This window comes from Oncorhynchus clarkii, chromosome 23 (assembly GCF_045791955.1).
Source record: "Oncorhynchus clarkii lewisi isolate Uvic-CL-2024 chromosome 23, UVic_Ocla_1.0, whole genome shotgun sequence".
NCBI lineage: Eukaryota > Metazoa > Chordata > Actinopteri > Salmoniformes > Salmonidae > Oncorhynchus > Oncorhynchus clarkii.
Window position 1 is genome coordinate 7,025,511 of NC_092169.1, and position 144,179 is coordinate 7,169,689.

At 42.9% G+C, this 144,179-nt stretch overlaps 5 protein-coding genes across 16 annotated transcripts in view; 2 read left to right on the top strand and 3 right to left on the bottom strand.

Moving 5' to 3' along the window:
• Positions 1-28,264: 28,264 nt before the first annotated feature.
• LOC139381796 (zinc finger protein 883-like) lies at positions 28,265-34,245 on the bottom strand. Of its 3 annotated transcripts, XM_071125563.1 has the most exons (3): positions 33,330-33,400; positions 32,295-32,378; positions 28,459-32,175 (listed from the first exon to the last, which is right to left on the bottom strand). In XM_071125563.1, exon 3 carries the CDS (start codon positions 32,088-32,090, stop codon positions 30,690-30,692), a length of 1,401 nt encoding a protein of 466 aa, XP_070981664.1. In that variant the 5' UTR covers positions 32,091-32,175; positions 32,295-32,378; positions 33,330-33,400; the 3' UTR covers positions 28,459-30,689. The 3 variants fall into 3 exon arrangements, with proteins under 3 accessions (XP_070981663.1, XP_070981664.1, XP_070981666.1); XM_071125562.1 differs by lacking the exon at positions 32,295-32,378 and having other exon boundaries at positions 28,265-32,175; positions 33,330-33,459; XM_071125565.1 differs by lacking the exons at positions 32,295-32,378; positions 33,330-33,400 and adding an exon at positions 34,093-34,245.
• Positions 34,246-53,189: 18,944 nt separating this feature from the next.
• Positions 53,190-62,048, bottom strand: LOC139381583 (nuclear receptor coactivator 4-like). Of its 3 annotated transcripts, none has more exons than XM_071125228.1 (10): positions 61,784-62,048; positions 58,888-59,014; positions 57,883-58,023; positions 57,617-57,705; positions 57,282-57,390; positions 56,802-56,903; positions 56,565-56,672; positions 55,256-56,323; positions 55,023-55,115; positions 53,190-54,738 (listed from the first exon to the last, which is right to left on the bottom strand). In XM_071125228.1, exons 1-10 carry the CDS (start codon positions 61,834-61,836, stop codon positions 54,733-54,735), a joined length of 1,896 nt encoding a protein of 631 aa, XP_070981329.1. In that variant the 5' UTR covers positions 61,837-62,048; the 3' UTR covers positions 53,190-54,732. The 3 variants fall into 3 exon arrangements, with proteins under 3 accessions (XP_070981329.1, XP_070981330.1, XP_070981331.1); XM_071125229.1 differs by lacking the exon at positions 61,784-62,048 and adding an exon at positions 61,114-61,327; XM_071125230.1 differs by lacking the exon at positions 61,784-62,048 and adding an exon at positions 60,044-60,806.
• Positions 62,049-63,586: 1,538 nt separating this feature from the next.
• LOC139381951 (protein YIPF3-like) lies at positions 63,587-88,642 on the top strand. 5 transcript variants are annotated; one of them, XM_071125835.1, is made up of 10 exons: positions 63,587-64,223; positions 70,018-70,208; positions 77,356-77,565; positions 77,721-77,827; positions 77,936-77,981; positions 78,116-78,208; positions 80,625-80,756; positions 80,864-80,989; positions 85,208-85,331; positions 87,609-88,642. In XM_071125835.1, exons 3-10 carry the CDS (start codon positions 77,380-77,382, stop codon positions 87,746-87,748), a joined length of 954 nt encoding a protein of 317 aa, XP_070981936.1. In that variant the 5' UTR covers positions 63,587-64,223; positions 70,018-70,208; positions 77,356-77,379; the 3' UTR covers positions 87,749-88,642. The 5 variants fall into 5 exon arrangements, with proteins under 5 accessions (XP_070981936.1, XP_070981937.1, XP_070981938.1 ...); XM_071125836.1 differs by lacking the exon at positions 63,587-64,223 and having other exon boundaries at positions 69,903-70,208; XM_071125837.1 differs by lacking the exon at positions 63,587-64,223 and having other exon boundaries at positions 69,903-70,208; positions 80,864-80,977.
• Positions 88,643-94,707: 6,065 nt separating this feature from the next.
• LOC139381767 (leucine-rich repeat-containing protein 73-like) lies at positions 94,708-110,357 on the top strand. 2 transcript variants are annotated; one of them, XM_071125517.1, is made up of 6 exons: positions 94,708-95,705; positions 96,040-96,200; positions 96,648-96,782; positions 101,627-101,727; positions 109,365-109,563; positions 109,946-110,357. In XM_071125517.1, the coding sequence occupies exons 1-6, from the start codon at positions 95,401-95,403 to the stop codon at positions 110,014-110,016; spliced, it is 972 nt and encodes a 323-aa protein (XP_070981618.1). In that variant the 5' UTR covers positions 94,708-95,400; the 3' UTR covers positions 110,017-110,357. The 2 variants fall into 2 exon arrangements, with proteins under 2 accessions (XP_070981618.1, XP_070981619.1); XM_071125518.1 differs by having other exon boundaries at positions 96,660-96,782.
• Positions 110,358-115,722: 5,365 nt separating this feature from the next.
• The window catches only part of LOC139381397 (tight junction-associated protein 1-like), a 127,284-nt gene continuing 98,827 nt past the window's right edge, over positions 115,723-144,179 (bottom strand). For 2 of the 3 annotated variants that reach the window (XM_071124896.1, XM_071124897.1), the window contains 5 exons: positions 141,623-141,689; positions 135,936-135,965; positions 133,820-133,927; positions 133,558-133,641; positions 118,756-121,329 (listed from right to left, as the gene is read on the bottom strand). In XM_071124896.1, coding sequence (XP_070980997.1) covers positions 119,839-121,329; positions 133,558-133,641; positions 133,820-133,927; positions 135,936-135,965; positions 141,623-141,689 — 1,780 coding nt within the window. In that variant the 3' untranslated portion in view covers positions 118,756-119,838. Of the gene's footprint in view, positions 121,330-133,557; positions 133,642-133,819; positions 133,928-135,935; positions 135,966-141,622; positions 141,690-144,179 lie in introns of all 3 variants that reach the window. The other variant, XM_071124898.1, reaches the window with a different exon arrangement.

The window sequence follows — 144,179 nt, forward strand, 5'->3', positions numbered from 1 at the left end:
GGCAGACAGACATAGACACAGACAGGCAGACAGACAGAGACAGATGGGCAGACAGGCAGGCAGACAGGCAGACAGACAGACAGACGGACAGAGACAGGCAGACAGACAGGCAGGCAGGCAGGCAGGCAGGCAGACAGACAGATGGGCAGACAGGCAGGCAGACAGACAGACAGACAGACAGACAGGCAGGCAGACAGACAGACAGGCAGACAGACAGACAGGCAGACAGACAGACAGGCAGACAGGCAGGCAGGCAGACAGACAGACAGGCAGACAGACAGACAGGCAGACAGACGGGCAGACAGGCAGGCAGGCAGGCAGACAGACAGACAGACAGACAGACAGACAGACTGGCAGGCTCCCTCACTACTGATGTTTACACCGGCCAAACCTCCCCGAAGAGGCACGGACGGGCCTTAACGCCATGCATTATGTGTGAGTGTGTATGTGCATCCTGCACACACATTCATAGAAGTATATTTTCGCAGACCTACGGTATGCGACTGTTCCACTGACTGCTATGTCTGGGATTGAACATCTATACAATACTGTCACGCTTAACTAATCACTTAATTCATTGCCTTTTTTTCTACCTATTCTTTTTATTTTTTATTTTATAAGAGATGTTCATTTTTTTTACTACTGCAAATGTGCCTAAAAGCTTTCATCTCTGGGCTTTAACCAGAGAGTGAGTGATCAGTATTATATTTAAAACGAATAACTGAAGAGATGCACTTCCTGATGCTCAACCTGAGATTATGTGACTAGTAAAGCTCCCCTCTCTCTGTGTGTGTGTGTGTGTGTGTGTGTGTGTGTGTGTATGCATAAATGCCTAATTTCTGCAAATTTGTAACAAGGACTCAAGAAAACAATGGTTCCTTACAGTCAAGGTTACTCCATAGTCACAAATGCTACTATGTCCAAGATTTCTCCTTGTTACGATGAAGTATATGAGTATAATTTGTGCCTTAACATGTATTTCTAAAGATTTTTTCCTAATTGTGTTACGTGTTTGGTCGTATAAACCTTGATGATATGACGAATTGACTTAATGGAAACGGCGAAGGAAGAAATGACCTAATCCTTGTTTTGGTCATGTTGTTGCAATCCGAGCAGGTGCAGTGACTACTAAGGTTCGAAGGCACGAACTGCGGGTCCATCCTTACCAAAGGATAGTGACCGCAGACCGAGGTTAGTTTAGCTCTTATGCATTTGTGTTTCATTGCCAATGCCTGCTCACTGTTGGTCCCGATCTGTTTTGCAACATGTACAAATTGTTCAGCTAGTCGTTCCGGTTTGGGATGTGATGCAACATACTGCGCACCCTTCCTCGTCGTGGCCTCTGAGAAACATTTATTTGGAATACATTTGTTCTCAGAGTGCGTACGTGGAGGGCTGTACAAGGTGATTCTGAGAACTAGTGACCACAACACAGTAGCCAAATGATGCTTTTGCTATCTAGGTAGAGACACAAACATACACACCTGCATTTAAAACACACAAAAAAAAGCACTCCACTCTATTATTCCGATGACTTTATGACTCTGACATGATGTCGATGACAAATAATGGACGATACCCCTTTATTAAAAAAAGAAGATCAAACGACCTGTATTTTAGTTTCCCCCCCTCCGTTCAATGAGGAGGCTCGTAATTTTATTTCAAATGCACTTAAGTCTTCAGCTTCTTACGTGGATAATGTAGCGTTTTAATCGATAAATGATGTCCATTTGTATTTATTTGTTTTGGGAATCTGACCCGTTGTCAAGGACAGCACAGAAGTGTAAACCTGTCATGTCATATATATTTTTTTCCATCTCCCCATTTTTACTACAGTATTTTTTTAAAGTCTCAACAACGCCGTTATAAGAAAAGAGGGATGGACACATTGTAGGCTATAGACTGGAAATGGTTTTATTCTGCAGATAAGGTCAACAAACACAACAGTCAGAGCTTTCGCTCTCTAAAGTCCACACGGGTCACACCTTCTTCTCGAAGTCCATACAGACCTTGTAATTCTCCCACTGAATACTGAGAATAACCGAGGTAGGAAACCAGAGAACAAACCATTTGTCAAATTACGCAACAAGGATCTGTTCTCTATCGGTGCCTTTTCTCTGTTTTATCCTTATACCCCTGGTGCTTAATACACCAAGTGTGCCTTGTACATACACCCACACTGTGTATCATCACATTTCACTACAGATCATTCCTTGTACCCAATCAAGTGAGTGTTTGCAATGTGCCAGAAAATAGGATGCAAATGCCAACTGAAAAACTGCCTACATGCAGACATTTTTGGATAAATCAACCTACATTTTAGTACATACGTTGAAGTTGAAAACCCAGTGAAATTGATTCAATTGTAATACTGTTTAAATAAGTCCAATTCACAAATCACCTTTTCTTTTGCTGCTAGATGATGTGGAACAATTAACATATATAATTAACAGTATATGCAAACTGGGTCTAAGGATATTCAGGTTTCGGCACTGTAGCGCTGTCTGTGAATTGCCTCTGAAAACTTGATAGCTCAAATCTGCCCTAAAACAAATAAATTAATATAAAAATAACTGTAATATGGAGTTACTTAAGAAGTGCATATTATGCAAAGGGTATTATTACTAAAAGGTCAAACCTTAATCCATAATGATAATGCATGATAATAATGGTAACGGATAGGTTACTGACAAATTTAATGACAAACCAACATCCAATGAAATTGCACAAAGGCCTGTATTCAATCGACCTCTTCATAGGTTTGGCTCCCACACTCTGATGAACAGTTTTACACCACTAAAACTTTGGTTTATTCAAACATTACGGTAATACAACGTAATATGATTGACATATCAGTGCGGTTTGGGGGGTTGAACCATGAGGCAGGGGGGATTGAGTGCAGGCCAACCGGCCAAGCCTGTGTGTAAGAGGCAGGCTGACGGGTGGAAGCAGGGAGGAAGCTAAGATGGCGTCTGAGATGTGGGCCTTTTTATCAGCTCATATTGGCAAAGCTGTTGAACGGTCTCAAAATAGTAAATACACTATCAAATAAGTACGTCGATTGGGGTCTAGAGATTTACAGTGCCTTCAGAAAGCATTCACAAACTGAATTTAAAATGGATTAAGTTGTGTCAGTGATGTAGACAACGCCCCATAATGTCGAGGTGGGATTGTTTTTAGAAATGTTTACAAATTAAAAATGAAAAGCTTGAAGTCTTGAGTCAGTAAGTATTCAAGCCTTTTGCCTAGTAAGCCTAGTAATAATATGCTTAACAAGTCACATAACAAGTTGCATGGACTCTGTGTGCAATAGTAGTGTTTAACATGATTTTTACATGACTACCCCATCTCTCTACCCCACACATACAATTATCTTTAAGGTCCCTCAGTCGAGCAGTGAATTTCAAGCACAGATTCAACCACAAAGACCATGGAGGTTTCCCTATGTTTCGCTTAGGGCACCTATTGGTAGATGGGTAAAAAAAACAGACATTGAATATCACTTTGAGCATGGTGCAGTAATTAATTGTACACATTTGATGGTGTATCAATACACCCAGTCACTACAAAGATACAGGCCCCCTTCTTAAATCAGTTCCGGAGAAGAAGGAAACCGCTCAGTGATTTCACCATGAGGCTAATGGTGATTTTACAACAGTTAGAGTTTAATGGCTGTGATAGGAAATAACTGACGATGGATCAACAACATTGTATTACTAACATAAATGACAGAGTGGAAAGAAGGAAGCCTGTAGGAAAAACATATTCCAAAACATACATCCTGTTTGCAATAAGGCAGGCGCTAAAGTAATAGTGCAAAACATGTGGCAAAGAAATACACGTTTTTTTCCTGAATACAAAGCATTATGTTTGAGGCAAATCTAACCTAACACATCACTGTGTACCACTCTTCATATTTTGAAGAATGATGTTGGCTGCATCATGTTATGGGTATGCTTGTCATCGGCAAGAACGAGGGAGTTTTGTAGGATAAAAATAAATGGAATACAGCTAAGCATAGACAAAATCCTAGAGGAAAACCTGGTTCAGCCTGCTTTCCACCAGACACTGGGAGACAAATTCACCTTTCAGCAGGACAATAACCTAAAACACTAAGGCCAAATATACACTGTTGTTTACCAAGATGACATTGAATGTTCCTGACTGGCCTAGTTCAATTTTTGACTTAAATTGGCTTGAACATCTATGGCAAGACTTGAAAATGGCTGTCTAACAATGATCAACGACCATCTTTTTATTTATTTATTTAAACCCGGTAAGATGGCTGAAAAAACGTTCTCATTTACAGCAATGACCTGGGGAATAGGTTTAGGGGAGAGAAGGGGGATGAATGACAGCACACTACACAGGGCAATGTCCCCAATCACTGCCTTGTGTTATTGGGATATTTTTTTGGGGGAGGGGGGGGGGGGCCGACACAAGGGGGGGGGGACACACAAGAGGACAGAGTCCTACACCACTTCCAGCAGAATCTGGGGTCCTATCTAGGGACTGACCCGGACCAACCTTTCTTAGCTTTTGAGGCAAGCCAGCGGTGGGATGCAGGGTGGTATGCTGCTGGTTAAAGCCAGCGGTGGGATGCAGGGTGGTATGCTGCTGGTTAAAGCCAGCGGTGGGATGCTGCTGGTTAAAGCCAGCGGTGGGATGCTGCTGGTTAAAGCCAGCGGTGGGATGCAGGGTGGCATGCTGCTGGCAAAATGCTCTGGTGGTATCTTGACAGAGCTTGACACATTATTTAAGAATAATGGGAAAATATTGTACAATCCAGGTGTCCAAAACTCTTAGAGAAAAAAACTCTTACCCAGGAACTCTAAGCTGTAATCGCTGACTTGTATTGCACCGGGGGGGGGGGGGGGGGGGTTGAATACTTATCTAATCAAGATATATTACTCTTTTATTTCCCATCAATAAATAAAAAATCTTCCACTTTGACATTACAGAGTATTTTGTGTAGATCATTGACAATCTTTTTTTTAATTCAATCCATTTAATCCCACTTTATAACACAACAAAATCTGGGAAAAGGGTTTGAATACGTTCTGAAGGCACTGTCTACAGTATATCCTATTTAGATTTTCCTCTGGACACTTTACAGTGCATTAGAAAGCATTTCACAACAGCTCTCAACGATACAGTTCTTAAGCTCTTAATACAGTAAGATTTACAGTATTTAGTCCATCTGGTAAAGAAGTCTTCTTCTCTTTACATCTGTTTGGTTGTTGCTTCATTTGAAAAGAGAGACTACAGCACAAATCATATTTTGCACTGAATGATTTTTATTTTTTGAAAGTCAAAAGCATTCTTCATCTCCTCTGCTGCAGTCAGAATGGCAGAACCTCAGACGATGAAATGAAACATATGACCTAAGCTGCATACGTCTTAAACGGACCACTGTGGAGTGGACAGAGAATTCTAGGGTCCATTTTGGATGAGAAATTGCCAGAGTGTGAATGCGTTTACCAGAAATGTTCCACTTGAGAATTAAAAAGAAAAAAAAAATGTTTTACTGTAAAGCTTCTTTAAATGTTTTGTTGTTGCAAAGAAAATAGTATTTACTTGTGGCTTCTTGAAATATATATATAAATATATATATAAAATATAAAGCAGGAATGTATATGAAATGTCAGAAATAGCAAGGATTATTCTATAGAGCTATTTGTAGGAAAGACAAATATCCATCATAGCAGCTTTATAGCACCACTTTAGAAAATGTCCTCTTATTTTTGAATATATTTTAGGGCTTTAAACAAAAGACAGGACCTTTTCAGTGTTTATATGCAAGTGCATTTTATATTATGTGTCCTGTGAATTGTATATTGTCTCCTAAGCTGAGGGCACTGGCTGAAGTGACGGCTTTGGCTCACAGCTTAACGTTTCATGGATAGTGTGCTATTTTAGAAAATACCATGTAGTGTTGCTTTGTATCATTAAAGCAAAGATTTTCATGCTTGTTGTAAATAGAAAACATACTTTGAAAAGGCAATAAAAAAATTATATTGAGTTTTTTTTGTTTTTTTAAATGACAAACACCGTTTTGGCCTAAAATGATTTTTTCCACAGCGGTGTGGACTTCTTGAATTTCTCACTGTAACCTCTCTAAATGAATTCATTCCCAAACAATGAGACTTGTTAATATTCACTTCCACCACTACTAGCTGCTTGACTCTTGAACCTCTGAAGTGCTCTAATACTTATTAGTAGTCAGGTAACAATAACTTTACTGACTGTTGTCCACGACTATACCTTCCTCCGTCTCGTTTGGATCTTTCCCTCTGCCTAGATTTACTGTCCATTTACTTGACTGCTACTAACCATTTAGAACGACTGTAATTGTCTTTTTTAATTCCCTCCTTTTTAACACGTGAGCTTAAGGGACGGGACTGTCTTTCACGTTATGTAAAATCATGCTTTCATGACTTTACGACATTGTAAGGATATAGATGAGTAGCTCTTGCTGAACTCTTGGATTCAATCAACCCATCATATGAATTGTCCTTTTATCTAAACAAACAGAAGGATGCATGAATTGTTTTCATTGCTGACACAGCGTTTTGCGTCCAGCGCTCTGGCTTCGGTCAAAGCGAAGGTGTTGTGGAAGCATATGGAAACATATGGTGTCACGTGTAGATTGGTCGGTCGCAGTTGTGGCGAAATTGCATGGTGGATTGAATGGATGCATGGTATAGCTCTGATTAGTTAAGCCATGTTGTCATCCTGCTATCGCTAGCTGAGACTAATCTCCTCTATCTTTTTTCTTTCCTTTCATTTTTGTTTCTCTCCTTTATAATTTGTCTCTCTTTTCTGTATGTTTGTTTCTTAACACCCCCCCCCCCCTCCCCCCTCCCAGCCGCCACTGGCAACTAACCCCTGACCTTCTGACCTTCTGAAATCTTCAACCAATGACGACCTGGCCATTCCCCGCACATCAGTTCTTCGGTAGAAGGTGGGAAAAGCAGCCTTGGCTTGTTACAGTCAGTCAAGGCACAGCTTCTCATCACCTGACTAATGGACACACTACAATGGCCTGGCAGCCCCCTCCTGCCTGCCCAGTCTGCTTATTAGGGGGACAGATACTGGCTCTAGACCTGCACTGAATCATTGTTAAGCAATAAGGTCTGATATGCCCCCTCTTATCCTCCCTGACCGAGTCCCCGCCAAGCAACCCCCAAACACACCACACTCTAAAACACCCTGGTAACGCCCCGTTGGTCGCCTCCTGAAGATCAAGAAGGATGCAAACCTCCACTCCCTGACCGCCCAAAATCACCGTACCCCCTGGACCTGCCACATCGCCCAGGTGACCTTCCCACTGTCATGGTAACTGAGCTGACTATGAATGTATAGCAGCGTGGTGAGTCCTGCCACCTCTCTCTCTCTCTCTATATATATATATATATCTATCTCTATCTCTCTCTCCCTAACTCTTTCTATCTACCCCTGCCAACTGATGACCCATCTCTCTTCACTGACTATGAAGTCCTGGGTCTTTTATGACATGAAGACTGAGGGGGTTTCATTTAAGCAGGACTTGAAGAGAGAATAGGGGCTCTATTCAATCAGACAATCTGCATAGTGGTTGTTTTGGCTGTGTGTCAGAGGTGAAACTGCATTAGAGCTGTAAAATCCACAAGTGGTTCCTGGCATTATACCTAAAGCGGACATTGCCATTGGCTGCACGGAGTCACATTAAGAGAAATTCCATGCAGCCTTGATCACAAGTTCAATCACTGGAATATGAGATGTAATCTACACCTAGAAATCCTCATTATTTCATTTAATGATTTGGCGTCATTATTTCTATATGGCCTACACTTTCTTCTTCGGCACTTCCTAACGCGAGTGGGATGGGTGTGGCTTTGTGACAGTGATCAAGAGCAGCTGCTCACCAATTTGACAGCTGCAATGCAGTTACACCTCCGACACCGCCAAAACACCCGCTGTGTCGGGTGTCGGCTATCGCCAGTTAACACGTCATCTGATTTCATCTAGGCCCTGGGGTCCAACAGAGAGTTTCAAGACTATAGAAGGGAGAGTACCTGCCCCGTTACCTGGCATTGTCGTTGTTGTTTTTCTGCCATAAAGACATTTCTTTCAGTCAACTGTTTCTTTGAGGATGTAAAAGCCATTCTTGCCTATCTGCTGTACAAATGTATTGAAATTGTAGATACATGTGTAAAAATGGGGGAGAGCACCAATGTGAAGAAAATAGACACTTTTATTACACACGGGTGCTCATGGGAAAGAAAAAAAAAATCTATTTTTCAAAAACATAGTCTTTTATACCTTCGACTATTGTAAAGAGAAATTTGTAATGAAACCCTTTATGTCATGAAAACTATCCTGTTTTCTTTCTGTGGATGGAGAGTGAAGACCAAAACAACCTTTCATTGTAATTTGGGGTTGAGGATTTAACTGAAGTGTAAAAAAAACGACAAAGTGCCTTATTTTACTCATATGGTTTCTGATATCTGAATGTGTCATCAGCCTTTAAGCTGCAGGACAAGTCAGTACACACAGTCTGTTAGCCACTGAGAGATGCCCTGAGACGGAGTCAGTCACCTCAGCCTTGTTGTTACACTAGACAGACACAGTAGGTCCCTTTCCGTAGGTACACAAGAGTACTTTTTGGTGGCTCCATAGCACAGAAGGTATCGAACACATCAAACACATGGTTTCAATCACAGGAGACTGTTGAGGGGAGAACGGCTCATAATAATGTCTGGAATGGAGTAAATGGAATGGCATCAAACACCTGGAAACCGTGTGTTTGGTGTATTTGATCCCATTCCACGTATTCCGCTCCAGTCATTACCACAAGCCCGCTCTCCCCAATTAAGGTGCCGCCAACCTCCTGTGGTTTCCATGTGTTTGATGCCATTCCATTTACTCCATTCCAGACATTATTATGAGTCGTCCTCCCCTCAGCAGCCTCCTGTGCTCCATCGAGTAGTAATATCAGTAGTATACCCAGGGCCGGCTCCAGGCATAAGCAACATAAGAAGTCCAACTCGTGCCAGCGTCGCCGTGGGACTCATTGGATTATGATGAGCTTTAAAACTGCAACAATTTCTCTCTACAACATGGTAAAATTGGTATAATTGCAGGAAATTAGCTTTAAAACTGTAAAAATACAAATAAATAACTCTGCCCCAATGGCATAATGAGTAGAGTTGCCTGAAATGTGTTATGAAATTGAAAATAAATTCTCTCCGCCCCATAGCAAAATCTGTAGAACTGCAGAAAACTTGCTTTAAAACTGCAGCATTTTCTCTACACCCAATGGCAAAATGTGTAGAATTGCAGGACATTTACTTTAGAACGTACATTTGTCTCTCCGTCATCAAGAGGGGGGCCACAAACAAAATGTGCCCGCTTGGTGGGGGGGGGGCCTCCCCAACCAAATCTCTCTTAGGGCCCTCAAAATGATAGAGCCGGCACTGAGTATACCAATACTGTCCGAGTCAGTGTCTACACAGTCCTATCAATGTCCTAAATGGACAAATAGTATTATGTCTTTGTCTGTTGATGAGGGCCTCAGCTCAGTGTCGCCCAATTATTATATCCAGTAGTAGTAGCTGCTCATGCCAGGACAGTCCCAAGGTTTTTTCTTGACATTCTCCAGATAGTTGAGCATGTCTTTACCTTTCCTTGAGTGGAGGGTCTGTGGTTCTTTATAAATAGACTGTGTTTCACTGTTTTACGTGCTGTTCTGGACTGGCCTTATGTAGGAGTTGTCATTGGCATAGACATCCCACTACCCGTAGAGCTGAGCTCTCAACCATGATGTAGTTCTCTATCACCCATCACATGAGATGAGGACTTGTCTTTTTTTTCCCTCCTGATTTACTTTCTATAGGGGAGTATTGGGTCGGTAGTCTCAGTGACCAGACATCTGCTGACTCGGCATCTGTGGTAGTTCTAGGTGAAGGGTTTATGTGATTGTGGTAACTAGGTGGTTGACTGTAAAGCCTGTGTGTACTTCCCAGTCTACACCAAAACATTGCTCCACATCCCCTTCTTTATTTACTATGCAACAGAATGGCCTCTAGTGGTTTATGGAGAGTCTCTGTGCCTCAGATTGTGTCTTAATGTGTGTGCCGTTTAGTTTCAGTCTCAGTATTATGTTTCAAACATTGTTCTGTAGTGCAATTGCATATTATTATTATCCGTTATAAATGATGAATTAGTATGTATTCTCAATAATTATTATGATTATTGTCATACTTATTATTACCATTGTTATTAGTAATCTTATTATTATTTACAATAATGGATTGACTTTGAATTAAGACTAATATTTTACAATAAATTGATATTGGTGATAAAAGAATGGTGGCAAACGAATGGTTTTATTGGTTGTGAGTGAAAACATATCATAGCCAATAAAGCATGGCAATCCCATCCCTTAATAACCTGCATGTTATGCTATTATCAGAGGTTTTTATATGCTATTTTGACAGCATTATTCTTGATCTGGTGTTTTTTTTCTGAGTGTGCAAATCAAGCGTGTTTCAGGACTCCATGCTGTCAAACTCAACTGATTCTGTTAGCATTTACTCCATGAATTGTGTGTAACCATATCCAAATTATTGCCTACGAGAAAACAGTATGTCTATTTGCAGCCATTGTTCTAAGTTTGTAATGTATTTTTATATCTTATTTTCTATGTGTGTAAGACAAAATATTAAATGACTTCTTTACAGATTTGAATTACATAAACGACAAAATCAGCTACATTATTTGTTTCATTTGAGATTCTTTGTAGTTTATTAAATCAGTGTTTCATAATCCTGGTCCTGCTAATTAGAGTTTTTGCCCTAGTACTACACACCTGATTCCACTAATCAACTCATCATCAAACCTTTGATTGGTGGAATCAGTTGTCTGGTGCTAGGGAAAAAACTCAAATGTGCACCCTTTGGGCACCCAGGACCATGATTAAGAAACACTGCATTAAATTAACTCCTTGACAAAGCCTTATCTCTATTACTGATTCCTCACATTTAAGTTTTTCCTTTCCTCACATTTAGGGATGTTTGGTTGTGGCATGTTTCATTTAGCCAGTATTATTTTAATAAATGTTTCCAAACAGACATCTTAACAAAGAACACTTGTTTTATTACCATCCTGAGGGCACTACTTAACTTTAGAGAGTCTGCCTCAAAAGGCTATAGAAAGTTATTACCGTATAATGCAGTGGTAATTTTCAGCTATGAAACACTATATGACACATACATCTAGCTATGAAGTCCTAACCCTCTTACATCATTGGGCCATTTGACTCAATCAAACATTGCAGATGCTTATTTTATGAGCATGTTGTTCTCTCAATAGTTACTGATAAAAATGACCTTACATTTCAGAGTACTTGAAATAGATTTGAACGATCATGTTTAAAAAAAAAAAAAATGGTTTCAAACTCTTTGATAAACTTCTCATTATCTTCATTTGCCAAAGTATTAATCTGTGTTTTATTTCAAACCCCCGTAAAATACCCAAGTTTGAAGTAAATTTGAGATGCGTCTACGGTCCATGTTTTTCAGCGTGGCTGTATTGACTCGAGTTTTGTACAGTAACCATGGCTACTCCCCTCTGCATCTAGGGTAAAAGATAAATAGATTGACCATCGTTTGTTATGGAAATGCTGTAGCTTGATGAAGGTTTCATATAGAATCTAGACAATTGGGACATCCCAGAGGAAGAACGTTTTCATTGGCCTAGAAATCTGCACTCTTCTGAAGAGTTTATGGAAAAGTATGGGCGGGAAATACAAGCGGTGGGTGGCACAATTTTGGTAGGTACAAACCCTAAGGTTCTTAAACAAGTTAAACTTGACAATATCTTACTTGAAGAGCTACCTCGTGGCGCAACGAGAAACATTATATTCCACAACACAGGCTGAAACTTGAAGAGCTACGTCGTAGCGTACTGAGAAACACTATATTCCACAACACAGGCTGAAACTTGAAGAGCTACGTCGTAGCGTAATGAGAAACATTATATTCCACAACACAGGCTGAAACTTGAAGAGCTACGTCGTAGCGTACTGAGAAACACTATATTCCACAACACAGGCTGAAACGTGAAGAACAGTGAGAAAGGAGCCTGGTGATTTGACAACGTTGTGTTTGAGTTGTTTACTTATGCAGTGTAGTTTATACAGTGAAGGACACCACAAACTAGGCTTGCGAATGGGTTGAAAAATGACCCCTGATCACTGATACAGAAGCAGAGAAGGAACACAGTGTGGCACAGAGGTGGGGTGGATGGCCAATCAATACCCCCTTTCACACTTTCTGACATTGGGAGGCATGAGTGGACATGTAATTGGGAATTGAGGGATTACTATCTGCGGTTATCTCCACAGCATGAAGCTAAAGTCAGTGGAGCATTCCTCAGATGCACAAATGGCCACCGGGCCATCTCTACTCTCATTCACACAACAACAACAACACCACCTCTGGTCTAGCAACCTGCTGTTATGAGACACACGAGAGCTGTTAACATTTTCCAATTTACAACCAATTCTCAACATGGCAACTAGGCTACAAGACTCTCTCCATCACAAGCACACAAATACTTTGGCCAAATCCATACTTGCACGTCCCACCCCTCACCCTTTCTGGGCTATCATTCCTTGTTTCACTCCTCATTCACTTTTTCCCCTCTCCTCGTCCTCCATTCCGGAGCTTTCTAGGGGAATTGCTATGTTTATCACAGGGCTTAAATTGCCTGGGCTGCAGCGGCCCGCTGCTATGCGCTGATAAGATGTGCTGGGGGCCCCGGCGGCTGTTTGGGGGAAGAAATCACATCTTGTGTCGCCACCAGGTGTTGAGCCACGTAAGTGTTTGTTTTTGTAGAGGAAGAAAAAAAGCTCTGCTCCCAGATCTCTGATTGGGTTGTGGGATTCTGAGTCTCTCTCTCTCTCTCTCTGGGGACAGAGGGGGAGTCAATTATGAGAGTGTTAAAGTAGATGTGATTCTCTCTGGGCGTCACATTTTAACTCCTGGGGAGGAGAAATGAGAAGTGAAATGTTCAAGTTCACCCTGCCATAGATCAACAGCAGCCATAGCAGCAACACTGCCATGCCATGGGGTAGAGGACGAGGAGGAGGAGAGGGTTGGAGCAGAATACTGGAGTCTCCGCTGTGCGGATTGATCTGTAAATTGCTTCTGCCAGACTGCCATGCCCTGCAGAAACCCACATGTTATGGAGAAACCATGCTGTGATCATAGCAAAGCTGTGTTCTGTTGTTATCAGGGTCAATGGTACTTTTTCATTGTGTACTTTGTTCTTCTCTGCCATCTATTCCATTCAGCAGAACAGTACCAGACTCTGGCTGTGATACATCCAATATTCTGCCCCAGAGTGGGGATCAATCAGAGAGAAGTACTCATCCCTCTCTTGCTCCGAATCTGCATGAGAGAGAGAGAGAGTGGTTGAATAATGTTCCCCCTGAATCGTAATCTGCAGACCACCCCCCCTCCCACCCTTCGACTCCCATCCCCAACTTGGAGTATGCCCCCCACCCCCACCCTCCCAGTCCTACTCCTAATGTAACATAATGCAGTGGGGGGGGGGGGCTAATGAGTATGTAAATGTCCTTAAGGGAGGGTAGGGAGGGGTGGGGAGTCCAGTACAGGCAGTGAGGATGAAAGCAGAGCTTTCAGGGACTGGGTAGAGAGTCCTGGGAGGGCGTTCAGCCGCCACACAGGGATCACCTTAGGAAGGCGCAGAGCACTTGTGACCTTCATGTCGACGCTGGCTGGGATCTTGGTCAGCTTTCTGGTGGCGGCTGGGAAAACTGAAAAGTGATGCATTGCGGCAATACCGTAGTACCTTTACCAATCCTTACCTCTGTTATCTTATGTTATGGATATACAGTGTCTTTGAAATGTGTCCCCTGGGTGCTCTTTTAAATAAAGTTGAACGTTATGGCAGGGATACTGTTATTTTAACGCAGCAGTCTTTTCAATATTCTCTGTATTCAGTTCGCTTCAGTATTTTATAATGATTTCATCTCCGTCTGTTGTTGCCCTTCTCACTGCCTTTGTGTTCTCCAACCAAAACAAATTAAACACATCTGAGTGAAGAGGAAAATAATGCCATGAAACACTGTTACCTAGAGTCGTGGCCAAAAGTTTTGAGAATGACACAAATATTAATTTCCACAAAGTCTGCTGCTTCAGTGTCTTTGGATATTTCTGTCAGGTGTTACTATGGAATACAAAATTACAAAAATGTCATAAGTGTCAAAGGCTTTTATTGACAATGACATGAAGTTGATGCAAAAGAGTCAATATTTGCAGTGTTGACCCTTCTTTTTCAAGACCTCTGCAATCCGCCCTGACATGCTGTCAATTAACTTCTGGGCCAAAACCTGACTGATGGCAGCCCATTCTTGCATAATTTGTGGGTTTTTGTTTGTCCACCCGCCTCTTGAGGATTGACCACAAGTTCTCATTGGGATTAAGGTCTGGGGAGTTTCCTGACCATGGACCCAAAATATCGATGTTTTGTTCCCCGGGCCACTTAGTTATCTCTTTTGCCTGATGACAAGGTGCTCCATCATGCTGGAAAAGGCATTGTTCATCACCAAACTGTTCCTGGATGATTGGGAGAAGTTGCTCTCGGAGGGTGTGTTGGTACCATTCTTTATTCATGGCTGTGTTCTTAGGCAAAATTGTGAGTGAGCCCACTCCCTTGGCTGAGAAGCAACCTCACACATGCATGGTCTCGGGATGCTTTACTGTTGGCATGACACAGGACTGATGGTAGCGCTCACCTTGTCTTCTCCGGACAAGCTTTTTTCCGGATGCCCCAAACAATCGGAAAGGGAAAGGGATCATCAGAGAAAATGACTTTACCCCAGTCCTCAGCAGTCCAATCCCTGTACCTTTTGCAGAATATCAGTCTGTCCCTGTTGTTTTTCCTGGAGAGAAGTGGCTTCTTTGCTGCCCTTCTTGACACCAGGCCATCCTCCAAAAGTCTTTGCCTCACTGTGCGTGCAGATGCACTCACACCTGCCTGCTGCCATTCCTGTACTGGTGGTGCCCCGATCCCGCAGCTGAATCAACTTTAGGAGACGGTCCTGGCGCTTGCTGGACTTTCTTGGGCGCCCTGAAGCCTTCTTCACAACAATTGAACCACTCTCCTTGAAGTTCTACTACTTCCGGCGCCGACAGAGATGGCCGCCTCGCTTCGCGTTCCTAGGAAACTATGCAATTTTTTGTTTTTTTACGTGTTATTTCTTACATTAGTACCCCAGGTCATCTTAGGTTTCATTACATACAGTCGAGAAGAACTACTGAATATAAGATCAGCGTCAACTCACCATCAGTACGACCAAGAATATGTTTTTCGCGACGCGGATCCTGTGTTCTGCCTTACAAACAGGACAACGGAGCGGATCCCATGCAGCGACCCAAAAAACGACTCCGAAAAAGAGGGAAACGAGGCGGTCTTCTGGTCAGACTCCGGAGACGGGCACACCGTGCACCACTCCCTAGCATTCTTCTTGCCAATGTCCAGTCTCTTGACAACAAGGTTGATAAAATCCGAGCAAGGGTAGCATTCCAGATTGACATCAGAGACTGTAACGTTCTTTGCTTCACAGAAACGTGGCTCACTGGAGAGACGCTATCCGAGGCGGTGCAGCCAACAGGTTTCTCCACGCATCGCGCAGACAGAAACAAACATCTTTCTGGTAAGAAGAAGGGCGGGGGCGTATGCCTTATGGCTGACGTGACATGGTGTGATGAAAGAAACATACAGGAACTCAAATCCTTCTGTTCACCTGATTTAGAATTCCTCACAATCAAATGTAGACCGCATTATCTACCAAGAGAATTCTCTTCGAATATAATCACAGCCGTATATATCCCCCCCCCAAGCAGACACATCGATGGCTCTGAACAAACTTTATTTGACTCTTTGCAAACTGGAAACCATTTATCCGGAGGCTGCATTCATTGTAGCTGGGGATTTTAACAAGGCTAATCTGAAAACAAGACTCCCTAAATTTTATCAGCATATCGATTGCGCAACCAGGGGTGGAAAGACTTTGGATCATTGTTACTCTAACTTCCGCGACGCATAGAAGGCCCTGCCCCGCCCCCCTTTCGGAAAAGCTGACCACGACTCCATTTTGTTGATCCCTGCCTACAGACAGAAACTAAAACAAGAGGCTCCCACGCTGAGGTCTGTCCAACGCTGGGCCGACCAAGCTGACTCCACACTCCAAGACTGCTTCCATCACGTGGACTGGGACATGTTTCGTATTGCGTCAGACAACAACATTGACGAATACGCTGATTCGGTGTGCGAGTTCATTAGAACGTGCGTTGAAGATGTCGTTCCCATAGCAACGATTAAAACATTCCCTAACCAGAAACCGTGGATTGATGGCAGCATTCGCGTGAAACTGAAAGCACGAACCACTGCTTTTAATCAGGGCAAGGTGTCTGGTAACATGACCGAATACAAACAGTGCAGCTATTCCCTCCGCAAGGCTATCAAACAAGCTAAGCGTCAGTACAGAGACAAAGTAGAATCTCAATTCAACGGCTCAGACACAAGAGGCATGTGGCAGGGTCTACAGTCAATCACGGACTACAGGAAGAAATCCAGCCCAGTCACGGACCAGGATGTCCTGCTCCCAGGCAGACTAAATAACTTTTTTGCCCGCTTTGAGGACAATACAGTGCCACTGACACGGCCTGCAACGAAAACATGCGGTCTCTCCTTCACTGCAGCCGAGGTGAGTAAGACATTTAAACGTGTTAACCCTCGCAAGGCTGCAAGCCCAGACGGCATCCCCAGCCGCGCCCTCAGAGCATGCGCAGACCAGCTGGCCGGTGTGTTTACGGACATATTCAATCAATCCCTATACCAGTCTGCTGTTCCCACATGCTTCAAGAGGGCCACCATTGTTCCTGTTCCCAAGAAAGCTAAGGTAACTGAGCTAAACGACTACCGCCCCGTAGCACTCACTTCCGTCATCATGAAGTGCTTTGAGAGACTAGTCAAGGACCATATCACCTCCACCCTACCTGACACCCTAGACCCACTCCAATTTGCTTACCGCCCAAATAGGTCCACAGACGATGCAATCTCAACCACACTGCACACTGCCCTAACCCATCTGGACAAGAGGAATACCTATGTGAGAATGCTGTTCATTGACTACAGCTCGGCATTCAACACCATAGTACCCTCCAAGCTCGTCATCAAGCTCGAGACCCTGGGTCTCGACCCCGCCCTGTGCAACTGGGTACTGGACTTCCTGACGGGCCGCCCCCAGGTGGTGAGGGTAGGCAACAACATCTCCTCCCCGCTGATCCTCAACACTGGGGCCCCACAAGGGTGCGTTCTGAGCCCTCTCCTGTACTCCCTGTTCACCCACGACTGCGTGGCCACGCACGCCTCCAACTCAATCATCAAGTTTGCGGACGACACAACAGTGGTAGGCTTGATTACCAACAACGACGAGGCGGCCTACAGGGAGGAGGTGAGGGCCCTCGGAGTGTGGTGTCAGGAAAATAACCTCACACTCAACGTCAACAAAACTAAGGAGATGATTGTGGACTTCAGGAAACAGCAGAGGGAACACCCCCCTATCCACATCGATGGAACAGTAGTGGAGAGGGTAGCAAGTTTTAAGTTCCTCGGCATACACATCACAGACAAACTGAATTGGTCCACTCACACAGACAGCATTGTGAAGAAGGCGCAGCAGCGCCTCTTCAACCTCAGGAGGCTGAAGAAATTCGGCTTGTCACCAAAAGCACTCACAAACTTCTACAGATGCACAATCGAGAGCATCCTGGCGGGCTGTATCACCGCCTGGTACGGCAACTGCTCCGCCCTCAACCGTAAGGCTCTCCAGAGGGTAGTGAGGTCTGCACAACGCATCACCGGGGGCAAACTACCTGCCCTCCAGGACACCTACACCACCCGATGTCACAGGAAGGCCATAAAGATCATCAAGGACATCAACCACCCGAGCCACTGCCTGTTCACCCCGCTATCATCCAGAAGGCGAGGTCAGTACAGGTGCATCAAAGCTGGGACCGAGAGACTGAAAAACAGCTTCTATCTCAAGGCCATCAGACTGTTAAACAGCCACCACTAACATTGAGTGGCTGCTGCCAACACACTGACACTGACTCAACTCCAGCCACTTTAATAATGGGAATTGATGGGAAATTATGTAAATATATCACTAGCCACTTTAAACAATGCTACCTTATATAATGTTACTTACCCTACATTATTCATCTCATATGCATACGTATATACTGTACTCTATACCATCGACTGTATTCTTATGTAATACATGTATCACTAGCCACTTTAACTATGCCACTTTGTTTACATACTCATCTCATATGTATATACTGTACTCGATACCATCTACTGTATCTTGCCTATGCTGCTCTGTACCATCACTCATTCATATATCCTTATGTACATATTCTTTATCCCCTCACACTGTGTACACGACAGTAGTTTTGGAATTGTTAGTTAGATTACTTGTTGGTTATTACTGCATTGTCGGAACTAGAAGCACAAGCATTTCGCTACACTCGCATTAACATCTGCTAACCATGTGTATGTGACAAATAAAATTTGATTTGATTTGATTTGATCCGATAAATTGTTGATTTAGGTGCAATCTTACTGGCAGCAATATCCTTGCCTGTGAAGCCCTTTTTGTGCAAAGCAGTGATGACGGCACGTTTTTCCTTGCAGGTAACCATGGTTGACAGAGGAAGAACAATGATTAAACCACCCTCCTTTTGAAGCTTCCAGTTTGTTATTCAAACTCAATCAGCATGACAGAGTGATCTCCAGCCTTGTCCTCGTCAACACTCACACCTGTGTTAACGAGAGAATCACTGACATGATGTCAGATAGTCCTTTTGTGGCAGGGCATAGTCCTTTTTTTGCATGGCAAAGAGAGACTTTGCAATTCATCTGATCACTCTTCATAACATTCTGGAGTATATGGAAATTGCCATCATACAAACTGAGGCAGCAGACTTTCTCATTCTCAAAACTTTTGGCCACGACTGTACATGTGTAGAGTGTGCTGAGCAGAGCTCCCCTTCTCCGTATTTAGCCAATATTTTGATTTGAATGTGGCTGCAGGGAGATGTTGTAGCCTTAACATCACCTAAATGAGAGGGAATGAGTTCCACTTGATTGTGAGAGTGAGTAATGTGCTATTTACATATCTAATAGTTTTTCCTTTTTGCACTTGCTAGTTTTCACCTCATCCGTATCGCAGAAGTTTCGCGTTACAGCGTGATTGAAATGTACAGTTAATGTTCCCGCGTTAGCGCAGACTGCATTCACGGTAATCGCTGCATATGTCAACCCGGGAATTACCTTGACATTTCCATCGTGCAATATGTAACGTTTCAACGATACAGACAGAATAGAGCCATAAATATCAGGGATTGGCACAATGCACCGCCACCTATATAAGTAAGCATATAAAACGGGGGGTAATGCAGTTGAAGTCGGAAGTTTACATACAATTTAGCCAAATAGCTCAGTTTTTCACAATTCCTGACATTTAATCATAATAAAAATTCCCTGTCTTAGGTCAGTTAGGATTACCACTTTATTTTAAGAATGTGAAATGTCAGAATTATAGTAGAGAGAATGATTTATTATTTATTTTCCTTAAGCCATTTTGCCACAACTTTGGAAGTATGCTTGGGATCATTGTCCATTTGGAAAACCCATTTGCGACCAAGCTTTAACTGATGTCTTGAGATGTTGCTTCAATATATGCACATAATTTCCTCATGATCTCATCTATTTTGTGAAGTGCACCAGTCCCTCCTGCAGCAAAGCACCCCCACAACATGATGCTGCCACCCTCGTGCCTCACTGTTGGGATGGTGTTCATCGGCTTGCAAGCCTCCCCCTTTTTCCTCCAAACATAACGATGAGTTTGAGTTTGAAGGTAGGCCTTGAAATACATCCACAGGTACACCTCCAATTGACTCAAATTATGTCAATTAGCCTATCAGAAGCTTCTAAAGCCATGTTGTCACAACTTCTACCGAAGTCGATGCCTCTCCTTGTTCGGGCGGTGCTCGGCGGTCTTCTAGCCATCATTGATCCATTTTTCATGTTCCATTGGTTTTGTCTTGTCTTCCTACACACCTGGTTTCAATCCCATTCATTACCTGTTGTGTATTTAACCCTCTGTTTCCCCTCATGTCCTTGTCAGAGATTGTTTGTTGTTCAGTATTTGTGTTGTTTGTATTGGTGCGTGACGGGTCCTCTTACCCACTTTGTTTTATTGTATTTCATGGTTATTTCATGTATTTCATGGTTTGTTTTCAAGTTTTTTAAACAACTCCATTCTGCTAAGTTTGATTCTCCTGCGCCTGACTTCCCTGCCACCTACTGTATACACACGACACTGTCATCATTTTCTGGAATTTTCCAAGCTGTTTAAAGGCACAGTCAACTTAGTGTATGTAAACTTCTGACCCACTGGAATTGTGATACAGTGAATTATAAGTGAAATAATCTGTCTGTAAACAATTGTTGGAAAAATGACTTAGTAGATGTCCTAACCGACATGCCAAAACTATAGTTTGTTAACAAGAAATTTGTGGAGTGGTTGAAAAACGAGTTTTAATGACTACAACCTAAGTGTATGTAAACTTACGACTTCAACTGTATGTTTTTTGTTTGTTCTTCCTGTCTGTAAGGGTATTGAGTTGAGAGTGGGGAATGAGCCAGGTTCATGGGGAGACAGGTTTTGCATTATTACTGCAATCACACCATGCAGACTTGTTGATGACACGAGGGAACAAAGAATGGATGACGATCAGAAGTATAGATAAATACAGGTCAATGGAAAAGATAAGGAAAATACTGCATGTCAGTCATTGCACACATCAAAATGAATGATTAAAGAACTGCTACAAGACAAACTCTTTCAGCTGAACGTGTCCAGCTCCATCTGTCAGTGGATCACTGACTTCCTGACCAAAAGGACACAACACCTGAAGCTGGGAAAATACCTTTCGGACTCTTTATCCCTCAGCACCGGAGCGCCGCAAGGATGCGTGCTCTCCCCTCTACTCTACTCACACTACACCAATGACTGCACCTCCAACAACGCATCTGTCAAACCTCTCAAGTTTTTAAGTGACCCCACTGTGGTCATTCTCATCACCAATGGCGATGAGTCCATGTGCCGTGGAGAGGTCGACCGGCTTATGGCCAGGTGCAGTCTCATTCATTTGGAACTCGTGGAAATGGTGGTTGACTACAGAAACCCCCCCCCACCATCTCTCCCCCTCGAGATTGAGGGCATGGCTGAATCATTCAAATTCCCGGGACCATCATCCCCCACAACCTCAAATGGGAGGACAACATCACAACGGTCACCAAGAAGGCACATCAGCAGATCCTGATCCGGTTTAATGCATCAATCATTTAGTCCATCCTCATCTCCTCCATCACCGTCTGGTTTGGGTCTGCATCTGCCCGCTGCAAGGACAAACTGCAACAGATTGTCCAGTCTGCAGAGAGGGTCATTGGCTGCAAACCTGCCCTCCATCGGGGTCCTGCACTACTCCAGGGCAAGGAAGCGTGCAGGAAAGGTCATCGCTGACCACTTCCATTCCAGTCACCCCCTCCTCCAAAAATGTACTTCTGACCAAAACTTCCCGCCAACTGGCCGTCTGGCCCATAGAGACTAAAGGACCATGCACTCTATGCTGGACACCACATCAAGCCATCTCTGAACTGTACACAAAATAACTGCAATATAGTGCATTGCACTCTGTATATCAACCCACTATAGAGTGTATATCTGCTCATTCTCTAATAGCTCTGTGCTCACTCTACCTAGTTGTATATAATGTTTGTAAACTTTGTTGAAACTACGCTGTCTGTATTCTGTCTGTAAATGTTGTCGATCACTAGCGGCACCATATCACCAAGTAAAATATGTGTATTAAATGTACTTGGTGATGTAAAGGGGATTCTGATTCAAAAACATGCATTTTTTGTTTCTCTACTGTCATGTGGTAACAAGTAGCATTCAGTATTAAATGAGGGAAGTGAATGAATAGGTCTGTATACCACTCCACACCGAGCCCTGAGTGAGCACATGCTGGATCTGACTTAAAACTCTTTTGTTTAAAGAAAAGGCCCATAAATGAGGGTTTACAAATTTGTCTTCAAGGTGTCCAAATTCTTGCTGATCCGACCCCCCCTCTCTCTCACACACACCATCTCCTCCTCATGTCCTCCACACTGGTCTCAAAGAGGAACTGACGACCTACAGCACTGTGTTCCCGTTTCCATAGAGACCAGTGCCTCACTGGGGTCCCAGGGACTGGGCTTTAACTTTTTTTTCTTCCATTGGTGGGCTCCCAATAATGACACAGGAAGGGAACAGTGGGTGGGGGGGGGGGGGGGGGGCAGAGAACCCGAGATGGGGCAGAGAGAAGAAGCAAGCAACAAAAACATTCAGAAATGCATTCATAATGACATCACTACCATTTCCCACAGCCGTTCCCATAGAGGGAGCCCTCTGCCTTCATTTATTGGCTCGGAGTTGGCTTTTCAGGAGCCCGGGAGGCCATCTCTCCCCTCATCTCAATGCCCTTTTTGTTTGCGGAACAGAGAGCTCGTTTCTAGGCCCACAGAAAAGCCTGGGTAATTTAGTTTGGGGTTGCCAGGAAGTCTGAGTCCTCTAGCCTGGCAACAATGGCAAATGTTATTGGCTCACTTTGAGGGCCCAGAAACTCCACAGCTGCAAATCCTGAATTCTAATAGAAACTATTTTTTTCCCCCTCCCACTCTCTCTCTCTTTCTCTGTCCTTACAAATTCCTTCACCCCTCCATCTCGAGTGATTGTAGAGTAGCCCGACAGAAAAAGAGGAGCACTTTTCTGGGCTGTGTGGGTCCCCTAGAGGTATAAGTGCGCAATAGTTGTTTGATTTAAATTGCTGTCTGCCTGCTAAATGTGACAGAGTTTGTTGTCTGATAAGCTGTGTCCATATATAAATAAATACACTTTTACTCAATATTTATGTAACAGACATAAATCTACAGTGCCTTCAGAGGGTATTCACATACCTTGACTTTTGTGTTGTGTTACAGCCTGAATTTAAAATGTAGATGTTTTGTCACTGGCCCACACACAATACCCCGTAATGTCAAAGTGGAATTATGTTTTTCAAATTTTGTACAAATTAATTAAAGGTGAAAAGTTTAAATGTCTTGAGAAATAAGTATTCAACAACTTTGTTATGGCAAGCCTAAATAAGTTCAGGAGTGAACATTTGCTTAACAAGTCACATAGGTTGCATGGACTCACTCTGTGTGCAATAGTGTTTAACATGATTTTTGAATGACTACCTCATCTCTGTACCCCACACATACAATTATCTGTAAGGTTCCTCAGTCGAGCAGTGAATTTCAAACACAGATTCAACCACAAAGCCTCGCAAAGAAGGGCACCTATTGGTATATGGGTAAATATAAGAACATATAAATAAGAATTTATTCTTAACTGACTTGCCTAGTTAAATAAAGGTTAAAAATGCAGACATTGAATATCCTGTTGAGCGTGGTGATGTTATTAATTACACTTTGGATGGTGTATAAATATACCCAGTCACTACAAAGATACAGGCGTCCTTCCTAACTCAGTTGCTGGAGAGGAAGGAAACCGTTTAGGAATTTCCAATGCAGACTTTAAAACAGTTACAGAGTTTAATGGCTGTGATAGGAGAAGAATAAAAATTTATCAACATTTAGTTACTCCGCAACACTAATAATTGACCTTGTAAAAATATTCCAAAACATGCATCCTGCTAGCAACAGGGCACTAAAGTAATACTGAAAAGAAACGTGGCAAAGCAATTAACTTTTTGTCCTGAATAGAAACTGTTATGTTTGGGGCAAATCCAATACAACACATTACAGTTTAACTTTTATTTGTATTTATTTTATTACATTTCAAAACATACAATCTTCCTGCAGTGAAGCCACTCAACATTTACATTGGGAAAGGGGGATACCTAGTCAGTTGTACAACTGAATTGTTTTATTTTTTTATTTCACCTTTATTTAACCAGGTAGGCAAGTTGAGAACAAGTTCTCATTTACAATTGCGACCTGGCCAAGATAAAGCAAAGCAGTTCGACACATACAACGACACAGAGTTACACATGGAGTAAAACAAACATACAGTCAATAATACAGTATAAACACGTCTATATACGATGTGAGCAAATGAGGTGAGATAAGGGAGGTAAAGGCAAAAAAAGGCCATGGTGGCTTATTTCTTGTCGATGGCGGTTAAGATATCGTTTAGGACCTTGAGCGTGGCTGAGGTGCACCCATGACCAGCTCTGAAACCAGATTGCATAGCAGAGAAGGTATGGTGAGATTCGAAATGGTCGGTAATCTGTTTGTTGACTTGGCTTTCGAAGACCTTACAAAGGCAGGGTAGGATAGATATAGGTCTGTAGCAGTTTGAGTCAAGAGCGTCCCCCCCTTTGAAGAGGGGGGGACGCTTTCCAATCTTTGGGAATCTCAGACGACACGAAAGAGAGGTTGAACAGGCTAGTAATAGGGGTTGCAACAATTTCGGCAGATAATTTTAGAAAGAAAGGGTCCAGATTGTCTAGTCCAGGTGATTTGTAGGGGTCCAGATTTTGCAGCTCTTTCAGAACATCAGCTGACTGGATTTGGGAGAAGGAGAAATGGGGAAGGCTTGGGCGAGTTGCTGTGGGGGGTGCAGTGCTGTTGACCGGGGTAGGAGTAGCCAGGTGGAAAGCATGGCCAGGCGTAGAAAAATGCTTATTGAAATTCTCAATTATGGTGGATTTATCAGTGGTGACAGTGTTTCCTATCTTCAGTGCAGTGGGCACCTGGGAGGAGGTGTTCTTATTCTCCATGGACTTTACAGTGTCACAGAACTTTTTTGAGTTAGTGTTGCAGGAAGCAAATTTCTGCTTGAAAAAGCTAGCCTTGGCTTTTCTAACTGCCTGTGTATAATGGTTTCTAGCTTCCCTGAACAGCTGCATATCATGGGGGCTGTTCGATGCTAATGCAGAACGCCATAGGATGTTTTGTGTTGGTTAAGGGCAGTCAGGTCTGGGGAGAACCAAGGGCTATATCTGTTCCTGGTTCTAAATTTCTACAATGGGGCATGCTTATTTAAGATGGTTAGGAAGTCATTAAAAAAAAATACCCAGGCATCCTCTACTGACGGGATGAGATCAATATCCTTCCAGGATACCCCGGCCAGGTCGATTAGAAAGGCCTGCTGAATGCCTTCAACTGAAATGTCTTCCGCATTTAACCCAACCCCTCTGAATCAAAGGTGTGGGGGGCTGCCTTAATCGACATCCACGTCTTCAGCGCCCATTACATTCAGTCATCTAGCAGACTCTCCCATCCAGTGCAACCCACAGGAGCAACCAGGGTCAAGCGCCCCACCCAAGGGCACAAGGACAGATTCCCCACCCAGTCGAATCGGGGACCCAAACCAGTGACTTCTCAGCCACCGGCCCAAGCTCCCAACCGTCAGGCCACCAACCATCCAAGATCCCCCCCCACAGTTCCCCTCGAGAGCTGCCCCTCAACCATCCAATACCAACCATCCAATACCCCCCCCCCCCCCCCCCCCGCACCCACCCATCTCAACCCATCCCACCCATCTCTGCTGGCCACCCTCTTTGGATTTCTACGCACCATATATCTTTCAACTATGCTGTGATGTGCACTACCGTTCAAAAGTTTGGGGTCACTTAGAAATGTCCTTGTTTTTGAAAGAAAAGCACATTTTTGGTCCATTAAAATAACATCAAATTGATCAGAAATACAGTGTAGACATTGTTAATGCTGTAAATGACTATTGTAGCTGGAAAAGGCAGATTTTTTATGGACTATCTACATAGGCATACAGAGGCCCATTATCAGCAACCATCACTCCTGTGTTCCAATGGCACATTGTGTTAGCTAATCCAAGTTTATCTTTTTAAATGGCTAATTGATCATTAGAAAAACATTTTAAAATTATGTTAGCACAGCTGAAAACTGTTGTTCTGATTAAAGAAGCAATAAAACTGTCCTTCTTTAGACTAGATGAGTATCTGGAGCATCAGCATTTGTGCGTTCGATTACAAGCTCAATAGGGATCTGTCTTGGGGTCTGTTCTTTTTCTCATCTTAATCTTTTATTTTTATTGGCCAGTCTGAGATATATCTATTTCTTTGCAACTCTGCATAGAAGGCCACTAAATAGTTGAATGAACATAACAAGATTCAACAACTGAGGCATAAACTGAACAAGTTCCACAGACATGTGACTAACAGAAATGGAATAATGTGTCCCTGAACAAAGGGGGGTTCAAAATCAAAAGTAACAGTCAGTATCTGGTGTGGCCACCAGCTGCATTAAGTTCTGCAGTGCATCTCCTCCTCATGGACTGTACCAGATTTTCCAATTCTTGCTGTGAGATATTATCCCACTCTTCCACCAAGGCACCTGAAAGTTCCCCGACATTTCTGGGGGGAAAACCCCTAGCCCTCACCCTCCGATCCAACAGGTCCCAGGCGTGCTCAATGAGATTGAGATCCGGGCTCTTCGCTGGCCATGGCAGAACACTGACATTCCTGTCTTGCAGGACATCACGCACAGAACGAGCAGTGTGGCTGGTGGCATTGGCATGCTGAAGGGTCATGTCAGGATGCTGTGACACACCGCCCCAGACCATGACGGACCCTCCACCTCCAAATCGATCCCGCTCCAGAGTACATGCCTATATGTAACGCTCATTCCTTCGACGATAAACGTGAACCTGACCATCACCCCTGGTGAGACAAAACCGCGACTCGTCAAATAGCACTTTTTGCCAGTCCTGTCTGGTCCAGCGACAGTGGGTTTGTGCCCGTAGGCGACGTTGTTGCCGATGATGTCTGGTGAGGACCTGCCTTACAACAGGCCTACAAGCCCTCAGTCCAGCCTCTCTCAGCCTATTGCGGACAGTCTGAGCACTGATGGAGGGATTGTGCGTTCCTGGTGTAACTCGGGCAGTTGTTGTTTCCATCCTGTACCTGTCCCGGAGGTGTGATGTTCGGATGTACCGATCCTGTGCAGGTGTTGTTACACGTGGTCTGCCACTGCGAGGACGATCGGCTGTCCGTCCTGTCTCCCTGTAGCGCTGTCTTAGGCGTCTCACTGTACGGACATAGCAATTCATTGCCCTGTCCACATCTGCAGTCCTCATGCCTATTGCAGCATACCTAAGGTACGTTCACGCAGATGAGCAGGGACCCTGGGCATCTTTCTTTTGTTTTTCAGTCGGTAGAAAGGCCTCTTTAGTGTCCTAAATTGTTATAACTGTGACCTTAATTGCCTACCGTCTGTAAGCTGTTAGTGTCTTAACAACCATTCCACAGGTGCATGTTCATTAATTGTTTATGGTTCATTGAACAAAGATGGGAAGCAGTGTTTAAACCCTTTACAATGAAGATCAGTGAAATTATTTGGATTTTTACGAATTATCTTTGAAAGACAGGGACCTGAAAAAGGGACGTTTCTTTTTTTTGCTGTGTTGAGCTTGTACCAGTCTGTTTAGCTATCATTCCACTCCTTGCCATGCTGAACATGTTTGGTAATGACACAGAGTACAAGGAGTGGAATATACACAAAACAGGTTCTAGATTTCAGGCAGTGTGACATACCTTGCATGCATCTTTTTTTATGGCCCTGTGAGATTCTGGGCAGCAGATAAAGAAAAGTGGAGTTAGGGCTCGATCCAATCTGTAAAGCTGAAGCGTTACAGATTCCAAGATAGAAATGTAAAGGGAATTCCCAATTGAGCCGACATATGCAGTGTTTGCCATGAATGCAGTCTCTCCTAAAGTGGAAACATTCCATTTAAATTTAAATCCCGCTGTAAAACTGAATTTACACAATGCGGATTGAATAGTGCTCTTAGTCAGTAGACCAATAACAATTTTTATGGATTGTCTTAAATGTGAATAGATGACCAGATAATTTAAATCTGTGCAAAAAACTATTATAACAATTTAATTCAATTTCTTAAAAAAGGAAGATAACTTCAAAACATTGACAAGTCTTCCGTTTCTGTAACAGGTCATGCTGTGAGTGGTGATTTGAAGTGTTTTGCTGCCATCTAGTGGGGGACTTTAAAACCACACGGTGAATTACCAACGGCAACTGGACAGTTGTACTTTATTAATAGTCTCGCTGAAGTCAAACTACAACTGAATAGTGGTAAAGCACAATTGAGTTGTGATTCCTTTACTGATTTAGCAGTTCCAATATTCTGAAATCCACCATAGGCCTACACGTTCTCAAACAGATCCAGGACATCACGTTCTCAAACAGATCCAGGACATCATGGACCATTTCTTTTCATGAAAGGTTTATTACCAAAACGCAAGACAAAACATGTCAACTGTATTCTAATGGCAAACACAATACAAAAAACATACACCTCTCTATAGGATGTAGGTCCGCTGCATCAAAAAATTAACTAATGACAGCGAAAAAGAAAACAATGAGTTTCAGAATTCAAAAAGCTGAGATTGCTGAAAAATAAGAGAGAAGAACGTTTGCCATTGGAGAAAAAGGCCAGAACCACAAACAAAAAAAATGCAAAACTATATTTAACCCGACTCAACTAAGGTTTAAGGGAAGCAGGGGAATCTAGCTCTTCAAAAACAAACAAACAAAAACATTTAGTAACATAAATACAGGGAAAGTACCAAGCCTTTATCATAATTGTTCCATCTTCAATTATCATTGTGGGTGCAATAGACTGGGTCTGTGCTTGATACATGCCACTACACTTTCCCTAGGTGTCATTTTCAAACACTCAAAGAAATAGAGGTTAGAAGTCACAAATAAAATACAAATTCAAACAGTAAATGGTATTCACAAAGTCAAGTGTTGATCATTGTTCAGAGTACCCTGGTTGTGCTTAAAGCAAATACAAAACATTGAACAGGAGACTAGTTAAGCACTTTGAACAGATAAATGAACAGTTTAGCTGGAAAAGGAAATCCACCTGGCTATGCATGTATACAAGCATTATGGAGATACACAGTAAGTAGTTGACAGCACTTGATAATATTTCTGTGAATGGTAATAGATTTTGAAAGGTACACCTGAAAAGGTGGAACTTTGGTGGCAAATGGGGAAGGTGTTGCCACCTAAAAAGGTGTTTTCAACAATGGCCATGGATGTGAATCACATTCACTACCATTTCAATTGCACCTTTGTTCCTAATTCATAAATAAGTTGTGCAGTTTCCCCTATAACCTCAATAAACAAATACTTGAACAAAATATTAAATCCCTAATCCCAGGAATATTTGAGTGTTTTTGTCAAAATGCACTGCACATATTATTAAATATCTCAATTATTCTCACTTTCACAAAAGCAATGCTTTACACACACAGGAACAGCAGATGTAAAAACGACATATATTGTAAACTATTCTCATGTTATATTCATCATGCATACGTATATATGGAGTCACAGTTGTATACGTTGTGGTAATTGCAGTATATGTTGACAAATATCAAATATAGCATATTCAAGTTCTAAGGATCTGACTGGACTTAATATTTGGACAAATCCTTTAAATCAACAATCTGAACATTCATCTGAACACTGTGTAGTAGAATAAAATTAATTGAGAACTTGGTTGATCACTCAACACTCGCAGTTTTCAAAAAAAGATACAAATCAATTATCCCAAACATGTAGAAATAAATATTGTCTTTTCATTTCACCACTGTGTGTCATTAAGATCATTAATAAAGTGATGTGGAGTAGGGGACAGGAAAATAACGCAGTTTTCTGATTGAAGGATTAATAATTAGCACATTTACTGGCGATGCCTGGAATTCAATCAACCTCCCTTTGTTTTTTCCTCAAAGTTCTTCATTGCTTTGGATTGTTGTTTTTTCAGCATCAGAGATTACTTGCATGAACAGATACAAATCAGAGGCTAAACCATAGAAGCTTGATTGAACCAGAGACTGTATGTGGCGTAGTGCAGAAATCAGATTAATCCACTGAGGTCAAATCCGGATTTAGTTTGATGGCAAGGTTTTCATTTTGACCCTTTGTCACATCAGAGATAAAAAAAATAAAAAAAGGGAAAAAAGATTACATACAGAAAAGGGTGTATACTCGATATCAGAAGCATTTTATAGCAGTTTTCTGATGTGTGTGTGGTAAGGGTGATATCTTGACATGGCCGATATACTACACAGCTGGCGAGACTCTAGGAACACTTTTACCCTAAACCTGTAACGAAACATGGCCAAAAGGGAATTTCAACAAAATAAATCAAAATATGTTTTGCATGAGCAGCAGAGGACAACATTGTCAGTGCAATTTAGGTAAAATGTGTATGAGGGGGAAGGGGGTGGGGAACCCAAATTCCTAACCCCATCCCAAGATCCAATTTGCTGATACCATACAAACATAAGTCATTACACACTTTATATACTCAAGAGTAAAGCCAATTCCAGTCCCAAACAAAATCCCCCCCAAACCTCCCAACCCCTGAAACCCAGAGTTTTGACAGCTGAGTGTGGGCAGTCAAGAGCAGACCACGACTGCGCTCACTCAGAGTCTGAATCAAGTGGCTCCATCTCATCTATGCCCTTCCGCTGGCGGGCCTCCTCCTCTGTGTGCTGCCGCTTGTGCCTGGAGTAGCTGGACGAGTGCACAAATGTCTTGCTGCAGGTTGTGCATTCATACTTCCCCCCTGTGGAGTGAGATCTCTCATGGTGGTGGAGGTTGGACAATCTGGTGAAGGTCTTTTTACAGTAAGAGCAGCTGAACTTGTTGTCTCCCTTGTGCATTTGCTGGTGCCTGGCGAGGCTCTGCACTTGGCTGAAGCGCTTGTCACACTGCTCGCATGCATATGGTCCTTCCTCTTCCTCAGAGACCGATGCTTGGCGCTGGCGCTTGGCAGCTCTTGATCGCTTGTTCTTCTTACAGAGGGTGTAGAAGTTGGGTTTGTCCCTCGAGCACAACTTGAGGCGTATTTTCAAGTCAGAGGACTTGGTAAGACCGTCTTTACCGTGGGCATAGTTATTAAGCAGGTCCTTGACATGAGAGACCTGGTGTTTTGAGAGGCCAATGGAGTTCTTGAAGGTCATATCACATTGTGTACACGCGTAGAATTTCTCTCCAGAGAGGTTCTTCCTGATAGGAAACTTCTTTTCGCCAGGGATCTTCTTCTCATCAGCCTGCTTCTTCTTTTTCCTGCTGCCAGGTGGGCGGCGGACATAACTGATTTCAGCAGGTATGACACCAGAGGGAATACCCTTCCCTTTTTTGTGGATGAGCCTATGACGCGACAAGCTGGAGCTGTGGTTAAAATCCTTCCCACAGATGTTGCATGGGTAAACTCTCATGCCCCGGTGTGTTCTCAGGTGAGTTCCGAGAGCTCTTCTGCTTTTGAATCGCATTGCACACTGCGTGCATTTGTATTTGTTCCCCTCACCTGACCCTGTATCTGTTTGCTTGTTTGGGGGTGGGGGTGCCTTTCCTGTGTGCAATTGTTGGTGTCTTGATAGGCTTGAGGAATGACTGTAGCATTTCCCACAGTAGTTGCAGCTGTAGTATCCCCCTGGTGAAATATATTCCCATTTCTCTGAGCCCGAATCAGAGCCATCTCCAACAGGAACCAGCTGGCTACTCCCTGGCTCAGTGTGGTCATCCTCATCCGAGTCGTCCGTCTTTACTACAACACTCTGTTCTGCTATCTCACAGCCAGGGAACTCCTCTTCATACTGGGCAAAGAAGGGCTCGTCTGGCTCTGCCTTCACATGCTCCAGATTTAGGCCAGACCCCTCGTCCGCCTCCTTTTTCACACAGGATATTGTGAACTTGGACCCGACCTCTGCCCACTTGACAACATATTCTATGGGTTGGGTATCCAGTTCCACTGTGATGAAGTCTGCCCCAAGTGCATCCGGTTCAGATGAAGTCAAGTCAGTCTCAGAGTCCTCCATTGGCGCAAACCCCAAATGTCAAAGTGTGTAACTTTTGGTCTTGTTGGAATTACAGGGTCAATGGTACAATAAGACTCCCCCACTCCTAAAAGAGAGAGAAAAAAAAAGTAAACTTTTTTTGACATAACAAATGAACACCACATCCAATAATATTACACATAAACAAAATACCTTTGAAAATCACAGATAAAAACATGGACATACTTGTACTTTCACTATCGAAACGTGGAGTTGAATTGTGTGGAAATGAACCGAGGAAGTGCTTTGCATTACGTTGACTGGAGAAAACTAAACAAAAAACGACGTTTGCTTCAGTAGGAGTGGTGCTACGTTAAACGGTTGCACGAGCTTGAGCAAAACACCAGAAATGATTAGCAATTAGAAAATGTTAGTAAATATACTACATTTGAGGACGAAAGAAAATGACCAGACAAAGCAGCAACAATAAACAGGAAATACAGTAGGGACTGGGATGAGCACAATGCATCATGGGAGGGGATTAAATGGGCTGTAGCTAAAAGGCCGCCTACAACAGACAGGAGACATGTATGTATTGTGTCGAAAACACTCACAAATCCCGAAATGACATCTCAAAACTACATCGACCAAAGATATTTACTAGTACAATGTATGTTTTATTCATTCTCTAGGATTATCTCAGAAGGCTCTCTGGCTAAAACGAATTCATTCTGCCCGCCATAAAAATAGCGCTGAGCATAAACCATGTTTTTTTCTTCCGTAATCGTGCATTATTCAACAGATTTTCTCAGACAAATATTTCTCTATCGACCAAACTGCATAGTACTGTTCATAGAAAGCATAATACATTAAACAATGTACATGTCTAGTCACTGATCATGTACATCTTGGCGGGTTGACAGAGTCAAATCGAGCATCATGCAGCTTGAGGAGGGCATAAAACGAGAGCCAACGCTCCAGGGCTGGCTTCGTACCATTGTCCACAGCAAATTATTTTATCAAAAGTCCCCTCGTTACGAGATGGAATTTTTTTTAAAACAGGAATACACACCAAACGGTGGCTGAGCACATCACCCGGCATAATATGCTCAATAGATAATGGCAAGCTGGCTATATTTGGCATAAATAACCCAAGACGTTATTGTATTGTCGTTGTTGTGATTATAAGGCAGGTTATGTAGCCAAATTTGACGTATGAACAATTAGCTATATCGTATTAAGCGATGGCGCAAGCTTAATGGTCTCGAGATTAGTATTTACCGGGCTTTTATCCTTTTAGATTCGTTGTCTTGACCCTCGACGAAATGAGTCGATTCTGCCGCACCTCTGTCAATTCACAACCAGCGTCCTCATGAATGTCAAGCCTTGGCAATGGCTGCGTATCATCACTGATTTTAAATACTGTGGATTGTCTTAAAGCGTTTGAAGGACAGTGTGTGGCTAGCTAGCCACATGCATTTTAAAACCATGCGCTCTACCGCTCCTGCGCAGCATTCACATCTCGAATTTCATTGGGCAATGCACCAGAGAGGAACAATCATTGGTCAGGACATAGCTACCAAGCACAGGGTGTCGTGAAAACTGTAGTGAACAGTGTATTTAAACTGTCGAATTATTTTGTATACTGTCCGTTACGTGCAAAGATACAATTTCAATGTTCGATTGTTAAATAAGAGTAATTGCCTTTAATTACCCTTTCCATTCTAACCATCTAATTTCAGATTTATTGTCGATCCAAATACAGGACGTCGTTCTTGTCTTTACGACTTTTTGAGTGATGATGTGTCATGTGGTTGTCAACAAGTATGCTACTAGCTAGCTGTCACTGTAACGACATGTAACTTATCTGACAGGGTCGGAGTTGAGAAACCAGTAGTGCACCCAATAATGTCAAAGCAGCTAACTATTCAGTGCTACTCAGATAGAAGCTAGCTAACTAACGTTCAGATAGCCAGAAACAAGACGAGGTAGTGCTAGCTAGTCAATATAGCTAGTTAACAAAGCCTGGGTTTTAAATGCTCACCAGAATCGCTGGTTTATAGGCTAGTCATCCATTGAAAGCCACCTAGCTACATTTTCCTAGCTACAGTAGTTGCGCTAATAATTCCTTAAAAGTACAGTTAAAGTAGCTAGCCAAGGAAGGAAGACAGTCTCACACAAGTTTAGAAAACATGGACTAAAGTCAGCTGATACTCATGGCCACAAGACGTAGCTCAGTTTGAATTGCATAATTTGTACATAGCAGGTTAACAAACGATTTACATGGGACGCCGGGGTCCTGCGAGTTCAGTGTTTGGAAATTTTAGGGAATCAGGTGGATCAAGGAAGACTAAAGGATGTTTTAGCTAAAAACCACCCTTACTGGATCCACTTGTTGATGTTCCTGGTCAAGGGTATCCAGTATAGGTGGTTTTAGCATATTTAGTGGAGCCTCGCCAGAATATTCAAACACTGAACTCGCCGGTGTCCCATGTAAAGTGTTTGTCAATCTGATATGGACAAATTATACAACTCAGTCTGAGCTGTTTGTTGTGGCCATGAATACCAGCTGACTGTCTTTTTTCCTCAGGCAGTAACTGGTACGTGGATCCAATATATTTTACACATGTGAGTTCCAGTTAGGATGAATTAATCTAGTTTTTTTCACCCTTGGAGGCTGTTGTATTACAGTGGAAATCTTGTTTTGTCTCTTACTCTCGCTATTGAGCCTGTATGAATGTGCTCTCTCGCCAGGATACTGTTGTTCAGAGAAACTAGCCAACAACACATCTAACGACTTCAAACTGAAGTTGGAAAGATTGCAAACTAGCTGCACTTCGTTTCGTCTGAATGTTTTTTCAATTAATTTCTTTATATATACATAAAAATTATGCCAACTGATTCATGATTTCGACTGGCGCTGCCTGCTTCTCTCTCGTCCCGACACGTTCATTACTATGGGACAGTTGGAGATTTTAACATTGAAACAATTCTGGAAATATCGGATAAGGTTTATACAAATCTCAGCTGCGAAACTAAATGTTAGTCTAAAAGAAATGTGAGATAAAGTCTATATGCTTTTTTTTTTATATATATATAGTGGAGATCAAGTTAATAATGTCCCTGTCTGGGTTGATGAGACAGTGGATTGCGTCGTCAAATGTAACAGAGTAAATGGGCATTTTAACGTCATAGATTTAGCGAGTAGTCATTTGTGGAATAGACACCGGCTGGGATGCTCTTTTAACCAATCAGCATTCAGGGTTGGACCCACCCGTTGTATAAAATACAACAATTACTACTATTGTTTCTTATGGACAGAAAAGAGCAGAGGCTCTGAGCTGTCCGATCAGGTCCATTGTCTGCTTGTCGAAATTCCCACAGGACCATGATGATTTCATTTGACCGATTTGTGCTAACTAAACCACAGGCCGATTTGAACTAGCTTGTTTTCACCCTTGGAGGCTGTTGCATTACAGGGGAAATCTCGTTTGTCGCTTACTCTCGCTCTTGAGCCTGTATGAAATGTCAAATAAAATTGTGTAAAACAAGTTCTTGTTTGTTTTGCTTCTCAAGTGCAGCGTTTGGAGCTCAACGGGCTCCGCATGGGACTATCAGAGACCAAAAACATGGCTTGGTCTAAACCACTCAATGTACACCGATTTATTGAATCAGGCTGTGATTAAATTGGATCTCCTTCATATATTATTTCTGGTTTTGAGACACAAAGCAGATTAATAGTTCTATTCAACTCAATCCCTTTTTCAGTATAATTGAATTACTCATTCAGGTATCAACCAGCAGAGGGCAGTCTCTACCAATTAGTTCAGTATGCTTCAAAGGATTTCAGATGGCTGGTTAAGTCTCCAATTTGTCATGCCCGCCATTGTGTTTGGGGTGGTGCAATGATTTCAAGGGTTCTATTTGAACTTTCTAAATATATTTAAATGTATCTATATGGGTAATGATGTTTAAGTAGTAGGATTTTGGCCCAACTCAATCTTCTTATGGGTTGCTTGAGCCATCTGCAATCTTTATTGATTTAGTAATAACTCCAAAAGGACAACCACCTGAAAGGTTAGTCTTCTCTTGCCCTTACAGATATGAGACCATGATTTGGGGCATAAAAGTATACTTAGCTTTTATTTTTTGTGTGGCGCAAAGTCATCTGCGTACATAATCTGACCACAGAAGGACGGCTCATAATAATGTCTGGAACGGCGCAAATGGAATGGCATCAAAAAGGTGGAAACCACTAATTCCGCTCCGGCCATTACCACGAGCCTCTCCTCCCCAATTAAGGTTCCACCAACCTCCTGTGAATCGGACTTGACATGGTATGACATGAATCAATGATTAAGTCATAGTGAAGAACTCAATGATCCAAAGGTAAACTACTGATAATATTAGACCAGTGTTAGAGGGGTGGGAGAAGCACTGAATTATACACTTTGAATTAGCTGAAATTGATTCTCACAAAACCTGTTGGCTGAATTTATAATGCTGATATGCAGCACCATTGTTTTCCCTAATCGGTATCAGTAATAACACAACATTGTTCCATGGAAAACTGGAAATAGTAGGCCAATATGATGGGGCTATGTTGTAAACCCCTACTACGCTGTTGCTTTCACTGAGATTTTGTTTTGTCATGCTCACACATTGCCATTGAATGACCCTGTGCTCAAACACACCTGTGTTGACACACCTGACTTCTCAGTGCTGTGACACAGCTGAGGATGTCAAGGCCCAAAAACCTAGCTGTCCCTGACAAGGGAGAAGGGCAAAGTCTGCCTTGGCCATGGGTACATTGTGTTCCCTGTGTAATGCTGGCTACAGTTGTAATATTGGTTTCAAGCAGACCACCATAGTCCCTGTGCCCAAGAACACAAAGGCAAGCTGCATAAATGACTACAGACCCGTAGCACTCACGTCCGTAGCCATGAAGTGCTTTGAAAGGCTGGTAATGACTCACATCAACACCATTATCCCAGAAACCCTAGACCCACTTCAATTTGCATACCGCCCCAAACAGATCCACAGATGATGCAGTCTCTATTGCACTCTACACCGCCCTTTCCCACCTGGACAAAAGGAACACTTATGTGAGAATTCTATTCACTGACTACAGCTCAGCGTTCAATACCATAGTACCCTCAAAACTCATCACGAAGCTAAGAATCCTGGGACTAAACACCTCCCTCTGCAACTGGATCCTGGACTTCCTGACGGGCCGCCCCCAGGTGGTGAGGGTTGGTGGCAACACATCTGCCACGCCAATCCTCAACACTGGAGCTTCCCAGGGGTGTGTGCTCAGTCAGGAAACTAAAAAGATTTGGCATGGGTCCTGAGATCCTCAAAAGGTTCTACAGCTGCAACATCGAGAGCATCCTGACTGGTTGCATCACTGCCTGCTACGGCAATTGCTCGGCCTCCGACCGCAAGGCACTACAGAGGGTAGCGCGTACTGCCCAGTACATCACTGGGGCTAAGCTGCCTGCCATCCAGGACTTCTACACCAGGCGGTGTCATAAAATTGTCAAAGACCCCAGCCACCCCTCTACTACTGCACGCCAAGCGGTAACGGAGTGCCAAGTCTAGGACAAAAAGGCTTCTCAACAGTTTTTACCCCCAAGCCAAAAGACTCCTGAAAAGGTTATGAAATGGCTACCCGGACTATCTGCATTGTGTACCCCCCCCAACCCCTCTTTTACACTGCTGCTACTCTCTGTTTATCATATATGCACAGTCACTTTAACTATACATTCATGTACATATGTACATTCTACCTCAATTGGCCTGACCAACCAGTGTTCCCGCACATTGGCTAACCGGACTATCTGCATTGTGTCCTGCCACCCACCACCTGCCAACACCTCTTTACGCTACTGCTACTCTCTGTTCATCATATATGCATAGTCACTTTAACCATATCTACATGTACAGTGGGGCAAAAAAGTATTTAGTCAGCCACCAATTGTGCAAGTTCTCCCACTTAAAAAAATGAGAGAGGCCTGTAATTTTCATCATAGGTACACTTCAACTATGACAGACAGGCAACACGGACTTTCAACTCCCTCCAAAGATTTTCTATGGGGTTGAGATCTGGAGACTGGCTAGGCCACTCCAGGACCTTGAAATGCTTCTTACGAAGCCACTCCTTCGTTGCCCGGGCGGTGTGTTTGGGATCATTGTCATGCTGAAAGACCCAGCCACGTTTCATCTTCAATGCCCTTGCTGATGGAAGGAGGATTTCACTCAAAATCTCACGATACATGGCCCCATTCATTCTTTCCTTTACACGGATCAGTCGTCCTGGTCCCTTTGCAGAAAAACAGCCCCAAAGCATGATGTTTCCACCCCCATGCTTCACAGTAGGTACGGTGTTCTTTGGATGCAACTCAGCATTCTTTGTCCTCCAAACACGACGAGTTGAGTTTTTACCAAAAAGTTATATTTTGGTTTCATCTGACCATATGACATTCTCCCAATCTTCTTCTGGATCATCCAAATGCTCTCTAGCAAACTTCAGACGGGCCTGGACATGTACTGACTTAAGCAGGGGGACACGTCTGGCACTACAGGATTTGAGTCCCTGGCGGCGTAGTGTGTTACTGATGGTAGGCTTTGTTACTTTGGTCCCAGCTCTCTGCAGGTCATTCATTCGTGTGGTTCTGGGATTTTTGCTCACCGTTCTTGTGATAATTTTTGACCCCACAGGGTGAGATCTTGCGTGGAGCCCTAGATCGAGGGAGATTATCAGTGGTCTTGTATGTCTTCCATTTCCTAATAATTGCTCCCACAGTTGATTTCTCCAAACCAAGCTGCTTACCTATTGCAGATTCAGTCTTCCCAGCCTGGTGCAGGTCTACAATTTTGTTTCTGGTGTCCTTTGACAGCTCTTTGGTCTTGGCCATGGTGGAGTTTGGAGTGTGACTGTTTGAGGTTGTGGACAGGTGTCTTTTATACTGACAACAAGTTCAAACAGGTGCCATTAATACAGGTAACGAGTGGAGGACAGAGGAGCCTCTTAAAGAAGAAGTTACAGGTCTGTGAGAGCCAGAAATCTTGCTTGTTTGTAGGTGACCAAATACTTATTTTCCACCATAATTTGCAAATAAATTCATAAAAAATCCTACAATGTGATTTTCTGGATTTTTTTTTCTCATTTTGTCTGTCATAGTTGAAGTGTACCTATGATGAAAATTACAGGGCTCTCTCATCTTTTTTAAGTGGGAGAACTTGCTCAATTGGTGGCTGACTAAATATTTTTTTGTCCCACTGTACATAGTACCTCAATCAGCCTGACTAACCGGTGTCTGTATGTAGCCTCGCTACTTTTATAGCCTCGCTACTTTTATAGCCTTGCTACAGTTTTTCACTGTCTTTTTACTGTTGTTTTTATTTCTTTACTTACCTATTGTTCACCTAATACCTTTTTTTGCACTATTGGTTAGTAAGCATAGTAAGCATAGTAAGCATTTCACTGTAAGGTTGTTGTATTCAGCGCACGTGACAAATAAACTTTGATTTGATTTGAAAGCAGGAACACTTTTCCTCACCCACACAAGGAAACAAAGACAACCCCATCATATTGTCTCTATGTTGTAAACCCCTACTATGCTGTTGCTTTCACTGAGAGTTTGTTTTGTCATGCTCACCCATTGCCATTGAATGACCCTGTGCTCAAACACACCTGTGTTGACACACCTGACTTCTCAGTGCTGTGACACAGCTGAGGATGTCAAGGCCTAAAAACCTAGCTGTCCCTGCCAAGGGAGAAGGGCAAAGTCTGCCTTGGCCACGGGTACATTGTGTTCACTGTGTAATGCTGGCTACAGTTGGAATATTGGTTTGACCAGGATAATTATTTTTCAGCTGATCACTGTTATAAGATAGCACTGCACAACGTGCCACTGTCCGTCTATCTTACTGTTAGTAAATGTCTAAAGCTGAATCAGATAAATTATGATACATTATGATCTGGCAGGCTGTTTACACTTGGCCTGATGATCTCATCCACTCAAGGATAGTAGTTTTGGATTTCCATATGAACTGAAGCAAGTCTTGTTTGGCGATGCAGCAGGCGTGTATCAGTTTTTCCAAATATGCAGCACTTTTACTAGAACCCCTAACTGTAAATCAACCCTTGTGTCCCATTGAAGTTGGCTGAGTCTTTGTGTCTGTGTTTTAATGGATATAATATCCTTCCTCACTTGCCCTCTGTTTTAGGATCCTGAATCTGGTGACCCGCCAAGGAGTGACATGGGCGAACACACTTGGGTCAGTGGGTGAGTGCCTGTCATTCCCCACCAGTGGATTGACACAGATGTCCTTTCAGCAGTGCCACGCATTGGTATACTGTTATTGTCTCAATAGAAACAAAAAACAATGTGACATTAATTCACCTGTATGCTTGTCCTCAGCTCTGTTGTAGAGTGTGTTTGGGGTGGCCATCGCGAAGACCTGAGGAGCAGAGGATGACATCAACACGGCTGTTGCCGGGACCATGACAGGCATGCTGTACAAGTCCACAGGTCAGTAGAGGATCTGAGATCATATGATGTTGAAAGCAAAACAGGATAACTTTTCCTCACCTCATGTCTCCTCACCTACACAAGGAAACAGAGATGGAGCCTAGGTAGCCTTTTCCACTCACCCAGTCATCCCGTATACAGGTTGAAAATGGCATATTTTGTCATTGATTAGCACCTAAATTGGAACGCAGTGGCTGTACAGTAACATTCTATACATGACGTCAGAGTTCAGGTTCCCCACTTAAGGCTGTATGGGTTTTGACTGATGTCCGTTATAAACTTGAGCACCACGCGCGACAAAAAGATGCCATCATCCCTCCCGCTAATGGGGCTACTTTTGCACATTTGTTGTCGTCTGAGTGAGGGAAATCCTGTACATCGAGAGGAGTCGTTGTGTTGTGAAAGATGAGACGTTGAGGATTATAATGAATACTGCTTTGATGTCATACAGTCAAACCACACACCCGTGAGTCCAAATGTGCACTTCACATTTCCGTATGTGAAAACTCATGTCAAATCAAATGTTCAATCACATTTTATTCATCGCATGCTTCGTAAATAACAGGTGTGGACTAACAGTGAAATGCTTACTTACAGGCCCTTCCCAACAATGCAGGGAAAGAAAATGGAGAAAGTAACAATAACTTGGCTATATATACTATACATACAAAATAATATGGACACCCCTTCAAATTAGTTGCTGACAGGTGTATAAAATCGTGCACACAGCCATGCAATCTCCAAAGACAAACATTGGCAGTAGACTGGCCTTACTGAAGAGCTCAGTGACATTGAACATGGCACCGTCATAGGATGCCACCTTTCCAACAAGTAAGTTCATAAAATTTCTGCCCTGCTAGAGCTACCCTGGTCAACTGTAAGTGCTGTTATTGTGAAGCAGAAACGTCTAGGACCATGTAGCGTGTAAAAATGTTCTGTCATCCGTTGCAACACTCACTACTCACTCCCTTTCCTGTTTCAGCATGACAATGCCCCCGTGCACAAAGCGAGGTCAATACAGAAATGGTTTGTCGAGATCGCTGTGGAAGAACTTGAATGGCTTGCATAGAGCCCTGACCTCAAACCCATCAAACACCTTTGGGATGAATTGGAACGCAGACTGCGAGTCAGGCCGATTAGACCAACATCAGTGCCCGACCTCACTAATGCTCATGTGGCTGAATGGAAGCAAGTCTTGTAGCAATGTTACAACATCTAGTGGCAAGCCTTCCCAGAACAGTGGAGGTTGTTATAGCAGCAAACTCCATATTAATGCCCATGATTTTGGAATGAGATGTTTGACAAGCAGTTGTCCACATACTTTTGGTAATGTAGTGTAACAGTTCCTTGTTGATATGCAGGGGTATGAGGTAGAAGCTGTTTAGGGTTCTGTTGGTTCCATACTCGACGCATCGGTACTGCTTGCCGAGCGGTAGCAGAGAGAACAGTCTACGACTTTGGTGGCTGGAGTCTCTGAAAAATTTTAGGACCTTCCTCTGACACCGCCTGGTATAGAAGTCCTAGATGGCAGGGAGCTCGGCCCCAGTGATGTTCTGGATTACCCACTGTAGCGCCTTGCAATCAAATGCCAAGCAATTGCCATACCAAGCGGTGATGCAGCCAGTCAAGATGCTCTCAATGGTGCAGCTGTAGAACTTTTTGAGGATCTGAGGGCCCATGCCAAATCTTTTCAGCCTCCTGAGGGGGAAGTAGCATTGTTGTGCCCTCTTCGTGTCTGTGTTGGTGTCTTTTCACCGTGATAGCTCCTTAGTGGTATAGAAACTTGAAGCTCTCGACCTGCTCCACTTCAGCCCTGTCGATGTGAATGGGGGTGTGCTCGGCCCTCCATTTCCTGTAGTCCACGATCAGCTCCTTTGTCTTGTTGACGTTGAGGGAGAGGTTGTTGTCCTGGCACCACTCTGCCAGGTCTCTGTCCTCCTCCCTATAGGCTGTCTCATCATCGTCAATGATCAAGCTTACCACCGCCGTGTCGTCGGTAAACTTAATATTTGTGTTATTATTTGTTTATTTGTCAGGGACCATGTATAACATGCCATTGCACCAGATTTCTCTACATAGCAAATTTCCATCTGCAGTCCTTGGGCAGAAAACAATCAACATTAATACATCAATACAATACTACAATATAACACACTATTAAAATCTATCTATCTACAGTATCTATCTATCAAAATATGAAAAATGGACAATATAAGGCATCAGAGTTTAAATGTCCCTTGGTCTTACATTATCTGACTTCTTAAGAGTCAGAATGTCTTAATGTTCACATGACTGGTTTGCCTTAAGCTACTTTTTCCCAGTTTGCCTTGAAGCTAGCAAAGGTACTGCACTCTCTGACACTGGTTGGGTTTTTCCATAGTCTTGACGCACCGACTGAAAAAGCTGTCTGGCCAAATTTGGTGGACCCTAAAACTGAAATGAGAAGGCTCCTCTAATTGAAACTCTTGTTGTCCTGGTATTGTCCATACAATATGTAACAAATTGAGGTGGTTGGGAAAGGTCATGAGTGATCTTAATCAGCAGAGAAGTGTCGGCAAGGCATAAGAACCTGTCAAAGCTCAGTAGGTTGTATTTCTTATTGATATTGCAGTGGTGAAAGGTGTTTGGTTTTTTGAACAGCACATTCAGAGTTTGTTTCTAGAGCTTTTGAAGTGGTTTGCTGTGATACTAGCTTGTGACCAGGTTGTGACACAGTACGAGAGATGGGACAAAATCATTGAATGCATATACAGTTTGTTACATCTGTTGACATTTGGTTTCTGATAAATAAAACATTTACCAGGTTGCGTTTTGCTGTTCCATATACTTTTTATATATTTTTTAAGTAAAGGTTAGAGTAAATAATTATCACTAAGTATTTAAAATTCCTATGTATTTAAAATGTGACACCACGTTGGAGTCATGCGTGGCCACACAGTCATGGGTGAACAGAGAGTACAGGAGAGGACTAGGCACGCACCCCTGAGGGGCCCCCGTGTTGAGGGTCAGTGTGGTGGATGTGTTGTTGCCTACCCTCAACATCTGGGGCATCCCATCAGGAGGTCCAGGATCGAGTTGCAGATGGAGGTGTTCAGTCCCAGGTTCCTTAGCTTAGTGATAAGCTTGGAGGGCACTATGGTGTTGAATGCTAAGTTATAGTCAATGAACAGCATTCTCACATACGGTGCATCCGGAAAGTATTCAGACCCCTTGACTTTTTCCACATTTTGTTACATTACAGCCTTAATCTAAAATGGATTTAATTGTTTTTTCCCTCATCAATCTACACACAATACCCCATGATGAAAAAGCAAAACAGGGTTTTATAAATATTTACGAATGTCTAATTAAAAAAAATCACATTTACATAAGTATTCAGACCCTTTACTCAGTACTTTGTTGAAGCACCTTTGGCAGCGATTACAGCCTCGAGTGTTCTTGGGTATGACGCTACAAGCTTGGCACACCTGTATTTGGGGAGTTTCTCCCATTCTTCTCTGCAGATCCTCTCAAGCTCTGTCAGGTTGGATGGGGAGCGTTGCTGCACAGCTATTTTCAGGTCTCTCCAGAGTTGTTCGATCAATTTCAAGTCCGGGCTCTGACTGGGCCACACAAGGACATTCAGAAACTCCTGCGTTGTCTTGGCTGTGTGCTTAGGGTCATTGTCCTGTTGAAAGGTGAACCTTCGCCCAGTCTGAGGCCCTGAGTGCTTTGGAGCAGGTTTTCATCAAGGATCTCTCTGTACTTTCCTCCGTTCATATTTCCCTCGATCCTGACTAGTCTCCCAGTCCCTGCAGCTGAAAAACATCCCCCACAGTATGATGCTGCCACCACCATGCTTCACCGTAGGGATGGTGCCAGGTTTCCTCCAGACGTGACGCTTGGCATTCAGGCCAAAGAGTTCAATCTTGGTTTCATCAGACCAGAGAATCTTGTTTCTCATGGACTGAGAGACCTTTAGGTGCCTTTTGGCAAACTCCAAGCGGGCTGTCCTGTGCCTTTTACTGAGGAGTGGCTTGCGTCTGGCCACTCTACCATAAAGGCCTGATTGGTGAGTGCTGCAGAGATGGTTGTCCTTCCGGAAGATTCTCCCATCTCCACAGAGGAACTCTAGAGCTCTGTCAGAGTGACCATCAGGTTTTTGGTCACCTCCCTGACCAAAGCGCTTTTCCCCCAATTGCTCAGTTTGTCTGGGCGGCCAGCTCTAGTCTTGGTGGTTCCAAACTACTTCCATTTAAGAATGATGGAGGCCACTGTGTTCTTGGGGACCTTCAATGTGGCATAGGGGGATTTCTTAGAAGCAGCTGGGTTAGTGTCCCGCTTCCTGAATGCGGCAGCTCTTGCCTTTAACTCAGTGTGGATGTTGCCTGTAATCCATGGCTTCTGGTTGGGATATGTATGTACGGTCACTGTGGGGACGACTTCATCAATGCACTTATTAATGAAGCTGGTGACTGATGTGGTGTACTCCTCAATGCCATCGGATGAGTCCCAAGTGAAATTCTTATGTTTCTAGCAGTATCAATGTTTATGATTGCTATGTTTGATCCACAGTTACCAGGATGACATGTACTATACCCCGGGATGTCCCTAAAAGAACGAGGCTATGTTTGTCGTATTATGAAGAAACATTTGCCGCCGAAACACGCACTTGAATGCACTCATGATTCCATTCTAAATTACAATCTGTTTATCTGAAGTTCTTTTTGAAAGCCTAAGGCCTTGATCACACCGACAGCATCCTTGCGCAAAATAGTATGCAGCATCATCTGGATATGTGTGCAACAAAAGTTCAACATTCACCTTCTGCTACTATTTATGTCAAGCCGTCTACGCGTACAGTTTGACGCATTCGTACAATAAATCCTTCGTACGTAAGACACAGAACACACTGCAACTGCCTCTGCAAAGAAAAGCTGCAAGGCAAACGCAGCGTTCCATTGGAAATGGATGTACTTCTGGTGTACCAAAATGCATTGGCGCTGGCGGTGTGATCGAGGCGTAAGAATGTGAGATCATATTTTATAACTCAGCTAGCCATGTTGGCAATAGAATACGCTTTCAAATGATGCCCACCTGACGCAGATTGCGATTATAATGGAACCTTTTTGGATTGAGCAAGTTGAAGGTTCTTTCCTTGAGTCATAAAAGTGCATTGAAATTGCTTAGGAACTGTGCACAGTTTGGAGAACTGTGTGGCCACTTGGAGACACCAGTTAGACCGCACTCAAACCCTTGTAATAGTTTTTTCCTTATATTGCACCTACTCAAAAATGTAAATGAATATGCATATGTTGTTACTGAATGTATCCAGAGTATTTTCAGTTATTGGCAAATGCTGTGAAAAGTACAGAAATGTAAAATGAACAAAAATCAACAGTGTAACGTTTGGATTCAGTCTTGTGTCAGGTAAACTGTTGTGTCCTCGTCTTTTGGTGTGATAATTTCCCCCATAATCTCCAAAGTGTTCTTATTAAATGTGCTACTATGGTCATGCATATGCTTTTTATAGTTATTCTGTTAGGAACATTTCAATTTGGCCCTATCCAAATAGGCCCATTTTTACACGTGTAAAGAGGTTAGCATGGCAACAAAATCATAATTATGGCTAAACCCCACCCATTTCTAAAATGTAACTAATTAAAATTGGATTTTAAACCTAACCTTAACCACACTGCTAAACGTATGCCTAACCCTAACCTTAAGTAGACCAAATAGCAAATATTTGACTTTGTGGCTTTGGAATCTGAATTTGTGGCTGTGTTATCTAGTGGAAATCCATAGCCCTGGCACTCATTTCACTTCCTTTTTACATTTCAGGTCAATTATGAAGAAAACAAATCCCTGTTCTCATACAGTAGAACTAGTGACTCACATTGGAAATGTGCAGAGGTCAGGGCTTTGTAAAACAAAAAAAACATTTACGTGCTGGTATTGAACATAATAGTCAGACAACCGTGTTAGTGTTTTGAGTATGGAAATACATTGTCAGCTGCAGTAAAAGTGATCTCTGGCACTTGTAATTAAACATAAACACTTCTATATTTTTCCCCTAGCATGCTCTATTTAGAGGAAGCTAAAGGAAAATACCCATCTAGGACTTTCTGGTGTGGTCGACCAGACAGCCTGATGCTTTATGTCATTTTTTTACCAGCTTCCCATTTTTCTTGATTAGATTCCACCTAAAATTCCACCGCTCATGTGATTGAGAGAGGTCGTTGCAGACACCACTTTCTGGTTAGACTGGTTCAGTTTGTCTGGAGGGACACTATGCCTTAATTACCAGCTGTTGTTAAATGGACAGTATCTACACAGGGCACCTCTGCTGCCAACATAAATGTTCTGAGCATGAACTGCTCCGGATTCAATAAGGGGAAGTTCTTAAAAATCTGGCACTGGCCTACACTCCTATATCACTGGGAGGGGGAGGGGGAGGGGGTACGATATCAGCCAAGGGGGTTAAGGACACTCAACTAAATACACAGACATCGGATCCACAACGGGATTCAGCTATAAAGAGGGTGGCAAGGTGGCCGATCATACAGTGCATTCGGAAAGTATTCAGAGTCCTTCCCTTTTTCCAAACATTTTTACGTTACAGCCTTATTCTAAAATGTATTAAATCAAATATTTTCCTCATCAATCTACCCACAATACCCCATAATGACAATGCGAAAACCGGTTAAGAAATGTTTGCAAATTCATTAAAAATAAAAAACAGACCTTTTGCTATGAGACTCGAAATTGAGCTCAGGTTCATCCTGTTTCCATTGATCATCCTTGAGATCCTTTCTTCAACTTGATTGAAGTCCACCTGTGGTAAATTCAATTGATTGGACATGGTTTGGAAAGGCACACACCTGTCTATATAAGGTCCCACAGTTGACAGTGCATATCAGACCAAAAACCAAGCCATGAGGTCGAAGGAATTGGCCGTAGAGCTCCAAGACAGGATTGTGTCGAGGCACAGATCTGGAGAAGGGTACCAAAACATCTCTGCAGCATTGAAGCTCCCCAAGAACACAATGGCCTCCATCATTCTTAAATGGAAGACATTTGGGACCACCAAGACTCTTCCTAGAGCTGGCCGCCAAGACAAACTGAGCAATCAAGGGAGAAGGGCCAGGGAGGTCACCAAGAACCCGATGGTCACTCTGACATAGCTCCAGAGTTCCTCTGGGGAGATGGGAGAACCTTCCAGAAGGACAACCATCTCTGCAGCACTCCCTCAATCAGACCTTTATGGTAGAGTGGCCAGACAGAAGAACACTCCTCAGTTTAAGGCACCTGACAGCCCGCTTTGAGTTTGCCAAAAGGCACCTACAGGACTCTCAGACCATTGATCTCTTTGGCCTGAATGCCAAGCGTCACGTCTGGAGGAAACCTGGCACCATCCCTACGGTGAAGCATGGTGGTGGCAGCATCACGCTTTGGGGATGTTTTTCTGTGGCAGGGACTGGGAGACTAGTCAGGCTTGAGGGAAAGATGCACGGAGCAAAGTGCAGAGAGGTCCTTGATGAAAACCTGCTCCAGAGCGCTCAGGACCTCAGAAGGTTCACCTTCCAACAGGACAACAACCCTAAGCAAACAGCCAAGACACCGCAGGAGTGGCTTCGGGACAAGTCTCTGAATGTCTTTTCGAGGCCCAGCCAGAACCCAGACTTGAACCCGAAAATAGCTGTGCAGCAACGTTCCTGATCCATCCTGACAGAGCTTGAGAGCATCTGCAGAGAAGAATGGGAGAAACTCCCCAAATACAAGTGTGCCAAGCTTGTAGCGTCATACGCAAGAAGACTCAAGGCTGTAATCGCTGCCAAAGGTGCTTCAACAAAGTGCTGAGTAAAGGATCTGAATACTTATGTAAATGTTATATTTCAGTTTAGGAATATTTGTATACATTTGCACGGGTCGTTCACTCTTGCTTATATTCTCTCCGTCTCTGTTAAAGCCTTGCTGATCACCCCTTAGAGTCAAATGTCAATCTAAGGCCATGTTCAGAATATCTTGCTCACTGAGGTTTTAAATGCCTATGATTGCACTCGTCCAATGTGTCCAGTGGACCTGAATCGAATGAAGAAGTGACTGTTGTTTTCAGTTCTGGTTTGTCTTGTCTGGACCAGAGTCATGTCTCTCTATCTATTGCTCTGATCTTGACCAGTGAGAACACTCAGATGGAATCTGATCGATATAATAAGAATTATGGAGTCGGAGAGATTACGACATATTTGGAATGAGAGCTGTGCATGTGTCTTGGTGAAGGTTTGTGTCTGTGGTTCCCTCACACATACCTAATGTGTGCATTTGCCTGACATGCTTATACAAACCTTTCATGTAAACGTGTGGTCATGCAGCTCATTTTTTTTCAGTGTCCCATTCATTAGGGAAGTAGGACAAACATAGCTAGGTGGACTTTTTGGCCCCTGTGTTATTTTGTTCTGTGGCAACTGACAACCAACCTGCGTAGTTGTAACGTTATCCTATTGTGCTGATGCATGAGTCTGCCTCACATTCAACTTGGTTTCAGACTAGTGGTTCATTGGGGAGTCTCTTAATAGTAGTGGTAGTGATTCACAGTGTCATATGTGGGATATGAATAACAATCCTGACACACAATGAAAAACAAGTAATAATTGTATGCCCAAATCAATTCCATAGCACTGTAACGAAAGGATTTGAATTCTTCAAGAAGCAAAATATATATTTCCCGGTGCTATGGAAATTGTCCAGAAGCAGTCGTTCAATCCACTGTGTGTTTTGACAATGACAGCATGTTTCGCATTGTCCTTGAATTGACATCCGTGCTCTGCTCCCATGGGCGTGGGCTGCGCTTGTATGGACCCTAATAGGGTTGGGTAAGTGGGGTGTTTAGTATTTCAAGCTGTCTCTCTCGCCCTCCCTGCCATGGTGACATAGCACCCATAATGCCACATAAACACTTATCTTGGGGCTGCTGGTAGTGGGTGTGGGCCCTGTGACTGCAGTACGAGAGAACTTTATCAGTGCTGCTGAATGGGGCCAGGGACAGGCAACCATGCTGCTACTCCAACTGCTACTCCCCTCTCACACTCTGACGACTGTTGGAGATGCTTGCCACTGTGTGCCCATAGCAATGGCTTCTCATTGACATGCTTTGCCATTCAAACCTGATTCCTGCACTAATCTGATCCGATGTACTTTCCTATGTATCTGTGTGAAATCATGCTTAGTGCTGATGAGCACCTCATGATAGCGACGGTTCCATTACTTAACCAGTACATATCCCACTGTTGTTGTTAGCTGTATGTACTTTCCAGTTTCCCAAGGTGTGTGTGTGTGACAATTCACACAAATAAACTGGCCTTTTACTATGCCTTTGTCAATAGTCCGTGTTGAATGTAGACTGTGGAAACATACCTCATGTCCTCATCCTATTGTGTTGGTCTGTTTTTCCCCTGGTGGTGTGAGAGGGATGGTCAGCTGTCAGGTGTCTCTGTGGTACTAGAATTCCCCTGACTGACTGCTGACATCTCTATTTTTGGTCACTGTTTGATATTGTTGGTTTGATATCGGTGTAGGCCGGTTAGGTCTGACTTATGTGTGATTGTGATATGACATACACACACTGTGTGTTTTATAGGTGATGTACGTGGGGCAGCGTGAGGGGGGCCTGGCCGGCAGGTCTCTGTGGTCTGTACAACAACTGGGACCAAACGTAAGGAAAACTGGAGGATCCCCAAAATGTATCTTTATGTCTTTGTAGACATACAGTGCCTTCAGAAAGTATTCATACCCCTTGACTTTTTCCACATTTTGTTACAGCCTGAATTCAAAATATATGAAATGTAGCGATTACAGATGTGAGTCTCTCTGGGTAAGTCTCTAAGTGCTTTCCACACCTGGATTGTGCAACATTTGTCAATGATTATTTTCAACATTCTTCAAGCTCTGTCAAATTGGCTTTTGCTCATTACTACAGAACCATTTTCAGGTCTTGCCATAGATTTAAGTCAAAACTAACTATGCCACTCAGGAACATTTTCTTCCACTAGCTTTGCTGCATTCTCCTGAAGTCATCAGAGTGTGCAGCTGAACACTGTATACTGGAAACACGGTGTAGTTTTAGTTAAAATAACAATCTTTGTTAAACATAAATACCTAACTTGTTTTTGCATGTATTCACGAGACGCAGTTAGCTTTTATTTTAATTTTTTAAATGGTATGGTTGAGAGGGATAAGTCAAAAGGAAAATAAGTCTGGCTGCACAACTGATTGGCAAATGTACTGCAAATTGAGATGTGACTAAACTGAATATAATTAGAAACTACACTACGAAACCAAGATAACTGACAAAGAATGATAGTTAACACCAAAGAAATTTGGGGAAAAAAGGCAAACTCAGCTCCCTCATTCAATGAATCAAATGGCTCATTCATTACAAAACTGACTGATATTGGCAACTACTTTAATGATTTTCTCATTGGCAAGATTAAGTATGGGATGCCAGCAACAAACGCTGACACTACACATCCAAGTATATCTGACCAAATTATGAAAGACAAGAATTGTCATTTCAAATTCCATTTGTTGTCTATCAACAATGACAAGCCACTGGAGTCTGACAACTTGGGAGGAGAATTACTGAGGATAATAGTGGACGATATTGCCACTCCTATTTGCAATATCTTAAATTTAAGCCTACTGGAAAGTGTGTGTCCTCAGGCCTGGAAGGAAGCAAGTCATTCCGCTACCTAAAAATAGTAAAGCCCCCTTTACTGGCTCGAATAGCCAACCAATTAGCATTTTACCAACCCTTAGTAAAGTTTTGAGATTTTTTTTTTTTACTTGATACAATGCTATTTGACTTTCAAACTTTCAGCACACTCATAGGTAAGGACATTCAACAAGCACAGCACTTACACAAATTACTGATGATTGGCTGATAGAAATAGATAATAGATTGTGGGGGCTGTTTTGTTAGACTTTGCAGCTTTTGACATTATCGATCATAGTTTGCTGCTGGAAAAACATCTATTATGGCTTTACACCCCCTACTGTGGATAAAGAGTTACCTATTATGGCTTTACACCCCCTACTGTGGATAAAGAGTTACCTATTATGGCTTTACACCCCCTACTGTGGATAAAGAGTTACCTATTATGGTGGAAATTTGCAAGATTGTTATAATACTATTATTGCATCAAATGGTTGTTTTATGCAACAGAATAGAGTATTATAACTATCGTGTGTGTGTGTTTTACTGAGGATGGGCCTCTGGGAGATAACACTGACAGGAGATTTACGATGTCTTTTGGGTGATAAAACCTAAAGAGCATTCAAGAGCATGGGTTGTTTCTGTTCTATATGGTACAAGGGAGAGATGACCCCAGGGCCAGACCAATTTAGCTAGTTAGCTTGCACTTGCTAGCTAAATAGGACAAATTAGCTTGCTTGCTGTTGCTCGCTAATTTGTCCTGGGATATAAACATTGAGTTGTTATTTTACCTGAAATGCACAAGGTCCTCTACTCCGCCAATTAACCCACACATAAAACGGTTAACCAAATTGTTTCTAGCCATCTCTCTTCCTTCCAAGCTTTTTCTTCTCTTGATTTTATATTGCAATTGGCAACTTTCATAAATTAGGTGCATTACTGCCACTGACCTCGTTCGTCTTTCAGTCACCCATGTGGATATAACCAATGAGGAGATGGCACGTGGGTACCTGCTTTTATAAACCAGTGTGGAGATGGGAGAGGCAGGACTTGCAGCGCGATCTGCATCACAAATAGAACTGATTTCTATTTTAGCCCTTTGCAACACAGACGCTCGTTGGTGCGCGTGAGCAGTGTGAGTGCAATAATTTAATAACATGCATGTCTACATTTATTTTGCGACGCGAGCGGTGGTCAGCCTGTTAGACAAGCTTTCATGGAAATGTGAAAAGGCGATGTTTCACTTTTTCTAAATGTTGGGGTCACTCTAGAATATGAAATTTGAAGTTGAAAAACCATAATTTAGGGGGTTCTTTGCTGTTAAACAGTGGTGGGTCATTTTTGACACAACACAAAAGGTTAAGTGCCTTGCTCAAGGGCACATCAGATTTATTTTTTACTCACCCACCGCTCTTAACTGCTAGACTACCTACCCAGTAATATCTTACCAAGCCATCTTGTGATTTCACCTGACATGCCAAAGATAAAGATGTAAACAAGAGGAAAAAGAGGCTATTAAGTCTGTTCTGCTCATCACTACTGTGATCATATCTCAGAAGCAATATGATTTATTACTTTGATTGCTGTTTCAAAGGAGAACAAATGTCTCCCATTTTCTAGCTCAAAAGTTGAAAGTTGTTAAGTAATCAAGCCAAGTCTATTTTTGGGTTGATCTTTGGCTAACGTCAGTCATCGGTAATCATGGGAAGACTGCTGCAACTGGTTTCATCTAATCCACAACTCGGTTGCAACAGCAGCAAATATTCTTGGCATCAGCACATTGGACAATGCTGCACTGTGCATTTCTCAAGACTAACAGCCTATGCTTGCAACTTGGTTTGGGCAATAAATGTTCAAATGCAACGAAAGGAGGAAGTCCAACCACAGCACTCAAGGTTTACTTGTTTTTATTAAGAGTTAATTATGGTACAGGTAGCACTCAAGAGAGCATAACACAAGTGATCATATGGATAGTTCTACTTTGTGGTACAAAGCATTTGCACAGGCACACCAGATGAACTGAAAAACCAAGTCCTAGTATCAAACACTAGAACCATTCATCGAGCACCATAGACGGATTGGCTGATGTGCGCATCGATGTGTCCGGAAGCCGCACATTATGACTGAATGGTCAGATAGCTAGCAACAATGACAAAGCTGTCGTGTGGGGAATCGTAGGTGGGTGGCTCGTATCTTATTTATACCATTTATTGTTTTCATGTGTTTTGACTGATTTCATGTCAAAGCAAATATGGCTCAAATTCACTAACTAACAAATGTAACTATGTGCTCATTGTGCAAATGCATTTGGTTTTCAATAAACATTGAGACTAACTATAGTTTACATGTTGTCAACAATCTAAACCAACCCTGTTTGTTTTGACCCATAGTTGCGCACCCGTCGGTTTTGTTGCTAAACAACCAACCCGTCTATGGTGTTCCTCCACTCCAACTCTCCTTCGCAAAGAGCCATGTACACATTTTGAAGAATCTTTGTTCTAAGCACTATGGTGAGACAGCTAAAGAGGTATTATGCAGAAAGACATACACATCAATGGTCATCAAGTACATGTTATTTTGGTGGGTACTAAAATTATTATGCGGTAGATGTTTTCTTCATTGGATTCAGCCAATCGAAAGTCGTATCAATGGAAACTCAATATTGGGCACAACGTTTTCAGCTGGCATCTTTTGTAACATGAAAACACTTGCACAGCAGTGAAAATCTCAACACACAGGTGATATATAGGAGGCAAGCCGACCCTGTTTTCACAATGTATCCGCTAAATACAATGAAGCAAACTTTAGAACTATAGAGTTATGTTAGTGCAATAAGGGTAGATGTATTGGCAATGCCTTTAGGTTTAGCTTGTAAGATCAGAAGAAGACATTTACAATGAAAAGAATGGCTTTGCGTACATTACTTGATACTCTTATTTGAGTATGGGGGTTAACCAAATACCCACAAGGCATAGTCACTACAAATATTAGTGACATACACTTTACCACATTCCACAAAAACAAGCGTTCCTAAATTATGGTTGATTCAAATCTCTTATTTCTGTCACACCCAAACCTCCTGCCTCACATCATCCTCAAACTAAAGGAAAATAATGTTACATATTCATGTGAGCTGGTCCTTTCGGGACTAGTGATTCTCAGTCACACTACAGATTCGCTTTAGAGCCCAAGGCTAATCTTGCTAGCATGACAAGGTATTGACAACTCCACAGTGATTATTGATGGCAAATTCACAGAATTTCATCAGACCTAAATGCACAGAACAATCAGATAATGGTAGTAGCTCCAGTAACTACTTCAGACTGGAGGTGGGAGGCATATCTCCATGACAACAAAGGAAAGGAAAAGAAAAAAAGCCCAGTCCCAGAAGAGAATTGGAGGAAAAGGCAAAGCAAGACATTGTGTGCGAGGATCAGCACACTACTGGATATACTTGTCACATCTGGAAAAGACAGGAAAAGAAAGTCCAATTAATCCAGGAACAAATAATGAACAAAATGGACCAAAATAATCCCATGTTGGTGTTCAGAGAAATACGACTGACTCTTTCAACATTTCTCAAACTTGGTCCTGGGGACCCTAAGGGGTGCAGCTTTTTTGGTTTTTGTCCTAGCACTACACAGCTGACTCAAATAATCATCAAGCGTTGATTATTTGAATCAGCTTTGTAGTGCTACGGCAAAAAAACAAAAAGGTGCACCCCTTGGGGACGATTAAGATTCTTACCTGTATAGGGACCCTGTGTAGCCACTTCTCTTTGTCTCCACCGATTTTCATACAGGAAAATAGATCACATACTGTGGAAGGGGCAAGTCGCTCCTGAAATCAGACCAAAGAACACAGTATGGTCAGTGACCCAGCTTTTGCTTGAGGCTTAAATAGATTCACTGGTTGACAGATTACACAAAAAAAAAGTATTACACGAGTTTGTCCTTTCAGTCCATGATCCATAACCTTACCTGAGCATTGGCCCTCTTGCGTAGAAGCCACTTGTCTTCCTCTGGTTCTGTGCTGGGTTGCTCCTTTGTCGTCTCCTGACTCGGTGTGGCAGCGGTGCTACTGTGTGTCTTCTCAGGTAAAACCCAGCACTCTGGCTGCAGTGGTTTGCTTAAAGGACTTTCTGACTTGGGGCCATTGAACTGGGAGCTGTGTTCCTCCATGCTGGCCTTTTCACCCTGGGAGGCTGGTGGAGACAACCAGGCTGAGAGGGATGACATGACTGGGGATGTGGAGCCCATGGTCTTACGAGGCTCGCTAGGGTAGAGCCAGGCCTCCAGGATGGCCTGAACCTTCTGTTCTTGCTCTTGATAGTCGAGGATGGACTGCTTGCTGGGGTTGTTCTTGTCCACAGAGACCCCGTTCTTGTCCCGACCCTCCTTCTTGAGGAGCCAGGCGCAGAGGGCTTCTTTGCCGCAGTTCTTGTCACACACACACTGAGAGTAGCTGGAGCAGGACTCGTTGGCTTTGCACGACTGCTGTACTGGAATAGCCTGCTGCAGCCAGATCTCCACAGAGCTGGGTGTGCTGGGGGTTTGGGGTGTGGTGGTGGCAGGGGTGATGGCTGCGGAGACTGGGAGGGTCTTCAGGCACAAGAGTTTGCCCAGGTTTTCAATCGCCACAGGCTTGGTGTGGGTCGCACAGCACGATCCGCAGTCGGATTTGAGCAGCCACTCGCTGGAGGAGAAGCCCTCCTGGAAAGGTTTGAAGATATGCTTCCATCTGTCAGGTTCAGATGCCTGGCAGCTCTTGCTGGTGGTTTCCTTGGCAACAGTTGCCGGGGTTATGAGCCAGTCGCTCAGTTCATCCGTCTTAGCCCGCTCTTCCTCCCCCTCCTCGTGGCCCACCTCTTCCCCCAGAGCCATGTCTAACTCAGACTCATCGATTTTCTCAATAGAGAAGGTTGAGCTGCTGCTGGTGCTACAGCTGGTTCTCTCTCTGACGGGAGTCTTCTTTTGTAGCCACATCTCCAGATCATTCAGCTGGCCCCAGGCCTTGAGGAAGTCAAAGGGGGCCATGGGACAAGATGACTGGAGGACAGAGGAAAAAGAAAACAGTCCAGATGCTAAAATTAATCTGGGTGTAATCAGCCATGCAACTCGAAATGTCAACACTATTTTGACTTATTAACTTCAAATGGAATCCAAGTGGGTTTTCATGTGAAATTTGTGGTGTGGTAAATGTAAATTAAAAGTTTGTCCTGTTTCTCAGCGCAGATTCGAGATAGACAAAAGGCCACAAAGAAGTTAATTTCCCATCATCTGCTCTCACCTGAACATTACTGCGGGTGATCAACCAATCCTGTAGGTTCTTACTCGACTGGTATCCAACTGGGGCGGTAGTCTCTGGACGGTTTCCAAGAGGTGCCGACTCCACCCTCTACAAACAAACAAAATGGCATGTCAGTACAGTGTATTTCTGTGTGGGTGGGGACCCCGTGCAAGCAATCCAGAGTCACCACCGCTTTAGATGGAAAAGTGTCATCTGTGACATCATCAAGGTACAAACCTGTTTCTTAGCTGCGATTGGACAACCCTGCTGAAGCCATTGTCGCTCACTGGCATTTGAGCTTTGAGAGGAGATATTCAGCACAGGGCCTCCTTCCACGTGCTGGGGAAGTGAAAGGAAAGTTATGAACAACAGTCTATCAATAGTGACAGCGGGAGATGTCAGGGTATTATGTAAGAAGCACTAACACATAACATGGATCGAGGAACTAGGCCACAAGGCAGTCATCTAGCACAGCATTACCAGTAGAATCACTATGTTACCTCAAAACTCCAATCCCCAAGATTCCCCCCAGCATGTTGATAACATGCAATTCTACACCTCCACAAAGAACATCAGAAAATGTTTTTCTAACCTCTTTCCTTGACTACAACTGATATTAAATATAAAAATGTACATGTTAAAAACCTAGGAAATATACCTTTAGTAAACCTAAGCTGTGTGTGCATTTCTGCTTGTAGCTCCCAGTGGGTCACGTACCTGGGTGGCAATGGTGCCAAAGGAGGTGATGGCCTGGCGCAGGGAACGAGTGTCAGCCTGGAAGCTCATCTCAGGGGTTTCCTCAGGAGTCATGTTCAGAGAAGATAACCTGAACACAGAGACATTTTAGTAGTCCACCCAAAATTCACCCCACACATCTCGTCATCCTCTACTAACGCATTCCAAGCTTCAGGTTCTAACCTGGGACTAAGTCTAACTGACAACGAGAGGTATTATGGAAGCAAATGCAGAAAGGCTGAAATGATCGCTCAAGTCTTAAGCGGACTCCCAATCCACATTCGATCCAAGACAGAGGCCATTGTGCCGTCTCGTACTTCTCCATGCAGCCGGTGAGCTGGTTGGCCAGGTCGTTGCTGTTGAAGTTTTCCAGCTGATGAATGAGAATGTCAAACTGGCCTCGGAGCTGTGGGCAAAAGAGAGAGGGAGAGAAAAGGAGGTCAGACCTGGCGCCATTAACACGAAGGGGTGGTCACTGAAGTAAGAAACAAAAATTAACTTGATCTTCAGAAGTTTCTGAGCAGACACTCTGCAGTGCAGAGACTCCTGCAATGAGTCTGCAGACACCTGGGTTAATGCTCACCAAGTGAAGCTGATGTAGCTGTGCCTGCAGAGCCTCTCCCTTTAGCTGCTGCACAAGGTCAATCTGCTCCAGCAGCCACACCTCACGGGAGCGCATAGACTCCAGGTGTCTGCTGATACAGGTCTGAAGCTGGGACTTCACCTGTAAACACGAGAAATGAGCAAAACAGTAAAAAAATATATAATAATCTGCATACGAGAATCCGTACACACACAAATACGAACACTGCTGTCAAGCCATTGCCCTGAGATCTGATACAGAACACTCAAGGGCTGAGTAGCTTCTTTAATCTCCTGCTGCTGACACTAAGCAAGGTCAGATGCACAGACAGGTCAGTGTGCTGTCCTATACACCCATCTGCAATCTGCTCCAAGCACAAGGGCAAAGAAGAAGGGCAATAACATCAGGTTCTACCTATTCCTCTGCTGGTTAGTCAGAAAAAGGTTGAATGATTCTCTTAAGACGCAGTGAGAAGTGAGCTGCTGCAGTAGAGGATGCTCTGCTGTCGGTGTACTCCAATGACCAGCCTCTCCCCCTACTGCTGCCTTATATTTAAAAAAAGGCAGGTCTGGGGAACTCTATCCCATAGTCATGTTTCAATTATTGGTCTCTCCGGTTCCCCTTCTCACCCTCATAACATGAGCCACATACTAATCATTAACTGTGGCCACGACAGGAGGACAAAGACCCATTTTAACAACACAGCTAACATATCAGGGGTTAGCCTGTCTGCCACAGTTATGACATACAATAAAGCCATGGTTCACTTTGTGGAATACTAATGATTACCGTGCCAAGGGTATCTGTCTTCCTGAGGCCCGGGGTGACTAACCATGGTGCTTGTCCTAAATCCTTGAAAACTACTTTGTTTAGAGCATAGAGCCCATTGTATGTCCTGACATAACCGGAGCACAAAGACTGACCCAGTGGGGGTTCCTCCTGAGCCACTAGAACTGTGTCATTCCTGGGTGGGGCCAAGGGTTGTAAGAGGGTCTTCTGACTCACCTCTCTGGAGTTATCCTTGAGCTGGACCTCAGCCCTCGTCACCCCGCTGATGGCCTCCTCCAGCTGACAGCGGGCCTGCACACACTGCCTGAGGGTGGCCTTCTCTCGCTCCTCCACAGTAAACATTCTGCAGCGGCACAGTTGTTACAGGGTTAGCCTTGGAGACATAGTATGTTACTTTGACAGAACAGCATTTCTTTGTGTTTTCTTTCCAGACTTAAATCTTCCCTTTGTTCAGTGAACCACTGTCTGTTTTCGGGAATCAACTGTGAGCCGAATAGGGGGTTGCGCTTGAACAATCCCCAAAATAATTGGCTATGCACTAGTAAAGTGAGTGCTTCCCCTAGTCTAAATTTTACGTGGAATGGAAATATGTTACTGTCAGCACTGAGGTTCAATTTCTGTTCCCTTTTGCTGTGAAACTGCCACATCAACTCTCGCTTTCCTGCTCTCTCTCCGCTTTCACTTCTGCTTTACATCTATCTCAACACAAACAGAGAGAATTTTGGGGAAAGTAAGTATCAGATTTAAGAAATTAAACAAGGTGCATACTACCATTACAGTAGACTAATTGTCACCGTGACCACCAACAGATTCATGATCCAGGCTCCACGGGGAGATCCTACTATACTGAGTGCTATATACTGTTAAATCACTAGCATGTGTGGAGACTACCGAAAATTGTTCATTTTAGCAAGGGCATTAAGTTGGAAGGCATGTTTAGGCTAGGCTATTAGTTCTGAATTGGTCTCATAGCTTCTTGTTGACTCAGCCCAACACCAGCTTTGAGATATCTCACATAATATCCCTCACTCTGTCATTATTGAGCCCACAAAACCGCATCCTAAAACGTTTGCTCAATCACTACCTGTCATAGCCATTGTGCTGGGTTTTTGACAGATTAGTTTAATTTAGGATATCGGTTCCCAAGTATTCCCACATCGTATCTTAATGTAAACAAGGCACGATGAATTTATTGTTATTTTCAAATACAATCTCTTTTTGGACATAATTATAATAATTTGTACACTACAATTGGACAACTATGTTTTAAATGGAGGCGCTTGTCTCGACGAGACTGGCCATGTGAGAACATAGCGTATTCTTGAAAAACAGCCGTACAACGTCAACCACGAACTCCTACGGTTATAGCTACCTTGTGTTGCTGGGTCTCTAGTGATATCTCTCCGTTTAAATCCTTTGATGTAGCTCCCTTGTTGTTGGCGTTCACATGCCATTTATTTATCAAGCCACGAACCAAGGCTGGTTGCTACGTCATAGGTTGTTTCCGTCAGATAGTGCGCAGAGCAAAACCCTTTTATTCTATTTCTATGGAGCAACCAGCATCAGTTTCGCATTCGTACACCACCACTAGTAGGAAGAGAAGGGCCCCTCAAAAGGGGGTTAAAGACAGACAAGCGAATCCTTTTCAGCTTTTGTCACACACACAACCCAAAAAAATGCACAAGCCCAAGGCGCGAAGAACACACGAATGATTTTCCATGTTGGAAATACACTTCAAGTTATCAGTGCCAGCCACCACCAGAAAGGCGAAGAGTTCCACACTCACTATTTCATATGATTGGAAAAAATGCACAAATATAACAGCTGCTTATTTTCCCCATAGTGATCACGATTCGGTGTTTTATAGTGATACAAATCAAATTTTATTGGTCACATGCAGATGTTATTGCGAGTGTAGCGAAATCCTGATCCTGGCGGTCTCGAAGGGGTACACATTTTTATTTTTGCCCTAGCACTACACATCTAATTCCACTAATCAACTCATTAAACATTTGATTGGTTCAATCTGGTGTTAGGGCAAAAATAATGGAATCAAATGGTATTTGTCACATAACGTTACGTGTGTAGCAGATGATATTGGGGTTGTTGCGAAATGTTCACCCTCAGGACTAGGCGAAACAATTCCTGGGTGGAGGTAGGGATCCCAGATAACGCCGAACACGATCGATTATTACCAGCATGTTATCTATAGATACCTAGTATACTTAAACAAATGCAATCTCTTGGCTGTTTCATATAGCTTGCCCGCTCAATGAAGTCGAAAGACGTTACGCTACTCGCTAGCATTATTGTAGCACTAACTTCACCTTAGCTAATTTGTGTGCTTAAAGGTCGTTAGCTAAAACAGCTAACAGAGTTAGACAGCTGCCGTTGTTTCAGACCTTAGTAGCTAAATGTTTACATGCCACCGGCAGCACCTACCTTTTCCCCTTGTACTGCACTTTTGACTTAGAAGACATCGATGTAACTAGCTCGGTGGTTTAAAAAAAATTAAATGAACCCCGGCAAAGTCAACTGCTCCTCTTTTCACCAGGAAAAACCCAATCAAGTATATAAACCCTGGATTGCAAATGTATTGGCTATAGTGGGGATTTGAAGCCACCGGTCGGCCATATTGGCACTTCCAAATAGGAGCATCCTCCATAGGAATTAATCGAATTCTACAGTATTTCAATGAAATGTTAAGGACAAAATTACAAATAAGTATTTTGTTGTAGTGAGGACAGTAACATTACAAAAAAATACAAATGAAAATGATTTTATGTTTAGCTCACAATATAATGTAAATGTAAGAATAAACGTGTCAAAAATGAATGTAGACATTAATAAATGCCTTTCTATTTGCTTCTAAAATGTTTTACAATGGAGGTGTGCCAAGATTCTGCCTGTTCTACCAGTCGCATTCTGTGAAAGGTCCCCAAAGCACACACATCCCTGGGTTGCTCGTCTTTTCAGTTCGCTGCAGCTAGCGACTGGAACGGGCTGCAAACACTCAAACTGGACCGTTTTATCTCAATCTCTTCATTCAAAGACTCAATCATGGACACTCTTACTGACAGTTTTGCGTGATGTATTGTCTCTACCTTCTTACCCTTTGTGCTGTTGTCTGTGCCCAATAATGTTTGTACCATGGTGTGTTGTCATGTGTTGCTGCCTTGCAATGTTGTTGTCTTAGGTCTCTCTTTATGTAGTTTTGTCCTATATTTATGTTTTAAAAATTTTGTCCCAGCCCCCTTCCCCGCAGAAGGTATTTTGCCTTTTGGTAGGCTGCCATTGTAAATAAAAATGTGTTCTTAACTGGCTTGCCTAGTTAAATAAATAAAAAAATATGGCTCCGCGGTGGATTCAATACAGTGTCGCCGTTAGTCATCTAGGGTTTATACATATCGTTGGTAAAACCAGACAGAAAGAGGCAAAGCGAGAGGATTTACTCCACCCACAATATTTTTGTATGTAGATCTAGGAGTTGTGCGTTCCCACAGACTATTAGACGCTGTATTGCTGCCTTTCTCAAATCGGAGTGCGAATTATACATAAATATTTTAATAGCTTCACACCTGTAGGTGCAGGCTGGTGGAATAAAGAAACAACAACCGCTTCCTTGCTAGTTCGCGCTGCCTGTCATTTGAGCCCAAAATTGTTACAAGCGAAATTGTGGTCACAAACAACTCAGCCAGCTCACAGAGAATTGCCCTCAGCATACCACCTGCAATATAAGAGGACATGCTTAAGTCTACCTCCCCACATTCCTTACGCTTCCTTTCTGGGTGTTTCCCCAGTAACAATAACCCACAATGACCCAACTTCAGCCTTCCTTTCCATCCCCAGATACCTATGGACCCTAAGAATTATGATGTGTCTTCCCCGCTCCGCCACTCCTGGGTCAACCCCTCTGCTACGATGCGCCTACGTTGGTTTGAGTTAGGACTATCATGGTGGTGTCTATTAAAACACAGATGGTGGTTTGCAGTTCAAAGGGCTGATGCCCAGTTTATTACTTAAGTTGAATTGAAGATAATGACAAGATTGAGGATGTAAGGATGGAGTGATTAAGTAGGAAACAAACAAACACATGGTAGTGATTTCATATAAACCATACGCAGATATACTAATACTCATGAATCTCTAACATTAAAATAATATTACAGTGAAGAAACTTAGGCAATAGGTTTAAACATGAGTAAAGGAAATGCATAAAGCAAACAAACAGTAAATGTTCTAAATCAAATGATAATCTAAATGAAGAAATAAGAACAAACTTTATTGGTCCTAAACACATTCAAAATACACAAAGGAAAGGATTACAAGCAAAAAGGTGTCATGTAACAAAACACTTGCAAATTGAAATGGTCAGGTCTACCACACTGACTAGTGACAGGTCTGGCTATTTAAAGGTGGTGAAGGAGCTGAGTCCTGTCTCTGTTGGAAGGGGGATTGGACAGGGGAGGGTGATATCGTGAGGGGACTGTCGGTCAGGGTAGGGGTAATTCGACCACAATAATAAAGTACCACAGTATGAGTGATAATGCATGGTTATCAAAACGTCACGCCAGGCCTTGTCATGACTGTCCTGTGAGGATCCAGATGGGTTGGATCAGCTCTGCAGTGGATGACTTCAACCAGACCCTCTCTCTGCCATAGGGGGCGGGGGGTTGACAGTCCACCCCCTGTTGTAAATCAAGGAGAGAACATCCCTCTCAAAATTCATACAGGAATGTGTCTTTGTTACAGACATTTTCCAGACGAAAATCTAACACGTTCTAAAGCGAATACTGGGACAATATTTCTAACATAGAAAGTGGGGAATGGTCGAAGGCTATCTATAGAATAATAATGTCATTTTGGTTGTTATTTGGTGATGTCATAAAATGTTAAAAAGGAAATACTGTAACTTGAAAGGTATATACACTACATTTACGAAGTTTCCATCCTCTACGTTGTGTATGAAATACGAAACATGAATGTTTTTGTTAAGAGAGGGATGTGATCTTAGAAACTATAAGAGAAAATTGTTTCTATAACTTTGTTCAAGTAGTCACCACCCCCCTGAGTGAGATCAGAGAGCATGTCAGCCTCACGAACCGCCCTCTTTTGAACAAACTATAAAACCATGGGTTAAGAATTTAAATTTCAGACCAGAGAGATGTGTAGCTGCAGCTCACGTCCAAAGTGGTTTGAATTCAATCTCAACACGAGGTAGAGATCTCCCAGACAATTTCCCAGACAATCACTGGTATGGATGATTAGCTTCTAAGTAAAGTATCTAGAAAAGCTAAATTAAGTGGGACCATTCTACTACTCTCTTCAAACCATCATATTTTACTACTCATCACCCCACTGGGAATCACAGGCTAGCCAGGTGTGTCAATCTTCAAAGAATCATCTTCCAGAGCGAATGGAAGAATAACAATAGAAGACGTGTGGGGAACCCTTTTGGACAATCAAAGCCTTACAAGCGTGCCGTGAAAAGGCCCAACACCCTTTCCAAGGTCTGGCTCCGACAGAAATATGAAGAACCAAGACATTTACAGGTAAATACATTCATGATTCCTTACTCCAAATGGGCGGTGAATTGTGTGTAAAGTATATATGATTACTGTGAGAGTAGTGTCTAAAATGTACCAACATTAAGTGTCTGTCTCTCTCTCCATCTCTTTTGTAACAAGCCGCCATATTGTGTCAATACAATAGAAACAGGTCCCTAGCGGACTAAGTGTGTATGTTTATCCCGTGTTACCATTTAGTTAGCAGGTAAACAAATAATTAAATGAATTTGTGTAGTACTGAATCATAAGTAAGGCTGTTTTTTTTGCAGATGCAGAAGGTTACGACTGTTCAGAATGATAAAATTTGAGGTTATGATTAATATGTTGACTGTTTATGGATGTGATAGGTGAAGACCTTTAGAGTTTATAATTCGTCCTAACCCGGACGACGCTGGGCCAATTGTGCACCGACCTATGAGACTCCCAATCACGGCCGGTTGTGATACAACCTGGAATCAAACCAGGGTCTGTAGTGACACCTCTAGCACCAAGATGCAGTGCCACTCAGGAGCAATGCATTCAGCAACAAGTGTTTGTGCCAGACAAGAGACTAACCTAGAGACAGCAGTCAGCATTTATTAAAGCATATCAGGAAAGGGTAACATAAAATACTGTGCTGTATGTAGTCAACATGTAATGCATTATTAGTTTATGATACAACCGTTTCAATCAAACAATCACTTTACTCACTGTTTTTGTGAGGGATCGTGTTCTTGTTGTTTCCTTTCGATAAACACTTGTCAAACAGATAGCCGCTTATGTAATTGTGCCATTTGAAGTATTTGGGTCAGGCAGGATCCTTCACAGCAGTGCTTGTCTTTTCCTGTCAGTGTTGGAAACTGTGGTAGACACAAAATGGACCATACTGTAGCTGCAGCCACCTCTTCCAGTTCAGCCTGGCCCAGCTCGTTCAGCTTGCCCTCCGCCTCTTCCATAATGCACTCCAGGAGTTGGTACAGGTGGAAGGGGGGGGGGGGGGGGGGGGCAGCAGGTCTATCTAGACCGTCTGCAGTGAAGCGTTTACGCTGTAGGGGGCTCAGCCTCTGCTTGGAGATTCCGGAGACAGCCACACAGGACAATACAACCAGTTAGCTACAAGGCATCCAATATTACAGTAATCATTATAACACGTTGATGCCTTGTGCAATCAACTGATTTCTAGTTGTCATCTTGGTCTGGAAATGATCAAATTTGGACCTATATTTACTGTTGGACTGACCTTTTTGTGATGATGGGTAGAGGTGTTGTGATGTTGGAGGGTACTCTGTCTGGCTCCACCATAGCCAGGGCTTGGAATGGAACTCTTGGAGCCTTTTTGGATTAGGTAAGATGTAAGGAGATATTACAAAAGTATATTTGGTATCAACTTAATGTCAATACAACTCCATCCAGACAAATAAATAAACATGTTTGTAGAAGTAGAGTAGTTGTATGTTAGAAATCCAGCGGTCCCTACCTGAGAGATGTCATGGGAGTGGGTGTGTGAGCCGAGATACTCTAGGTCTGGTGCGGGGACCGACAGTATGTTGTTGGGGTTGTTGACGAGGTAGGACACCATGGTGACTTGACCACCCTTTGCACCTCCTTCTCCTCTTCACTCCTTCCGTGTCCTTGTTGCTGCTGGACGATTCTAAGATCTCGCTCAGGCTTAGAGATGCTGCCCATCATAAAAAGATATGCCGATAATAAAACAGCCTTGTTTTAATCCTCTTGACAATGGAATACTTGAGAAGTAGCCAGGAAACTAAAAAGATTTGGCATGGGTCCTGAGATCCTCAAAAGGTTCTACAGCTGCAACATCGAGAGCATCCTGACTGCTTGCATCACTGCCTGGTACGGCAATTGCTCAGCCTCAATAATAATTCACAATAAAGTGTGAATTGTCACACACACTTCGTGGAAGTGGTTCTCTGTTCTGTATAGAGAACAGAAATAGAGTGCATGTATTACACAGTGCACAGTCTGTTATGGCTATGCATAACGGTAGCACTAGAATGAATAATAACTGTATAGTAAATAGTATTGTGATGTGGCATAAATAGCTACATATGTAAACAGGAAATAGCACATAGCCTACCGCTATTAGCTACCAATGTATAGCCTAACACAACACACAATAGAACCGTATATATACACACAGTATGGTCAGGGCCCACTAAGACTATAGTATACAGTATAGTATGAGCAATAGGTGTAATAGCTAGGGCTAGTGGGCTAACATGCTACATAGCAGTAATGGTAGCATATTACACAAGAGGGCTAGCATAGTATGCTAAGCTACTGTTGCTAGGCTAGCATGTAAAAAATTATTTGGCCATGAGGGCTGCCATCAGTCGGATCATTTTGTCCCCCCCACATTCTGAAATAGCATTTTTGCCACCCCAGTTTTATTGTTGGAATGTGATAAAAAACAAGGGAACAGTGTGCTTTAGAACCAGGCCTGTTTCACTGACCTCTGTCAGCTGACTTGATCAGCAGAGTTGCCCATAGCAACAGAATGTTCCAGGCAGGGGAGAACGACTGCCCCCTCTCATTGAAGCCACTGAAGTGAATGAAAAAATGGCAATCTTGGTCAATCTTCGTCTATACAAAAATAATGGTTTCAAAGACAATCATGGTACTAATAATTGTTTCTAATACACCAGATGTTCACTGAGTATACCAAACATTAGGAGCACCTTCCTAATATTGAGTTTGCACCCCTCACTTTTGCCCTCAGAACAGCCTCAATTGGTCGGGGCATGGACTCTTCAAAGTATTGAACGTGTTCCACAGGGATGCTGGTCCATGTACACTCCAATCCTTCCCACAATAGTGTCAAGTTGGCTGGATTTCCTTTGGGTGGTGGACCATTCTTGATACACACAGGGAACTGTTGAGCCGTTATTAACCCAGCGGTGTTGGAGTTCTTGAGACAAACCAGTGCACCTGACACCTACTATCATACCCAGTTGAAAGGCACTTACATCTTTTGTCTTGCCCGTTCACCCTCTGAAATACACAATCCATGTCTCAAGGCTTAAAATGCCTTCTTTAACCTGTATCCTCCCCTTCATCTACACTGATTGAAGTGGATTTTAAAAGTGACATCAATAAGGGATCATAGATGTCACCTGGATTCACCTGGTCAGTCTGTCATGGAAAGAACAGGTGTTCTTAATTTTTTGTATACTCATTGTATGTCCTTAAACCGATCTTTAAAAAAAATGGCCCACAGAAGTAGTTAAGGAGAATGTAGGTGCTAATGTCAGCCTGCAGTCTGCTTTTTACATTTCAGTCATTTAGCTGATGCTCTTATCCAGAGCGACTTACAGTTAGTGCATTCATCTTAAGATAGCTAGGTGGGACAACCACATATCACAGGAATGGAAAGTAGGGAGGGGGGGGGAATCAAGTGCAAGTGCTGGTTCAGGGATGGTCTCCAGAGATGGTCTGGAGAAGGGAGGGGATGGGGTAGAGCGGGCATGTTGTTAACCGACTTCATTGAGTCTTCACATAGGAATTAATCATGTCACGTGATCAATGGCTTTTTCCATTCATATATACGGTCATTGGTTCCAGGAGCAAAGGTGTGAAAGTTGGGGGTGCAGAGCTCTGTAAACAATGGAAAGTCCATCCTCCCAGTACCTCTGCTTGTGTAAAGTGTCTCAGAGCTTGTGTCTTTGAATGGAGGCTAAGAGAGGGGATTTTCTACAAAGCCACCCCAAAATGTATGAAGTACATTTTTAAATGCCTTGTGTCATCTTCGCCGCCAGTGATGTCTGGTGCTTGTAAGCCCTGCCACCCTGTGTCTCCACCCTTTCAGTGGCATGGATGGAGCGGGCAGTGATGGATGACCTGCTCACAGTATCTGATGCTGCTAGGTCCAGGGAAGACTTAAGGCTCAAGTGCCCGACTGGGACACTGGCTAGCGAGTCAGCTTGTGCATCAGGTCCAAGCCAAGCAGGTCTGCAAGGGCAGAAGGTAGTCAATCGACCAGCACTGGAGTTAAATCCAGTGATGGCTGATCTAGAAGAGACACTATCTGCAGTGTGGGTTGGGGTGCTGGCTCGAACACTAGTGGCTGCAGGTCTGGCTGGCAACAGAAGTGCTATGCTATTTGGCTAGCAGCCACACAAGTAAATGAGCTTACAATAAAAAAGCAAAGACATCTTTTCAAAAAATGATGCATGACCATCATATTTGTAATGATTATCATAGAAAGAATGCAGCCAGCTACATTTACTCATGTTTTTCTCTAAGTTAATCTTGCATTTTACCAGAGAAAAGTCCCGGAGAAATGTAGCTACACAGTCAGAGTGCTGTCTGCTGATTATAATGCAATTCTGGAATGAGTGGAGAAGTGCATCTGAAGCACAAAATTAGTCTGATGCAAAGCAGAAACTATAATAAGAAGCATTTTTGATCTGCCTTTACAAAGCGCAGCAAGATGCACTATATATACAAAAGTAAGTGGACACCTCTACAAATTAGTGGATTCAGCTATTTCAGACACCCATTGCTGACAGGTGTATAAAATCAGGCACACAGCCCTGCAATCTTCATAGACAAACATTGGCAGTAGAATGGCCTTACTGAAGAGCTCAGTGACTTTCAACGTGGTACCGTCAGTTGGTCAAATTTCTGCTATGCTAGAGCTGCCCAGGTCAACTGTAAGTGCTGTTTTTGTGAAGTGTGAACGTCTAGTAGCAACAACGGCTCAGCCGCAAAGTGGTAGGCCACACAAGCTCACAGAATGTGATTGCCGAGTGATGAAGCACGAAGCGCGTAAAAATAGAATGGAAACGCGCTTTCTGTAGGGATGAATCTCGCTTCATCATTTGGCAGTCCTACCTGCCCGAATACGTAGTGCCAACTGTAAAGTTTGGTGGAGGAGGAATAATGGTCTGGGGCTGTTTTTCATGGTTCAGGCTAGGCCCCTTAGTTTCAGTGAAGGGAAATCTTAATGCTACAGCATACAATGACATTCTAGACGATTCTGTGCTTCCGACTTTGCGGCAACAGTTTGGGGAAGGCCCTTTGCCGTTTCAGCATGACAATGCCCCTGTGCACAAAGCAAGGTCCATACAGAAATGGTTTGTCAGGGCCTCCTGAGTGGTGCAGTGGTCTAAGGCACTGTATCGCAGTGCTTGAGGCGTCACTACAGCCCCGGGTTCAATCCCAAGCTGTGTTACAGCTGGCCGTGACTGGGAGAGGGTTTGGCCGTCTGGGATTTGACTCAACCAACAGTCTGTCAATCCGGAAAATTAGAACTTTGAGAGTTTCTTCAAGTGCAGTTACAAAAACCATCATGATGAAACTGGCTCTCATGAGGACCGCCACAGGAAAATAAGAACCAGAGTTACCTCTCCTGCAGAGGACAAGTTCATTAGAATTAACTGCACACCAGATTGCAGCCCAAATAAATGTGTCATGACGTGGCCCTTTCTGGGTATAGATTGTGGCTCCCCCTCAGGTTATCTCAGGTCGTAAATTCCTGCCGGAGACTCTCTCCCCCTGGCCATGCAGTATGGAGAGCGTTTCACAGTAGAACAAAGGAACTTCTACTATATCACAGAATTTGAGAACTGAACAATATCCATATTTTGGAGAATGTGTAAACGGTCCAGGTCTGAGTCAGACCGAAACTAGATAGAGAAGTAACCACTGTCTGGTGTTGACATTTTGATCTTGTGTGACAGACAATGCTAATAAATTCAGAGAAGCTACTGCTATGTTCCTGTTGTCAACTTAAGTCTGCAATTGCATTAATAAAGGTTATTGAATGATTTCCATGAAGATATTGTCTGAATGCTAATTTCACCAATGAGCCAATGATTGACAAGGACCAAGGAACGAACCCCAACAGATGCCTGCCGTATCCATTACAACAGACACTATCAGGAGCGGCCACCATGAGTAGCCAAAGACTCTGATGAACTGACTCTCCAGCAGACGGACTGACGATTCCAGAGAAGACCGACATATTGGGTAAATATATTGATTGCAATTATTCCCAAATGAGCGAGCGTTCATGTGCAAAGGATTAGAATTTCAATGACTATAATTATCCACTGTGTGTAGTGATCAATTTTGTCTGTCCCGCTCTCAGTCCACACCCCCTTCCCTTTGTCCACCAAGCCGTCATATCGGCTTAGCCCACTAGGGAATCTTCCCTATCATTTGTTAGTAACCAACATCTACTGTTTGTTTAGGCATTTCTGTGATTATTTAGTTAGTAAATAAATGATTAGGTCAATTGGTGTATGGATGATTAACAGTAAATGCTGGTATCGTGCAGATAACCAACCATTTATTACGTTCGGAATGAGACTGACGTGAGGTAAAGAATAATTAATTAATAGAAGACTAATTTATCATTAAATATCTGAAGAGTTATATTCGGAAAATTATAACTTTTTTTGCAAATTTATTTGCAAATTATGGTGGAAAATAAGTATTTGGTCACCTACAAACAAGCAAGATTTCTGGCTTTCACAGACCTGTAACTTCTTCTTTAAGAGGCTCCTCTGTCCTCCACTCGTTACCTGTATTAATGGCACCTGTTTGAACTTGTTATCAGTATAAAAGACACCTGTTCACAACCTCAAACAGTCACACTCCAAACTCCACTATGGCCAAGACCAAAAAGCTGTCAAAGGACACCAGAAACAAAATTGTAGACCCGCACCAGGCTGGGAAGACTGAATCTGCAATAGGTAAGCAGCTTGGTTTGAAGAAATCAACTGTGGGAGCAATTATTAGGAAATGGAAGACATACAAGACCACTGATAATCTCCCTCGATCTGGGGCTCCACGCAAGATCTCACCCCGTGGGGTCAAAATGATCACAAGAACGGTGAGTAAAAATCCCAGAACCACACGGGGGGACCTAGTGAATGAGCTGCAGAGAGCTGGGACCAAAGTAACAAAGCCTACCATCAGTAACAGGGACTCAAATCCTGCAGTGCCAGACGTGTCCCCCTGCTTAAGCCAGTACATGTCCAGGCCCATCTGAAGTTTGCTAGAGAGCATTTGGAGGATCCAGAAGAAGATTGGGAGAATGTCATATGGTCAGATGAAACCAAAATATAACTTTTTGGTAAAAACTCAACTCGTCGTGTTTGGAGGACAAAGAATGCTGAGTTGCATCCAAAGGACACCATACCTACTGTGAAGCATGGGGATGGAAACATCATGCTTTGGGGCTGTTTTTCTGCAAAGGGACCAGGACGACTGATCCGTGTAAAGGAAAGAATGAATGGGGCCATGTATCGTGAGATTTTGAGTGAAAACCTCCTTCCATCAGCAAGGGCATTGAAGATGAAACGTGGCTGGGTCTTTCAGCATGACAATGATCCCAAACACACCGCCCGGGCAAAGAAGGAGTGGCTTCGTAAGAAGCATTTCAAGGTCCTGGAGTGGCCTAGCCAGTCTCCAGATCTCAACCCCATAGAACATCTTTGGAGGGAGTTGAAAGTCCGTGTTGCCCAGCAACAGCCCCAAAACATCACTGCTCTAGAGGAGATCTGCATGGAGGAATGGGCCAAAATACCAGCAACAGTGTGTGAAAACCTTTTGAAGACTTACAGAAGATTTTTGACCTCTGTCATTGCCAACAAAGGGTATATAACAAAGTATTGAGAAACTTTTGTTATTGACCAAATACTTATTTTCCACCATAATTTGCAAATAAATTCATTAGAAATCCTACAATGTGATTTTCTGGATTTTTTTTCTCATTTTGTCTGTCTTAGTTGAAGTGTACCTATGATGAAAATTCCAGGCCTCTCATCTTGAAGTGGGAGAACTTGCACAATTGGTGGCTGACTAAATATTTTTTTGACCCACTGTATGTGTGTGTTTTTTCCCCCACATTCTTCTCTTCTCCCTATTATTTGGGCGGCAGGTACCCTAGTGATCAGATCGAATCCCTGAGCTGACAAGGTACAAATCTGTCATTCTGCCCTTGAACAAGGCAGGTAACCCACTGTTCCTAGGCTGTCGTTGAAAATAAGAATTTGTTCTTAACTGACTTGCCTATTCAAATAAAGGTCAAATTTTAAAAAATTGGCGTTAAAGTTGATCCGTTTTCCACCCATCCAATAGGTGGAGGCATGCACCTCTAACGTTGTTTGTGGACCGCCATAATAAATTAGAAGAAGTGTCCACGATCATGGGTGGGTCTGAGGACAGGAAGAGAGGAAGTGCGATATTATGCCTTCACTTCAATGGCATTTGTGTATAAACCTAAGTCCCCGGAATACAAGCCAACTGGAATTTCTTACATCTACTTAATCGCTTGAGAATCTTGAGATCGTGGGAGTTCAGAGATCGAATCCCACAAATGTGAAAAGGAACAACCTGGGTTGACAGGTGTGGGGCAAGGCTTCAGAGCCTCACCCCAATGAACAGGGGAATGCCCAAGATGAATCTGGCCCAGTGGGAGTCCGTTTTGTGGAGAAAGTGGAGCCATGTCTTCTGGCTGACCAAATTTGGGGTATCGGGCTGGGTGGATTTTCTGTGCGTCTTCCACCCAGACGGAGCGGGCGCTCTGCCTCACACGCCACAGGACAAGAGCGGTCTTGCTTTTCTCTCCGGAGCAGAGCACTGCTGAAAGGAGTGATTTTGGGGGTGGCTTTGAGTGTGAAGATGAATCAACTGAAGTTGAGGATCCCTGGTGTCTGTGATGCATGCCATTTGGTGAAAAGCAGACCTGGTGGTGAGCACGAGACTGAGGAGACCCTGTCTATCCTTTTGAGTTTTGATATTGAGTGTTTGCCTGATAAAGTCATGCTAGGATATATGAGCTGTCCCGTGATAGCGTTTGTTCCGAAGCCGTTTTGATGTTTCAGGTGCCAAGGTTTTGGTCAGAGACAAAGGAGTGTGTAGTTTGAAGAAAAAGTAGTGAGTTTCAATTGTGGGGGAGCCAATGTTAGCAAAGTTGGTTTCTTGGCGAAGTAGTGGAATAAGGGGCGTGTTTTGGTGTTATAGTTGCAGAGTTATGGGTGGTGCAATTTGTATTTTCCGTTCCATTTTTTTGTTTTGTCACAATGTGTAATGCATACTCCGGGCTGAGAAGGGCAGCAATACGCCCAAAAGCATTTAGTCTGTCGGAAATTCACACAAAAGGTGAAGTGTCCACGTAGTACGCACGACGTGTTGTGCGTGGAATATTACCAGGCAGTTTAATAATGCATTTGGGAACAAACGTTTATCTTTAAAGCACCTCTGATGCTATAATTAACAATTCGTTGGTTGTATGTGAGTTTGAAAGTGCAGTTTCTTTTTTTTAAACAAGAAATCAAGAACACGTTCACTTGTTCTAAAAGATGGCTTCGTCTGATGGAAACAAAAACACGGAACCATGGGGCGGTTTTGATGACAACAGTATCCAGGTAACTTAACGTTACTATGCTAGCTATAGCTATCCAAGAAAATGCTTAATATGTATCGACTTATTTGAGGGGCGTGTTTAGTGTTGCCAAACGATATTTTACTCTGCAGTACATATCATCCTACTGAAAATGGGCACTTGTCCCACAATGTGGTAGTTAACTAACCTGCTAAATTAACCTTAGTCCTTCTGTTTAAGGCGAATTGACTCATCTAAACGTGAATAATTCTTAACCCTATTGTTGTGTTCCGGTCGAATTGGACCGATTTTAGTTGTCTCTGAAAAATGTCGTTATTATTTTTGTTTAACTAGGCAAGTCAGTTACGAACAAATGGTGGGTCAACTGCCTTGTTCAGGGGCAGAACGACAGATGTTTACCTGCTAGATCAGGGATACAATCCAGCAAACTTTAGGTTACTGGCCCACCGCTCTAACCACTAGGCTACCTGCCGCCCATTTAATCTGATTGTCATAAGGTTCCATGACTGTCCACATAGGGCATCTGGACACACAAAATACATTTAAGATTTTCATAAAATTTGGGGTGTGTTTTATTTAACTTTTGTACACCTGTGGTGTTCCTGGTCAGAAATGACCGGTCATTAGAAATTAATGGGTGAGACTACAATTAGTGTATAAAATTGAGTTCAGGCACCTGCCCATTCATCAGATGGACACACTTCCTCTCCCAGACACCCACATGCATGTGTGTTTGAGCACACACACACCTCACTCCCCTTCTTGTTTTCCATGGAAAACCCCACGGGAACCTTTCCCCAATAGAATCTTTCCCCCACGGGATCCACACCTGTTGGCATTCTCAAACAATCGCAACATTGTTTCAATAATATATAGAACTTTTCTTGCAGCTCTGGTATAATTAAGCTTTTTTGAGGCCTTGCTCACAATTCGTTCTGTGGCAGCACAATGACCAAACGATACACTGTATGTGAGGCTCTTGATCATGACAATGGTGAGGAGGAGAGAGGCCAGGAAACTGACAGTGAAGATACATTAGAGGAGGAAATGTCAGAAGTTGAAGACGACACAATATGATCCAGACCAAGAGACAACTGATGTGGAACAATCCAGTGATGAGGAAGAGGGCCCTGCTGAGGTTGTTGTTACATTCTGGATGACCCCAGGGCCAACGAGACGGCATATCCCGGGTTGATGACATAAAATCCTGCTTCGAACTGTTCCTGACAGAGTCAATCAAAACCACAGTGATAAACATGACCAACTTGGAGGGGGGACGCGTTTACAAAGACAACTGAAAGGAAGTAGACCGGACAGACGTCCAAGCATACGTGGATCTCTTGATTGTGTACAGATCCAGAAACGAACCTACCACCAGTTTATGGGATGCAGAGTCTGGTCGGGCAATTATTTACTTTTTTAAATTGGCTTCGACAACCGTGATACAAGACCAGGCCGCTGTCAACAAGACAAACTGGCAACTATCAGAGGTTTGGCACAAGTGGGTGGAGTGCCTGCCACTCATCTATAACCCAAGTCCAGGCATCACAGTGGATGAGCATCTGATCTCTTTTAGGGGACGCTGCCCATTCAACAGTACATGCCAAGCAAACCGCCTAAATATGGAATAAAGATATGGGCAGCATGTGATGCTAGGACACGTTATGCCTGAAACATGCAGGTTTACATCAGGAAACCTGCTGACGGTGTTCCCGAAAGGAACCAGGGGAAGCGGGTGGTCCTGGAAATGACTGCAGGTTTCCAGGGACACAACACGTGACAATTTCTTCACCTCATGCTCTTGGTCAGGAGCTGCTCCCAATAAAAATGACCGTGGTTGGGACGGTCAGAAGGAACAAGCCTCATTTGCCTCACTCACAACCAAGGACAGGGATCGTAGTTTCCCTCCAAGTTTGCCTTCACCGATACACACAAACACTTGTGTCCTACTGCCCGAGGAAAAAGAAGAATGTGCTCCTGATGACAACTCTGCGTAGGGATGCCGCTGTGAGTACCAGGGAGGACAGGAAGCACAACGCTGTCCTGGATTACAACAGGAACAAAGGGGGAGTTGACAACCTTGATAAGGTATGTTACTTTTTATCTTATGTACTATATTTGTCTATTACCAAATTGTTTTATCTGCACCATTAAAAATGAAATGCTCATTGATTTTGTGAACAATAGTCAATTCTATTCATTTGAATATGTAAATATGTTTTAGATGTGATCAATTAAAACGACGCTTTGATGCAATTTTTCACATGTTACTATGCAAGACATGAAGTATCACTTGTATGCACTCATTATTTTATTCACTGATTGTTGCACTTTTGCAGGTCCCTGTGATGTGAATCCAGGCTGGAAGCAGGGGAAATTCTTCAAGAGGATACTATTCCTAGAGTTGGGGAAAGCCATGGTGGCACCCCTCATTCAAAGGCACCAACACCTTCCTCTAACGCCATCCTCTGCTGTCTGCCAGAGACAGAAGAGACAAAAGGACAATCTGTGTGCAACAAGAGTTGTCAAAACGAGCATTATGTGCCGTAAATGCAGTGCATATATTTGCAAGGCACATGCATCAACCACCACGTATTGGCCAACATGTACATGAGAGCACACAAAATGGAACCACCGTTGATTGTTAGTAATACTGTTATGGTTACTGTGTTCAGATGTACATTTTGTAATATGGTAAAGTTATCATGTGTAGTTTTGGGCCTATGTCCTTTCTTTACTAATAAAATCATACCAGTCAGTTTTGACCAGGAACACAACAGATGTTATTTTGTGCCCGTTTAAACATTTGAAATGGTTTCAAAACAAATGTCCTTGTTAAACTTTGATGCAAAGTAGTCTGATAAATAGCACAATATGTTATGAGTATTTGTTATAGTCAAAATAATCCATACATTCTGATTTTAAATTTTTTAATACAGAGTTATGAGCTCAGGTCAATGAGGCCTACAGGCCATAAATAGAAGTTCATAACTTGTAATGTTCACAAGAACTTAAGTTGATAAAAAGATCTAACACAACATTAAGTGATGTATTATTATGGATTTATAATCCGCTATAATGGGCCGGTTATTTTGGACAGGGGACACAGAATTAATTAACATGAAAAGAACACAACAGGAGGGTTAATTGCAGTACGGTTCTAGAAACACAAACAAATCCCTCTATTACAAACACAACAGGAGGGTTAATTGCAGTACGGTTCTAGAAACAACCAAATCCCTCTCACAAATCAAAAACACACTTACTGTTTTAACAGTTTCAGCCGACAGTATTTTGGCATCAGTCTTCCATTTAATGTTACAGTGTTCAGAGGCACAGACAGCTAATTGGCACATGTAGTACACGGTCTTGCATCTGTTTTCGGAAAACAAGCACTGAAACATGGAAATATGGCCATGTGGGAACCCTAACCCTATAAAGGCGTGTAGTAATTTAACCTTTTAAAACTTAATGATTTCTTGCTGATATGTTTCCAAAACCGTACCCGCAAGCAATGCGTGTTAATGTTTAGCTCAAACGTCCGGGCTCATAAACAACCTCCGGTCAGAAGATACTACAGTTATCGTCTATGAACGGATGTAGTTAGTTAGCTAACCATAAACTGGAAGGAGCCTTCTGTGTTTCTTCCTTATTCGTTTCACGTGGTGACTGACTGTGTCAAAGGAAACATTGACAATTTGCTTGTCAAACATTTCACATACATGATACACAGTAGTTATATCTAATAAGCTATCTTACCAGGGCACTGGGTCAGCAGTGATTGACATGGAGAACATGGATGACACATCGGGCTCCAGCTTTGAGGACATGGGGGAGATGCACCAGCGCATGAAGGAGGAGGAAGAGGTGGCAGAGGAGGCGGAAGCAACTGAAGAGGAGATTGGAGAGGATGGCGAGTTTCTGGGCATGAAGGGTATCAAGGGCCAGCTGGGGAGACAGGTGGCAGATGAGGTGAGATGAGATTACTTTGTGATGCTTATGATGGGCAGCAACCTGTCACACACACCACATTAGTCATGAAAATGGGCTTTGCCAGAACCCAATATTTTAAGTTAAATCTCATTAGCCTTATCTGGTTAATGTTGCAGTCCCCTCCCCCCTCTTAGGTGTGGCAAGCTGGAAAGCGTCAGGCTTCCAAAGCTTTCAACCTATATGCCAACATAGATATTCTCCGGCCGTACTTTGATGTAGAGCCTATGCAAGTCAGGAACAGGTGAGAGTTGGTCACGAATGTGCTTGTAATCACAACGTGTAACTTGTAAAATAGTCTTGCGGAGTCACATTTTAGAAGATTTCTGACATTTACTTTTTTCTACCCTAGGTTGATTGAATCAATGATACCCATCCGCAGGATACATTTTCCACAGGTGAGTGGCATTTTCTTTTCCCGTACTATTTTCACAGGCCGAGAGGAGATTTAAATCTAGAGGCTTTCGGCGCTTACCTGGCCAATTAAAAGGAAATATAAAATGTTTTCCCTGCTCCTATTTTCCAACTATAGAAGATTGCCGGGGAGCTGTATGGGCCCATGATGCTGGTGTTCACACTGGTGGCCATCCTCCTGCATGGAATGAAGACATCAGGAACAGTTATTGTAAGAGAGCTCAATTTATACCGGCTTCGTAAATGCATGTTAATATACAGTATGTATAGATTAACATTTCTTATGAAGCTCAGGGATACTGACGGTAGATGAATTAAAACTGGAAATGGGGTTAGCCATCAACTCAAAACCCTTTTGACATTATGCAACCAAAAGCCATCTGCTCAGCTTTTGCTGCTCAAAAATATAAATTACTACTCATGTGGTTAAATGCTTATATGCGAGGACACTCCAAATTGAGCTCAGGTGCATCCAATTTCCTTTGATCATCATTGAGAGGTGGATACAACTTGATTGGAGGCCACCTGTGGCCAATTCAAATGTTTGGACAGGATTGAGAAAAGAAACACACCTGTCTACATAAGTTCCCACAGTTGACAGTGCATGTCAGAGAAGAAACTAAGTCCAAGGAACTGTCTGTAGATCTCCATCGAATTGTGATAAGTGCCGTCAGAAAATATTCACACTCCTTGACTTAATCCAGATTTTGTTGTGTTATAGCCTGAATTTAAAATTGGTTCAATTAAGATTTTGTGTAACTGCCTACACACAATACCCCATGTCATAAAAATATATTATTTTTTAAACAAAGTTATTACAAATGAAAAGCTGAAATGTTTTTAGTCAATAAGTATGCAACCCCTTTGTTATGGCAAGCCTAAATAAGTTAGGGAGTAAAAATGTGCTTAACAAGTGACATAATAAGTTGCATGGACTCACTATGGACAATAAAATGATTTGTTAATGACTACCTCATCTCTGTACCCTTCACGTAAAATGATCTGTATGATCCCTCAGTCGAGCAGTGATGCCTTGCAAAGAAGGGCACCTGTTGGCAGATGGGTAAAAATAAAAAAGATGACATTGAATATCCCTTTGAGCATGGTGAAATTATGAATTACACTTTGGATGGTGTAGCAATATACCCAGTCACTGGAGAGGAAGGAAACCTCTCAGGGATTTCACAATGAGGCCAATGGTGACTTTAAAACAGAGTTTAATGACTGATAAAATAACTGAGGATGGATCAACAGCATTGTAGTTACTCCACAATACTAACCAAATTGACAGAGTGAAAAGAAGGAAGCCTGTACAGAATAAAAATAATTAAAAACATGCATCCTGTTTGCAACAAGACACTAAAGTAATACTGCAAAACAATTCACTTTTTGTCCTTAATACAAAGTGTTATTTTTGGGGCCAATCCAATACATTATTGTGTACCACTCTTCATATTTCCAAGCATAGTGGTGGCTGCATCATGTTATTTATATCGTTATTTTACCAGGTAAGTTGACTGAGAACACGTTCTCATTTGCAGCAACGACCTGGGGAATAGTTACAGGGGAGAGGAGGGGGATGAATGAGCCAATTGTAAGCTGGAGATGATTAGGTGACCATGATGGTATGAAGGACAGCTTGGGAATTTAGCCAGGACACCGGGGTTAACGCCCCTACTCTTACAATAAGTGCCACGGGATCTTTAATGACCTCAGAGAGTCAGGACACCCATGTAACGTCCCATCTGAAAGACAGCACCCTATACAGGGCAGTGTCACTGCCCTGGTGCATTGGGATATTTTTTTAGACCAGAGGAAAGAGTGCCTCCTACTGGCCCTCCAACACCACTTCCAGCAGCATCTGCTCTCCCATCCAGGAACTGACCAGGACCAACCCTGCTTAGCTTCAGAAGCAAGCTAAGCAGTGGGATGCAGGGTGGTATGCTGCTGGCATGCTTGTAATGGTTAAGGACTGTAGATGTTCAGGTTTTTAAAAAAACGGAATGGAGCCAAGCACAGGCAAAATTCTAGAGGAAAAACTGGTTGTCTTCTTTCCACCAGTCACTGGGAGATGAATTCACCTTTCAGCAGGACAGTAACCTAAAACACAAGGTCAAGTCTACACTGGAGTTGCTTACCAAGAGGACATTGAATGTGCCTGAGTGGCCTAGTTACAGTTTTGACTTAAATTGACTTGAAAAAAAGAAAACATCTGTCTAGCAACAATCAACTACAACCAACTTGACAGAGCTTGACGAATTTAGAAAAAAAATTGCAAATATTGTACAATCCAGGTGTGCAAAGCTCTTAGAGACTTACCCAGAAATACTCACAGCTGTAATCGCTGCCAAAGGTGATTCTACAAAGTATTGACCCATGGGTGTGAATACTTGTGTAAATTATGTATTTCTATTTCATTTTCAATAAAGTTGCACAAATTTGAAAAACGTGTTTTCACTTGATTGTTATGGGTATTGTGTGTAGATGGGTGAGAAAAAAAACATTCATAAAGGCTGTAACAACAAAATGTGGAATAAGTCAAGGGTTATGAATACTTTCTGAAGGCACTGTATGTTGTCTATCTGACCTTGATTAGGCCTAATACATTGTTCTTCCTCCCTGGACAGAGAGAGGGTACTCTGATGGGCACAGCCATAGGGACATGCTTTGGTTACTGGCTGGGAGTTTCCTCCTTCATATACTTCCTGGCATATCTGTGCAACGCCCAGATCACCATGCTCCAGACCCTGTCTCTGCTGGTGAGTCAACAATGACCATCACTCCCCTCACAGCATCCCCGTGTAATCAGTCTGTTATAAATGCAGTGTGAAATCTCACTGTCTGTTCTACTATGTGCCCCCAACAGGGTTATGGTCTTTTCGGACACTGCGTGGTTCTCTTTGTCACCTACAACGTCCACTTCCACTCCCTGTTCTACATCCTGTGGCTGGTCGTAGGAGGGCTTTCCACACTGCGGATGGTAAATAAGCAGGTCAATTAATACAAGTCCCAAGAGGCCCCTAGACACTTAGACACTTGCTGACGTTCACACTGGGCACGTTTGAGTGGTCAGGCTAAAGCAACCAACTAGACAAAAGTCGAGGAGCGGAGTCGGGGGAGGTGCAACCGCGACAGCTGAAAGACGAACATTATTGTGGGTTTCCAACAGCAAGGCTCAGATCAACATGGCAGTGTTGCCTTTGGTTAGAAAAGTTTTTCTTTATAAAATGTTGAAATAAACACGTCTCCAACCCCCATATTACACCTACAAACTGAAATCATGTGTGCACGTTATACAATCAATTAGTGGGAGAGAGCCTCAAATAACACATTCAGAAAGTATTCATACCTCTTGACTCATTCCACATTTTGTTGTTTTACAGCCTGAATTCAAAATGGATTAAATATATTTTTGTCTCACCCATCTACTACAGTCGTGGCCAAAAGTGTTATGAATGACACAAATATTAATTTTCACAAAGTTTGCTGCTTCAGTGTCTTTAGATATTTTTACAGGAAGGAGAGGGCATGAGTTTTGGAGTGAGTACAGTAAATCCAATCCAACCATTGGCCTGGATAATATGCTGGCATCACACTAGCAGACTACCATAGTGAATGAGGTTTACATGACGTATACTATTATGAGTGGAGTTTTCTTCTCTGTGCTCTGGATACATCCTAGGTTGTTGGTCAGCAGGCTCTGGAGGGCCTCGGACTAGTCCGTCTCTGTAGCACCCGGAGAGACGACTGATAAGCGGTAGTGAGTGTGCTTGAAAGAGAGCCCTCAACTCTGACCTACCACTGGCCAAGGGCCTCCTGCCTAAGCTTTTATCGCAGCCTCTCTGACAGCGAGTTACTGCAGGAGTACAGTCGTGGCTAAAAGTTTTGAGAATTACACAAATATTAATTTACACAAAGTTTGCTGCTTTAGTGTCTTTAGATATTTTTGTCAGATGTTACTATGGAATACTGAAGTATAATTACAAGCATTTCATAAGTGTCAAAGGCTTTTATTGACAATTACATGAAGTTGATGCAAAGAGTCAATATTTGCAGTGTTGACCCTTCTTTTTCAAGACCTCTGCATTCCGCCCTGGCATGCTGTCAATTAACTTCTGGGCCATGGCAGCCCATTCTTGCATAATAAATGCTTGGAGTTTGTCAGAATTTGTGGGGTTTTGTTTGTCCACCCGCCTCTTGAGGATTGACCACAAGTTCTCAATGGGATTAAGGTCTGGGGAGTTTCTTGGCCATGGACCCAAAATATTGATGTTTTGTTCCCCGAGCCACTTAGTTATCACTTTTGCCTTATGGCAAGGTGCTCCATCATGCTGGAAAAGGCATTGTTCGTCACCAAACTGTTCCTGTATGGTTGGGAGAAGTTGCTATCAGAGGATGTGTTGGTACCATTCTTTATTCATGGCTGTATTCTTAGGCAAAATTGTTAGTGAGCCCACTCCCTTGGCTGAGAAGCAACCCCACACATGAATGGTCTCAGGATGCTTTACTGTTGGCATGACACAGGACTGATGCTAGCGTTCACCTTGTCTTCTCCGGATAAGCCTTTTCCGGATGCCCCAAACAATTGGAAAAGGGATTCATCAGAGAAAATGACTTTACCCCAGTCCTCAGCAGTCCAATCACTGTACCCTTTGCAAAATATCAGTCTGTCCCTGATGTTTTTCCTGGAGAGAAGTGGCTTCTTTGCTGCCCTTCTTGACACCAGGCCATCCTCCAAAAGTCTTCGCCTCACTGTGCGTGCAGATGCACTCACACCTGCCTGCTGCCATTCCTGAGCAAGCTCTGTAATGGTGATGCCCCGATCCCACAGCTGAATCAACTTTAGGAGACGGTCCTGGCGCTTGCTGGACTTTCTTGGGCGCCCTGAAGCCTTCTTCACAACAATTGTACCACTCTCCTTGAAGTTCTTGACGATCCGATAAATGGTTGATTTACGTGCAATCTTACTGGCAGCAATATCCTTGCCTGTGAAGCAATGATGACAGCACGTGTTTCCTTGCAGGTAACCATGATTGACAGAGGAAGAACAATGATTCCAAGCACCACCCTCCTTTTCAAGCTTCCAGTCTGTTATTCGAACTCAATCAGCATGACAGAGAGACACCTGTGTTAACGAGAGAATCACTGACATGATGTCAGCTGGTCCTTTTGTGGCAGGGCTGAAATGCAGTGGAAATGTTTTTGGGGGATTCAGTTCATTTGCCTGGCAAAGAGGGACATTGCAATTAATTGCAATTCATCTGATCACTCTTCATAACATTCTGGAGTATATGCAAATTGACATCATACAAACTGAGGCAGCAGACTTTGAAAATTAATATTTGTGTCATTCTCAAAACTTGTGGCCACGACTGTACACACAATACCCCATAAAGACTAAGTGAAAACATGCTCTAGATTTTGTTTAAAATTGATTGAAAATGAAATACAGAAATATCTCATTTACATAAGTATTCACACCCATGAGTCAATACCTAGAATCACCTTTTGCAGTGATTACAGCTGTGAATCTCATGGGAAGTCTCTAAGTGCTTTCCACACCTGGATTGTGCAACATTTGTCCATTATTATTTTCAAAATTATTCAAGCTCTGTCAAATTTGTTGTTGATCATGACTAGACAACCATTTTCAGGTCTTGCCATAGATTTTTATGTAGATTTAAGGCAGAACTGTGACTCGGCCACTCAGGAACATTCACCTCCTTGGTAAGCAACTCCAGTGTAGATTTGGCCTTGTGTTTTAGGTTAATGTCCTGCTGAAAGGTGAATTAATCTCCCAGTCTCTGTTGGAAATTAGACTGAACCAGGCTTACCTCTGGGATTTTGCCTGTGCTTAGCTCCATTCCATTAATCTTTTTATCTTTAACTCCCCAGTCCTTAATAATTACAGTCATACCCATAACGTGATGCAGCCACCACTATGCTAGAAAATATGGTAATGTGTTGTATTGGATTTGCCCCTTACATAACACTTTGTACTCAGGACAAAAAGGGAATTGTTTGCCACATTCTTTGAGTATTACTTTAGTGCCTTGTTGAAAACAGGTTCTGTACATGTTTCCTTCTTTTCACTCTGCCTATTAGGTTAGTATTGTGGAGTACCTACAATGTTTTTGATTCATCCTCAGTTTTCTCCTATCACAGCCATTAATGGTTTTAAAGTTTGTAATGGTTTTAAAGTCACCATTGGTCTCATGGTGAAATCCTTGAGCGGTTTCCTTCCTCTCCGGCAACTGAGTTAGGAAGGAAACCTTTATTTTTGTAGTGACTGGGTGTAATTGATACACCATCCGAAGTGTAATTAATAACTTCACCATGCTCAAAGGTATATTCAATGTCTGCTACCAATAGGTGCCCTTCCTTGCAAGGCATTGGAAAACCTCCCTGGTCTTTGTGTTTTTGAATCTGTGTTTGAAATTCAATGCTCGACTGAGGGACCTTACAATTATCTGTATGTGTAGAGTACAGAGCTGAGGTAGTCATTCAAAAATCGTGTTAAACACTATTGCACAGAGTGAGTCCATACAATTTATTATGTGACTTGTTAAGCACATTTTTACTCCTTAACTTAACTGAGCTTGCCATAACAAAGGGGTTGAATACTTATTGACTCAAGACATTTCAGCTTTTCATTTTTATTAATTTGGAAACGTTTTGAAAAAGATAATTCCACTTTGACATTATGGGGTATTATATGGAGGCCAGTGAAAAAATAAAAAAAATTAATCAATTGTATATTCAGGCTGTAACACAACAAAATGAGTCAAGGGGTGTGAATACTTTCTGAAGGCACAGTATAACCACTGTATAGGCTTACATGAATCATGGCAAAGTTGGTTCCTTTTTCAGTCATGTCTTTGGTCAAGTTTGCAAGGGTCAAACAAAAACACTGTAATGACTGGTTGACAATAGAGCCTTCTACAATGCAGGGGATGGCTGCAGGATGAAGTTGGCGAAGAGCAACTGCAGAAACTTGCAGTAGACTGCAGTCAACTTCATGACCTTTGATCGCGTGATTTTTGTACATTTCATGCAGTCGACATGTAGATGATGCAAGTCGGGGCAATTTTTATCCCCATAATGCAACAAACGTTGCAAAAACTGTATCCGCTTGAACGTGCCCACTATGTCAGTGATAGTCAGTTTGTCCCACTTGCTCACATTATCCCTCGCTCTCGTTCTCTCTCAGGTGGCTGCTCTCATCTCTCGGACCGTGGGACCGACCCCGCGCCTCGTCCTCTGTGGAACACTGGGTGCTCTGCATATGCTCTTTCTGCTCTACCTGCACTTCGCTTATCACAAGATTGTTGAAGGTAAGATTCCTCACTAAGCAAACCAGGGCCCATATTCATAAAGCGTCTCAGAGTAGGGGTGCTGATCTGAGATCATTTTTTACTTTTAAATCACAACGAATAAAGAGTGGACCTGATCCTAGATCAGCGCTCCTACTTTGAGACTCTTAATGGATTCAGGCGTAGAGGTGTCACTTCCCTACACACAATACCCCATAATGACAAAGTGGATGTTTTTATTTTTTACAAATTCATTAAAAATGAAAAGCTGAAATGCTTAGAGTCAAGTATTCAACCCCATTGTTAAGGCAAGCCGAAATAAGCTTAGGAGTAAAAATGTGCTTAACAAGTCACATAATAAGTCACTCTGTGTGCAATAATAAATAGTGTTTAAGATTATTATTTTTTATGACTACCTCATCTCTGTACCCCACACATACAATTATCGATAATGTCCCTCAGTCGAGCAGTGAATTTCAAAACCAGATTTGACCACAAAGACCAGGGAGGTTTTCCAATGCCTTGCAAAGAAGGGCAGCTATAGGTAAAAAAAAAAAAAAATCAGACAATGAATATCCCTTTGAGCATGGTAAAGTTACTAATTACACTTTGGATGGTGACCTAAAAACACAGTTTAATGGCTGTTATAAGAGAGAACTGAGGAGGGATCAACAACATGTAGTTACTCCACAATACTAACCTAATTGACAGAGTGAAGAGAAGGAAGCCTGTACAGAATACACATATTCCAAAACATGAATCCTGTTTGCAACAAGGCACTAAAGTAATACTGCAACAAATGTGGCAAAGAAAGTCTGTTTGGGGTCAAATCCAATACAACACATTACTGAGTACCATGCTCCAAATCTTCACGCATAGTGGGGGCTGCATCATGTTATTGGTATGCTTGTAATTGTTAAGGACTGGGGAGTTTTTCAGGATAAAAAAAGAAATGGAATGACCAAATCTACACTGGAGTTGCTTACCAAGAAGACAGTGAATGTTCCTGAGTGTCCGAGTTACAGTTTTGACAGAGATTGAATAATCTTATTTTGTAATAATGGGCAAATGTTGCACAATCCAGGTGTGGAAAACTCTTAGACTTACCCAGAAAGACTCACAGATGTAATCGCTGCAAAGTATTGACTCAGGGGTGTGAATGCTTATGTCAATTGCAAACATTTCTAAAAACATTTTCACTTTGTCAGTATGGGGTAATGTGTGCAGATGGGTGTGATTGTTTTTGAGTAAGTGAAGGGGTGTGAATACTTTTTGAAGGAACTGTACTACCCAAGTGTGTGCAATTAGGACACTTTAGTTATGTTGTTTTGCATATTGTATGTGACCCAGGATTGCGCGATCTCTCGCTATATATGTAATATATATACAGTACCAGTCAAAGGTTTGGACACACCTACTCAATCAAGGGTTTTCCTTTATTTTGACTATTTTCTATATTGTAGAATAATTAGTATAGACATTAAAACTATGAAATAACACATGGAACCATGTAGTAAACAATTTTTTTAAATTTGATTTTAAATTTGAGATTCTTCAAACTAGCCACCCTTTGCCTTGATGACAACTTTGCACTCTCTCAACCATTTTCATGAGGTAGTCACCTGGAATGCATTTCAATTAACAGGTGTGCATTGTTAAAAGTTAATTTGTGGAATTTCTTTCCCTCATTTGAGACAGTTGTGTTGTGACAACGTAGGGTTGGTATACAGAAGATGGCCAAGTCCATATTATGGCAAGAACAGCTCAAATAAGTAAAGAGAAATGACAGTTACTACATTATTCCATCGTTTTGATGTCTTCACTATTATTTGACAATGTAGAAAATAGTAAAAATAAAGAAAAACCCTTGAATGAGGAAGTGCTTCCAAACGTTTGACTGGTGTGTGTGTGTGTGTGTGTGTGTGTGTGTGTGTGTGTGTGTGTGTGTGTGTGTGTGTGTGTGTGTGTGTGTGTGTGTGTGTGTGTGTGTGTGTGTGTGTGTGTGTGTGTGTGTGTGTGTGTGTGTGTGTGTGTGTGTGTGTGTGTGTGTGTGAGAGTAATAAAATGAGGTCATCCACAAAAGTATTTCATTGCAGTGGACATACGTCTTTCAGAGTAACGAAAGACAATAATGTGAACCCAGGTAATTGAGTTGACTCCCCTGGTCCAATTTTAAACACATTTTAATTGCTTCTATTCAAAGACCCTCCAAGGTATATTCTTAAACTGGGTCTTGAATTTCTGTATGATTAAAGAAATAAGAATTGGACATTTTGTTTAAAAAAATGTTGTCTGAAGGTATCCTGGACACATTGGAAGGCCCCAACATGCCCCCCATCCAGAGAGTGGCCAGAGATTTGCCTGTGGTGGCCACCGCTGCTATGAATGCTGTGAATGCCTCAGTGAAGACCCTTGGTGTTATCCTGCAGTCACAGTGATGGTGTGTCCAACATCAAAGATGATACCACAGGCTCATGAGCCTGAATTCCGCAGTGGTGGTGTTGTATAGGTAATACAGACTGAAGTGAAAGTCAAAGACCATTATGGTGGCTGGTTATAGTTGACATTTGACCTTCATCATTAATCATGAACATTGTCTCAGTAAACACATCGCCATCGGTTCACAACAACTCTTACAACTTTCATTCTCCATGGGAAATGACATGCTTACCCTAGTTGTTTATATTGTATCTAATCAAAATAACTAAATGATGGAGTGAGGTGTTATGCTGGTGCTTTAACTCTTTTCAAATGACAGCAAATTGCCTTTTCATAGGGGTCTTGTATTTGTTAAAGCAGCATGAGTGCACTAAGATTCCCAGCTGTTTGCATTTGTACTCATGTTAAGACTAATTAATCTCCAACTCGACACTTTCTCACCTCTTGTAGGCTTTGTTACACGGGTTACGGCGATAACATCAATGGATGTTTTAACATTCTAGACGTTCAATGGGAGGAAGGTTCTGTAGGAATGTGTGGTGCCTTCTATTGTTTTTCGAAGGAATTATTATTATCATGTATGATATGGGGTAAATTAGAGTTTAATCTCTTGTTTTACACAATGCACATCCATTGTCTGTAATTTTAATAACCTAACCAGAAAAAATAACGAAGAATGCAGTTGACATGTCATATGAGATATGTAATAGTGCGTTATCTTATGAATATTGTTCCTTTTAAGTAGCTTTTGTTTTGTGCATTATTTGTACTTCCTAACAACATTGTTTTCGGGTGGGATGCAAGGTGACCTCTTTTTTTATTTTACATGTGAAAATGTATTTATAGGGTTATTGTACAGAAAGATACAATGGAAATAAACTTTATCAACCTAATACACGTCTTTTAACACTGACCCTGGGAAAGAAACAGCCAGGTCACCCGTGATGCAAGTCAATATTTGATGTCCAGCCAGGTCTGAGGACGTCAAGGAGATGAGGAAAACGGCCACTAGGGGTAACAGTGAGCGTTGTTACCTTAAAGTATGTTTTGGTATGGTGTTGAGGATGGAAGATGGGCGTAAGCATCTGCCTCTGAAGCCAGAGGTTGTCGGTTCAAATCCAGTGATAGAAAGTTATGTTTGTTTTAAACCGATCCTTAACCCTTTGGAGTTAATGCCTAAACTGGATAGTTTCAAGTTTGAATAGTATAATGGTTACTGTAGAGTAGACGATATGTCTCTCCTGGGAGAGCCACGTAGATAGTGGCTGATCAGCTGTGGAGAATTGTGTATGATCTGATTTCTTGGAGAGATTGTTACCTGTATAGACAAGCAAAGGTCAGGTTCACCATGGAGATGAGCAAAAGAAGAATGCGACAGAGTGCGACAGTGGCTTCCAAACACCAATGTGGACTGGCCAGTATTTGTTCCAGTCAGTAGAGAAATGGCCTCCTTCAAGAAGATTACAGTTCAGCCTGAGAAACAACCCTCTCCGTTATTCAGGGACACGTGGCATCTTTCAGTCATTAAGTTCTCACTCACAGCTCTACATGAGAGCATGGTGGATGGCAAAATTGTGGCCTTCATGAAGAATGATTTAGATGTTTATCAGAAGAGCAGGTTTTTTTGATAGGCATCTAAAACGTTTGGCCAACATGGAGTGCTGGCACCGTGCCTGGAGCACTGGAGAGCAGAAGTGTGAGTGTGGGGACAAGGTCCTGCCAAAGCACTCAGAGCCCAATGTTCAGATTGACCCCCTGTGACCAATACCTAGTTAATGTCAGACCACACCTGGAGACAACACCGATAGGCCTACATTTCTCATTTGAATACATAAAAATCAAATGCTATTGGTCACATAAACATATTTAGCTCGTGTTCCTAGCTCCAACAGTGCAGTAGTATCTAACAGTTCACAACAATACACACTAATCTAAAAGTAAAATAGTGGTATTCAGAAATATATACAGTACCAGTCAAAAGTTTGGACACACCTACTCATTCAAGGGTTTTTCTTTATTTTTGCTAATTAATACATTGTAGAATAATTGTGAAGACATTAAAACTATGAAATAACACATATGGAATCATGTAGTAACCAAAAAAGTGTTAAACGCATTTCAATGAACAGGTGTGCCTTGTTAAAAGTTCATTTGTGGAATTTATTTCCTTCTTAATGTGTTTGAGCCAATCAGTTGTGTTGTGACAAGGTAGCGTTTCAAACTCATAAAAGAAACACCCTCCTCCTCCTCACGGCCATATTTGTCGTCAGTCAAAATAATTAGCCAAGCAAGTGAAGTTTGCAACGTAAGCCCCTCAGCCCTCGTTTTTAATGGAGTTTGCGAGTGTACAATTATGTTCACTTCTGGGCCTGAAATGCCCCATAATTCAATTTGCGATGATTGTACATCTGCTAAGAAAAGTCAGCCAAAACTTAAAACCTCAACATCAATATGGAGTCAACATACAAGTGTAAGTAAAAACAAATATAAATAAGCTAGAAATTGTGCCATTAATGCACATGACGGCCCAAACACGTCTCGTAAAATAAAGTTTTTGTTTGGTTAGTTTTTGGAAATTGTAGAACTAAAACATTTTCCATCTTCAAAAGTTCCAGCTAGGCAGGCTAACGTTAGCTAATTAATTTGCTCGCTATCATACAGTAGGTGTATATTAATAATTATGTATTTAATTTAAGTAGACATGCAATCATATAAAGCACCCACAAGATACCGTTGGCTGAAAACGAGGGACCAATTTTCAGGCATATACTCATTAGACATCATGATACATCATCAGAAGTGTCCACTTAATTTGAGGGCTGAGGGGAGAGGGTGTGTCTTAAGTGTTTGGAATGCAGCCCCAGAGTGACCTCTGCTGCAGAGGATACGTTCATTAGAGTTACCAGCCTCAGAAATTGCAGCCCAAATAAATGCTTCATGGAGTTCAAGTAACAGACACATCTCAACATCAACTGTTCAGAGGAGACTGCGTGAATCAGACCTTCATGGTCGAATTGCTGCAAAGAAACCCCTACTAAAGGACACCAAGAAGAAGAGGAGACTTGTTTGGACCAAGAAACACAAGCAATAGACATTAGACCTGTGGAAATCTGTCCTTTGTTCTGATGAGTTAAAATCTGAGATTTTTGGTTCCAACCGCCGTGTCTTTGTGAGGCGCAGAGTAGGTGAACAGATTATATTGTTTTTTGGTTACTACATGATTCCATATGTGTTATTTCATAGATTGATGTCTTCATTATTATTTTACAATGTAGAAAATAGTTTAAAAAAAGTTTGGACTGGTACTGTAAATATTAGAACGAGCAATGTTGTAGTGGCATTGACTAAAATACAGTATATGAAATGAGTAAACATTATTAAAGTGACCAGTGATTTCATGCCTATGTACATAGGGCAGCAGTCTCTAAGGTTCAGGGTTGAGTAAACAGGTGGTAGCCAGCTAGTGATGGCTATTTACAGTGGGGCAAAAAAGTATTTAGTCAGCCACCAATTGTGCAAGTTCTCCCACTTAAAAAGATGAGAGAGGCCTGTAATTTTCATCATAGGTACACTTCAACTATGACAGACAAAATGAGAAAAAAAATCCAGAAAATCACATTGTAGGATTTTTAATGAATTTATTTGCAAATTATGGTGGAAAATAAGTATTTGGTTAATAACAAAAGTTTATCTCAATACATTGTTATATACCCTTTGTTGGCAATGACAGAGGTCAAATGTTTTCTGTAAGTCTTCACAAGGTTTTCACACACTGTGCTGGTATTTTGGCCCATTCCTCCACGCAGATCTCCTCTAGAGCAGTGATGTTTTGGGGCTGTTGCTGGGCAACACGGACTTTCAACTCCCTCCAAAGATTTTCTATGAGGTTGAGATCTGGAGACTGGCTAGGCCACTCCAGGACCTTGAAATGCTTCTTACGAAGCCACTCCTTCGTTGCCCGGGCGGTGTGTTTGGGATCATTGTCATGCTGAAAGACCCAGCCACGTTTCATCTTCAATGCCCTTGCTGATGGAAGGAGGATTTCACTCAAAATCTCACGATACATGGCCCCATTCATTCTTTCCTTTACACGGATCAGTCGTCCTGCTCCCTTTGCAGAAAAACAGCCCCAAAGCATGATGTTTCCAACCCCATGCTTCACAGTAGGTATGGTGTTCTTTGGATGCAACTCAGCATTCTTTGTCCTCCAAACACGACGAGTTGAGTTTTTACCAAAAAGTTATATTTTGGTTTCATCTGACCATATGACATTCTCCCAATCTTCTTCTGGATCATCCAAATGCTATCTATCAAACTTCAGATGGGCCTGGGCATGTACTGGCACTGCAGGATTTGAGTCCTTGGCGGCGTAGTGTGTTACTGATGGTAGGCTTTGTTACTTTGGTCCCAGCTCTCTGCAGGTCATTCACTAGGTCCCCCCGTGTGGTTCTGGGATTTTTGCTCACCGTTCTTGTGATCATTTTGACCCCACGGGGTGAGATCTTGCGTGGAGCCCCAGATCGAGGGAGATTATCAGTGGTCTTGTATGTCTTCCATTTCCTAATAATTGCTCCCACAGTGGATTTCTTCAAACCAAGCTGCTTACCTATTGCAGATTCAGTCTTCCCAGCCTGGTGCAGGTCTACAATTTTGTTTCTGGTGTCCTTTGACAGCTCTTTGGTCTCTCTCATCTTTTTAAGTGGGCGAACTTGCACAATTGGTGGCTGACTAAATACTTTCTTGCCCCACTGTAAATGGGTTATGGCAAGGTGAATTATTTCCAACATTGAACAATGGAGACTTGGATGCAGCATAGCCATGCCCTCCATTAGTTCTCTGTTTTCACTCTCCTCTCTCTAGGGGAGCTGTAGGATGTGGCTCTGCAAGGAGACATGAGAGAGGCACAGTGGGAGGGTCTCAATACTCAGCTTCCACAACCTCAACCTGGGTGACTATCAATGAGGCAGCAATTTGACCATGAAGGCCTGCTTATTCATTAATCCATTGAATATATACACTGCTCAAAAAAATAAAGGGAACACTTAAACAACACAATGTAACTCCAAGTCAATCACACTTCTGTAAAATCAAACTGTCCACTTAGGAAGCAACACTGATTGAAAATTAATTTCACATGCTGTTTTGCAAATGGAATAGACAACAGGTGGAAATCATAGGCAATTAGCAAGACACTCCCAATAAAGGAGTGGTTCTGCAGGTGGTGACCACAGACCACTTTTCAGTTCCTATGCTTCCTGGCTGATGTTTTGGTCACTTTTGAATGCTGGCGGTGCTTTTACTCTAGTGGTAGCATGAGACGGAGTCTACAACCCACACAAGTGGCTCAGGTAGTGCAGCTCATCCAGGATGGCACATCAATGCGAGATGTGGCAAGAATGTTTGCTGTGTCTGTCAGCGTAGTGTCCAGAGCATGGAGGCGCTACCAGGAGACAGGCCAGTACATCAGGAGACGTGGAGGAGGCCGTAGGAGGGCAACAACCCAGCAGCAGGACCGCTACCTCCACCTTTGTGCAAGGAGGAGCAGGAGGAGCACTGCCAGAGCCCTGCAAAATGACCTCCAGCAGGCCACAAATGTGCATGTGTCTGCTCAAACGGTCAGTAACAGACTCCATGAGGGTGGTATGAGGGCCCGACGTCCACAGGTGGGGGTTGTGCTTACAGCCCAACACCGTGCAGGACGTTTGGCATTTGCCAGAGAACACCAAGATTGCCAAATTCGCCACTGGCGCCCTGTGCTCTTCACAGATGAAAGCAGGTTCACACTGAGCACGTGACAGACGTGACAGAGTCTGGAGACGCCGTGGAGAACGTTCTGCTGCCTGCAACATCCTCCAGCATGACCGGTTTGGCGGTGGGTCAGTCATGGTGTGGGGTGGCATTTCTTTGGGGGGCAGCACAGCCCTCCATATGCTCGCCAGAGGTAGCCTGACTGCCATTAGGTACCGAGATGAGATCCTCAGACCCCTTGTGAGACCATATGCTGGTGCGGTTGGCCCTGGGTTCCTCCTAATGCAAGACAATGCTAGACCTCATGTGGCTGGAGTGTGTCAGCAGTTCCTGCAAGAGGAAGGCATTGATGCTATGGACTGGCCCGCCCGTTCCCCAGACCTGAATCCAATTGAGCACATCTGGGACATCATGTCTCGCTCCATCCACCAACGCCACGTTGCACCACAGACTGTCCAGGAGTTGGCGGATGCTTTAGTCCAGGTCTGGGAGGAGATCCCTCAGGAGACCATCCGCCACCTCATCAGGAGCATGCCCAGGCGTTGTAGGGAGGTCATACAGGCACGTGGAGGCCACACACACTACTGAGCCTCATTTTGACTTGTTTTAAGGACATTACATCAAAGTTGGATCAGCCTGTAGTGTGGTTTTCCACTAATTTTGAGTGTGATTCCAAATCCAGACCTCCATGGGTTGATAAATTTGATTTCCATTGATAATTTTTGTGTGATTTTGTTGTCAGCACATTCAACTATGTAAAGAAAACTATTTAATAAGAATATTTCATTCATTCAGATCTAGGAGGTGTTATTTTAGTGTTCCCTTTATTTTTTTGAGCAGTGTATTATTTAAGGGGCCATCTTGTGTTTGACCCAGAGAACAGTACACTGTTACGGTTCTCATGAGTTTATTATAGGCCTATTGAGGTACTTTTACTGCTAAAGTAAAAACACAATGTAGTGTAATAATTCTGGTAATATTTCAAAACTTTTTAATTGGGAAAAGTTTTATAACATGTCTATCTATTTGGTGATCATGTTACACTATGCACTAATTTGAGGAAATTCAATGTAAAGACCAAGGGCTATGGGTGTGGTACAGACAGCCAGGTGATGTATTTGGGCAGGGCAGACCAGCACAGCACGTGATCAATAGCAATAGCCATACTATATTGAGAACACGGCCATCTTTGCCCTCGACTTGCATTTTTCCTTCTGGAGAAACATTTGCTCAGCCCTGCAATATTTCCCGAGGTCACTGCAGCCACACAGACGCTTCGGGGAGGAGGGTGCGCGCACGCGCCCTGAATGAGGAAGACTGCATTAGTATAGTAAGCTTATTGAGAACAACATGTGACAGACACTATTGCAATGCCGTTTCTGATGACACCGAGAAGTGTGTGCATAACCGATAACTGCAACCGTGGCAAACAAACGATCGCCTTCGCGTCGGCGCTATAAACCGAAGCTTTAAACATGACAGGAACGCAAACCGTTTGTTATGCATGAGGACCTGGAAAACGGCACATTATATTTTCTTTGAACGTGTACGGACGAATGTATCAATCCATGGCCTGCGGGGTACAGAAGAAGAATCGCTAAGTATTTAGCTACATTGTAGCAGTAGGTTATGATGTCAGGGCTTGAAACAGCGCATGGGGTTTATGATCGATTTAACTTCAGAAAACCCACCTTGCGTGCTTTTCCTCTATCCATAGCCTAATAAGAAACGCTCAATTAAACCAGCTGCAACACTTGAGAGGCTTGCAGATTTGTGGTAAATATCGTATATCCTAAACAGTAGCATATTGACTTTGAGATGTCATTTAACAGCCCACCAACGTCGGATAGTTGTATGCCTATGCTTAAAATGCACGTATTTCTTAACTGGGCACAAACCTCGAATGTCATGTAGCCTAGTAGACACATTTACCAAAATGCTACCAGGTTCTATTCAAATAACGGGAGAGACACTGTCGGGAGCTGAGATCAAGGATATTTGTGACAGCCTGAAAGAGAACAGTGTGAGGCTTCTGTCAATCAGGGGATGTCAGCTTTCGGACCGAGACTTTGGAAGGGTGTGTCGTGGTGTGGCGGAGTCCCACTCACTGGCGCAACTCAACATGAACCTCGGTGTGGTCTCCACCATCAACCGAACCAAGCATCTCGCAGATGCACTCAAGACAAACAGATCGATCCAGACCCTTTTGTAAGTAGCCTAGTAGATCACAATGAATAAGGTGTGTCGGTCTGACTGATTGATTGGTTGATGTTAGAGGTTGATATGGCTACTGTAGTCTATTAACTAATTGTAATCAGTATGGGTGCCTCAATTTGTGATCCAGTAAAAGCTGTCCAAGGCATTAAATGGGGGACCTGACCGCCAATTACCATGATTATGCACATGAGCATGAACTCAAGTTGATGTCAATTTAATGCTTTATCCAGATTGAAAGGTGAATGAATTGGCTGGTCTTCATTGGAACTGTTGTATTGACTGATATTCTGCATTTCTCTCTCCTCACATCTCTCCTATGCCACAGTCTCCATGGAAGCCCCCTCCTAGATGCAGGATTGGTCACCCTCAACACTGCATTGTCCACTCACCCTTCACTGGTGTCTCTGGACCTGGGGGACTGTATGCTGGGGGATGAGGCACTGCGGCTTATCTGTGCCATGCTGCCTCCGGATGGGGCCAAGTCAGGTACAGCCACTCCACACTGCTCTCACTGTTACTGGGCTGTCAGACTCTGAACCTGGCCTGCTGGGGGACAGTGGTTGGAAACAATAGGCTAGTGTAGAAGTCCTCTCTAAGTGCGTGTGTGGGTTAACACATTTTTTGATTATAGAAAATACAGTCCAGACAAATGTACAACTCATAAAAGGTTTATAGAACATTCATAAAGTTGTTATTGGACACGACATAGATCTGTCACAATTATCTTTTGCCGTCCTTTATGTAGCATGACATTTGCTTATGAGTGATTTCTGAAGCATCTATATAGGCCTTATAAAGGATTTTATGAAGGCATTATGTGTTAAACGTTGTAGTGTTAACAATTAGACTCAAGTTACATGATAATGGAGTATAATGCATATAATATATGGTTATATGCGGCTCTGCCGATGGTCATTTGATGGTGATGGACAGCCTGTCCCACAGGGCTTAGAGAGCTGACTCTTAGTGCGAACCCCAGCATTACAACGAAGGGATGGGCCCGCCTGGCCATCGCTGTGGCCCACAGCTCCCAGCTCCGAGTCCTCAACTTGGACTACAACCCCCTGGGTAAGAACCAATCACCAGGACACAAAACCAATTACTGTACTTTATATCGGTGAGTTTCTTAATATGGAATCAGCTTAAAAGGAATCAGATTCTTATTGACTTAACTGAGATGCAAATCTTTTTAACTTTGGATAATCAATATGAACTTCAAGCAAAATAACTTTTGTGTCATTATGTGTTATGGGACTTTTTCAGAGGTGAAACACTCCTGAGATACCAGAGACGTCCATTTTATGGGCCAGTTGCCTCCTGCATTACCATTTTTTATTTTATTTATTCAGGTGTGTCTCCATGACAACCCCCTGGCTTCTTGCACTACAGAGAAATAGGAAAGCAGGTCATTTTAGGAACATATTGTTTACAAAGGCAGCCCAATTCTGATTTGATTGGCCAAAAGACCAATTAGTGGAAAAAAGATCAGAATTGGGCTGCCTGTGTGAACGCAGTCATGTTGTCCCCATTTAAGTTTAGATTGCATTTTAGAGGGTACACGTGATACAGAATTATACGTCTATGGTTATTTTGGAGCAAGTATACAGGATAAAACGTTCAGATTTCATCCATCTGAAATATGGGTTGTCAATGACATTCCTAATTACTGGGGGGGTAGCCCCAATCAGGACTCAAATCTGAGTTTGGCTACTGCCAACCCAACACCTTAGCTGTTAAGCCATGAGATCTGAATCCCTCTATGATGTCGCTAGGTGTTGAGTTAAGGTGGTTACACTACCCCCTTTCTTCGGGAGAGCGTGTCCCTACTATTTTCTATACCGAGTCCCTCACGTGAACCGCCTCACGGGCACCATTTGATATATTGTAATAAACAATGAATTGATCTTAAATACATCTAAAACCAAAAGAATTATGTATTTGGTTCAAAACATTCTCTTAGAGCTAAACATCAACTGGAATTGTGCACAAAGGATGTGACCATTGAACACTTTGAAGAAGCGTAACTAGGAGTAACATAGGATGGTCAGTATCAGGGTCAAGTCATATTGACGACGATGGGGAGAGGTTCTGTATGTGTTGATGTCTTGCAGTAGCTAGCTCGCTAAATCCTCCCTTTCCTTAGCCATGGATGGAAATGTGGATTTGGACTTTGTTGCCCATGCGAGGAAGTTTGGCTAGCAAGCACTGTAGCTCGGCAGCCTTGGACAACACAAACTGAACGTGTACTGTATGACAGAGCCATAGACCGTTTTGCCAACATGAAAGAGAGCGTTCAACTAGACTACAAGTAGGTGTCAACGTTTTTTGTTATACTTGCGCATGCACACACAGATGGAAATCATTAGCATGGACAGCCACATGATATTTAGCAACATTTATTGGACAAAATAGTATTTGGCAGGGGCGCAACCTTCACTAGGGACGGGGGACGGGGGAGGGGACATATCCCCCCCAAAATTATGAAATTACATTTTTGTCCCTCCCAGTTTTATAATTGAAATGTAATACAAAACGAGGCAATGGTGTGCTTTAGGACCATGTGAAGGCCTCCGAACGGTCGGTCAGGCTGTTTGGAGTGTTTATCCAACTAGAATAAAAGAGAAAAAAAAGTTATGCCTCCCCCCATCCACTTCTAAAACCAAAGTTGCACCCCTGGTTTTTTGGTATCTTTAAGTTTGTTTTCAGTGTATTAAACTAAACATTTATAACCTTGTTGATTTGATGTTTAAATGGTGCTGGAATAGCGGAGGCAGTGCTCTTGTTGTCTTTGTGCTGACTTGCGGTAACTCTGTGGTTCTAAATCAGTAGTTGATTAGTAAACTGTCAAACATTAACATGCTTGACAATGCTGCAGGTGATATAACTGTTTGTTACACTAAATATTTTCTATTTTAATTTTCACCGGACAGATGTTTCTCTCCGGTTTTGTCACTGTGTCACTGTTTTCTTTTTGTTGTCACTGCCTTATTGTATATCACGGTGGTGTATGAACGAATAGGTTATAGAGCAAACAACACAATTATTACAACAAAGGTTGTAAAATAGCTTTTTTACCCAGTGATTTTACCCGCGCACCGCTTCTGCTGGTAATACGGTCATGTGCAGAAAAGAAAGACCTAGCAAAGCTTCAGCAGGCTCAAAACAAAGCAGCACGCCTTGCACTTAACTACACACACACACAACTAACATCAACAACATGCATGATAGTCTTTCTTGGTTTAGGAGAAATGTACTCTTTTTAACTTCTTATGGCTGGGGGCAGTATTGAGTAGCTTGGATGAATAAGGTGCCCAGAGGTGCCCACAGTAAACTGCCTGCTACTCAGTCCCAGTTGCTAATATATGCTTATTGTTTGGATTGAAAACACTCTGAAGTTTCTTAAACAGTTTGAATGATGTCTATGAGTATAACATAACTCATATGGCAGGCAAAAATCTGAGAAAAAATCCAACCAGGATGTGGGAAATCTGAGTTTGGTCATTTTTCCACTCATTCCCTATTGAAGATACAGTGGGATATTGGTGATGTTGCACTTCATAAAGCTTCCACTAGATGTCAACAGTCTTTAGAACCTGGTTTGATTTTTCTACTGTGAAGTGGGGCCGAATGAGAGGGGAATGAGTCAGAGGTCTGGCAGAATGCCTTGAGCTCGTGACGCTTGTTCACGTGAGAGCGAGCTCTGTTCCATCACAATTCTACAGACAAAGGAATTCTCCGGTTGGAACATTATTGAAGATTTATGTTTTAAACATCGTAAAGATTGATTCTATACATCGTTTGACATGTTTCTACGGACTGTAACGGAACTCTTTGACATTTCGTCTGCTCCTAGTGAACGCGCTTCGTGAGTTTGTTTTTGTTTACAAAAGTAGCTATTTGGATATAAATGGACATTATCGAACAAAACAAACATTTATTGTGGAACTGGGATTGCTAGGAGTGCATTCTGATGAAGATCATCAAAGGTAAGTGAATATTTCTAATGTTATTTTGGACTTCTGTTGACTGCACAATATAGCGGATATCTTTTTGGTTTGTTTGGTCTCATGGTTTGCTTTTTCCGTAAACCTTTTTTGAAATCTGACACAGCAGTTGTATTAAGGAGAAGTGTATCTAAAGTTCCACGTATCACACTTGTATTTTCATCAACATTTATAATGAGTATTTCTGTAAATTGATGTGGCTCTCTGCAAAATCACCAGATGTTTTTGGAACTACTGAACATAATACGTCAATGTATACTGAGATGTTTTGATATAAATATGAACTTTATCGAACAAAACATACATGTATTGTGTAACATGAAGTCCTATGAGTGTCATATGATGAAGATCGTCAAAGGTTAGTGATTCATTTTATCTTTATTTGTGCTTTTTGTGACTCTTCTCTTTGGCTGGAAAAATGGCTGTGTTTTTCTGTGACTTGGCTCTGACCTAACATAATCGTTTGTGGTGCTTTCGCCGTAAAGCCTATTTGAAATCGCACACTGTGGTGGGATTAACAAGAAGTGCATCTTTAAAATTGTGTGAAATACTTGTATGTCTGAGGAATTTTAATTATGAGATTTCTGTTTTGAATTTGGCGCCCTGCACTTTCACTGGCTGTTGTCATATCGATCCCGTTAGCGGGATCTCAGTCCTAAGAAGTTTTAAGAAACATTTTGTGTTGAAAATGCCTAACCACTTGTATAATCTATTTGCATACACTTCAAACAGATTTACATACCCCACCAGACATGCCACTGTGGGGTTATTTTATGGTACCCAAACCAAAAACATATTTAATGTGTCACTCAGTTATGTATAGAGCCATGTCATCCTGGAATGGTCTGCCACCAGAGTATACTCAGGCAAAAAGCAAGTTTAGCTTAAAATATCTAATTTAACTGTACTGTATATAACTGTGTGTGTGTGTGTGTGTGTGTGTGTGTGTATATATATATATATATATATATATATATATATATATATATATATACTGTATTTTAGTCAATGCCACTCCGACATTGCTCGTCCTAATATTTACAGTACCAGTCAAAAGTTTGGACACACCTACTCAGTCAAAATAAAGAAAAGCCCTTGAATATTTTCTACATTGAAGAATAATACTGAATACATAAACTATTAAATAACACATATGGAATCATGTAGTAACCAAAAAAGTGTAAAAACAAATCAAAATATATTTCACATTTGAGATTCTTCAAAGTAGCAACCCTTTGCCTTGATGACCGCTTTGCACACTCTTGGCATTCTCTCAACCAGCTTCATGATGTAGTCACCTGGAATGCATTTCAATTAAAAGGTGAGCCTTGTTAAAAGTTCATTTGTGTAATTTCTTTCCTCCTTAATGCGTTTGAGCCAATGTTTTTATTTTGAATTAAATCTAATATCTTATGTTGTTCTTGTCTATTTCTGTACTTTATCATGTATTTTTGTGTTTTATGTGGACCCCGGGAAGATTAGCTGATGCATGTGCATGGGTATCCTAATAAACTAATCGAAGCCATCCCACTTCTGACACCAATGTACGGAATACGGGACTCGAACCCGGCTCTAGCTACTGTCAACCCAACACCTTAGCCATTACGCCAAGATATCCAAACCCCTTCATGAGGTCTCTAGTTGTTGAGTTATGGTTGCTACAATAGGTATCATGTTGAAATGACGTGCATATGCCTGGTGAAGGTGAAAGCCGAAACATAGTGTATACTTCATCAGCTTCATCCTTTAGGAATAAATTAACTGATTATGCAATTACTAATCTGTGTCCGGTCCAAATCTGTCGTTCGGGGTCAATGACAACAAACACATCAATCAGCTTTCTGCAATGCTCAATTGGCAGACTCACCTTCTGAACTCACTCATGTTTTGGTTGTGTTGGGGTTCCAGGGGACCAGATTGCAGGTATGCTAGCAGTGGCTGTGGCGTCCAGCAGAACTCTGGAGGTGTTGGATCTGGAGGGAACAGGACTCTCAAATCAGTCAGCACAGGTCTGTAACATCAACATCACCACCACCAGAGCAACGTCATCAGCACCACAGAGTGTGAAAAACATTTTACAAAGACAGTGAGAAGACATCTGATGTAGTTTCATTATGAGTTAAAACTCAATCTATTGGGGGAGGTATACTCTTCTTTTTTTTTTCTCACTATAAATGATCTAGTTTACGTTCCTCATTACCTAATTAATGTTCAATGACCCTTAAATGTGGCGCCAATTTCCAGCAATACTCAGCAATACTCATGCCAATCATCAGTTAAAATATATCGTTTTTGATGGACTTTCATTTATTTTCATAAATGTTAAGCAGTTAGCTTTTTACCTACCCTCTTATAATCCCTTTAAAAAATTACCTTTAATGTGAACATTTACATTTTGCCATCCCACTTATTTTGTAGATTTAACTGTGAGTTACATCCACTAATTGAGGCCGCTGCATATTAAATCACCCAATTGAACAGTTGTCATAGCAGAGACCTCTTCTTATGTTGGTCTAATTTTGAAGTCAGTCCACTTTCTACGGAGATGAAGCCAGAGGTCCCTCCCCTCCAACCTGCACCTCCAATGGGTTTTGAGAAGGAGGCGAGGAGAGAGAACGCGAGGAGTATGCAATCGAGATTTGCCCCATGTCTCCCTCTCACATTCTCACTGTTATTGACCCATGACCCTGAATCTCATTTGCAGTGTAGGTGTGCTTACTCCCAGCTGTGGGAAGATACTCTTCTCCCACAAAGCACTTCACCAGCTGTGGCCTATTGAAAAGTGCTCAAGGCTTATGTACGTTTAGTGCTATCTGGAATCTTTGGGACGTCCCTACCCTAAACCATTTTACTTTTCAACTTCGATGGTGTAGGGAAATCCCAAGGATCTCGGATAGCAAGTACCCTTACGGACAACTTATCCATTTCACAATGTTTAATTTGTTTTCTACCTAGTCCCTCTCCAGTTTAAAGCTAGCTGATTTATAAAGAGACTGGCTTTACATGTAAATCCACACTAAGAAAAAACATTTGTACACAGCTTTTTAGACCAATTCTGTGTATCCGAGCAAATAAATACATATACGTATTGACATTGAAGCAGTGACGTGCAGGCAGGGTAGTGAGTGAGGGCAGGCAGGGTATTGAGTGAGGGCAGGCAGGGTAGTGAGTGAGGGCAGGCAGGGTAGTGAGGGCAGGCGGGAAGGCAGGGTAGTGAGGGCAGGCGGGAAGGCAGGGTAGTGAGGGCGGGCGGGAAGGCAGGGTAGTGAGGGCGGGCAGGCAGGCAGGGTAGTGAGGGCGGGCAGGCAGGCAGGCAGGGTAGTGAGGGCGGGCAGGCAGGCAGGGTAGTGAGGGTAGTGAGGGCGGGCGGGCAGGCAGGGTAGTGAGGGCGGGCGGGCAGGCAGGGTAGTGAGGGCGGGCGGGCAGGCAGGGTAGTGAGGGCGGTCGGGCAGGCAGGGTAGTGAGGGCGGGCGGGCGGGCAGGCAGGGTAGTGAGGGCGGTCGGGCAGGCAGGGTAGTGAGGGCGGTCGGGCAGGGTAGTGAGGGCAGGCAGGGTAGTGAGGCAGTGCTTACTCTGTGATCATCTAATCAAAAAAAGCAGTTTTGTTTCTCCTTTATTTAACTAGGCAAGTCAGTTAAGAACAAATTCTTATTTTCAATGATGGCCTAGGAACAGTGGGTTAACTGCCTTGTTCAGGGGCAGAACAACATATCTTATCACAGCTCGGGGATTCGATCTTGCAACCTTTCGCTCTAAAGCTCTAACCACTAGGCTACCTACCACCCAATGAAAAGCCAAATGGAAAAATACAAATATATACAAATATGATCATTCTTTTTTTTTTTTGTTATCTCATGATTTTTTTCAATGATTCTGGTGGTTTTTATGCTCAAAATCTCAGGAAAGGCACCAGGGTATTCATGCCTTCCTTTCCAGCCATTCAAATGGTTTATGCCACAGCCGTTCCTGACTCCAGTCACCGTTAATGGATAGGGTCAGCACACTGCTTTACCTAGCTTGAAGTAGCTTAACTCTTCGAACACACCGACAGCGTTATGACATTTTGGTACACCAGAATTGCATTCATTTCCAATGAAACACTGCGTTTGCCTTGCAGCGTTTCAGAGGCAGTTGCAGTGTTTTCAGTGTGGTCCAGCTGCATACTATTTTGTGCAATGACACTGTCAGTGTGTTCGAAGCACAATTTGTTGCATTGAGACGATTTCATATTTTGTGCATGCATATTGTATTGTCTTAACATGTTGTGTGGGTATCGCCTAACGCATTGATCACACTGACAGCGTCATTGCTCAAAAAGGTACGCAGCATCATTTGGATATGTATGCAACAAAAGTTCAACATTCACCTTCTGTTACCATTTATACCAAGCCGTCTACGCGTACAGTTTGACACATACGTTCGATAAATCCAACCTATGCACCACACCGAACGCCCTGCCTCCGCAACGCAATGCTGCAAGGCAAACGCAGCGTTTCATTGGAAATGAATGTAATTCTGGTGTACCAAAATGCCATAACGCTGTTTGTGTGTAAAAAGCGTATGCTGTGCACATTTGTGCGTGTCTACAAAGTTTGGCGCTTGCATCCCTTGAACTGAACCAAACCGCTAGCTGGCTGGCAAAAACAACCTGAACACACGGTTTGGAGGGTTCGAAGAGTGGAACGTCTACAATAGTGAAAGTTAAGACCAGACAGAGGCAGCATTCAGGAGCTCTAGTGACAAAACGTGACATGACAGGCAACTTTGCTAGCTGTTGGGTAGGCAAACAGTGAGTACTGGACTGTCCACTTATCTGAAACGTCATTACCAATTAATACTTTTTACCCAGGCTTTTACACATCTGAGACATTTACTTTTGCATTGTGGATAATGGGAATGGGAATGACTTCTTGTGTCAGTGTGAAAATGGAATGGGTATGCGTCTGCTGTGACTTCTACAATGCTGTCACAGGTTCACCAGACTAATGGACATACTTTATAAGTAAAGGTAGGCCAAAATGCATTTTCCTTTGCAATTTGTCGGTTATGTTACTGTTGAATCTCTTTGCGTCAGGTAGTCTAGTGGTTAAGAGTGTTGGGCCAGTAACCAGAAGGTTGCTGGTTAGAATCCCCGAGCCGACTGGGTGAAAGAAATCTGCCAAAATGTCCTTGAGCAAGGTACTTAACCCTAATTGCGCCTTCTATAAGTCACTATAGATAAGAGCTTCTGCTAAATGAAAAAAAGTTACAAAATGTACAATGCATTTAATTTATCAAGCTAAAATAGTTTTGATGAGACTTTTTTTTTATGTTTAGAACTGCATTTTTCAGCCATTTCGATTGTTAAGAACATTTTGTTAGAACCTTATTATATATACACTTCTGTTGAAAAGTTTGGGGTCACTTAGAAATGGCCTTGTTTTTGAAAGAAAAGCACTTTTTTTTGTCCATTAAAATAACATCAAATTGATCAGAAATACAGTTTTGACATTGTTAATGTTGTAAATGACTATTGTAGCTGGAAAAGGCAGATTTTTAATGGAAAATCTACATAGGCGTACAGAGGACCATTTATCAGCAACCATCACACCTGTGTTCCAATGGCACGTTGGTTTATCTAATCCAAGTTTATCATTTAAAAAGGCTAATTGATCATTAGAAAACCCTTTTGCAATTATGTTAGCACAGATGAAAACTGTTATTCTGATTAAAGAAGCAATAAAGCTGGCCTTCTTTAGACTAGTTGAGTATCTGGAGCATCAGCATTTGTGGGTTCGATTACAGGCTCAAAATGGCCAGAAACAAATAACTTTCTTCTGAAACTCGTCAGTCTATTCTTGTTCTGAGAAATGAAGTGTTAGTTGTGCAGAGGTGAGAACGGAGTAAGGCGCAGGACACAGAATTTAGTAAAATAACAAACTTTACTCAGGAAAATAATCAGGAAAAAATAAATCCACGCAGGGATCACAAACCCTAACACAAACCAGGAACAATCACGCACAAAACATAATGAGAACCAGAGGGTTAAATAGGGAAATAATAATAACTTAATGGGAACCAGGTGTGTACACTCAAGACATAACACATGGAAAACATTGATCGGTAGAAGCTAGAAAGCCGGTGATGACGAGCACCGAACGCCACCCGAACAAGGAGAGGCACCAACTTCAGCGGAATTCGTGACAGTACACCCCCCGGCTCCAGCAGCGCGACGACCCGGAGGACGAGGCGCAGGGCAATCTGGGTGGAGACGATGAAATTCCTGTAGTAAGAAAGGGTCCAGGATGTCCTCCACCAGGATGTCCTAACCTAGTACACACTGAAACGGAGACAGGTTAGTGGAGGAGTGGCGGAGGGAGTTTTGGGCCATCTCTGCCCAGGGGATGAAAGCTGACCACACCCCCTGCCGGTCCTGGCAATAAGACAACAGAACCCTACCCACATCCTGGTTAACTCTCTCCACCTGCCCATTCCTTTCGGGGTGAAACCCTGAGGTCAGGCTGACCGAGACCCCCAGACGTTCCATGAATGCCCTCCAGACCCTTGATGTGAACTGGGAACCCCGATCAGACACTGTATCCTCAGGCACCCCATAGTGCCGGAAGACGTGTGTAAACAGGGCCTCCACAGTCTGTAGGGCCGTAGGGAGACCGGGCAAAGGAATGAGATGGCAGGACTTAGAAAACCGATCCACAACAACCAGAATCGTGGTGTTTCCTTGTGACGGAGGGAGATCCGTTACGAAATCCACAGATCGGTGTGACCACGACCGTTGTGGAACGGGTAGGGGTTGTAATTTCCCTCTGGGGAGGTGTCTAGGTGCCTTGCATTGGGCGCACACCGAGCAAGAGGAAACACATCCTCAGCTAAAGTGGGCCACCAGTACTTCACGCTAAGACAGCGCACTGCCCGACCGATGCCAGGATGGCCAGAGGAAGGTGACGTATGAGCCCAACAGATCAATCGATCACGAACATCAGACGGAACGTACTTACGTCCAACCGGACACTGGGTGGGAGTGTGCTCTGCACGTAACGCCCGCGCGATGTCCGTGTCAACCTCCCATACCACCGGTGCCATCAGGCAAGAAGCTGGAAGTATGGGAGTGGGATCCGTGGACCGCTCCGCTTCTCTGGCCCACCTTGCCTGGCGAGGATTCATTCTCCTCGCCGCACGGATGTACTCCAGATTGCGGTGGTCAGTCCAAATGAGAATGTTTATCCCCCTCAAGCCAATGCCTCCATGCTTTCAGAGCCCCGACAACAGCCAACAGCTCCCGGTCCCCCACATCATAGTTACGCTCCGCCGGGCTGAGCTTCTTCGAAAAGAACGCACAGGGGTGGAGTTTTTGTGGCGTACCCGAGCGCTGAGACAGCACAGCTCCTATCCCAGCCTCGGACGCGTCCACCTCTACTATGAACGCTAAGGAGGGATCAGGATGAGCCAACACAGAAGCCGAGGTAAACAGAGACTTCAGGCGACCAAAAGCCCTGTCCGCCCCAGCTGACCACTGCAGTCGCACCGGTCCCCCCTACCTGACCAAAGCCCCGGATAAACCTCCGGTAGTAGTTGGCAAACCCTAAGAACCGCTGCATGAAACATGTCTGTACTGTTTTGCTGCCTTGTCTGGCAGCAAAACAGTACATTGCCTAATTTACTGCCTTTAATTTTAAAAAACAAAGCTGATATGGCTATCTTGCTTAAACAAATATCAATTGTCAGTAGAAATCATATGTACAAGCTATGGCACAAGCATTGGCTGCACTCACAATACCATCTGCTAACCATGTGGATGTGACCAATAAAATTGGATTTGATATGGCATAAAGGGACGACTAGCAGATAAGAGGCAATCCGTCATTTTCAATTAAGACAATGAGCGAGCTCGGACGGACGTAGTCAATGTAACTATTTGTTCAGCCCTTTTGAAATGTACAGCAACAGAATTCATAACATGGGGCCATTCGTACAGTATTCTCCTTTTTCACCAAGTCAGAACAGTAGGATAAATAAAGGGGGCATATAAGCAGACAATGAAAGCTCTTACAATATTCAATGTTTAAAACAGGCTATAAGTTACATGTGCACCACCAAGTCAGAACAGTAGGCTAAGTTAGGGTCCCTTTCCCCCTCATATTATTAGGGTGAGGCACATGTGTAGTAAGCTGTTACTGGCCCAACATACACTTAGTATTACTTTCTTAGCTACAGTATACATATCTCCCTGGCATATTACACCATTATGCAGCAGCATACAATACATTTTTGGACTCAACTTGTTATGCTGTGCTCACTTGTGGCACGGCGGTCCTTCATGGGCTAATTTTGTCATCGAAGTCTGGCATTCTCTGGATTTTTGGTGCTTTCAAGACAACTGGGAACTGAAAAAAACATCATGGCGTCAGTGATCTTCTTCATGTCGGAGCTCTAGAAAGAGGCCCGAGTTCCCGGTAGAAGTTATGCTGGATTGACAGCATGGCCAATGTATTCAACCTTTTCTGTCACATGGTGTTGAATGTTTGTCCTTTTAAGAGACCCTTGAACCCAGACTTTTAAAAACACCCACTCCACTGAATAGCAGACTAGTGATTGCTTTGCAATGCTTGCAGTTAGCCACTGATTCCTTCCAAACCACTCCTTTCCAACTTTTGTAATGTTCTTGTCCAATGGCCGATGAGCACCGATACGTTTTATCTATAATTTCTCTTCATATGACAAAGATTGAAAAGGATTTGCCAGTAGATTGTCGACTTGATTCATGATGACTTCTAGCTTGTCCAATTAAAGCTCATGTAGATATGAAATTACGTCAAATCATGTTATCTGTGGCCAATGACCTTGAACCTTCTTGGATGGCCACTTCTAATGTCACTCAATGGTAGCACCCAAGGGTCTTGAATTTTTTTTTACCTCTACCCGTAGATTTTACGGTGCAGTAGTCTCATTACCAACCCCTACGCTCCGTATTTTCGGCTGGCTGCCCCACCTCCACAGAAAGCACTAGCTAGGCTGAAACACCTGCATTTTTGGAGCTGCCTTACTCAAGAAAGCAAGAAAGAGACAATGTTTGTATGCAGCTTAATTTCGACATTGTTTGGAAACTGATATGTGACATGTATTAATGCCAAAATAACATGCACCTACCCTGCATGACGTGTCCCACTGGCCACCAATCAGTTGTAACTGTGGATGCTACATTGATGTACTATATGGCTGAGTTGAGCAGTGTGTCATTCTGTCAGATTTGCAATATGCCGTCATCGCTTGTTTATTTTGGCTACATTGGCATTTACATTTGGTGAAAATTGTTTGTCAATTTCGGGTTAATAGCCTATGCCACTGGTTGTTGGAGCTCCGTTGTATGGTGAACATGGGCTTCATCAAGGTTTATTTGTGAGTAAATCTTGCTTTGTTAATAGCCAGTGCTTACCTCGCCACCGATCCACCTCACTGGATTGAAGTGACTTGTTACGTGCTGAAGTAATTCAAGAAAAACAAACCACTTAAATGTAAGTTCATAACCTGGAATATCAATCCCCACTGGCAAGCAGAACTACCTACACCTACAAACCCATCAGGTTTTCTTATCAACCCCTACTGTAGCCTGTCTGTGCTTCATGACAATCTCCCTCCCCTGTACCTTCAGGTCTTCCTCGAAATGGTGGAGAACTACCCCACCTGTCTGCGCGTGCTGGTCCTGGCTGAGAACGCCATCAGCCCCGAGCTGCAGCAGCAGATTTCCGACCTGCTCTCCGAGGGAGAGGAGGACGACGACAAGGAGGGCGAGGCACGAGGCAGCGCTGCCATCCCCACCAGGGAGAAAACGGCTTGGATCCCCCACAGCAGTAAGGGCTGACCTGGCCAACCAAAATGCTCTCCTTCCCTGTCCCATCTTAGTCATATTCTAGACAGGACAGTTCCACTGTGGCGCTCTGTTCTGGAGTCTTGCAGATTTATAAAGAAATAATAAGCGTCTGTAAACCTGAAACATCGGTGTAGGTGATGACCTCAAAATGATGACTCAATCAATCTGTAGAATTGGGGGGGACAACAACCTAATCCATTAGCTTAAGAATGAGGCGTGGTCAGATCTGTGTGTGCTTTGGCCAACTTGCTCGTTGTCATCCCTTACAAGGACAAAGGAGTTGGCTAAAGCACGAACAGAGCTAGCAACCAGGCTAGTTGTAGAAGTCCTAAACTCGTTTCCGTTGTCTCTGCCCTTTGCAGACTCCCACCCCCAGATGGTCCTGCTGACGTCAGGTCTAGGTGAGAGCCTACTGGCTGAGACTGAGATGTGATTCCACAGCCTTCCTACCTTCTTTTCTTTTTACCTCTTTTCTTTCTGATAGTATGTACGCAATAGTTGCAGCATCACCTGGTAGTGTGCAATATATCACACTTTTTGCATGACCTGTAGCAACAGAATACGTTTTGGAGCAGGCACAAAATCCTTCACACACACACACACACACACCAAGTGTCTTATAGGGAATTATTTATTTTAATTATGTACAGTCTATTTACAGTTCCTATTTAAAGGTTTATGTAAGCAATGAAAGTCTGTTGATAGATCGACTAGATAGGATTGTTGTGATGGTCTGATGTGATGTCAGAATAAATCTGTTTACATCTTCTTAAAGACATTTGGATTCTTAAGTTATTTCCTGATTGGAATAGCCTACTTATGAATGCAATTAACACATTGGCATGACCATTCCTGTATAGCACTGAACCCGTAGCTCACTGAAAACTGTTTTTCCTTGGACCTAAATGGCCTTTTCTCTCCACTGAATGCTATACTAATGCCTCATATAAACACGATTTTGATATGGAATAGCCACAGGATGTTTCTGGGATCAGCACTTAAACTTCACATACAGAACATCGGAATTGAATGTAACGAGCATGAGAGCTTATATTGTAAATCAGCAAAAATCACACCATGACAATGCAGCAGTGTTATCATTCCTCGCCCCATATAATACATTGACCCCATCCTCATCATCCCCACAGCCAAAGTGGTGCTTACTAGGACAGCCATTATCCCCATCAAATCCCCTTGTTTGAGCCCCTTGTGCCTACATGTATTTCTAGCCTGGCCCATATCGTTATGATATTCGAGGTTTCTTGCAAACCTTCACATCAATACATCTTACTGTCTCTCTCCAGTGTGTTTGGTGACGTTATGGACATAGTACTAACTTTAACTACGTTATTATGACATTCTATAGGAGACTTATCATTGCTATATGAACGCATCTGTTTTCTTTGTGATGTTTTGGACGGAGGGTACAACGTCAAGGTTAAGGCATGAAGGCTTCGAAGATACAGAATCTCTGCATGAAAGAGAAATAGAAAGCGGGAATTAGCGGCCATTCATTTCGATGCACGTTGCAGAACAGCACATTCTCATGTAAGCGTAAATCCATCACTCTCCACAACTCTCATTCAGTTTGGTTGGTAATCAATTCCCAAGGACTCTTATCTTATCTATCACTGATCTACCGAGTAATCTAGTGAGACAGGTTTCTGATGTTGGGTAGCATAAATACAAAGCATTCCATTCCCGTAGGACAGCTAAATAATGAGTGGAAACAGATATCCATAATTAATGGACATCTCGGATCAATTTCCCAAGTTGCTAAGTGATCAGGACAAACAGACTGTTTTCCAGTGTATCACTCACTATACGCAACCCCTCGCTGGACATGTGCTCAGAGGGCCCAACACCTGGTGGCATGATAAAATTGGCATCAAGGGCACAGCCATTAGTTTCAATGTTATCATAGCAATGTGATGGACTGACAGCAGCTGTAAGTAGGCTACTTACAAACGTATTGTTCATGAGCAGATTGTTGACCTTCTTGCAGTCAACATCATTGGATGCCACACAAAGAGATTCCTATAGAGAGGAGGACAGAATGCCCACAGGGAGGCAGGCTGTTTCACTGCTGGACCATGCCAAACATGAAAGCTGCAATACTGGCAAAGACAAGATTGTCTGCTATGCAATCAGATGCCTCTGAGGTGAAGAATCTCCTGTCTAATACAAGCATTTAATTAGATTAGGGTTCCTTTTTCATCGCTGTCCCCTTTCTCAGACAATGAAAGCATAATTTCAGCCATGGAAATCGAATTTGAGCTGAAACCAGATCGTATTTTTTTGATGCAGCTCTAATCACCTAGGTTTTACCATTCGGTGAGAACCTTTGTCTACCAAATAACGTCTAAATCATTCACACACATCACAAGAGGGTTTAGTCTTTTGGTTTTTATGTTTGTATTCTTTTCAGTTAATCATTGGAGGGGAAACCTCAACCTCCAACTGGACTAACATTTTGAAAGTGTTCCTCAATGACAGTTATCAGTAGGGGGCACCCCTGGATAAGAGTTCTAATCTTACAAGGGAAAAGTGGCACATCATATCGTTGAAAGTCAAAATGTTGACGTAACATTGCTTAAATGAACATCCATGGCTACATAACCAGACCACAAAAGTAAAGTTTAAAATATTTTATTTGTTTTAAAATATACATCAGTTTACAAATTCAGAAAATAAAATGAGGTTTAACAGTCTTGTGTATAATATTGTCTTTGAAGTATTTTTTTAACATACAAAAGAAAGGAAATCTACAAAGCCGTGAAAGAACAGACACTGCAGCGGGAGAGTGATGAATATGCAACCAAAGAAAAACACAACGGAGCCCACTTTTCTCAGTATGAGAGAATAATAATCAGATTGCCACTTAACTCCATGCAAGACAGGTAGACATGGTTTGTGTGAATTAACCCAGTAACAGAACTGGATTCACTGTTGGGTGAGTCTGGACTTGAGACCTTACAACAGTCTCCTCGCAATGGCGTCCATCAGGTACCACAGACTGCAGTGTCCCCTAGAATCAAAAAAGTTATAGGTATACCAGTATTTATCCCCATTAAACACAATTTAATATACTTAATAATTCACCTGCAGACAAATAAAATAAAGTGCTGAATTAGGCATGTAACAGGGCTGCCCAACCCTCTTCCTGGAGATCTACTGTCCTGTGGGTTTTCAGTCCAACCCTCTTCCTGGAGATCTACTGTCCTGTGGGTTTTCAGTCCAACCCTAATTTAACACACCTGATTCTAATTAGCTGCTCAACCAGACCTTAACTAGCTGAATCAGAACCACTAAATTAGGGTTGGACTGAACCTACAGGACAGTAGATCTCCGGGAAGAGGGTTTGGGGCAGCCCTGGCCTATAACATGCATTTCATTCGTATCAATGGGAGAATTCAACGACTCAACACCATAAATGTAGACATGAATAAAATGTAAATAACAAACAACAATGGAGGCATATATTGACGTGAGAAGACAGTGACAGCATCTTTATTAGTATTCCTGAACCATGTAATTGCAATGACAACGTCCTCGTGCAGGGACTGGCTTTGTCATCAAGCTCAGATTGTATGATTACGCCGTCTGTGTGGGATATTACACAGTAAACCCTGTCTCTGTATTCATATGTAGAGCCAGGGTTTTCGAATTGTATAATGTAATACTTTACACTCCAGTTGTTCAAATATTCTTGCAGATCAATATTTCCAATAAACCCCTGGCGCTGTCTCAAAACTGTCACAATGGAGACAAGGCTCCTGTGAACCAACTGGCATGCTGTTTAAATCATGCTCAGACTAAAAGCTATATCGTGAAAATAACTGAGCGAGCTACCTGTTAAAAGGTCACCGTCACAGAGGGATTACCGTCATGACCAGTGTGTTTATTCCACCGCATCAGATAAAAGGAGTGACGAAGCCGACATTTCTCAACATTTCTCAGACTAAATTTAAAAAGCTCCACACGAGTGGAGCATCTCGGGGGAAGGCGACCTTGGATCAAAGAAGAGACGCGTCAGCAGAGATGTGTTCAATTATATTCACGAAAGAGGAGTCATTAAAGTTGCAGGAGACCAGATATAAAGGCCTATTTATACTGCTTAGTACATTGGAGCCTGCACATTTAATTCCCTCTTTTTTTCCCCATTTCCGTTTCTGTATTTGAAACCGTGTCTACAGCACATCTGATAAGCCCATGAAATATTAAAAACATAAATGTCCATGTTGAAGACCATGACAGACTACTCTACTCCTTTTTGAAGTATTAGAGCCCTATTTCTGAGGGTAATAAAACATGAATAATTTAGTAAAGGGTTGTTACAACTCTTAATTATGGGCTATTAACACCATTTATAATGAAAAAGACCAATAAGCAGACTCCAAGCAAAAGAAAAGAGGTTTAAAAAGTGTGAGGGTGGAGTGACGTGAGCTGTGTGGATTTGGGGGCCCGCAATCCAGGGTCCCGGTCCGGTACACTGAAGAAAATGGCGTTGAATTATTCAGGGACCAGGAGTGCAGCAGAAAGCCTCCAGCGTGTTGGATATAGTATGTGGAGAGACTTCTATACCGGTATCTGGTGACTCATCTCGCTCTGGAGGGAACACAGTTACCTCGTATGACACCAGTGACTGGCGGCGGCACAGGACTTTACAGCACAATGATGCTAGTTCCTTGATATGTGGCTTTTACTTGTTGGTCTAAGAATAGAGGTTTAAACAGGGGGGGGACTAAAACTCACATCTATACATATATTGTGAGAAGGCAGGCTCAAGAGACATCAAGGATGAACATTTCTAGGTGGTGTCTGTGTTCCAGATCAGAATTAGGTGAGGGTTAGGGCATTTTTATAATGCGGCATGGACAGAGTTTACTGGCGCATCTTTTCTAACCTTGTGGAAACACGGTACTTGGCAAAAGCCCTCCGTCGTAATCATGAAGTGTTGTTGCATTTATCATCTTTGATCATTTAATTTGTCTTCAAAATGTAAGTGCAGGCAATTCAGAAAGTATTCAGACCCCTTCACATTTCACATTTTGTTATGTTATAGCCTTATTCTAAAATGGATTAAATAAAGTTTTTCCTCATCAATCTACACACAATACCCCATAATCACAAAGCAAAAAGTTTTTTTTATTTTTTTATTGTTGCAAATAAAAAAATAAACAGAAATGCCTTATTTACATAAGTATACAGAACCTTTGCTATGCAACTTGAAATTGAGCTCCGGTGCATCCTGTTACCACTGATCATTCTTGAGATGTTGCTACAACTTGATTGGAAACTGTGTTAAATTCAATTGATTGGCATGATTTGGAAATGCATACAATTGTCTATATAAGGTCCCACAGTTGACAATGCATGTCAGAACAAAAACCAAGCCATGAGGTTGAAGGAATTGTCAGTAGAGCTCCGAGAGAGGATTGTGTCGAGGCACAGATCTGGGAAAGGGTACCAAAACATTTCAGCAGCATTGAAGGTCCCCAAGAACACAGTGGCCTCCATCATTCTTACATGGAAGAAGTTTGGAACCACCAAGACTCTTCCTAGAGCTGGCCGCCCAGCCAAACTGAGCAAGCGGGGGAGAAGGGCCTTGGTCAGGGAGGTGACCAAGAATCCGATGGTCACTCTGACAGAGCTCCAGAGTTCATCTGTGGAGATGAGAGAACTTTCCAGAAGGACAACCATCTCTGCAGCACGCCACCAATCGGGCCTTTATTGTAGAGTGGCCAGGCTGTGTGGATGTTTTTCAGCGGCAGGGACTGGTAGACTAGTCAGGATCAACGGCGCAAAGTACAGAGAGATCCTTGATGAAAACCTGCTCCAGAGCAGTCTGATGAAACCCAGATTGAACTCGTTGGCCTGAATGCCTAGTGTCACAGACCACAGACTGGGGCGAAGGTTCACCTTCCAACAGGACAATGACCCTAGGCACACAGCCAAGACAACGCAGGAGTGGCTTCGGGACAAGTCTCTGAATGTCCTTGAGTGGCCCAGCCAGAGCCCGGACTTGAACCTGATCGAACATCTCTGGAGAGACCTGAAAATAACTGTGCAGTGATGCTCCCCATCCAACCTGACGAGAAGAATGGGAGAAACTCCCCAAATACAGGTTTGCCAAGCTTGTAATCGCTGCCAAAGGTGCATCAACAAAGTACTGAGTAAAGGGTCTGAATACTTATGTAAGTGTGAGATTAGTTAAAAATAAAAATAAACATTTGCAAAAAAAACATGTTGTTTTGTCTTTATGAGGTATTGTGTGTGTAGATTTGATGAAGGGAAAAAACGATTTAATCCAGTTTAGAATAAGGATGTAACGTCACAAAATGCGGAAAAAGTTAAGGGGTCTGAATACTTTCTGAAGGCATCGTATATGATATTACACCGTCTTCAGCCCACAGAGGGTTGCATGAACAAATACAAGCAGATGGCTTAGAGTCTGACTCAGAGTTAAGAACACTGCATGAGGTGTGTGACTTCATACTGGATTACTGCCTTATACTGAAGGGCTTTCACTGTGAGCTGTCAATCTGGGATCAATAAAACAGCAGGACAGTATCCGGCTTCATAACCACGCAATCAAAAAGCCATTAGAAAGGCAAACAAATACATGAATGAAAATGCAGACTTTTGCCTCAATCATCCTTATTATGTACTAAAGCTACAGTTGAAGTCGGAAGTTTACATACACCTTAGCCAAATACATTTAAACTCAGTTTTTCACAATTCCTGACATTTAATCCTAACAAAAATTCCCTGTCTTAGGTCAGTTAGGATCACCATTTTATTTTAAGAATGTGAAATGTCAGAATAATAGTAGAGAGTGATTTATTTCTTCACATTCCCAATGGGTCAGAAGTTTAAATACACACAAATAGTATTTGGTAGCATTGCCTTTAAATTGTTTAACTTGGGTAAAATGTTTTGGGTAGCCTTCCACAAGCTTCCCACAATAAGTTGGGTGAATTTTGGCCCATTCCTCCTGACAGAGCTGGTGTAACTAAGTCAGGTTTGTAGGCCTCCTTGTCTCGCATACGCCTTTTCAGTTCTGCCCACACATTTTCTATACGATTGAGGTCAGGGCTTTGTGATGGCCACTCCAATACCTTGACATTCTTGTCCTTGAGCCATTTTGCCACAACTTTGGAAGTATGCTTGGTGTCATTGTCGATTTGGAAGACCCATTTGCGACCAAGCTTCAACTTCCTGACTGATGTCTTGAGCTGTTGCTTCAATATATCCACATAATTTTCCTGCCTCATGATGCCATCTATTTTGTGAAGTGCACCAGTCCCTCCTGCAGCAAAGCACCCACACAACATCATGCTGCCACCCCCATGCTTCACGGTTGGGATGGTGTTCTTCTGCTTGCAAGCATCCCCCTTTTTCCTCCAAACATAATGATGGAGGACAGAGGACATTTCTCCAAAAAGTACGATCTTTGTCCCCATGTGCAGTTGCAAACCGTAGTCTGGCTTTTTTATGGCGGTTTCAGAGCAGTGGCTTCTTCCTTGCTGAGCGGCCTTTCAGGTTATGTCGATATAGGACTCGTTTTACTGTGGATATAGATACTTTTGTACCGGTTTCCTCCAGCATCTTCACAAGGTCTTTTGCTGTTGTTCTGGGATTGAGTCGCTCTTCTCGCACCAAAGTACATTCATCTCTAGGAGACAGAACGTGTCTCCTTCCTGAGCGGTATGACGGCTGGTGTTTATACTTGCGTACTATTGTTTGTACAGATGAACCTGGTACCTTCAGGCGTTTGGAAATTTCTCCCAAGGTTGAACCAGACTTGGAGGTCTACAATGTTTCCCATGATGTCAAGCAAAGAGGCACTGAGTTTGAAGGTAGGCCTTGAAATACATTCACAGATACACCTCCAATTGACTCAAATAAGGTCAACTAGCCTATCAGAAGCTTCTAAAGCTATGCCATCATTTTCTGGAATTTTCCAAGCTGTTTAAAGGCAAAGTCAACTTAGTGTATGTAAACTTCTGACCCACTGGAATTGTGATATAATTCACTGTAAGTTAAATAATCTGTCTGTAAACAATTTTTGGAAAAATTACTTGTGTCATGCAAAGTGGATGTCCTAACCCACTTGCCAAAACTATAGTTTGTTAACAAGAAATTTGTGGAGTGGTTGAAAAACGAGATTTAATGACTCCAACCTAAGTGTATGTAAACTTCCGACTTCAACTGTACATAGAGAATGTCTGATGCTGAACACATGTTATGGATTACAATTAAGACAAATTCAACATGGCTAAATACAGAACGGTAAGTCAATTGAATATACTGGACCAAATGAAAGTCCAAAAGGAACACACACGCACGCACACAATCAAAAATCAATCCATAAAATCAAAAATTATGTCGATGAAAATGGACCTATAGCGAAAATAAACGGCAAATACTGTGAAGCCATGATTACATTCCAGATTAGGTATTGTATTTAGAAAGGGACAAAGATTAAAACAACTTTGCATTTTTTCAAATGATCTGAACTCTCTCCACCAGAATATCTAGGGGTGGGGACATCTGATAAGCACACTGATTAAATACTTAAAAGGTTGGCTGAACACAGAGGAAAACATATCAAATCATTCTCCTCTTCACACTAGTTACTAGTGTAACATCCTCTGTGAACCCTCACAACGGAGACTGGGTAGTACACCAACAAAAATACTTTCCTGATCAGGAAATTGTCAACGGTAAAGAAATAGCAAAAATCTCATCAACCAGCCCTGTCATACTATGCAGACCTTTCGCCTTCGATTATTCCTTGTCACTTTGATATTCTGGAAACATACTGTTGTTACTGAATACATTGCTAACAGAAGTGGTACACAATGAGAATTGAAGGCATATTCAAGGAGAATTATCCCCCTCCCAGGGCCTAGTGAATATTTCCAAAACACATCCACAAAAATGCCTTGAAGGTTGTCGTGGTTCTTCTGAAAAACACTGTGTTTCATGCCATTTAGGTCTTCCTTTGTAATACCCCATGTAAAGTACCAGAGTTAACGATAGAACTATAGGCCTGTTTGTTTCTTGAAATGAAAATACAGATGACTAAATCCAATGACAGATCAATAACCAGAACAAAAGTGAAAGAATAGAAATACTTTGACTGTTCTCGATCATCAACGTCCAGACCTCAGCCATAAAATAGTTGCATAAAAATTGAAATGTCAAAATCAAAATTATTTGAATGAAGAAGCGATTGAAGAAATAAAAAAGGTAACAATTACGATAATAGAAAGACAAATCAATGAAAACTATGTGTTATTGAGAAAATAAACTTGAGTGAGCCTGACAATTTCAGGAATTCATTGAGGGTGACCTTCCTAGTTCTTGTGTAGTTGACCAATTACAGAGAAGAGAGCCCTTAAGAGTGGGTGCTCAACAGACTGCTGCACACTTCAGGTGCTTCAGAGGGGCATCAGAATAGATCTTTTCTGGGAATTGGGGGGTTAGAAACCCCCTCAGACAGAGAGGGATAGGCACTGAGAGTCTGTGTGGGGGTCCGTTCCACCATCCACTCACACCAGACAACAGCATGCGCTTGCAAGTGCTTGCCCTCTTCACCATTCGTCCATTCAGAGATGGAGGTAAAGTTCTCCTGTTATCAGATTCCTGCATGACATATCATTTCTCTAGGGGGGAGGGGGGATCCAGGGTAAAAGAGAACAAACAAGGGAGAAGGCAACAACTCCCTCCATCCTCCATATCGCCGATCATCTCAAGACACGAGATGAAACGTTGCACCGTCTGGGCTGTTCCAGGAGAACACACACTGGCTGGATGTTTACACACAGGAAATGACCCTGCATGGCTATCTCCTGTAGTCGCCATTCTCCTCTCTGCAACACTTTTGGAGTGTTTGAGAGACAGAAAACTAACCTCATTCAGAAACCCCTGTCGGACCCTTTGTTCTGCTACTGGAGGAGATTGTAGGTTTTACAGTGGAAAACAAAGAAAAGAACAAGGCAAACTTTACCATTCAACCGGCAGCCAGGCATCACACATATCTTTTAAAGAACAGTCAGCTCTCGAATGTGGTTACTAGAGAATGTGTGTATTTCCTGACTAAACTCATGAGAGACAGCAGCACGGACAAAGGAAGGACCAACACGAATCATCTCTCTCTTTTCTGGTAAGATAAAGAGTCCACAGACCATTGAAGAGTTAGTCTGTCAGATGACCGATGAAGTGAGAGGAGTAAAGTCCCCTAGTCTCAGTCCAGCAGGTTACCATGCTCCTGTGCCCGGGTCAGGCTGTCTTTGCGGTGCAGGTGGTGGACTCCCATCCTCTTTGCACTCTTCAGGGGTCGGCCGGGGGTGGAAGTGGAGGAGTTTGCGGGAAGGGGAGGGGTGTTTTTTGTGTAGTCCTCTAGCCCTGCCAGGACCCGGGGGGCTTTGACGGGGAAGTCCTGTGGCAGGATGTCTCTCTCCTCTGCAGAACTGCCTACAGACCCAGTCTCGTCCACAAAATCATTCCTATTGGCCTCCGCCGGGCTGGTCTCCACAGTGATGGCCGTTGACACGGTGTCGCCACTGGTGTTGTCTCGGTCGTTGTCCAGGGCCATCAGCAGCTGCTCGCTTTCCTCCGTGGAGAAGTCTGCTCCATAATGCCCCCTCCTGGTGCGGAGGTCAGCCATGCTGCTGGTGTCAGTGTCCAGGCTGGACTCTCGGCTTGCTGTCCAGCTGCGGGTGGAGGACCCCTCCTCCCCGTCTGAGTAGGCCCCCCGTAGTGCCCCCCTGTCGGAACCCCCGCCCACTGGCTTGCCGGTCCGGGTCCTCTCCAGGTCCTTGACCGTCTCGCTGCTGAAGGAGGTGCGGTTGACCAGGGTGCCCTCAGAGGATGGTGCCATCTTCTCCACAAACATGCGCTGCCAGTTGGCCAGCAGGTCCTCCTCGGAGCTACCTGAGCTGGCAAAGGCGCTGGGGGGCTGAGGGGGGCTGCTGAAGGGGCTGGACTGGTTGGAGAGAGGGTCTGCTGTGTCCAGCTGAGTAGGGGTGCGGCAGGGGTCACGCTGCCCCCCTCCCCCTGAGGAGGAGGACGTCCCAGATCGCCAGCCCCCGTCCGACACAGCGGGGCTGTTTGGCACGGTGCGCTGGCGCTCGTTCTCCTCGTCGTTCTGCACCAGGCTGAGGGAGATGGCCTGGCGTGTTGCGTAGGTGCAGTTGGGCAGGGGGCTGTTCTTGGGGATCTTCACCTTGTCGTCCGAGGAGAACTCGATCACCTTGCGGCCGGGATAGAGGGGGTGGGGCGGAGGGGGGGCTGGGTAGGGGTTGAGCTTCTCGAAGGCACCACCCTCTCTACCCTCCTCTCCTGATTGGCCGTCTGCTGACAGGCTGCTCTGGCTCCGACACATGCCGTTCTGCTGGAGAAGCTCCTGGGCCTGGCTGCTCTGGGCTGGGGCCCTGCTGCTGTGACCGGGACCCCCGTTCTCTCTACCCCCTCCTCCTGCCTGGGGCCCAGTCATGTCCACATGCACAAACACGTCCTCTGCCTGGGGCCGGCCTGCGCTGCTGCTGGACTGGGCAGAGTTGAGCACCAGAGGCTCAGGCTTCTCCAGGATGCGGGCAATGACTGAGGTGGGCACCACGTCGGCGGGCGTCAGGCTCATGGTGTCGGAGTCCTGGCCCTGGGCCCCCTGGGAACTCTTATCCGGCAGACTGGCCTTCATGTGCTTGTTCACCATGTCCTGCAGCTCATAGGGCAGCTGGAAGACAAGAGGAGACAAACACAAAACGTGACAGGTTTTGCAGACGGGCAAAGACATGTCAAACTCAGAACGAATTTCTGAACATTAAAGTACTTAATATTAGATGTAACTTGTAAAGAAAACATGTTAATTAATAATGAGAACAACCCCCCACCTGCACTCTCTCCCAATTCCCTCAAATAACTGCAACTACTTTAAAAAGGTCCAATGTAGCTGTTTTTATCTCAATATCAAATCATTTCTAGGTAACAATTAAGTACCGTACTGTGATTGTTTTCAATTAAAATGGTCAAAAAGAAGAAACAAAATAGCTTCTTTGCAAAGAGCAATTTCTCAAGCAAGAATTTTGTTTGGACTGTCTGGAAGTTGTCTGAGTGGGGAGGGGGAAACAGAAAACTAGCTGTTATTGGCAGAGAGGTTTGGAACTCTTTCTTATTGCTCATGTAAATTCCATCCCACCAAAACAGGCTGAAATTCTTGCCAGTCTTTTCAAACAGCTCTTACACTAAAAAGAGCATTATCCCAACCTCAGTGTGGAAATATATATATAAAACATTTAAAAATCTGCATCTCACAAGGGCTGACAAATCTTTCCCGACTTGCTGTGCTTTTAAACAGCATGTGATTCCACTTTAAGAGCTCGCAGTGGGAGTATTTAGATTATCATGTCAAATGCATTACGCGTTAACTTTCCCTAATAACCGAGTGGCAAAGACTTAGCACTCATATCTCTCCCATGCAAGGACTTTGTGCTCCGATCTAAATTAGAAAGTGGCACATCTCAGTGGGATACGAGTGGCGTCACGATTGTCAATTACAGTTCCAGATGATTTCTAAAAGAGCTGATGTGATCCTGTAGTGGATCAGTCTCTCTGTGTAAGAGCAGTGAATGACACTAACACACGGCTGCCAGGTTAGACATCACGGGGGTGTCTGATGCTTGATATGTGAATGGAAGAGAACAGTGGGATCTATCAGTCACCGCTGTGAAGGAGACCGTCTCCTGCTGCCTTTCTTCCCTGGCCACCAAATGTCTCCTTGTCCCTGACTCCATGTTCACAGGAACAAAAAGCAGAGAGAACAAGGGAAAAAAAAGGCTCACCTCCAATGAGATAATTGAAGGCGGGGTGAGAAAGAAAGAAAGTGAGGAGCTGAAGTAAAGAAAAAGGCCGGCATCTAGGGCCCTTCGATCACGGTGATACTGGGTGTGACGAGCCAAGGCTGTGATATTGATATGTGGAAAATGGGCAGAGAGAGAATAAGTGATTCCACAGTCCCCGCTCACTGATGCCCTAACGATCCTGGTGAGCAACGATCGGCACGCCCGCCTCTCCCTCATTTCCTCTGGTCAGTGGGGTGGGCCAGGCAGGATCAATACAACTGTATAGGGCTGCCAGGTGACTCCTCTACTGGTCAGAATTGTACACGACATACCCCTGTGACCTCTGCCCAATTGCGTATAGCGATCAAACAAGCTGCCAAGAGTCATGGGTCAATGACTCATGATGAGCTTACAAGCAGCTCCTGTATCACATCCATGTGGACACAAAGGTTATATACAGTCGTTGCCAAAAGTTTTGAGAATGACACAAATATTAATTTTCACAAAGTCTGCTGCCTCAGTGTCTTTAGTGTCAGATGTTATTATGGAATACTGAAGTATAATTACAAGCATTTCATAAGTGTCAAAGGCTTTTATTGACAATTACATGAAGTTGATGCGCAGAGTCAATATTTGCTGCGTTTCATTCTTCAGTGAGCGAGATACCTTTTTTTAGCACCCTTCTTTCCTATAAAACATTGGCTGTGTTATTATAAGCACTGCAGACAACCATTGTGATGCAAATCTGCATGGGTCCATTGATGGCCACAGTCATGGTCATTTTACATGCTATTGTACTAACCGCTTACTCACTGCAAATTATAACAATACGCTTAAACTCAACAATAGAGGAACAGTTTGAGGCAAAGTGGGTATACTATATATGGCATAATGCCTGGGGAGACAAAAGCATAGCTCTCTCAGAACAATCACATGTGCAGCAGTGTGAATTGGTGCTCACAGACAGCCAATCCACTCTAGTGATAAGCTTCAGGACTGGGCTGCTGGGAAACTCCTGCCATGCTGTATAATTGACTTGTGTTTCCTTAGCCAATCTTCAGAATCCATCAAATCTCCCACAGATGGCTGCTGCCTGCCTGATAAGATGATTTGTATACACGGCTACTTTTCCGACCCCCTCCTAGGGAGCAGCTCACTTGGACACAGGATGACTCAATGGTTTCTGCCTGCCAGCCTGTTTGTCTCTCTGCCCGCCTGCCTGTCTGCTTGCCTCTCCATGTCCATACTGCCAGATCTTTTGCAAGGAGGACTCTATAACCATGGTTATCCAGGTTTCCCTTTGGTGTACTTTTATCATGCTTCCTCTCAGTCTTACTTTTTCTCTCATAATGGATAAGGACTGTCAAGGGGACATTGCCTTATGGCCAATGCTTTGATTTTCAAAAATATGGTCATCTTCAAGACACTTCACTTGTTTGTATTTGCAAAAATAGCTCACTGCAGCAATTGGATCTCAGTCTGTAGACCCATTTCAAGAACTACCCCTTTCTGCGACTATGTTTTCATCTAGGTCCTGAGTGGCTTAGTTGGTAAGAGGTTGGTGCTGGCAGGGCTAAGATGTTTGAAATGCCAAGATGCTACAAATGTATGCACTCATTGTACCAAACCCCCCACAGCTGATGTCCACGGCCCCGCAAAAATCTAACTAGAGTAATAAAAAAAATCCACATACAAATCTGCCTGTTTAAAGTAGAGATCTCAGTTTTGCATGGGCTGCGTCTCAATTCACCGCCTCCGCCGATGTCGGCCTGCCCCATCGGCGGTGAAAGGTGGCAGAGCTACAGCAGTGTTTGTCAGACCATGAGACGTCCCGAAAATTGGCCATGAAAACATCTGTGGCGTCCGAACGGTTGTTTTGCTCTACGACGCCCACAAGACTGGACTGAATGTAGCCTGGTACCAGTTTGAAAAATGAATGGCAGTATGGAGGTAGTTTAGTGCATATAAAAAAGGGGTGAAATATGTGTAAAACTTTCTTATATCGCCCAGATATAGGAGAGAGACTTAAAAACAAACGACCTTTAGATATTTTTTTGTTGACCATCTATTTTTCCATGTATGAATCTGTTATTCAATGCGTTTCTATGGGCTAATAGCAGTAAAGCCTGATTCAATGTTCCATCAAATAATGTTTTAACACACACACCTAAAGGGCTCCTAAAATTCTAAATCAAATAGCTAAATTTTAGCTAAATTAGCTAAATTTTGTTAGTTAGATTACTTGTTGGTTATTACTGCATTGTCGGAACTAGAAGCACAAGCATTTCGCTACACTCGCATTAACATCTGCTAACCATGTGTATGTGACAAATAAAATTTGATTTGATTTTAAATGATTCTTGGTATGATCATCTTAAAACAGCGCCCCCCCCCCAACCCTGCTTCTTCTAAGTGGCATATACTGTACATAACAAAATCAGTCTCACAATCTCAGACAAAACAAGGGGGTAAATTGCTAGCTCACTTGTTGAATAAGGGCATGAGTACATGCAATCAGTGTTTGAACTAGCTGCTGAATCTGGATGCATTTGAATACCTGAGAAGTTTAAAGTAGATCAAGTGAAATGTGTGTTGAAGTACAAAAGTTGCCTTTGGCGTAGAACCACCAGGTAAGCAAAACGCTCACTCTTTCAACTAATGCTTGACAAATAGAGAGAGAATAAAATAGTTCACAAATAAATAAGCTGATCATAAAACAAATGAATAAAATGAGGTGTGCGACAGACCTGCAGCTTGTGGCAGATTGTTGGGTTTCCCAGCAGTATTCAATTATGGCAGAACTGCCAAAATTCCTTGCTCCGGCCAAACGCTACGCCACGCCCACAGACGTTAGTTTCTTCTCCGCAATTAGTCTGAACCTCCCAGAAGCCAATGGGTTGGGCCACAGCCAAGACACGTGGGTACAGCGGCATTTTGAAGATTCGTCTTTGATCCTCTGATTAGTTAGACATGATCTAAATCAGAGATGACCCCTCATTTTGACATCAACACAAACAACTTCAGCGATGGCAGTCTCAGACTGAAGAACAGAGCAAGAATTATACATCCCTTAAAAATAGCCCTGGCTGGCAGTCACTGCCTTGCAGCGACAACACGGCTGTCACATCGGCAGTAATAGTCCTCTAGAGACCAGAGCATCAGGCATTGAGACGGCACCGTCAATTCATACACTAACTAACTGAAGGTGTTTGAGCAGCAGGTAGCCCTGTGGATCAATGAACGAGGGAAAAAAAACTAAGGCGCACATTCAAACACTGTCTCTCATTTACTGAGAGGGATTGGATAATATTGGTTAATATCACAGGTAGTGGAAACCATGATGTCACAAAAATTCACTGAAAAGGGTCGGACTTTGGCACTAAAAATGAGGCGTCTACAAGTTTATTTATTCAGTTGAACAAAAAGTATAAACTGTTACATTTGAAATGTAATTCAAATCTTAACTGCAAATCAAGTGTATCCAGACATAAGCACTAGTTGTTCATTTCTTACAACCAACATGATAGTATTGACAGCAATGTTTAACATGTGATGCCCAACTTCCAATTAAAAGTATTCTTCACCTCTAGGGCGATTAAGTCCTAGACCACTGTTATACTACCCACAAGCAAGAATACAAGGCCCTCTCTCGGCCGTCATTCGGCAAATCAGATCATAACTCTGTACTCCTGCTTCCTGTTTACATCAGAAGCTCAAACAGGAAGCACCAGTGACCCGCTCAGGTGAGAAATGGTCACCAGAATCAGAGATTTTGCTACAGGACTGCTTTCTAAGCGCTGATTGGAATATGTTTCGAGACTCCGCCGATAACTTTGACGAACTAACCACCTGCCACCGACATCATTAGGAAATTAATCGGCGGCGTTGTCCCCACAGTGAAGGTTCGCTGCTTCCCCAATCAAAAGCCCTGGATTAACACGGAGGTTGGCGCTAATGGACAGGGCTACTGCACACAGGGCTATCGCAGACAACCCTGAGGCTACGGATGAGGACAAGAACAAGAAGTCCGGCTATGACGTCTGCAGAGTCATTAAAACAAACAAAAGGACAATATAGGAGGTGAAATCATACTACACAGGCTCCAATGCCTGCTGCATGTGGCAGGGGCTACAGTCCATTACGGATAACAAAGGAAGACCAAGCTGCCCAATGATGCTTCTCTACCAGACAAATGCTCTAAGGCTTCATGCCACAATGAGTACCAACCACCCTGTAGCACTCACATCTGTAATCATGAAGTGCTTTGAGAGGCTGGTTATGGCACCAACTCAATCATCCCAGTTTCTTCAAGTACCTCGGTGTCCAAATCACTAAGGACTTAAAATGGTCCACACACACGCACAGTCGTGAAGGTGCGACAGCGCCTCTTCCCCCTCAGGAGGTCGAAAAGGTTTTGCATGGGTCCCAAAAAGTTAAACAGCTGTACCACAGAGAATCTTGACAGGCGACATGACAGCTTGGTATGGCAATAGCACTGCCATCGATAGCATGGCGCTATAGAGGGTGGTGCGGACAACCCGGTACATCACTGGGTCCAAGCTCCCTGCCATCCAGGACCTCTATATCAGCCGGTGTGAAAGGAAGGCACGGAACAGCTAAAGACTCCAGCAACCCAAGCCACAGAGTGTTCTCTCCGCATCTGCACGGCAAGCAGTACTGGTGCATCAAGTCTGACACAAACAGGCTCCTGAACAGCTTGTATCCCCATGCTATAAGACAGCTAAATACATAACTAAATATCTAACAAAATGGCTACAGAAACGATAACCCTTATTTTCGCACTCTCTCTATGCACACTCACAGGACCCTAAACACTTCAGCACACAAACACTCACTTCATCATTTGCTCACACACACACACACACACACTCATGGAGTTATACTGACTCCACACACACACACACACACACACTCATCATATACGCTGCTGCAACTCTTTTTTATCATATCCTGACGCCTAGTAACCTTACCTATACATGTCCACTTTATCACTCCAGTATCCCTGCACATTGTAAATATGGAACAGACTGACTCTGTACATAGTACGCTTGCTTCATGTTCTTCTTAACGCTTGTGTGTTTTCGTTCTACCTTATGTTATTTTTAGTATTACATTGTTATTAATTACTGCATCGTTGGGTTTAGAGCTTTGCAAAAAAGGCATTTCACTGTACTTGTGCATGTGACATTGAGTACGGTTAAATGCACACTAATGCTATTTTTGTGGATAGTAAGATAAATATAATAGTTCGATAAAAATGTTTACATGCTTTGCAAGAAAAACAATTGGTCTGTCATGTAGCATGCTGTTCAGTATGTGTTGACAGTCCTTTCTACCGCTCCATTTTTGAAAGATCTAACGTTAGCCATCGAGAACTACAAAAGTTTTGCTACTTTTCTCAATATTGTTGCCCTGAATTTAGCCGGCGCTATCGACAGATCAAGTAGAAAAAGTCATGGGATACTTTCTGCACACATTCCACGGTCAGTGTGAACCGAAGTGACAAACAAGATGTAGCTACAAAGTTAAATGGTTCCAGTATGCCGTGAAGCGTTCATCCATGTACAGTTGAAGTCGGAAGTTTACATACACCTTGGCCAAACATTTAAACTCAGTTTTTCACACTTCCTGACATTAAATCCTAATAAAAATTCCCTGTTTTAGGTCAGTTAGGATCACCACTTTATTTTAAGAATGTGAAATGTCAGAATAATAGTAGAGTGATTTATTTCAGCTTTTATTTATTTCATCACATTCCCAGTGGGTCAGAAGGTTACATACACTCAATTAGTATTTGGTAGCATTGCCTTTAAATTGTTTAACTTGGGTCAAACATTTCATGTAGCCTTCCACAAGCTTCCAGTCCAAAGCTTCCAAAGTCAAGCTATTGGAGTGGCCATCACAAAGCCCTGACCTCAATCCGAAGAACATTTGTTCTTTTTCACAATAAGTAGGGTGAATTTTGGCCCATTCCTCCTGACAGAGCTAGTGTAACTGAGTCAGGTTTGTAGGCCTCCTTGCTCGCATGCACTTTTTCAGGTCTGCCCACAAATGTTCTATCGGATTGAGGTCAGGGCTTTGTGATGGCCACTCCAATAGCTTGACTTTGTTGTCCTTAAGCCATTTTGCCACAATTTTGGAAGTATGCTTGGTGTCATTGTCCATTTGGAAGACCCATTTGCGACCAAGCTTTAACTTCCTGACTGATGTCTTGAGATTTTGCTTCAATATATCCACATAAATCCCCTCCTCATGATGCTATCTATTTTGTGAAGTGCACCAGTCCCTCCTGCAGCAAAGCACCCCCGCAACATGAGATGCTCCCATCCCTGTGCTACACGGTTGGGATGGTGTTCTTAGGCTTGCAAGCCTCCCCCTTTTTCCTCCAAACATAATGATGGTCATTATGGCCAAACAGTTATATTGTTGATTCATCAGACCAGAGGACATTTCTCCAAAAAGTACAATCTTTGTCTCCATGTGCAGTTGCAAACCGTAGTCTGGCTTTTTTATGGCGGTTTCGGAGCAGTGGCTTCTTCCTTGCTGAGCGGTCTTTCAGGTTGTGGATATAGGACTCGTTTTACTGTGGATATAGATACTTTTGTACCTTTCCTCCAGCATCTTCACAAGGTCCTTTTGCTGTTGTTCTGGAATTGATTTGCACTTTTCGCATCAACTCTAGGAGACAGAATGCGTCTCCTTCCTAAGCGGTATGACGGCTGCGTGGTCCCATAGTGTTTATACTTGCATACTGTTTGTACAGATGAACGTGGTACCTTAAGGCATTTGGAAATTGCTCCCAAGGATGAACCAGACTTGTGGAGGTCTACAGTTTTTTTCTGAGGTCTTGGGTGATTTCTTTTGATTTTCCCATGATGTCAAGCAAAGAGGCACTGAGTTTGTAGGCAGGCCTTGAAATACATCCACAGGTACACCTCCAATTGACTCAAATGATGTCATTTAGCTTATCAGAAGCTTCTAAAGCCATGACATAATTTTCTGGAATTTTCCAAGCTGATTAAAGGCACAGTCAACTAAGTGTATGTAAACTTCTGACCTACTGGAATTGTGATAGTGAATAAGTGAAATAATCTCTCTGTAAACAATTGTTGGAAAAATGACTTGTGTCATGCACAAAGTGGATGTCCTAACCAACTTGTAAAAACTATAGTTTGTAAACAAGAAATTTGTGGAGTGGTTGAAAAACAAGTTTTAATGACTCCAACCTAAGTGTATGTAAACTTCCGAGTCTAGCTACATTGAGAAGTTTCTAATTTTGTCAGAAAGTTAAAGCGTACTGTAGTTAGCTAGCAAATGTTGGCTCGCTAGCTAAAGTCATGTGTATGATCTATGTAGTAATATTATTAGAATCAGAAATCCATTTGCATTGCTAGTTATAGCCTAATGTTAGCTAGCTAACATTGAACCCAGTTTGTTAGCTTTAGCTACCTGCAGATTCGTACTTCAGCTATGACAATGTTTGTATTGGTAATAGTATGAGTTGGGATTATGCCGGTTCATTGTTTAGCCAGCTAGCTACATGTCTAAACAAGAGACTCCACTTCGGCCAGATTATTACATGACCCATCAAATTCGCCAGGTATGATTACGGCCATCTATTGTATTTCATGAACACATGTCTAGACAACAGTGACCCATCCATTTAGCTAGATGTAGCTGGGGCGTGGTTATATCATTTCCTTCACATGACCCATCAATTTAGACAAGTGTGTCGATTAAGCATCATCTAATAATGATAAAATATTTATTAAATATTTTTATCTGGACACTTTATGTTTTTGATATTGCTACTATGCAAGTAACCACTTCACTGTAACGTTTACACCTTTATCCTATGCATGTAACAAATATTTTATTTGATATAGCGTGTATTTACCACATGGCCTCACATGTGAATCCTTAAAGAGATGGGTTTAAGAGGGTGTGAACGATGCTGAATGGGTGTAGACAAATAAGAGCTCTCCAGTAGGTGTACCAGAATATTCAAGGGCCATTTTCTCAAAAGTATGGTTACAAGTTGATCAACTTTCAAAGAAAAATTACTTTCCCATTGTTTCTCAACTACAGTGTATGATACTGTCTATTTTTATGTAAAAAAGACCATTTCAAATTCTACTACATAAGACCAAATTGAGCCGGTCGGTCACATATGAAGTTTGTATGTGATTACTACTTCTACTACACATACTTTTCAGTTGTTTACGAATTCACTAAACTCACATTAAAAAGGAGGGAGGCTCACTGGGCTGGTGCTAGCACATGCTCTGATCAAATACACAGCTGGAACGCTGATCAAGGTGTATGGATCTCCTAATAATTTGAAAGATTGCTGAGAAAACCAGGTGTTTTAATCAGCGTATGCTTACTTCGATTTTGACCTTACGCCGATTAAGTAGAGTAAGGTGTTTACACGACTATTCCATAATCTGCCTACTGCCATAATCTATTTAATATTGATATATTAGTGTGCATGTAAACATACTCAGTAAAACTTCAAATATTTGTTGGTTATGGAAGTGATGCCCAGAGGAGCCTCGTCCTTCATAATCCGTGTTGAACTTCGTAATGGCATTGTTCAAAACAATTGGCACGTAGCGAAAACATTTTCTTTTAATCGAGTCTTAGGGAGTGAAATTAGGGGAGAAAAAAATAATCAAATGGATTTTACACTTGAGGAAAAACATTTAAATTGAAGAGACTTGGTCATAGCACAACACTTTGGTTTCGATTGATTTCTTTAATCATACTGACTTCAAGTCCTTTGTTTGCTGATGTATTGATTACCCAGTAGGCTCTGAACTCCGTAGCTCTTGATCTCAACCAGAAAATCTCACCCAGAGAAGGGAACAGAGAGAGGGGTGCTTCGAGTTTTGCTGACATCATTGCTTTCAATAGCAGTTCCAGACTAAGAAAGTCTCGGAAAGTATTCAGAATCCTTCCCTTTTTCCACATTTTGTTACGTTAAAGCCTTACTCTAAAATGGATAGAATAAATGTTTACCTCAATCTAAACAAAACACCACAATGACAAAGCAAAAACAGTTTAAAAATGAGGATAAATGTGCAAAAATGTATAAAGAAAAATACCTTATTTACCAGTATTCAGACCCTTTGCTATGAGACTTGAAATTGAGCTCAGGTGCATCCTGTTTCCATTGATCATCCTTGAGATGTTTCTATAACTTGGAGTCCACCTTTGGTAAATTCAATTAATTGGACATGATTTGGAAAGGCACACAACTGTCTATATAAAAGGTCCCACAGTTGACAGTGCATGTCAGAGCAAAAACCTTGCCATGAGGTCAAAAGGAATTGTCCGTAGAGCTCCGGGACAGGATTGAGTCGAGAAACAGATCTGGGTAACAAACATTTCTGCAGCCTTAAATGTCCCCAAGAACATTGTGGCCTCCATCATTCTTAAATGGAAGAAGTCTGGAACAACCAACTCTTCCTAGAGCTGGCCGCCCAGCCAACCTGAGCAATCAGGGGAGAAGGGCCTTGGTCAGGGTGGTGACCAAGAACCCGATGGTCACTGACTGAGCTCTCGAGTTCCTCTGTGGAGATGGGAGAACCTTCCAAAAGGACAACCATCTCTGCAGCACTCCACCAATCAGGCCTTTATGGTAGAGTGGCCAGACGGAAGCCACCCCTCAGTAAAAGGCACAGGACAGCCCGCTTGGAGTTTGCCAAAAGGCACCTTAAGGTCTCTCAGTCCATGAGAATTTACTGGTCTGATGAAACCAAGATTGAACTCTTTGGCCTGAATGCCAAGCGTCACATCTGGAGGAAACATGGCACCATCCCTACGGTGAAGCATGGTGGTGGCAGCATCATGCTGTGGGGATGTTTTTCAGCGGCATGGACTGGGACACTAGTCAGGATCGAGAGAAAGATAAGTTATTTTTTATTGAACCTTTATTTAACTACGCAAGTCGGTTAAGAACAAATTATTATTTACAATGACCTATCCCGGCCAAACCCTAACGATGCTGGGCCAATTGTGCGCCGCCCTATGGGACTCCCAATCACGGCCAGTTGTGATACAGCCTGGAATCAAATTGGGGTCTATAGTGACGCCTCTAGCACTGAGATTCAGTGCCTTAGACCTTTATGCAATTCGATAGCCCAAGATTAACGGAGCAAAGTACAGAGAGATCCTTGATGAAAACCTGCTGCAGAGTGCTCAGAACCTCAGACTGGGGAGAAGGTTCACCTTCCAACAGGACAACGACCCTAAGCACACAGCCAAGACAATGCAGGAGTGGCTTCGGGACAAGTCTCTGAATGTCCTAGAGTGGCCCAGCCAAAGCCCGGACTTGAACCCGATCGAACTTCTCTGGAGAGACCTGAAAATAGCTGTTCAGTGAAACTCCCCATCCAACCTGACAGAGCTTAAGAGGATCTGCAGAGAAATATGGGGGAAACTCCCCAAATACAGGTCTGCCAACCTTGTAGCGTCATACCCAAGAAGACTTGAGGCTGTAATCACTGCCAAAGGTGCGTCATCAAAGTACTGAGTAAAGGGTCTGAATAATTATGTAAATGTTTATTTTGAATATATTTGCACATTTGTTGCTTTTTTATTATGGGGTAGTATGTGTGTAGAATGATCAGAGAAACATTTAAAAAAAAATCCATTTTAGAGTAAGGCTGTAATGTAACAAAATGTGGAAAAAGTCTAGATGTCTGAATACTTTCCGAATGCACTGTATTGTACACACATGGGCAATCAATGCTATGATGTACAACACTCAAACACACACACAAGCTGTGATAAAGTGGGCAGGCAAACCTCAGCTTTAAAAAAAAAAAAATATATCCTCTTTCGATTCTCTTTGATTTTCTCTTTGCCTCATCCTCTCGGACGCCAGGGTCAGACAAAACATGTGAAGAGCTCCGCAGCCTTTTTTAAAAATCACCCAGGCGACCGCTCTCTCCCCATTTCTCCCCTCTCCCACATCCAAGAGTGTCACTACGGAGTGCAAAACACATTCAAGCTCCAACAATGCCACTGTGACAAGTGGAATACGTTTTATATACAAGCCTCAATCATTTCCACTAAACGATCAGCGCTGTACTTACATCTGCAAACTTGTGGTTTCTGAAATGGGACTTATTGCACTTCAACAGCTGCACGGCCAAATTGCAATCTTGCCGATAGCGCTCCTGTCAGGGAGAAGAATCAACAAGGCCATTTCTCACACAACACTCACACTTTATCCGCAGAACGGTGTGTTTGATCTGCTCAATGTCGTAATCTTGCCACACACTGTGGTCCTACATTATACACAACTTAATATCTGGTATGTGATAACTCAAAGAGGGACAGTGAGATAACACCCACGTTCAACTCCTCCAGCTTGTCGATGGTGTTCTTGGCGTCCAGGAGTTTGTTGGTGAGCTCCACTATCTCCTGGTCCATTGTCTTCTTGTCCCTCTCCACTTTACGGAGCTGCAGAAAGAGAATAGGGAGAGGAGAATAATGTTAGCCGTGCTAACATGCTAGCGGTGCACTAGCTGCTGGACTCTCTGTCTGAGTAAGTACACCAGAGGCGGCTGGTGGGAGGAGCTATAGGAGGACGGGCTCATTGTAATGGAATAAATGGAACGGTATCAAAACAGACCAAACGCATGGGAACCACACGCTTGACTCGGTTCGATTTGATTCCATTTCGGCCATTACAATGACGCCGTCCTTTTATGGCTCCACCCACCGGCCTCCTCTGAAGTACACGAGGAGTGATTTCCTCATTGATTAAAGTTAAAGCATGTCTCCTCCTTCATCCTCTCCGCTAGCTGACACAGCAGCACAGAGATAGAGGCTGCTGCTTTTGTTCTCCACTCAGCTCAGCAGTGTGGTTCGAGAACAAAAAACACACAGGCGCAGGACGTGTCCTATATAAACAGATCGATAGCACATTATGAAGTAACACAGTGTGAACTCAAATGACTCTGGGTCTGAGTCTGTGCCGAGTCCCCCTAATATATAGTTACTCCCTCTCCTACTCACCCATGCAATATGTTAGGGGAAAAACAACCGATAACTTCAAAAAAACACCTGGGAAGGTGACATGTCAATTGTATTTTTTAGAGGGCTAGTGAATCGCTTCAGTTATCATACAGTTAGGTGAGTGATTGGTAGATTACGCAAGGGCCATGACAGGCAACAATTGATCAAATACTCTGTAGCTTCAAATCAGGATTTAAGGGATTCTCTAATATAAAAAGATGTCTCTGATTTCAGAGGTACCACAGGAAAAGCCTGTGGTCCTGAGTAGCTGTAGTGACTATCCTTTAAGGAAGATTTAGCCTACAAATTGTGCTTGGTACAGTAGGGACCTCACACTATATGTGCAATACACCTGTCAAGTTGAGTTAACAACAGAAGATTTCCCCATTTCAAACCGCCGGTTTTCTCTGGGCTTCTGAACATTCTCTCGCAGCAAATGATCCCCAAACCCGAGCTGGAGAACTTCCAAACCAATTAAGAGTGCGGATCCAGATTCTGTGACCCCTGCACGTGTAGCGCGTTTGTGCTTGTAAGCGAGAGCAGGTCCAGATTGTTCAAGAATTGGAATACATTAATATTCACTGCAGGTTTATTAGAGCCTCCAGCGAGCCCACTGCGAGTGGCTTGGACCTGCACCGACACCCTGTAAACCCACCAGCCGAGCGCCACCCTGATAAGGCTTGCTGTTCTGTTCGGGGGGCACTACCTGCAGCTTATATCTGACATATTGTACATTTACTGGATGTTAACTGAAGCCGGCACGGAGCTCTGTCCGGTTGTTTCAGATCCAAATCCTCACCAAGGGACAGGGTATAGTCACTAACATTAAATCACACCTGCTTGAAGAGAGGATAGAGAATCAGTGAGAAAGGGAGTTACTGTGAGACATTTACACAGAATGAGACCCAGACTGTAGCTCCTGCTCCATTGCTTGCCATGTCAAAAATGAACCAATTATCTGTACGGTATATTCTCAACTGGAGAGTCTGAGGAGAAAAATAAATAAATAAAAGCACACAGAAAGAAGCCAGTCAGCGCCTCATTGTGATGCAGAGACGCAGCTCAACTGGGCAAAGACACGGCCATAAAACACCTTAGTGATCTCTACTACAGCACTTGTGCAGCAGCGCATAACAAGCCTACGGTAACTCAAAAAGGGGATATATAGAGAGGTGGGGGACTTGAGACTAGAAAAGTAAAGTTTCAGCCACTAGGCACACCTAGAGAAACACATTATTTCCCCCCAACCTCAACCCCCATAGCAGCGCTACAGACAGGATGATCTACTGGGGGACATCTAGAGCAGTTTGCAAGGACAAGACAGGAGGATGGAGAGACTTCTTATTCAGAAACAACAAGCAGAGCAGTAATGAAAATGACAACAGTAATAAATGATCGGAGGGGGGTGATGGGGGAGGTAGTCGGGAGAGAAAAATAATGATAACGCAACTGCGTAGACCCAGGTTTGACTGATTGCAGCCTGATGATGAGACAGCCCGTCACGAATCGGCAGCATGAGGAGAGAGAGGAAGAGAATGAGAGAAAGACAGAAAAAAAAACAAGACAGACTGCTGGTGAGAACGAAGACAACAAGACAGAACATTTTGGTCTCTTCTTTTACACGAGATCGCCAGTGCTTCATCGCCTAATAAGGTTTCTGATTGCAAACTCCTCTACCGCAACACGTCAAAATTTGTTGAAATAAGGCATGCAATTTAGGGCCTCAACTGTTCGACAGTGGTCCGTTCACAAGCCTATTCCCAAACACACTATCAATAGACCTCTAAAAAGAACTGCGAAATATCATCAATTCAGGCTCCACACAAAAATAATGATTTTAAGCCTGCAATACAAAACAGACATTCTTTCAATTGCCCATCCCCTGGCTAAAGGCCACCTTTGACCGAGTGAGTGTGGGGACAGAGCATGTTTTGGGCAGAGTAATCCTCTGGCCGGTGAAAAGAGATCCCCCCCCCCCCCCCACACGTCCCATCCACAAAGCTCTGACCAGCCCATTCATCCTCTATCATCTATTTTGCTAAATTTACCTCTTCTACACTGACAGCAGGGCTGGACTAAAATCATACAGTAAAATATTGGTAGATAATACAACAGTAAATAGGCCTATGTGGTGTGAATCCATTCTGGGAGGGCTAGCCTCTGGTTAACGGGCAGTCAAGGGAAACTGCTTGTAGTTGTACTCAGATCACATGCCATGCAGAGAGTTGGCAGTTTCACAGCAACATAGTTGGTCTTTCCCTAGTAACACAGTGCAGCTTGACTTTGATTGTCACACAGCTATCAGAGGGGACAGCGGACTATATGACAGTCACCAGCAAAGGATCACAGCTATATACACTCCGATGCCAGTTTATTAGGTACACCCATCTAGTACCGGGTCGAACCCTCCTTTGCCTCCAGAACAGCCTGAATTCTTCAGGTATGGAAATGTTGCTCAATTGGTATGAAAGGACCTAGGAAAACATTCCCCACACCATTACGCCACTGATACCAGCCTGTACCGTTGACATCAGGCTGGATGGGGCCATAAACTCATGCCACTTCGCCAAATTCTGATTTTGTCACCAGCATGACGCAACAGGAACCGGGATTTGTCGGACGAGACAATGTTTTTCCACTCCTCAATTGTCCAGTGTTGGTGATCGCGTGCCCACTGGAGTAGCTTCTTCTTGCTGCAATAGCTCATCTGTGACAAGTTGTGCGTTCTGAGATGCCGTTTCACACTGTTGTACTGTGCCGTTATATGACTATTTGTGGCCTGCCTGTCAGCTTGCCATTCTCCTTCGACCTCTCATCAACAAGCTATTTTCGCCCACAGGACTGACGCTGACTGGATGTTTGTCATACCATTCTCAGTAAAGACTAGACACTGTCGTTCATGAAAAGCCCAGGAGACCGGTCTGCCTGCTTTATACAGCAAGCCACGGCCATGTGACTCACTGCCTGTAGGAGCAAACTATGTTCGTGAACGGGGTGGTGTACATAATAAACTGGCCACTACTTAGTGTATATACAGGATATACCTAGTCATTCAAGGGTTTTTCTTTATTTTAGCTATTTTCTACATTGTGGAATAATAGAGAAGATATCAAAACTATGAAACAACACATATGGAATCAAGTAGTAACCAAAAATGTGTTTTAAAAAATCTAAGCATATTTTAGAGACTCTTCCAAGTAGCCACTCTTTGCCTTGATGACAGCTTTGCACACTCTTGGCATTTTCTCAACCAGCTTCATGAGGAATGATTTCCCAACAGTCTTGAAGGAGTTCCCACATATGCTGAGTACTTGTTGGCCGCTTTTCCTTCACTCTGCAGTCCAACTCATTCCAAACCATCTCAATTGGATTGAGGTCGGGTGATTGTGGAGGCCAGGTCATCTGATGCAGCACTCCATCACTCTCCTTGGTCAAATATCCCTTACACAGCCTGGAGGTGTGTTGGGTCATTGTCCTGGTTTAAGTCAAAACTGTAACTAGGCCACTCAGGAACATTTAGTGTCGTCTTGGTAAGCTACTTCAGTGTCTAGTGTAGTTGGAAAGTATTCAGACCCCTTGACTTTTTCCACATTACAGCCTTATTCTAAAATCGATTACATCGTTTTCCCCCAACATCAATCTACACACAATACCCTATAATGCCAGAGCAAAAACAGGTTGACATTTTTGCAAATGTATTAAAAAAAATACAAAGCTGAAATATCACATTTTACATAAGTATTCAGACCCTTCCGTCATAAAGGCCTGATTGGTGGAGTGCTGCAGAGGTGATTGTCCTTCTGGAAGGTTCTCCCATCTCCACAGAGGAACCATCGGGTTCTTGGTCACCTCCCTGACAAAGACCCTTCTCCCCGATTGCTCAGTTTGGCCAGCTCTAGGAAGAGTCTTGGTGGTTCCAAACTTCTCCCATGTAAGAATGATGGAGGCCACCGTGTTCTTGGGGACCTTCCATCCTGCAGAAATGTTTTGGTACCCTTCCCCAGATCTGTGCCTCGACACAATCCAGTCTCAGAGCTCTACGGACAATTCCTTCCACCTTATGGCTTGGTTTTTGCTCTGATATGCACTGTCAACTGTGTGACCTTATATAGACAGATGTGTGCCTTTCCAAATCATGTTCAATCAATTGAATTTACCACAAGTGTACTCCAAGTTGTAGAAACATCTCAAGGATGATCAATAGAAACAGGATGCACCTGAGCTGAATTTCGAGTCTCATAGCAAAGGGTCTGAATACTTACGCTTAATTATTATTATTTTTTCTTCAAAAATTTCAAAAAAAATACTCTCCACTTTTCACACTACTGTGTGTAGACTGATGAGTAAAAAAATACATTTTATCCATTGTAGAATAAGGTTGTAACGTAACAAAATGTGGGAAAAATCAAGGGGTCTGAATACTTTCCGAATGCACTGTAATGTTGATTCAGGCACAGAAAAAAAGTTGATCTATATAGTGCAAATGAATGGGCGAAGTCAGTGAAGTTCAATCTACTGCGTCTCCGCATGGCAGTCCTGGAGGAAGTGCGCGGCTGCGCACAAGCCGAAGCTTAGATTACATTAAGGCTTTCCATAACAAGCTTTTAGTTCTTTCATCACATTCCCAGTGGGTCAGAAGTTTACATACACTCAATTATTATTTGGTAGCATTGCCTTTTAATTGTTTAATTTGGGTCAAACGTTTCAGGTAGCCTTCCACAATAAGTTGGGTGAATTTTGGCCCATTCATCCTGACAGAGCTGGTGTAACCGAGTCAGGTTTGTAGGCCTTCTTGCTCGCACACACCTTTTCACTTCTTCCCACACATTTTCTATGGGATTGAGGTCAGGGCTTTGTGATGGCCACTCCAATACCTTGACTTTGTTGTCCTTAAGCCATTTTGCCACAACTTTGGAAGTGTGCTTGGGGTCATTGTCCATTAGGAAGACCCATTTGCGACCAAGCTATAGCTGATGTCTTGAGATGTTGCTTCAATATATACACATACTTTTCCTACCTCATGATGCCATCTATTTTGTGAAGTGCACCAGTCCCTCCTGCAGGAAAGCATCCCCACAACATGATGCTGCCATGGTGTTTATACTTGCACTCTATTGTTTGTACAGATGAATGTGGTACCTTCAGGCATTTGGAAATTGCTCCCAAGGATAAACCAGACTTGTGGAGGTCTTGGCTGATTTCTTTTGATTTTCCCATGATGTCAAGCAAAGAGGCACTGTGTTTGAAGGTCGGCTTTGAAATACATCCACATGTACACCTCCAATTGACTCAAATGATGTCAATTAGCCTATCGGAAGCTTCTAAAGCCATGATATCATTTTCTGGAATTTTCCAAGCTGTTTGAAGGAACAGTCAACTTAGTGTATGTAAACTTCTGACCCAATGGAATTGTGATACAGTGAATTATAAGTGAAATAATCTGTCTGTAAACAATTGTTGGAAAAAGGACATGTGTCATGCAAAGTAGATGTCCTAACCAACTTGCCAAAACTATAGTTTGTTAACAAGAAATTTGTGAAGTGGTTGAAAAACGAGTTTGAATGACTCCAACCTAAGTGTATGTAAACTTCCGACTTCAACTGTGTCAGTCTGTGCTAGGGGGCACGTTTTCTTTGACAATGTGATTGGAAAGAATGGACATAAAGTATGCACACAAATACCACCCAACCACACACACACACACACACAAATACTCTCCCCCCACCCCTCCCAATTAACATTGTTAGTATTATTCTGTTGATTTCCTTGACCTGATTTTTTATTTTCAATTGTTAATGACTAGTTCTATTGTAACATTGTGCTTTGGCAATACGTATCAGTATGTCATCCCAATAAAGCACATTTCAATTGAATTGAGAGGCTAATCAAACAACCATCAGACATTTGGGGACAGCAGCGCACATCTAACATCGACACATACTTTATGTCCTGATATTTAATACATGATTGATGTTAGTGGAGAAACAATGATGATGTGAATACATGATTGTTATGTAGGTTTGCGAGTCATATTGTGAATCTCCCGATAAACCTATAACAAGCATCATACATAGTTAACCATGTTTAAAGGGACTCTCTGGGATTTGATATTGTGGGAAGATGTACAACTGTCCCTCTTTTTGCACATAAATTCCATAGTTTGGAGCGTGCGCGCACAGGTTTTCCCTGGTGTGCTGCAACGGGGAATAGCAGAGTTGTGGACCTTCCCATTTCCCAAGGGGTCTGGCAGAGACATGCGTGATAGAATGATTTGGCAATTAAGTCAATTCCCTCCGTGCTAATCCCTTGCAGCACTCTGTACCACAGAATCTTCCAAAAACAAATCCTGCAACATAAATGGCTGACAGGTGTGGGATAATGGCATGAGAGTGCACTTTAGAAGATACACATACACAGCTGTATGGGAAAGACTCTTCCCCAATACAGAATAGATCCACTGACCTGGTATACTGGGAAACTGAGTGACATAGAAACCTGCAATTGGAAGTTGCAGTGTTTGCAATTCCATAATACGTTTGACCAGGGTAAGGTCAAAAGGAAAATTAATATTTTGAGAAATGGAGTGAATGTTAATTTGAGATTAAATAATTAAAAGGACAATCAACAGTTTAAACAATTACAAAGCCATTTCCCTGCCCCTGTTCGGGACAAAGCTGAGGGATGGGGCTGGAGAAATGTACCCACTCAAATTCATAGACCGAGCTATGGATGGAAGGACTGACCATCCATGATATCAAAAATATAGTTTAACCATGTTTTTCAGACCAAACGGTTTGTTTACAAACATTGGAGTAATGCAAACATATAGTTGGGGTTCTGATGTGGTAGGACAGTTGAACTAAGCTAATGAGGCATTTCTAAGTCATATTCTTAAAGAATCAATGGATACATATCATTAATTCCTATGTGCATAAATGGATGTGGAGACTACATATCACTCATTCAAACATTTAAAAAATATTATGTAGCAACTGCAGATGTAACTTTATGGTACAAGTTGTGCATCAAGGTTTCCTTTCAAAAGTAGTCACCAGAAGTACATGCAATGTGGTATTGACCAATGAGAACCTATATATAAACAGGTCAGAGGACAGTTGAAAAGAGGTGAAAGGTTACCAGGGCATGAAGCTTCTCCTCCAGGTCTTGGTTGGCCCGCTGGGAGGCAGTGTAGCTGTTCTGCAGTCTGTGGAGAAGAGCAGAAAACAGAATGTGTCTCAGTTAATAGTGTGCAGTGCCTACAGATAGAAAGGTTAAAATCGGAAAATCCACAGATGGTATGCTGCTGACTGATATGAGCCCACTGGTACGGAACTTAGCACTGCGGTACTCTTCAAACACTTCAACTTTATAAAAAATAAATATTAAAAAAATAAAAAGTATGCAATCAACTCCCATCATAGTTCAGATGATGCGTTGTCTAATAAATCAAAAGAGACTGGCCATAGAGACCACAGTTATTGTTGCAATAAGGCACCAGAAAATGGGCACGTCCTGAAGTACGCATACTGTTCTTTTGGCAGTCACATATCCGTACATTTAGTTTGGTTTATTTCCATTCAACAGCAGAGCGGTATGAATTTTCTCAGAGCACTTAATGACGCCGTCAGAGTTTTTCCAACAGGTTAGATATTCGGCACAAATTACGAGAGATGGGAGGAAAGGGGAGAGAGGAGTCTGAACTAAACCCATTTCAATAGGGCCAAGGGCAATTACTTTCCCACTGTATCCACTGCCTCCTAAATTTGCTAGATAAATTCCACTCTAAAATGAGAGGTTGTGGATTTTATGCGAATGCAATTATGATGCAGAAGAAATTCAAAGCGCTATAATGGCAACGCAACAATTCTACACATAGTTTTGCTTTTAATGGATGAGATGGGCCCTGCAGTCATGTACTGTACAGGTATTGATGTTCATGTTCTCTAGAAATAGCTTACAACCCCTGATTAGGATAATGGTGGTGCACAATCGCCATCAGTCACGCTCACAATGTGTAATGGTGGGCAACAGTAAAGAGGTTTGGGAATCAGGAAGTTCAGGGCACTAAAGCACACTGCTTTCAGTGAGTGTGACTCATGAGAAATTACGTGCACGTCAACTCCATGTGAGACTTTTTGAACAAAGAAACACCCCCCAAAAATGTTAGAAAATCAGTATTTGAAAGGTGTAATGAATCTTTCACAGATTGACGTTTATCGTCTCTTATCTTTCCCTGTAAGTAGAGCTGAGTGGTTTCCGCTAGTTGGGCCAGCTGCAAAGTCAAAATTGGCTACGGGTTAGGTATTATGGTTAGCAGTGTGGTTAAGGTTATGTTTCAAATCAGATTCTATGACTTTGTGGCTGTGCCAGCTAGTGACCCTCCTGCAGAGCTGCCACCAGGGAAAGTTTCACGACAATAAATACCAACCTGCGAATCTGTCAATACAGTAATTGTAGTAATTTTGCCTTTGTTAACCTTTGTATGGTTCAAACCCCATCTCACAGAACCCCCGGAGCATATGATTCAGGACTATGACTGAAAATCCAACATCTGAAATCCAATAGAAGTGTCAAAAAAAAAAACACACCGATGATGCTCACAAAGCACTCTGCCCGTCACCCTTCCCATTGAGAACAGATTACAAGGCCACAGTCTAGCAGCTTGTGATCCTTTCCCCGGTAGTGAGGTCTGCACCGTGCACCAGGGCCATCCTCTCTAGCCTGTTAGTCTCATCTCCTCTCTCTGCCCTGAGCCATACTGTGTGCTCATTTGACCATGCAGATGTGGACATGTTACAACAACTGCCTCTCCCGGGCCAACTGGCCAAGTGATTGATTCATCGATCAAACAATATTGCATAAGGACACACACACTGGTGTAACCTTGCCCTGATTACAAGCCTAATGCAATGACACTAAAGCTATTGTAGTGTCCAGTATGTATGAGCGCTACCGTTGCGTATCAATTGGATTCATACTCCAAAAACACCTGGCGTTGACTGACATATTTCCCCCTCAATAACACCAGCATTTCTTATTACCCTCTGGCACATCCTTCTCATTCCTCACTAATTAAAAAGTGTTCACTGCAAATCACCACCGATGATTTTCGCTCTCTTTGTCCCAATCAAAAATTCATAAACACATTTGAGCAAAGCTCACTGATTCCCACCGAGACCACAGTGGTAAACTCCCGCTGTATTTCAGTGTTCAGAGGATAGTGATTCATTTTATTTTTGAGCTGATGATATTCAGAAAATAGGCAGAGCAATTAAAGCCACTTGATAGATCCACCAAGAAGTCGAATTGAATAGTCTGGCTGCCGTAAACAAATTAAATCAAGTCCTCAGAGAGTAATTCACATGTGAAGGCTGCTCCTGGGTTGGGTAAAATTGTAGTCGTAAATACAACAATTGGCTTCTCATTCCCAGAGCCTTTTTTCCATGCAGAGTGATCTCTAAAAGCATCCGTGTGCTGCTCGGTGATAATCAGATAGGACATAAGAGTGGAGCATACTCATTAAACAACGGTAATCCAATTCAACCATTTCCTTTGCTGAGGCTGCATTGAAATGTGTGATCACCTAGTGTGGACACACAGATGGACCAGCGCATCCCGCATAGGCATGTAGCCTCATGCTCCGATTTATGATGGAAACACTGCAGGGATAATTGAAAGTGACTGGCTGCTCTGA

What these genes read in the sequence shown, in the direction of transcription:
- LOC139381796 (XM_071125562.1), bottom strand. Translation starts at nt 32,090, where the DNA reads ATGGAGGACTCTGAGACTGACTTGACTTCATCTGAACCGGATGCACTT.
- LOC139381583 (XM_071125228.1), bottom strand. Translation starts at nt 61,836, where the DNA reads ATGACAACACACCATGGTACAAACATTATTGGGCACAGACAACAGCAC. An exon ending in AGCTACATCAGCTTCACTTG is followed by an intron (nt 57,706 to 57,882) that starts GTGAGCATTAAC and finishes TTTTGCCCACAG; the next exon opens with CTCCGAGGCCAGTTTGACAT. An exon ending in CTCACCGGCTGCATGGAGAA is followed by an intron (nt 57,391 to 57,616) that starts GTACGAGACGGC and finishes CTCTGTGTTCAG; the next exon opens with GTTATCTTCTCTGAACATGA.
- LOC139381951 (XM_071125833.1), top strand. Translation starts at nt 73,550, where the DNA reads ATGGCTTCGTCTGATGGAAACAAAAACACGGAACCATGGGGCGGTTTT. An exon ending in GGAGACAGGTGGCAGATGAG is followed by an intron (nt 77,566 to 77,720) that starts GTGAGATGAGAT and finishes CCCCCCTCTTAG; the next exon opens with GTGTGGCAAGCTGGAAAGCG. An exon ending in CCTATGCAAGTCAGGAACAG is followed by an intron (nt 77,828 to 77,935) that starts GTGAGAGTTGGT and finishes TTTCTACCCTAG; the next exon opens with GTTGATTGAATCAATGATAC.
- LOC139381767 (XM_071125517.1), top strand. Translation starts at nt 95,401, where the DNA reads ATGTCATGTAGCCTAGTAGACACATTTACCAAAATGCTACCAGGTTCT. An exon ending in AGATCGATCCAGACCCTTTT is followed by an intron (nt 95,706 to 96,039) that starts GTAAGTAGCCTA and finishes CCTATGCCACAG; the next exon opens with TCTCCATGGAAGCCCCCTCC. An exon ending in TCCGGATGGGGCCAAGTCAG is followed by an intron (nt 96,201 to 96,647) that starts GTACAGCCACTC and finishes GGTGATGGACAG; the next exon opens with CCTGTCCCACAGGGCTTAGA.